We start from the raw sequence: 123,007 nt of genomic DNA on the forward strand, positions 1-123,007 counted from the left end.
CCACTTTATATTACTGCCCTGGCCAAGGTCTTAGAACTCAGTCTAACAAATCACATAGGATCACTCCTCTTCTATCAAGGTTGATAGATTCCTTATAGGTGCATACCCTACTCCTACAGTGAACTTACTGCAGCCAATCTATACTGCATGGACCCATATGGCTAGAGACCATGTATGTGTGCAGTCAAACTACAATAACCTCACTGTGAGTAGCCGAAGCACCGCAGGTCAAAGGACCAGTCACACTACTACAACATCAAGCAAGTCACTGACGAGTGGATAGACATCCAAGTGACTTCTTGTCTTGGTCACGCTCAGTACCCTTGTTCTCTAACAAGCACCTGCACTATCACTTCAGTGTCCCTACACTGTGGACTCAAGTCTCGTCCATCCATAAGGAAAGTGATCTGTGCACTGATCGGATAGATCACCGTCCTCGTGATGATCCATTGATCAGGAGCATTTAGAAATTAATCACCAATGATACATGGCTCAAATTCTCAACTCTTGAGAATATGCATCATCATCTTATTAATTTCTTGGACGATTCATAGACACATAAACAATATGAATGAAAAGATGCCTCAATAATAAATAGTCAAGTACAAAATTATGTCCCTAGAATTAATAATGTGTCAGCCAGATTGGCTTCTAGGGCATACTTCTAACATTCTTAACTTATCCAAAATATCTTGAACCAAGTCTATAAACACTTAGACAAGATTTTCACTGAAACACTCAATTGAATTCATTAGTAATCAAAAGATATACTCAATTGTTTGAGCTCATCAAAATCAGATAGGGTTTTAATCAATCACTCCACAATCTTCCCCTTTTTGATGATGACAAAACATTGAGTATATGTAAAGTGAATTGCTCAATAAACAAGGAAATGAAATCTATAAATGAATTCAAGTGTCTGGTTTTTTAATTTATCTAAACTTGAAAGGTGTGAAACAATAAATTTTGGAGTTAAAGCTCCCCCTTTCATTTGGAATTATATAAGCCTTCATGTCATGCACTCAATTGTTTGGCTTATATATATTTAATGATTTGACTTTCTTAAAAATTCAGATTCTCCCCCTCAACATATGCATTCTACTTTGTTTTGATTCTCTGAATTTTCTTTTAATGCATTGAAGTTTTTGAACTGAAATTTTTGGTTTTTAGAGGAAAAATCTGTCAATTTGTTCTTGAGTAGGATTCAACTAATCTCCGAATATTTCTTGAATAGATTCTGGAGATTACTCCATTAGGAGCCCCAACAGAGAGATAATGAGCCTCGAGGTACCAAATCCACTAAGAACAAATTATGTTTTAATTTTTGATTTCTTTTATGTTGATTCCATTTACATATCTATTAAATATTTCTCCCCCTTTTTGTCATCGTATCAAAAAGGAAGTGAGTATAACACGCAATCATTTAGAGAGCAAATTGCACAAAATTGAAGAGAATATGTCTACTCATTGTATTGATGTGTATGTAAATACATTTGTGAATACAATAAGTAAAGCAAAAAGAATACATGTCAAAATACAAAAAGATATCTAAGGCTTCCTCGAGGAGGATGCGGCTCCCCGGGGCATGCGCTCTGCAAGTAGTGTGACAGCATTGGTGACGTGCTCGAGCTGTCGGATAATGGCCGAGGTGGCCCTGCTATGTGTCGTATCGAGCTCGGTCACCGACTGCTGAAGTGTGTCAAGCTTGGCGATGAGCACATTCGCCAAGCGCTCGGCCCCCTGGGTAGTGGTGCCCATGTCGTGTCGCATGTCATCGCGCATCTTCCGAGTGGTGCTCGTGACTTCGCTCATGCTGTGGAACTGGGCTTGGATCAGGAACCTTACATTGTAGATCTCTTCCCGCACATGGGCCGTCATCTCAGCCACGGCTGACAGGGAAGGGACCAATGCTGAAGAAGGTGCAGGAGAAGGAGCAGGCACTGAACCCTGGAGCTCCCTAAGTAGGTCGTCCCGGAGATCTCTAACTATCTCCTGCCGCAACTCCCGGAGCTGCTCAGGAGCGATCCGGACCTCCATGGGCTGAGTAGGTGGAGCTGAGGAGGAGGGTCCGGCAGAGGTGGTGGGAGCAGAGGTGGAGGGAAAGGTAGGATAGTCTGAGTCTGGGTCAGGACTGGGGGAATGTCTGGTGGTATGTGTGGAGGTGGATGATTTCCTAACCCAGGTTCCCTCGACCTTCCGAAACCCCATCCTGTGTAGGGTTCCCGGACGCATGCGATCTGTCCATCGCAATGCGCGAGAGGGTTCCCCCTCAGGAATGGGAATCTCGGCCTCCCTAAATAGAAGAGTGAACATCATGCTATAGGGGAGGGTGAGCCTAGGTCTATCTAGTGGCTCACATAGGTATCTATACATCATCTTAAAAAAGTTGATTGGGGTGTCCTGGAGGATGTAGAACATAGGAGCTAGGTCTCTCTCAGATACAAAATCGAAGCGGCCAGTCTTCGGGAAGAGGGACCTAGAGATGATACTCAAGAGGAGCCGCATCTCAACTGAAAGTGAGCTAGCGGACACCTCAACTAAGGGGGACTGAGGTGGATGTCCTAGAATGGCCGTAAGGGCCTCAGTCCTATCCTCGGGATGTGTGGGAGCCACCCCTACTTGTGGAAGATGGAGGACCTGAGCAATGATATCCTCCGAAATGAACAATGGGACACCGGCTACCATGCCCTCGATACCCCCATCGCCCCTATGTACAGTACCGTAGAACTCCCTAACTAGGCCAGGGTATGTGGGAAGATCTAGGGAACAAAAATACTCTAAGCCCTGGGCCCGCAGTCTCTCTCCTATAGTAAAGCCCTCCCGGGAGAGATAGTCGAAATCGACGTATCTCCCGGTGGAGACCGCCTTCTCGGCGCACGACCTCGAGGGAACCTCCCTCGGCGGGGAACGAGCCGGAGGTTGTGGCCTCGCGGGATCGTTCCGAGCCTTGGAATGCCGCTCGGCACCGGTTGCGGGTTGGGGTCTCTTCCGGACAACGGCTTTACGAGGCATTTTGACCTAGGGAAGAGGAAGGAACCTAAAGAAGCGAGGAAGATGGACGGGATAAACCATAAGGTCGGCCGGAGACGCTCTAGGAGTCGGCTTTAGGGCTTGTGAACAGTGGCGGCGGTGAATAGAAGTGTTGAGTAAACGGTGAAGTTAGGGTTAAAAAATCGGATCCCGACTGCGAGTCGACTCCTCTGAGTCGCGAGTCGACTCGACCTCGAGTCGACTCCAAAGTATGCGCGAGTCGACTCTCCTTATGCGCCTATTGACCTCGAGTCGACTCCCGACTGAATGCGAGTCGACTCCCCCTCTGCTGCCATCGATCTCGAGTCGACTCCCGTAAATGTGCGAGTCGACTCCCCGTTACGAGCCGACTCTGAAACTTGCTCGAGTCGTCTCGAACTCTGGCACGCACCTAAAGATCATGCTATGTTCGTGCCGAATGAGGGAAAATCACTAAGTTATGATCTGATTTGATGATCATTGTAAAGAAACTCTAAATTAGCCACAATCTAATCATCAAAATCAATGAACTAGTGGAAAATACCACTAGGATGGATCAATCACTTCCAATCCCCTCCTAAGCACACTAAATCTCTCTTCACTTAAAGGTTTTGTAAAAATGTCAGCTAATTGATCATCAGTGCAAACAAATTGAAGTGTCACATCACCATTCAGTACATGATCTCTTATGAAGTGATGTCTTATCTCAATATGTTTAGTTCTTGAATGCTGAATTGGATTTTTAGTTAGATTAATGGCACTTGTATTATCACAATTAATGGAAATTTTATCTTGTTTAATGCCATAATCTTTCAATTGTTGTTTGATCCACAAGATTTGAGCACAACAACTCCCGGCTGCAACATATTCAGCTTCAGCAGTAGATAATGCAACCGAGTTTTGTTTCTTGCTAAACCATGAGATTAAGTTTTCTCCTAGGAATTGACATGACCCGCTGGTGCTTTTTCTATCAAATTTACATCCAGCAAAGTCTGAATCTGTGTATCCTATTAAGTTTAGGCTAGATTCTTTAGAATACCATAACCCTATATTCTTTGTTCCTATTAGGTATTTAAAGATTCTCTTGACTCCAATTAGATGAGATTCCTTAGGATTAGACTGATATCTAGCACACATGCAAACACTAAACATGATATCAGGTCTACTTGCAGTAAGATACAATAAAGATCCTATCATACCTCTATATAGTTTCTGATCTACAGATTTACCTGATTCATCTTGGTCTAATTTGCATGATGAGCTCATGGGGGTGCTGATTGACTTGTTCCCCTCCATATCAAACTTCTTAAGCATCTCCTTGATGTATTTAGCTTGATTGATGAAGATGCCTTCTTCAGATTGTTTGATTTGAAGCCCGAAGAAATAATTCAGCTCTCCCATCATGCTCATTTCAAATTCACTCTGCATCAAGTCAGCAAATTCTTCGCAGAGGCGATTGTTAGTAGCACCGAAAATAATATCATCAACATAAATCTGCACTAACAACATATCTTTGTTTTTCTTCTTTAGAAACAATGTTGTATCTACATTACCCCTAGAAAACTCATGTTCTAATAGGAATTTGCTAAGCCTCTCATACCATGCTCTAGGTGCTTGTTTCAAACCATAAAGTGCCTTGTTCAATTTATATACATGATTAGGGTATTGATGATTTTCAAAACCAGGAGGTTGTTCTACATATACCTCCTCATTAATATACCCATTTAAGAATGCACTTTTTACATCCATTTGAAATAATTTGAAGTCCTTAGAGCATGCAAATGCTAGTAAAAGTCTAATTGCCTCAAGTCTAGCTACAAGAGCAAAGGTTTCATCAAAATCTATACCTTCTTCTTGATTATAACCCTTTGCTACTAGTCTAGCCTTATTCCTTATTACAATTCCATTTTCATCAAGTTTATTTTTATAAATCCATTTGGTACCTATAATTGAATATTCAGTAGGTCTTTCAACTAGATTCCATACTTTGTTTCTAGTAAATTGGTTTAATTCTTCTTGCATTGCATTTATCCAATTTACATCTTTTTCAGCTTCTTCTATGTGTTTGGGCTCAAAATGTGAAACGAAAGCTAGATGATTGTTTAAGTTCCTAAGAGATGCTCTAGTCCTAATAGGTTGAGATGGATCATCTAGAATTAATTCCTTAGGATGCCCGTGAGCAAACCTCCAAGCCTTAGTCAGCCCATGATCCATAATAGCCTCTTGGCTTGATGATGCATTTCCAATTAATTTTTGATTATCATCTTGTAATGTCATCTCATCTATCTTCTCTTCAAGAATTTCACCATCATCATCAAAATTAACTCTCTTGCTAGAAGAGATATCACTAAAATCATCAAAAACAACATGTATGGATTCTTCTATAACTAGGGTTCTTTTATTAAAGATTCTATAGGCTTTACTAGTTGTGGAGTACCCCAAGAATATACCCTCATCAGATTTAGAGTCAAATTTTCCTAGATTATCTTTCCCATTATTATGAACAAAACACCTACATCCAAAAATATGAAAATAGTTCACTTTTGATTTTCTGTTTTTTCAAAGTTCATAAGGTGTTTTCTTTATGATGGGTCTTAATAAAACTCTATTTAATATATGACAAGAAGTATTGACGGCTTCTCCCCAAAAGTACTTAGGGAGGTTACTTTCACACAACATAGTTCTAGCCATTTCCTCTAGAGTTCTATTTTTCCTCTCCACAACTCCATTTTGTTGTGGTATCCTAGGTGCAGAAAAATTGTGTGTTATTTCCTTTTTACTACAAAACTCATCAAATAAATAATTTTCAAATTCGGTACCATGGTCACTTCTAATAGCTATTACTGAAGTATCTCTAACATTTGTTACTTCTTTATGAAATTTCTTGAAAATTGAAAATGCTTGATCCTTATGGCCTAAGAACATGACCCAAGTATATCTAGAATAATCATCTACGATAACTAGACCATATTTATTTCCACCTAGACTTGTGGTTCTAGTTGGTCCGAATAGGTCCATGTGTAGTAGTTCTAGAGGTCTAGAGGTAGAGACACAATTTATAGATTTAAAGGAGTTCCTTGATTATTTGCCAAATTGACATGCTTCACATATTTTATTCTTTTCAAACTTTAATTTTGGCAAACCTATCACAGAATCTCTTTTAACTAGTTTAGATATGGTGTCCATGCTTGCATGACCTAACTTACGGTGCCATAACCAACTAGCATCATTATCCTTAGTTTCATTAACAACTAAACATGGGTTGTGTTTGGCAAGATCCTCAAGGTCTACAACATACACATTTCCACGTCTTATTCCTTTAAAAACTAAACTATTGTCATTTGGATTTTTTATGATGCATAGTGATGGTTTAAACATAACATTATAACCTCTATCACATAATTGACTAATGCTTAATAAATTATGCTTAAGACCATCAACATATCGAACATTATCAATAAAAGTTGAAGGGATAATTTGTACTTTACCTATACCAATGATGTGACCTTGGTTATTGTCTCCAAAAGTCACAACACCTCCCTTCTTAGCTTCAAGGGTGAAGAATTGATCCTTGTCACCCGTCATGTGTCTTGAGCAGCCACTATCCAAGTACCAACAATTTTTGTCGACCTTGGCTGCAAGACACTCCTACACAAGCAAATCATATAATCTTAGGTACCCAAGTTTTCTTGGGTCCTTCATGGTTAGTAATGTTGGTTCCTTTTGGAACCCAAAACCCTCTTAATTTTTCTTTTAGTTTTCCCTTTCCTATAATTACACACATTTGCTTTATGTCCTAAAGTTCCACAACAAAAGCAGGTTATTTTCTTAGTTTTACTTTCCCCTGCTTTAACAAAGAAGTTACTAAGAAGTTTTTGCTTATGTTTAGGTTTATACCCTAAACCCGCTCTATTGAATACCGCTCGTTGACTATTAAGTATCATATTCAATTTTTCAGAACTATATGTAAATTTTTCAACCAAGGGTTTGTATTTTTCAAGTTCTTTAGTTAGTGTTTGTTTTTTCTGCTTTTAGATCATTTAGTTCTTTTGTGAGACTCTCATTTATATGTTTATTGTTTTTGGGTTCTAATGTTTCTTTGTTCAGCCTTTCATTTTCTTTAGTTAAGGTATTATTCTTTTGTATCAAGATTTGGTTACTTGTTTTAAGTTCTGCATTTTCTTTGATAAGAACATCTTTATCCTTAACTAATGAATCATACTTACGGAGATGAGTTTGGTTAGTTACTTTTAGTTCTTTGTTTTTAACGTTTATTGTTTTGTATTCATCCATTAATTCATTGAAAGCATCATATAATTCATCGAAAGTAAAATCTAAATGTGATGCGGATGTTACCTCATTTTCATTGGCCATAAAGCAGAAATTGGCCTTTTCTCCTTGTTCCTCATCCGATGATGATGATGATGTGTCGGAGTCCGATAGGGTGGTGACAAGGGCTTTCTTCTTCTTGTACTTGTTCCCCTTCTTCAGTAAAGGACACTCAGCTCTGATGTGTCCCGGCTTCTTGCACTCATAACATCCAATCCCCTCATTTTCCCTTTCCTTACCTTTATCCTTTTGATAGAAATTTGAGGGGCCTCTCCTTTGATGAAAGGACTTCTTTTGGTTGATGAATCTTCTGAACTTACGTACGAGAAGAGCCTCATCATCCTCTCCCTCGTGATCTTCTTCTTCACTGCTGCTACTGCAAGACAAGTCTTTGTTAGATGATGTAGATTTGAGAGCTATTACCTTTTTCTTATGAGAGGACTCTTCTTCGCTGTGTTGCTTCATTGTTAGCTCGTGCGTCATCAGGGATCCAAGAAGCTCCTCAAGTGGTAGCTTGTTCAAGTCCTTGGCTTCTTGGATTGCCATCACCTTGGCTTTCCATGACCTTGGTAGACAGCGAAGAATCTTCCTGACAAGATCACTGTTAGTATAGTTTTTGCCAAAGCTTTTTAGGCCATTGACAATGTCAGTAAATCTAGTGAACATGCAAGTGATTGTTTTATTAGAATCCATCTTAAATAGTTCATACTTATGAACCAATATGTTTATTTTGGATTCTTTGACTTGATTCGTGTCCTCATGGGTCACTTCAAGTCTATCCCAAATCTCTTTTGCAGAATTGCAAGTAGAGACTCTATTGAATTCATTCCTATCTAATGCACAGTAAAGCACATTTATTGCTTTAGAATTGAGTTGTGCCTTTCTCATGTCATGATCATCCCAATCCTTTTCGAGTTTGGGTACAGTGACACCCTCTACATAGATGGATGGGATGTATGGTCCATTTACTACAATGGTCCACATCTCATAGTCTTGGGCTTGGATAAATATTCTCATCCTAGCCTTCCAATATGAGTAGTCGGATCCATTAAAGAATGGGGGTCTTTGGGTGGACTGACCCTCAATGTGGGAAGATCCAAATGGGGTTGTCATTTTGATCTTTTACTCTTAGGGTAGAAGAGTTTAGGCTCTGATACCACTTGTTGCCCAGATAGACAACCCAAGAGGGGGGGTGAATTGGGTTTTAAAATAATTTTGCAATTAAAACGTTTGAGGATGACTAATTAATACTTTTGCAAGATGATTAATTAGTTGCTATGTGCTGTGAGTGAAATGAGAGTGAGAGAGAGAGACACAAGCAATCACAAATACAATGTTTATAGTGGTTCGGAGCTAACCCTTGCTCCTACGTCCACTCCCCAAGTCTCACTTGGGAATTCACTATAACCCCTTGGATTACAGCCGGTTGTTTTACAAGCTCACAACCCAACTTGTTGTTTTACGAGCTCACAACGAACTCGGTCGGTTTTTCCAGGCTCACCGACTAGAACCACCCCGATTGTTTTTTCGGGATCACAATCGAACCCTTACACGTTGGTTTTACCCTCGGCTCACCAACCAACCTCTACACTCTTGATTCAATCCCCTGATTGAATCAAGCAAAGACAAGATGGAAAGAACAAGGACAAACAGAAAAACAGAGCTTCTAAAAAGCAGATATACAGCAATATAAACTAGAGAAAAGTTAAGAGCCCTCAAATACTTTTGAGTTGGAGTAGAGAAGGGCTTCTTGAACTGTGAGTCTCCTCTTGAATGTTTGGTCGACTTGAAGGCAGGAGGAGACTTCTTTTAAATGCTAGGAAGAGGTAGCTGGATGGAGTTAATGGCGCTCTTCCTTCTTTTCTGTTGAAAACCAGTTGGCAGAGATAGGATGCTTGATTTCTTTGAGTGGAATGGTTCTTCTCTGCCTTGCTACAGTCCTCTGTGGCTATTTAAGCCATCCCCGACGGAAACTAGCCGTTAGACACCTTTTTCTGCCCGTTCTGCACACTCTGCACATCCTGACAATATGTCCGTTGGGGTCGGAGTCGACTCGCGCGATCTGGAGTCGACTCGGCTGTAGCGGGAGTCGACTCATGCTTTTCTGGAGTCGGCTCGGCAACTGTTCCGAATTTGAATTAAAGTGACCTCCGCGACTAGGAGTCGACTCGACTTAACCCGGAGTCGACTCGCCAACTTCTGGAGCTGACTTGCCATTTTCGGAGTCGGCTCATCCCATGAAGTCCATGGAGCTAATTTTTCAACTTGGCCCACTCGAGTCGACTCGACAATCCTGGGAGTCGACTCGGCGCTCAGAGCCCGAACTCCCGATCTTCTGTCTTTTGGCTCGGTCAGTCTTGGAGTCGACTCGAACTGTTCCGGAGTCGACTCGGCTCTCAGTTTCCGAAACACAGCCTTCTGCATTTTTGATGTAGCGCTGCATTGGAGTCGACTCGAGCTGTCTGGGAGTCAACTCGGCTCTCAGAGATAATAATTCGGTCTTCTGTCTTTTTGGGGTCGCGCTGTCTCGGAGTCGACTCGCGCATTGCGGGAGTCGACTCGGATCTCAGAGTCCGAAAACTGCTCTCTGACTTTTGCCTTGTGTACCACTGAGAGTCGACTCTCGTTTCTTTGGAGTCGACCTGCCAACCATCGGAGTCGACTCGCGTTCCACAGAAGTCGACTCGAATCTCAGGATCGAAAATCGCTCTCTGACTTTTCTGTCTGTAACTCCTTGGAGTCGACTCATACTACTCCGGAGTCGACTCGGTAATCATCGGAGTCGACTCGCACACTTCAGGAGTCGACTCGCTGACAGATTTTGAGTTGAGTCTTTCTGTTCGTCTGTCAGTTCTCAGTCGGAGTCGACTCGTAATGATCCGGAGTCGACTCGAGCCCGTGCCAGTGATTCTGATACGCTTGGAGTCGACTCGTAATATCCCGGAGTCGACTCGAGTCTCAGACTTTGGTTCAAACTGACTTCTTAACTTATCCAAAATATCTTGAACCAAGTCTAGAAACACTTAGACAAGATTTTCACTAAAACACTCAATTGAATTCATTAGTAATCAAAAGATATACTCAATTGTTTGAGCTCATCAAAATCAAATAGGGTTTTAATCAATCACTCCACAATAGCTGAGACCTGGATCAAGGAAATGGAGAAGATGTATGAGTTACTCCAATTTTTCGAGGAAGTAAAAGTCAAATTAGCTATCTCTATGCTAAGGGGGAGTGCTGAGTTTTGGTGGACTGCTATGGAGACAGCATATGAGGTCAGCCTGGGAAGATTTTAAGAGGGTATTTTATGCTAAGTACTTTTCGGACTCAGTCAGGCAAAGAAAGTAAAATGAGTTTTTATTGCTGACTCAGTCCGAGCATATGACTGTCTTGGATTATGCCAATAGGTTCGATGAGCTGGGTCGATTCTGCCCCCAGTTCATGGAGGACGATACGAGTAGAGCCAACCGGTTCGAACAAGGGCTTAGATATGAGATCAGGTCCCGGATATCTTCATAGTTAATTACCAGCTATATGGATATTTTGGACAGAGCCATAAAAGTAGAGGCTGAATTGAAAAGATTTGATAGAGAAAGGGCTGACCTGAGGAGATCTAGATCAGCTAGAAGTCAGAGTGGCAGGCCATGGGATTTCAGGGGCAGTCCAATTCAAAAGAAGCCCAGGGCCTGCACTTACTCTAGCAGATCCTATAGTGGGAACATCAATATCACCATAGCAGATCCCAGGGCCCGCACTTACTCTAGCAGATCCCATAGTGGGATCATCAATATCACCATAGCAGATCCCAGGGCCCGCACTTACTCTAGCAGATCCCATAGTGGGCCCTATATGAGGAGAGCAGGGGCATGTTATAGTTGTGGGCGGACTGGACACCTAGCACGTGATTGCCCATACAAGAGAAGGAATGAGCTCAGACCTCCTATACCTGGTGACCAGAGGCCAAGAAGCAATGCTCGAGTTTTGCACTGACCCACCAAGATGCCAGTGCCAATGACCGGGTGGTGACAGGTATATTACCAGTCAGCTTGATTGATGCCTCTATTTTGTTCGATTCTGGCTCTATGCATTCCTTTATTTCAGTTAGTTTTTCTAGATAATTACACTGCGTACTTGAGAAACTAGAAGAACCATTGTATGTTCTTACACCCCTATAGAAAACAGTAATTGTTGACATTAGTGCAAGAATTGCATAATTCAAATAGGGGTAGGAGAGTTAGTGACAAATCTTATATAACTTGACATGCAAGACTTTGACATCATTTTGGGAATAGGCTGGATGTCTCAGTACCACACTCATATTGACTGCTAGAGTAAAAGAGTGATATTCTAGATACCTGAAGAACCAGGGTTCTTCTTTCAAAGCGATGCACCCGTGTAATGTAATTCATCATTACATTAATTTCTGCCCTGAAAGCTAGGAAGGCATTAGGAAAGGAGTATAAGACTTATTTAGCCTGTGTAATGGATACCTGAAAGGAGACCAAATTGGAGGATATTCCAGTAATGAATGAATACCCTAATGTTTTTCCAGAAGATCTTCCTGGTTTGCCACCAGAGAGAGAGATTGGATTTGTAATTGATTTGATTCCCAATACCACACCAATCTTCGAAAACCTTCTATAGAATTGCTCCAACTGAAATAAAAGAATTAAAGGAACAGTTGCAAGATCTGCTTGATAAAGGCTTCATTCGACTTAGTGTGTCATCTTGGGGAGCTCTAGTATTGTTTGTAAAGATGAAAGTTTGAGGTTATGTATTGGTTATCGAGGATTGGACAAGGTAACTGTAATAACCCCAAATTTTTTTTTTTAATATAAAAAGGGATAGAATAGTCCTTTAAAATTGATATAAGGGGTAAAATTGGAAGGAATCAAAAGATAATGGCATAGTTGTAGATATGTTGAAGTGTTAGGGGCAAAATGGGAATTTAATAATATTAAACAAAGGTGAATAGTGCTTTGATGTGATTTAAATGGGGTGGTTGGTGGCTCACGGGAATGAAACCGAGAGAGAGTCACAGAGAGGGGGTTCTCAGGCGTGGAGGAAAAGAAGGAAAGAAAAGGAGAAGAAGAAGAAGAAGAAAGAAGAAGAGGAAGGAGATTCGAGGAGGAGGGGGATCCCGGTTGCACTTCCAGCTGAAGGGAAAAACGTAGATCTCCTTCCCCTCTACGCAAGGACCTCGATTTCCAAAAAGAAAAAGGTAAATATCCGTCCCTATCTAGTCTTTTGATGACATTAGGCTATACAAAGGGTGGATATAGTCTAGAGGGGTCGGATAAGGGTTGTAGAGGTGGTTAAAAGAGGAAGAATCGGATTTTAACAAATTTTTCCGGCACTACGGAAAAACTGTGTCGAAGTCCCAACTTCGGCGAATTATTTAGGGGGTCAAACGGCCTCCGATGATGATGCATGTTACCTCTTTGGAATTCCCTATGAGCGTAGAATGTTAGGTAAAAATTTCATCAAATTTGGAGTCCTGAAAGTGGATCAAACCCGGGATGAAGTAACCGGCTGTCGGTCCGGGTTACTGTTCATCCGGGTGGAAAATAGGGGATTTCATGCTATAATAGGGTATTAAGTCTAGATCAAGCTAAAAGGGACCTTGTACTCGTGCAAGGGAGTCCCTAATACACATAAATGATGAGTTAATTAATAGTAAAAGAAAAAGAGAAAGAAAAGAAAAGATTTAGAGAACGGGGGAGTTGAATCAATTAAAGTTCCCTATATTATAATTGGCACGTAGATTATAGCCCTTGATACAAAACTAAATGTATTGTAAATGCATGTCACAGCTGGGCAAGAAGCTAGGGAACAAGAGGAAGAAGTCCCCTGCTGCCTACTGTAAAATTCTAGAGGCGTATCAAGGCTGTGCCGGATTGGCAGGTGAGTGGGAGTCATGTACTTTGCACCATGAGCATTCCTTATTCATTTTCATGAATGTCGCCAAGTGTGAATTGATTCCACTTGAGCATATTGATTGATATTGTAGTAGATTCCTCTATAATCTTGATTCTCCATGCTTGATTATTCTGTACATGCATTGGAAGGAACATTGAGAGGAATTACGAGGGGTTGATGAGTAATCAAATTGATTCCGAATTATGAAATGATTTCTTTTGTAAATTGATTTCATTTCCTCTATTTCAAAGACTTGTGAGTGGTAGCCTTGATTATACTCCTTTATGAGTAATTAAATTGGATCTGAATTGTGAAATGACTTCTTTTGTAAATTGATTTCATTTCCTCTATTTCAAAGACTTGTAGAGCCCTTCTCATGGTATATTGAGTTGCATTGTACTCCCGTGATTCCTCACTCCCAACCCTGATGTTAGTTTATGATTGGGTCATGATCGAGTGAGTGGTAATCTTGATTATACTCCTTTTTAGTAGAGTATTGGGAGGGTGCATTATGGCATTTATGCATGGCTTGGCAGTATCTGCAGGACACCTACAGTCGATGGGGTTGAACATCGGCCTTTGTGCACATAGTAGCCTTCTGGGTGGGCGGAGCCCAGTCCCTTCCTAGGGGGGGACACGGCCCTAGGCGTAGGATCGGCCGGTCCTACGACTTATATTCTGCTTGCCGCCGGGCATAGTAAGACCCCGCGAGGTGCAGTATGGCTTTCCGCGGATGTAGAATTCCCGCGAGGTGCCGTTTAGTATGTAGATGTGAGATGGATTTCTGTTCTGGATACTGGCCAGCATTTATATGATCAGTGTGGTGTCTTATCCTGCATATGCATGTGACAGTAGGGAGTTGTTGCTGGTTCGCCTGGGGCGTAAAACCCACCTCCCGATAGCTGTCTAGCATTTATGTTATCGGTATGGTGTCTTATCCTGCATATGCATGTGACAGTAGGGAGTTGTTGCTGGTTCGCCTGGGGCGTAAAACCCACCTCCCGATAGCTGTCTAGCATTTATGTTATCGGTATGGTGTCTTATCCTGCATATGCATGTGACAGTAGGGAGTTGTTGCTGGTTCGCCTGGGGCGTAAAACCCACCTTCCGACAGCTGTCTAGTGATGATTTACATATTGGTGTGGTGTCATATTCGATGTATGCATATGGCAGTAGGGAGTTGTTGCTGGTTCGCCTGGGGCGTAAAACCCACCTCCCGATAGCTGTCTTGTTGATGATTCAGCCTATTGACACCTGATTTATATGATTCAGTACTATGACCTGTTGAACATATTCATGAGTAGCATATATGTTGACTTGATTATTCCATATATGCTTCAGATGAGTTGATATTGATTGTGGTGATATTGATGATTTACTCCATATTCTTTATGTTGAGTTCATGTTCATCTTGTTATTGATCTTGAGATTTTACCTCGAGCCATGATTATATCTTGTCTCATGTGCATAGTACTCTCTACTCCACTCACTGAGTATTTATATACTCACTCCCCAGTTTGATGTTTTTGATTGCAGGAAAGGTATTGTATAGAGAGGAGCAGGATTAGTGGTTGCCTGCTAGCTGTGCCGCTCCATAGTATAGTATAGTATAATATAGATAGAGGTTTATACCCTTTTGGTGTATTATAAACCTTCTATTGTATATAGTGTATAGTTACAGTCATAGATCCTGTTGTGGATATGGGTTTGACCATGGATGGAATGGGAACCAGATTTTTATACATATGAGTTATATGCCTGAGATAATGTATTGATATATATTGTCCAGGTTCATTATGTGACGGATTATGTGATTGCTGCTCTAACAGGTAGTGTGTTGTATGTATTGAGATAATCCTGACAGGTCACTATAGGAAAAGTGATCATTTTGTGCATGCATCATGCCAAATTTTTCAAGATTTATTGATGATTGATAGGTAGTAGGGTTCTACGCGGTGGCTGGTGGCCTTATGCCTACCCGCACCCTAGGACCGTCGCGGCGGCCCGCCGGGAACGGGGCGGGGGTCGTGACAGTAACAATAAAGAACAAATATCTTCGGCCCCGGATTGATGAATCTTGTAAAGTGTATACTGATCATAAGAGTTTAAAATACCTTTTTATCCAGGAGGAACTCAATATGAGACAGAGAAGACGGTTGGAATTGATAAAAAAATTATGCCTTATCTATACACTACACCCCGAAAAAAAAAAAAGCTAATGTTGAGGTAGATACACCGAGCAGAAAAGCTTCTGGTAGTATTGCTACTTTACTCACCTCCAAGAAAAGCTAATATTGTGGTAGATACACCGAGCAGAATATGAAGAGCAGATACCCTCACCCCTTTGAGTAATCAAGTAATTTACTCTTTTAAATTCGAGGATGAATTTTATATAAGGGGGGAGGATGTAATAACCCCAAAAAAAAATTTATATATATAAAGAAGGATAGAATAGTCCTTAAAAATTGATATAAGGGGTAAAATTGGAAGAAATCAAAAGTTAATGGCATAACAATAGATACGTTGAAGTGTTAGGGGCAAAATGGGAAGAAATCAAAAGTTAATGGCATAACAGTAGATGTGTTGAAGTGTTAGGGGCAAAATGAAAATTTAATAATGTTAAATAAAGGATGAACAGTGCTTGATGTGATTTAATTAGGGGGTTTGGTGGTCTCAGGCGTTGGATTTGAAACAGAGAGGGAGAGACACAAAGAGAGTGGTCTCAGGCAGTGACAAATAAAAAAAACAAGAAGAAGAAGAAGAAGAAGAAAGAGGAAGGGGATTTGAGATGGAGGGGAGCCCCGGTTGCGCTGCCAGCTGAAGGAAAAAGCGTAGGTCTCCTTTTCCTCTACGCAAGGATCCAAGTTTCAGAAGAAGAAAAGGTAAATACCCATCCCTACCTAGTCTGTTAGAGGATTTGAGACTATAAAGAGGGTAGATAGGAGTTTTAGAGGTGGTAGAAAGGGGAAGAATCGGATTTGACAAGATTTTTCCGGCATTGCGGAAAAACTGTGTCGCAGTTCCAACTTCGGTAAATTATTTCGGAGGTCAAACGGCCTCCGATGATGATGTATCTTACCATTTTGGAAACTCCTATAAGTGTAGAATATTAGATATAAATTTAATAAAATTTGGAGTTTGGAAAGTGGATCAAAATCGGGATGAAGTAATCCGCTTTCAGTCCGGGTTACTGTTCATTTGAGATGAAAAAAAGTGAGAAAATGGTGGGAGTCGCCTCAAAACGCGCCGGAGTCGACTCGAGGTCAACTGGAGTCGACTCGGGGCAGATTGGGGTCGACTCATGCCTCAGAGGGGTCGACTCTCTCTGGGAGTTCAGAAAATGAAGTTTTGCGGCTCTGTGGTTGGGGTCGACTCACGCTTCAGTGAAATTTTTAGTAAAGGAGGATTTTGACTCTTTCTCACACCTTGACCCTATAGCAGTAGCCTAAGGTGTGTGCATGATGCTTTTGCATCATAATACATATAAGGGGAAGATTAATTAATAAGAATAAAGGGAAAAAAAGAAAGGATGTTAATTAAGGGAGGAAGTTGTGTCAACTGAAACTTTTATGTTTATGATTGATACATAGATAATAAGCCCTTGATGCAAGACCAAGAGCATGATTAATGTATGTTTCAGTAGGCAAGAAGCTAGGAAACAAGAGGAAGAAGTCCCTTACTGCCTACTGTAGATTTTTGGAGGCGTATCAGGGCTGTGCCAGATTGGCAGGTGAGTGGAAGTCATGTACTTTGCACCATGAGCATTCTTAATTCATTTTCATGAATATTGCCAAGTGTGAATTGATTTTACTTGTGCATATTGATTGATATTGTAGTAGATTCCTCTATAATCTTGTTTCTCCATACTTGATTATCTTGTGCATGCATTTGAGGGAACATTAAGAGAAATTACAAGGGGTAGAAGAGTAGTTAAATTGGATCCGAATTGTGAAATGACTTCTTTTGTAAATTGATTTCATTTCCTCTATTTCAAAGACTTGTGAGTGGTAGTCTTGATTATACTCCTTTATGAGTAGTTAAATTGGATCCAAATTGTGAAATAACTTCTTTTGTAAATTGATTTCATTTTCTCTATTTCAAAGACTTGTAAGTGGTAGTCTTGATTATACTCCTTTATGAGTAGTTAAATTGGTTCCGAGTTGTGAAATGACTTCTTTTGTAAATTGATTTTTATTTTCTCTATTTCAAAGACTTGTAAAGCCCTTTTTTTGTGGCATATTGAGTTGCATTGCACTCCCTTGACCCCTCACTCATAACCCTGATGTTAGTTTATGATTGGGTCGGAGTCGAGTGAGTGGTAGTCTTGATTATATTCCTTTTTAGTAGAGTATTGGGAGGGTGCATTATAGCATTATGCATGGCTTGGCAGTATCTATAGAACATCTATAGTCGATGGGGTTAGACATCGGCCTGTGTGCACATAGTAGCCTTCTAGGTGGGCGGAACCCAGTCCCTTCCTAGGAAGGACACGTCCCTAGGCGTAGGATCGGCCAGTCCTGCGACTTATATATCTGCTTGCCGCCGGGCATAGTAAGACCCCGCGAGGTGCAGTATGGCTTTCCGCGGATGTAGAATTTCCGTGAGGTGCCGTTTAGTATACAGATGTGAAATGTTTATATGGATTTCTGTTCGGGATACTGGCCAGCATTTGTATTATTGTGTGGTGTCATATTCCTACATATGCATGTGACAGTAGGGAGTTGTTGTGATTCGCCTGGGGCGTAAGACCCACCTTCCGATAGCTGTCTTGTTGATGATTCAGCCTATTGACACCTGATTTATATGTTTTAGTATTATGACCTGTTAAGCATATTCATGTTATCATACATGCTTATTTGATTATTCTGTATATGCTCCAGATAAGTTGACTATGACTATAATGATGTTGTGATGATTTACTACATATTTCATATGTTGAGTTATGTGTATCCTGTTATTGATGACTACTCATATGCTTTTCAGATTTCTCCTCGAGCCATGATTATATCTTGTCTTATGTGCATAGTACTCTCTACTCCACTCACTGAGTATTCATATACTCACTCCCCAGTTGATATTTTTGTTGCAGGGCAGGTGTTGTATAGAAAGGAGCAGGGTTAGAGATTGCCTGCTAGCTGTGCCGCTCCATAGTATAATGTAAATAGAGGTTTATACTTTTTGGTGTATTATAAACCTTCTGTTGTATATAGTGTATAGTTATAGTCATAGATCCTGTGGTGGATATGGGTTGACCATGGAAGGATTGGAAAGCATATATACATATATGTGCAGATCAGTTGTGTGTCTGTGATAATGTATTGCTATATATTGTCCAGGTTTATTATGTGACAGATTATGTGATTGCTGCTCTAACAGGTAGTATTTTTTTGTATGTATTGAGATAATCCTGACAGGTCAATATAGGAAAGGTGCTCATTTTGTGTATGCATCATGCCAAAATTTTCAGGATTTATTGATGATTGATAAGTAGTAGGGTTCTACGTGGTGGCTGGTGGCCTTATGCCTACCCGCACCCTAGGACCGTCGCGGCGGCCCGCCGGAATGGGGCGGGGGTCGTGACAGCCCCATAAATGCGGCAAGGTTTGCTTTGTGTGGGCAGCTTCATAAAAAGTCTAGTGGGTTAAAGGATAAAAGTCTCGTTTCACAAAACCTCAGGCTCGGGCTCAAACTCGGGCACGGTACAGAACTCTGTATTGAGATCGAGCTCGGACTTGTTTGGCACAGTAAAGGCTCAAGCTTGATCTTGTAAAACTCGTTTGTCCGAGCCCGAGCCCGAGCCCGAGCCCGAGCCCGAGCTCGAGCTCGGGGATGGGGATAGGGATGGAGCGGGCGGGGGAGAGAAGAAAGAAGGAAAGAAAGAAAGAAAGAAAGAAAGAAAAGAAGGAAAAAAAAAGAAGGAAAGAAAGAAAAAAAGAAAAGAAGTAGAAAGAAGGAAAGAAAAAGAAGGAAAGAAAGAAGAAAAAGAAAAGAAGAAGAAAGAAGGAAAGAAAAAAAAAGAAGGAAAGAAAAAAGAGAAGAAAGCACTCACCGGTTCGTCGTTGCATGCGGTGCTCGCGGCCGAAGCACTCACCGGTTCGTCGTTGCATGCGGTGATCGCCGGCTTCGGCCGCGAGCACCGCCGGCACGGGCGTCGGCCGCAGGCACGGTCAAGGGCGCCACGGGCTCGGCCGCAGGTGCTGCCGGCTGTGGCCCGACTCTTCCGTGCGAAGAACTCCTCCCTGATTCGCTGGTGGAGGAGGGTTTCTCCTCCCCTCCTCTATCGTGTTAGAACGGGAAGGAGGAGTCGGAAAAGATGGGGAAAGAAAGGGGGAGAAAGGGAGAAGAAAAGGAATCGGGAACGGGAAGGTTCTGAAGAAATCGAGAAAGGAGAAGAAAAGAAAAGAAAAGAGAGGAGAAAATGGGTTAACGGGTTGGGTTCGGGTTAACGGGTTGAATCCTAACCCGAACCAATCCAATCTGATTTAAAGAAATTAAATGGATTTGGATTAGCTCGAGTTGGGTCTGAGCTAAATCCAACTGGGTTCAATCATATTGGAATTTAAATTGATTAAGCCAATTAAAATTTAATTGGGTTGAGTTCAAGTTTAATTGAGTTTGAATCCAATTAAATTGTTAATTGGACTGAGTCCTCGGACTCGTGAGCTGCTCGGGCTCGAGCTCGGGCTCGGATTTTAACGGGCCTCATTTTGGGCTCAGGCTTGTTTGACTAACGAGCCGAGCTCGAGTCGAGCTTTTACCGAACCGAGCCCGAGCCGAGACCGAGTAGCTCGGCCCGTTAATAGGCTTAATTGGGACACATCGCTGATAGCGATCTTCTTTTTTTTTTTGCTTATAATAGTGTGATATCTACATAAATGCAGAATGGTGCAGTCCATGCGGCCAGCCACATTTGTATATTTTTATACATGTGTGTCCCTGTGTATATATATTGATCGCATAAACCTACATGTGTCTGTCCGGTCAACTACATAAAAAAATATGCCAATTGCATAGAGGTATTTTATGATTTAAAAAATAAAACTAATTTTTTGCATTTTTGAACAGCGAGCAGCCAACCTTTTCTCCTGTTCTAGAACTTCTTTTAAGAACAAATTTTTCCCCCACATGTTTATTTTTTACTGGTTTAATTTACTTGCTTATTTTTTCGAATTAAAAGGAAAAAGAAATTATTCTACTCTTAGATTATAAATTCCAATTTTTTCATGAATTATCTTGAAAGAAGATAGCTCACTTTTATCTTTTGATATAGGTAGAATTTCGGAGGCAGAACTGCACATTCGGTAGTCCGCTTTAATTTTGGAGTTATACCTTTCAATGATGCCTGCAGCCAAAAAAACACATACAAGGTAATGTATCTTTAATCGTTCCGTTATCATGACTCTATTTTTTTTGCCGCGTAAGAGAACATATTCAAGGTAATCTTTTTTCAGCAATTGCCACACCATTACCTTGATCTTTTCCCTTGTTTCCGTTCATATTCCATCAATAAGCCCTAGCAATAGTGGAAGAATCAAATATAATCTACTCTTCTCTCTTCCCAGTTCAAGCAGAATGGTCGCAGAAGATAAAGAATAGGATTGATGTAAGTTCCTTAATCGAACACACACACACAAAAAAAAAAGCTTTTGTCAAATGGTCTGATATTTTTTGCTTCGGTGTAGTCAAAATCTGCTACGAAGCGCAGGTTACCTTACGAAACAGGATGCTAGTGTTTCCTGAAATGGCTTACGAAAAAGGAGCTATCACAGATTAAAACTCTGTAAGACACCAACACAGAACAGGATGCCAGACGGTTTTGCAGTAAAATATATATGATAGGCCATTTACTCCTTCATTCAAACGCACCAGAACGTTTCTTCAACAAGAAAGTAACTTAACCAACTCATGACTTAATTATGCTTTCACATCAATTTCCGGACCATCTTGTAAAAGAGAGATAAATTCCATACAAGGCTCTCCAACATATTGGAGCTTGAATCTGCATTTGTCATGGATGCAGTGTGTAGATCTCCATCCAAATGATCACGAGATTGTACAAATCCATTCTGTATGATGCAATTGTAATACATATTGAATGCACCATTTGAGAATATTGCTTTGCACAGATTCATACAAATTCAGGAACCTGTCTCTGTTTCCATCCCTTCCTCACAAACTTTTTCTTTACAAGCAATTGGCTTTCTCTTCTTCCAACAACAAGCTATGAGGCGGGCAAAATTCGTCTAATTCGAAGAGTCTGAGAGGCCAGCAAGTGCACTATGTTTGTATTTACCAAGAAAAAAACAATGAAAAGAAGGGTTATCAGTAGGAACTAATAAATTCCTAAAATGACTTTTGATATTCATATGTATGTATGTATGTCCTCGTAATGTAGCCTTCCTTTTACCAAGCAATGCCCCTGACAAGGCCCCATTTGTAACCAACATGCACAGATTGCCTGAAGCCTCCATTAAAACCCTCTTGTGCAGAAGCTTCCTTGCCTGCTGTTATACCATCTCGATATCCCATCCAAATTTTGTCAAGAAATCCAAACTGTTGTGGTTCTAAAAGTTTCAAAAAGATATTGTTTGCATATCCATATAGATAAAGGTCAGTGAAGCATTAGAAAATTTTGCACATGTATGTGATGATTAGTACATGAATTGTCACAATCTCCAAGGATACTGTATGGTTTTTATTGTGTCTGCACTTCCCTTCTGTGTCTAATGCAGATGCATGAGTCGGTCCATCATCTGAAATGTCAAGCCAAAGATCATCTTCACACCAAAAATCATCAGTTCCATCATCTGAAACAAAGTCATGTGCTAAGTCAACACTGATCTTGTTATTTTGTTTTGAACCAACACTAAATACATGCGTTTATAAAATGCAAACTTCATGGCAACTCTTTTAAAACCAATGGATAGGAAGAGAATAGAGAGGATAAACCATTGCAGTGTAGAGAACAGTTGAGATTACCAACTGGATGATCATGGGAAACAATTAAAGGACAGCAATCAAATAACCCTCATAATAACAGTCTCATTCTTTAAAAAATATAGAATAAGTTTCTATATTCTTTTGAACCACGCATTCCAATATACCATCTCTAGTCCTTCTATGACACATCAAGAAACAAAGTATGAAGTTATGCAAAAAATATAGGCAGACATTAAGGATATATGCCATTAATTTAACGAATGCCCAGTAGTAATAGTGTTTTTTCAGCAATTTAAATAGAGCTCAAGTACCTACAGACTCACCCATTACCTGTACAATGGACAGGCAAGCCTAAAATTTCATCTTTTTACTAACAAATTTATAAGAACATTTTCTTTTTAAGAATTGATATAATTCAAATAATAGAACTAAATTTAAAATTCAAATTTAAGTATTTATCTTACAGTGGTGGCAAAAATAACTCCAGTAACCGCAATACGTTTGCCTAAACCCCATCTCTTAAAAGGGGAAATCCTAAGGCACAATGTTAACTCTCAAAGCCAATCAGATATGCTTTAAAACTGCTCTCACCAATCGTGCATCTTTGAGTTCAGAGGCCCTTGGTCTTCTGTTGCCAAAGTCACCAAGTGCTAATAAGAGTAAGATCATGGTATGATCAAATGAAGTAGTAAGTTGAAGCGCATTTTGCTATATCCAAGTAAAAAGGAACATTTAAAAAATATTTTAAGTGTCGCATAATTTTGGAGCACCACTGCACTCCATTTGTTGATCAAATATATTAAAAAGATTTTCCTTTTGCATGACATCATAAACTAGCTGTATATGACCTCAAACACACACACACACAGAGCTATGACTTGAATACATCCTCTGCAACTTTCAGAAAAAATCACTGAATTTAAGCAAGCTATCATTTGCTTGATTATGCATGGATGAACTTTTGTCATCTTGCATGCTTAGCGCAAGTATCTCAATTACAAATTTCAAATTTGATAAGCTTTTGTGTTCTTCATTTGATGATAAGATAGAGCTAGTTATAGGAACTAACTCAACAAGTTTTTTGTGGGGCTTGGCCTAAGGTATACTACCTTGAATTTTATGCTAATTTAAAGGATGTGGATCTAGAATCATGCAATATGCGATCACTTGGTAATCTACTGAAAGAATGCACAAGCAGAACATCAGACTCGTGGCGACAACCTTAGCAGGCTAAGTACTGCAACTGAAACAATCCTTGACGATAATTATCCGTTGACATAAATAACTTTTATACTTTAAGGAAATTTTGTTTCTTCTTGAATTTAAAAGATACCATGTATTGACTTCATGTAGCCAGTAAATCTATGATTCACAATAAGAGATGGATAGCAGGCTTCTCATGGTTTTTGAGTGACTACATAAAAGATCAATACTTTGATACATATATACACGAAGAGTAGGAGTTCTTGTGTAACTGGAGAAATACTCTATTTCTAGGCTAGAGGCTAAGAAAATTACAACAATAAAGTGCCAATTGATGTTGGGTATACACATCATATAAAGTGCAAATGATCACTTGATATGTGTTAAATCTTTATCTAGACTCACAAAGAACCAACTCTTGATGATGATTATCACCTATACATGACAAGAAGAAAGCACAGAAGGATGACGTTTTCAGGTCTACAAAGTCCAACACTTCAAATTTTCAAAACCATTCTGAGCTATTATCACATCTTTTCAATATAACAAACCAAATACAAGATCTAAAACCTACTCAACAAGAGAGAAGCCAGGCAGGATCATGGAATTCATACCTTGATCATTTTGGTCTTGCCTAGCGGATGGCAGTGAAACATTTTCCATATTTACTTGCCCTCTTGGCATATTCAGATTCCCAGGCTCCTCAGCTTCATTACGTGAACCTTCTGCCATTCCAAACCCTGCAAAATGAAGCGCAAGCACAGAGATAAGACAGCTTGCGCAATACCACAATTGTTGTACCAAAGTGCACATCTTCAAAGAAAACTAGCATCTTACAGCAACACTTTAGAACTTATTATCAGGGAAGTATATGATAGATATTGGTTTACAAATCACAGATTGCACTTTGCACATCTATTACGCACATATGCAATCTATATAGCTCAATACTAATAAACTCATAGGAGACCTCATAAAAAATAGGAAAAAAAACACTATTCCCTTGCATCTTAACTTGTACATGAGCAAAGCTTTGGATCAAAAGGGATACTATACAAAAAGTCAGCACTCATTCAGTTTACATTAAAGAAAAATCGCATCTTCCCAATCAGTTGCTTTATTGCTGTCCTAAGTCGTTATTATGGGCTATGCTAATCCCAAAAGATGAACCATGGAACATATGATTAAGAAAAAATATCTTAAATTAAAAATTTGTAACATGCACTACTTTTGACAATATTGAACATGATTTCTTTTGGGAATCTAATTCCCTATGAACAGTATTTCCAGCAGAATTATCTACCACTTCGAGGGGATCAAAACCTCCAAAGTTCTGTAGGCAATCTTACCAAAGTGATTGCTTGAACCCTAGCCAGTGAGGCTTGTAAACATGGTATACATATTCATAGCCTTTGATTGACAAACAAGAAAAAAAAAAAATCTCTAATGCTAGGCAAACTAGGATAAGTAAAATAAATAGAAAAAAAAATAATAGAGTCAACATGATGGTGGATTTCCTTCGCAAGATAGAAGTGCATATCTATTTCAATAGCATTACAATCAACGTGGAACAGCAAATTCACAAATTAATCATGAGTTTTTTACATATATACAAATAATACAATACCAAAATCCCATTCAGGCTGCAAACACTTGGGTAAGATATTATGTTGTGTATATAGGCCTGGATCCACATTACAAATTCCTACTACATTGCTCAAGCAATTTGTAACTAGGCCTTACGAACAACGTCAGGGGCGTAGAGACTCTCTTTTCAGCAGTACACAAGGATCTTGCTGCTTATCCCATTGGAATGTCCAATTTTGAAGGGAAGGTTTCCCCAATAAATACGGCGGCCAACACCATAATGTAAAACACTCTTGTTCTATCATTTTTGAAGATTAAGAGATAATCCACTGAGGGTTTTCAATAGGTAAAGTTTGTTTCAATCAAGAGATTTGTTTTCAAGCACATGAGTTGGAGAACAAACCTCATGGATTGCAAGTTTGGCTATGATAACAACTCCTTGCACTGCTCAGACCAATGTCAAAAGTGAAATTCCCAGATTCTTATTCTCGCTATTTTATGTGAGATGAGTTCTTACATGCCCATCCTCCTAAAGTGCATAGTAGTTTCTCCTACACAGTTATTCATACTCCAACCACATGTTCACCTACTACCATAACCTTACTGTAATATCCGGGCCCACAACCTACTAGGCCCAATAAGAAATGGGCCCAGTTAAGGGTTTGGGCCCAAATTTCACTGTGGGCAGTATTATTTTAATAGTTATTATAATGGTACGGAAAAAAAAATGAAGGGATAAGACCGACAGGGAAGGGTTACCTCACCCCCTGCTGGCAGCCGATGCCGGCGCGCCGGAGACAGGGGGCGGCGGCCAGTCCCGGAGTATGGAGGAAAGGAGAGGATGGGACCTCTCAGAGGGGGGTTTCATCCTCTAAATAATTATTTAAGCCTCTGCCGGCAACCCCAAGTCACAGACTCCCTAAACTTTGAACGAGAGAGAGAGCCGAAGCCCTGGAGCCTAAGGCCAAGGAGCCCTGAAGCTCTGGAAAGGAAGGACTACTAGGGAGGAAGCACTGCCGACTACAACTGGCCAAGGTAAGGAGTTTTTTTTTTAGGTTAGGGTTTAACAGAAGTAAGGAAACCCCTCTGTGGGGTGCTCTTCCCCTCTGTGTCAACAGTGAAATAGAGGGGAGGAGGCCGGCACAGGAGAGGGAGAAAAACCCACAAGCCCGGGTCGGGTCGGACTCACAGGCCGCGACCATCCGGACCGAACCCAACCGGGCTCGGCCTGTTGACGAACCGGACACCGCGGCCTCGGCCGCGGGTACCTTGGGGTTCGGGGGGCAACCCGGGCCGCCAGATCTGGCCGGGACGACAATAGAGGCGGCCACAGGGCCGCCAGCCCCGGCCGGACCACCACCTCTTCTCCGGCAAGGGGTGGTGGTGCCGGAAGGAAGAACCAAGGAGAAAAAAAAAAAAAAAAAGAGAGAGAGAGAGGGAGGAAAAATTAGAATGAACTCACCGAACCGAAGAGGCTTCATTCTTGGACCCGGCCTTACCTCACCGTGGTCGGAGCAGGGGGAGATCTCCCGGAGGAGATCCAGCCGCGACCCAACTTCCCGGCACTCCTCTTCTCCGGCATCGCTTCGGAGAAGAGGAAGGGGGGCCGGCCTTTCTTCCGCCAGTGCTCCGGGGGGAAGCTCCGCCTCGGTCGGTGGATCGGTGGGGAGCCTCGTCTCCCCGGTCGCCTGCGAGAGAAGAAAGGGAGGAGACGGAGGGTTCGGTGGGGACGAAAGGCCGAAAGGGCTAGGGCTTTCGGTCGGAAACGAGGAGAAAGAGAGAAAAGGAGAGGAAAAGAGTGGAAGAGAGAAAAGAAGAGGGAGTGACCGAGAGAGAGAGGAGGCCGTAGATCCGGCCGGAGGAGAAGAAGGGGAGCCAGAGGGCCGGCCGGAGGCATGGGTTCGGTGGAGACGAAGGAGAAAAGAGAGGAGAGAGAGGAGAGCGGGAGATGAAGAGGCGCAAGCCTCTGGAAGGGGGGAGAAAAACCCTGATAACGGGTTCGCGGGTCGGATCCGAATCCGAACCCGCAACCCGTTAAGCCCAAAGAAAAAAAAAAGAAAAAGAAAAAGAAAAAGAAAAAGGGAAAGGGTTTAGCCAAATTTGACTAAACCCGAGCCCAATCAAATTGGGCTAAGTCTGGACAAGCCAGACTATAAATTTAACCAAAATTAAGCCCAAATGGAATGAGGCCCAAACCCAATTCGGCTGGAATTGGTCCTAACAGACCAAACTAATGGAAATCGGCCCAATTAAAGCCCAATTCAAGCCAATGTAATTAATTTGGGGGGCCAAATTGATTCCGGATTGACCCTGACTCAGGCCCAAACGGGTCACAGTGACCCTAAACCCGAAATTAAACCCAATTAAGCTGGGAATTAAGCTTAGTGGCCAATCGGAAGGCCAATTAAGACTTATGAGCCCAGCCAAGACCCCAATACAGAGGAATTAGGCTTGGGCTAAATTTCAGGTAGAAAAGAAAATAACATATTGTTATTATGACATGATTGTAGGTGACTTAGGACTCGTCACCAGGACGCAGGAGACCTAGGAGAAAGGCAAATTACTGTAAGTAACTTGTTTTAATCTTGTTGTGAATCATGTATGTAAGTAGCCTGCCATAATCTTTATGGATCATACATGAAATTTAACATGTTATGCATGTATTGTAGGCTAAGAACGATATGTGTATCTGACATGCTCTAGTTACACAAGATATGATGATATATGCTTTATATTCCGTTATGCCTACAAAATACTGGGATTACATTACATGCTAAGATATGAGTTATGAAATATGAACATGGGTGGTACATGTCAGTCACATAATTCATAGTTGTGCACATATTATGTTTTCATAGCTCTTGTGATACATGCAAAATGAATTGAATTCCATATTATGATTTTTATTAGCATGAGTGTAAAGAATGATAATGATTTGCTCTAGCGGCATATTGCTTGTAAAGGAGTACCTAAGAACTCCTATTGCTACGGGCCGAATGCAACTGAGCCGGCCTTGCCAGTGGCCGATAATGACTGAGCCAGCCCCGCCAGTGGCCGACTAATAACTGAGCAGGCCCCGCCAGTGACCAATAATGAATTCGCCGTAGCATCTGTGAGGTATTACCTATACGAAGCATTATTTATGAACTCTTAAGAGCTACTGACCCAATGTAACTGAGCCGGCCTTGCCAGTGGCCGAGAATGACTGAGCCAGCCCCGCCAGTGGCCGCCTAATAACTGAGCCGGTCTCGCCAGTGGCCAAGAATGACTTCGCAGTAGCATTTAAGAGCACGACCACGGCATGCCGGTGGCACGATTTTTCCTACATGTGCATATTACATGATTTCTTGACATTGTAGGATACTGTTTTATTTACTCAGCATGGATATTTTATTATGACGATTGATTTAGTAGCATACATGTCAGCTTCTCAAACTCTGATAAGCATGGTTAGCATTTTTAGTTGATTCGACAAGATTATGCAGGATTACTTACTGAGCCGTGTAGCTCATGCCTGTTCATTTACGTTTTTTTTTTAGATCACCACCAGTGACAGCTGCCAGAAGCATTTTTCTTTTGCAACAGGGCTTCTTTATTTTTGGGGATGATATAAATAAACTTTTGTGTATATAAACTATGTAGAAGCTCTGTACTTTATATGAACCAGTGGGTTGTAATACCTTCTTTTGATATATACAAGTTACACTGCTTTTGACTACCTGTTGACCATGTACGAGGCTGCGTGCTATTGTGGGCAGTAGTCGGCAATAGCACGGCCGTGTCACGGAGCCGGATCCGGGGCGTGACACTTACCAATCGAGCTTCCTTTGCTTTTGAACATTTTTTTACCAATGACTTGGCTTAAGGCAGGTATAGATGACAAATATGTAGAACGGTGAGTCCTTACTTAACTGTCTCATTCATATATTTATTAGTTTCCATTCCTTCCAAATATATTTTCTTTCAAAAAAAAAAAAGCAATAACCACATTGGTTAATCAAGTCATGATCATCGTATTAAATTGTTGATATACGTCATAGCTTATTATCACTACAAAAGAAAGGACATCTCCCGACGCTTTCTTGGGTCTTTACCGACGCTTATAAGCGTCGGTAGATCTCCTGGCCACGCTCCCCAAAGCGTGGGTAAAACGTCGGGCAGGTGGGCGTGGGCTCGGTTTAGGCCGACGCGTCAAGAAAGCGTCGTCGACCTATGCCGACGCTTTTAAGCGTCGTTCATCACGGAGGTAACCGACGCTTAAAAGCGTCGGCGAACTTGTTGGTTACTGTAGGACTAGGCCGACGCGATAAAGCATCGTTAAAGGCGTGCCAGTTTACGTGTCAGTTGCTTTTTCCGACGCTTAAAAGCGTCGGCAATAAAAAAAAATTTAATAAAAGTAATTTTTAATACTCTGTGTACATTAAATTCTAACAAAACAAATACACTGAATCACATATATAACAAAATACACGTCACAAACAAAAACTTTGATTACATTCATATTATCATATTTGATTACATTGTACTTCAAAAACATTCTAAAAACATACATCTCAAATTCCTAAGTACACAATCTACAATATGTATCAAGGGTCGACGGCATCATCATCTCTACGAGTAGATGAAGTATCATCAACCTGCAAGAAAAAAAAATATTTTAGAAACTAAAAATACGAAAGTCATCACGCTAATACAAGAATACATTATAATTACATAAAATATTCAAATAGATTTAGTTATGTACCGGAGGAGCAAATCTCTGCAAAAAGGATGAAATATGGTCAAGCTGATCCTGCAAAGATTGTATCTTCAACTCTTGGCTTTGTTTCAACTCCACCATATCAGTCATATGACTCTGCCTCATCTCCTCTATACTTGTCTCATATGACTGCTTTATCTGTGCCATCTCTGTCTTCAAACTACAAACCTCTGCAGTGCTAGTACCTTGTTTGGCATCTTGGGTATATCGGCTCACTTAAGATAGCTGAGTGGGGGTAACTCCGACACCGTAACCCCTCACGCGACCATAACATTCTGGGCCCATCAATTCAGCATAGACCTGAGCCTCAATGCGACTGGCCGCGTCGGATGATGATGACTCCCCGACACGCTCTGAAATAAGATTTGTAGCTCTTTCCTATATCTCTCTCATAAAAAAAAACAGTCACATTAATATTTTAAAAGAAGTAAAATTAATAAAAAAAATTGTAATTAAATAAAAAATGAATACATACAACTATATCTCTCGACTCGTCCCGGACAAAGTTGCCATCTCGGTGGGTGTGGGTCATCTTATAAAACTCTACCTCACCAGGCTCCCTTCCATGCTCTACTATCTACACATACGGAAAGTATATTGGCAAACTATATATTATGATACGTGTTATATGTTAGTAAAGTTTCAAATAGTTTCAAAAGAACTTACGAATTCATTTCTACGTCTCGCATAACTCTTCGAGCCTAAAGTATGAGGAACTGCTTGAGATGCTCGTGCAGCTCTACCAATATTAGAATATGTCTAACAAAATAAAAGCACACAGTATAATATGATTCAATGTATATATTTGCAATCTATATTAATAATAAAGATAATATAAGATATTAAAATAATATACGTGACCTGTCCTCTTTCAGAAAACTAGTAGTGAACAAGCTCCCTCCACTGCTGAGGGTATACATCAGGAGGAGTCACACGAGCAACCTCCTCCTCTGTCATACCCTCGCGCTTGAAGTCCGTCTTCAATTTTGCTTTATATTCTTTCCATTTGCAGTTGAGGGACTTTAGCACCCAATCATGGCTCTCTGGAGGGAGTACAAACTTACCCTACAACAAGATACAGAATGTTATAATAATATTAAACCTCAAAAGTAAAATTATGGTAGTAAGCAAATTAACACACAGGAGGTGTCAAATTAAAAAGAACAAATTCAATTCATTACCTGTATAAGTCTAAGAAGCTCAACCTTATACGAAGGAAGTATGCCATTCCACTTTGTATAGTTGAGCGGACTATTAAAGGAACCTTAAAGGTTCTTGGAAAAGCTGGGGGGTTGGATTTGTTAACTGATCCTAGGCCTATTAATCTCCAAGGAGGAAAAAAGTCCCACATGATTCAGGCCGGAGAGTGTTGGGTTGATAAAAATGGTACTCAAATGGGCTTACAAGCCTATAAATTCAGTAGAAAATTCAGTCCAAATCTTGATAGATTATCTAAATAGGCTCTTAGGAGAACTGATTTGATACTTAATTTTTTAACTTAGCCAAATAGCAACAAAATAATAAAAAATAATAATTGTTCAATGTGCATCAACGATCATACTTATCAGGGTTGCCGCTCGATCGAGGTTTGAGGTCTGCTCGGACGGCGCCGGAGAGGAAGGAGGAGGAGGAGATCCTCGGGCGGAGGCAAAGCTAGAGTATCAGTAAAAAAAGAAAAAAATACCCATGAACACATGAACAAGAAGAGGCGGAGAAGGAGGAGAACAAGTGAGACGAGAAGGAGGGAGAGAGGAGGGAGGAGGAAAAAAATACCTCAGGTGGAGGTCGGGGTTGGTCGGTCGGCGCCGGAGAGGAAGGAGGAGGAGAGGAGGTTGGAGTCGGACGCTCAGCACCGGAGAGGAGGAAGACGGGTGGCAAAGACAGCGCCGGAGAGGAGGAAGATGGAAGCTAGGGCAGTGCCGGAGAGAAGGAAGACGGAAGACAGAAGCCGAAGAGGAGAAATAGGGCAGAATGAGGGAGGGATCGATCGGGGTCGGGCGCTGGGTTTTAAGGGTTTCTAGCCTTAGACGACGCTTATAAGCGTCGTCTTTGATCGACGCTTATACGCGTCGTGTTTACTCGACGCTTATAAGCATCGTCTTAGGCCGGGGACAACAATGACGCTCAAAAGCGTCGTCCTAGGTCCAGTTCCCACGCTTCCCAGCAACGCTTTCGCTGGCCGACTTTGACGACGCTTTTAAGCATCGTTGATTCTTCAAAATGCCGACGCTCTTAAAAAGAGTCGGCAAAATTTGGCACGGCAGAAAATTTCGCCGACGCTTTTTCCTAGCATCGGCAAAAAAGGGTCGGCTTTTTCTAATTTTACTGTAGTGTATATTTTGGACTTGTTATAGCTTGGAAACACAATTAGACAACCCTTGCTATTAAAAGATGAAAAATTCATGTACTGCCATACAAGTAAACTTGGTCAAAACATGACAAAATATCAGCTTAATAATCATATGCCAAAGTATTCAACACCAATGTATTTCTCCTCCACTGTCGTTATTTGAACGTAACAAAGCGAACATTTAATATAAGAATACATAAAAACATATTCTGACATTATCCATAGGGTAAGAAATGCAATCCCACCCATCATTTGACAAGCAAAACAGATTGAAAAGTACAGAGAAGGCACATCATTTAACAAACAAATATAATAGATGTAAAGATTAGTATTTGATGTTCAGATTTTGCATTAAGATAATAACTTGGGCACAGCTAGAATAGAAAGGAAATATATTGGAAAAAAAATGCTACTAATAATTTTGATATCAAAAGTAATGATTGTTGCATACTACTTTTCTTAGATCCAAGTGCTTGTCTCCTCAGACATTCTAAAAGAAAGAAGCAAATCAGAATAATTTACAACATTATTTGTTGACTTAAACTGTATATGAATCTTGCAAAAAACAATAATAAGAATTAGAAGTAGTATACTAATAAGTCAAACTGCAGCATAAATCCACACCTTCTGAAATAACCTGCAACTGTGCTAAGGAAAGAGTCAATTATTTATATAATATGACAACACATTACATAAAACTGCACAGCTATTAAGATTCAACAAGCAATTTAATTATCAAAATCACCTAAACCAACCAACAATAACCCCACACAATGCTAATCCACAATCATAACCAAATACTTATCTTAGTGTTGCACCATTGTTGTCAAATAGCTCAGGTTAGTCTAGGTGATGGACCTTGCTATAATCTAGGGGATAGCCCAGGTGATTAGGCAATTGCCTAGGCGATGGAATTTTTTACATCATTATCAAACAATTTGTATCTTCTTACATATCAAATGCTTTGATGCTAGAACATACATGATTGACTTAGTGGGTGTGGGTTGAACCAACATTAGATGCAAAACTGGGGTGCATGGATCATGGGACTGTGCGGCGTACATGGGTCCTAACTCCACGGTCGCGGGTCCCAGCCGCATGGGTCACGGATCCCGGTAGCATGGGTCGCAAGTCATAGCGGCACGGGTCTCAGGACACAACTAATTTTTGAAGATTAGTTATTTTTCTGCCTTAGTTAGAAAAGTTAAAGTTAGCTAATTCTAGAAACTTTTGATTTTTTGTGAATTTTCTTTTTGAGAACTTTTGATATTATTAGAAAAGTTAGCAGTTAAGGTTCTTTGAGTTAGAATAGGATCTGGAATCCTACATTGAAAAGTTGAAGAAAAGAGTCCCCTTATACTACTTATAAATAACCCCCACTAGGGCTCCTCTTGTCGTCATACTTAGGAGACTTGAGTTATTTATTAGTGAAGATTCTATTATGGGAACTACTCTTTTCTTGCCTTCTCTCTATTCTCTCTCTCCTTCCTTTTAGTGGATTCTTAGAATTTGCGAGTGAATGTGTGAGAGTTGTATCCTTGGAATAGCCGGCCAAAATGGTGTTTTTGGCCTTAGAAGACATAGTGGGGGTTCTACCTTACCACAATTAGTTATGCCAACATATCATTCCTCCTTCAAATTTTCAGCCCATGTTCCGCACCATCCGACGTCGGTATTGTAGCATGGTTTCAAGATGTCGCCCCACCACTATAGCATTGAAGGGCATGTTCAATGTAAGCAAGATCTACAAGAAATCAAATTAGACGAAATACACCTACGTCTTCAACAACTCTGACAAGAAAATCAGCAATAAGAGCAACAGGAACATAATCATCATCAGGGTTCCAATCATGGCTCCAACAGAAAGCCCTTTGGTGATGAAAGCAAGCGTTCCAATAAACAAGTGAAAAATTTCAATATGTTTTTCAATAGAAAAGCATCTTCATTAGGCGAAGAAAATATCCGGCACAAATGCGAACGAAGACAACATCGCAACCATCGTGGCTTTGATATCAAAAAAATTGACATCCCCAATTTTGAAACTTGCCTGCAATCTGACGAGTTCGTCGATTGGCTCCACACTATTGAACAAGTTTTGGAGCTTAACGAAGTTCCTGACAATTAATATGTGAAGCTAATCGTCATTATGCTTAAGAAGTATGCATCAATTTTGTGAGAAAATTTGGAGCGATGATGTGATCATGAAAAGTATAACAAGACATGAATATGGGATAAGATGCATCGCAAATTCAAACGTAAGTTTTCCTCTAAAAATTCACCAAAATAAATTTCTTAAGCTCCATAATTTTCAACGGTGCAACATGACCATAGAAAGTACACAATAGACTTCGAGCAGCTCCTTCTAATATGTGATATCAAGAAGCTTGAAGAGCAAACAATAGTGCAATACAAGAAGAAGGATAAGTGCATCCTCAGCAATCCTAACCATTCCAACACCAGTGCCTCCAAGCCTCGCACGTATTTCAAGTACCAGAGGTTTAGGCATATTGCAGCCAATTGACCAAATAAAAAGCTCATCAACTTGGTGATGGAAAATCATGCATAGGAGAGGAGGAAAAAGATCGACCAATCAAGTAGGACGAGAAAAGCCCAAACGAGGAAGAGCTAGTGCATGCCGATCAAGGTGAAGCCATGGTGGTCTACCGCGGTCTTAATGTGACCGTGGTAGCTAATGAAAAAGATTAGTTACACAACAATATATTCCACACTGAATGCACTAAACACGGAAAGGTTGTTCTAGATTTGGATTTCTGTGATAGAGTTGCAAAAGAATTTTTAGTGATGGAAGGTAATATTGCTTGCAATTATTCGACCTATCCGGACGTCGGGTACCATTGCTAGATGGTCACTTCGATTAGTATAGGAAGTCGTTCTTGTGCTAGCGGCTTAGGTTCGAACCTATGGGGTCACATGCATAGAAGTTTTTAGGTTGATCCAATGACTGATCGACGATTAAGAATCGTCCAGGGATACATCAGTCAATTCGATTGACAAATTACCCTAAGCAAAAGTTGCAGTAAAATAATTATTGAATTATTGAAGGATTAATTAGCAATTAGATTGCTAATGAACTCAATTGATTGAATGATTGAGCTTAGGTTAAGCCAAATTGAATAAAATTCAATTTGGGCTACATTAGGGTTTGACCTAATTGGATTGGGTTCGATCCGAGTTGATTAGGCTCGACCCAATTAATTGGACTTGACGATTGGGCTTGACTCGAGCCTATTAAAAGTCCTTATTTGATAAAGATTATAAGTTCAAAAATTTAGAAATTGATAAGAAGAAGAATCCCTAAATTTTAGGACCCTAGCTTTCTTTCTTAGAAAAGAAAGATACCTCATCTTTATCCCTAAAAGCAGTGGTGCCTATCCTCTTTATTTTTGGACAATTTTTGGCATGAGAAAAGAGGAGGCGTGGGGCTATTTTTCAGCAAAATATGGCGCCTCAAATCTTCCTAAAAAAATAGAAATCAAATCCCTAATTTGTAAGGACTGCATGGCACATCAAGTAGGGTGGCGTGCGGCTTAAGTTTGGGGCGCAATAACCCCCTGATTTTTAGGGATTCATGGCACAAGATTATAAAAAGAATTTGTTCATCTCTTAGCTTCCAATTCATCAGAATTTTTTGGAAATTTTATCAACCAAATTCGTTGGCCAAAAGAGGTGTGAGGCTTGGGGGGTCTTTTGTCTATAAAAAGACCCCCATGCCTAAGGTTTGTATGAGATAGTCTTTAGAAAGGGTTCTAAATTCTGAAAAAATTCTGAGAGGTAGCCGTCCTCTCTCCTCCTTCTTCTCCTTCATATCCATCCTTCATCCTTTTGAAGAAGAATCAAAAGTTGAGTGTTTCGAGGAAGAAAAGTTCAGCCACTGCAGCACCTCTGCACGAGCTAACACTCTTGCAGTTGTGGATCTTCCTAGAGTTTCGCGTGGACTATCCGTAGAAGCCGGATGCGTGTGCAGCTACACAAGGTGATCAAGGCATCATCAAAGTTCTCAAAGCAAAAAGGTATAAGATCTGATCTCAATAAAAATTAGGATTAAAAATCAACTAGGTTGCTGAAATTCTGCATGACTACATGTTAAACATAAAATCATGCATACTTGTTTAGGATAAATGTTTAAAGTTCTGGATCTATTTTTGTTGTAGAGATATGATCTCTAGCATGCATAGAAGTTAAATAGTTTAATTCATACTTCTACTGTAGAATCTTTAAAAATATATGCATGCGACCACTAGGATTCCCAACAATAACACTAACTAATCTTCTTACAGTAAGTTGCATATCATGTTGCAGTAAAGTTCTTTAGGACTGTTGGTCTGCTGGCAGTATGTCACTAATCATCTAGGGAACAACCTTCAGAACAAATCACGTGCCAACGAATTAGCCTCCATTGGCGAGGTCCACAATATAGAGAGGTCGAAATTCAAATAATTCTAGATTTCATATTTCAGTTCTAAGATCATGAGGTGTCAAATCAATCAATCAAATCTATAATAAAATCATATATCGTTGTAATATACTAAAATAATATATTACATAATAATATATTATCCATCAAATTCATGCATCATGAATAATATACTAAAATTTACAAATATAAAATAATTTAATGATTCCTGATAAATTTAAAAAAAATAAAATATTACTTTCCATGCAAATATAATCCAATTAACAGATCCAATTAATTCTGAAAATCTTTCTTAAAGCCTAATTATTATTAAAATTTTTTATTAAAATTTTATCATAATTATTAAAAAAACTTAAATTCTAACATCCTTGCAGGGCTGACCAAGCGAAAATGCCCGACACCTTGGTTGGTCCGAACAAAGTAAAATTCATCGAATAATCCTCGGATTAGAGCATAGATGGTTCAACAAGGATCAAGGTGATCAAATCTAACAGTGTTTGGCAGGGGCCAGGGTGGGGGCTGATACGCCGCCCAACGACTCTAGGTGAGAGCCATTCACCAGGGTCAATTTAAAATCACTGTGAAGAGTTTCTACTAGATTCAACTGCCTTAGAGAGAGTAGAGAGATAAAGTTCAGGTAGAGATAGAAACTTTGTAGAGAGAGAAAAATAAGAGAGAAAAAGAGAGATGAGAGAGAAAATAAGAGAGAGACACAAAAGAGGGATGGCTCTCTCTTTCCTCCTCTTCTTCTTCTCTTCTTTCTTTCTTCTTCTTTCTTAGCAAAATAGAGGATGAAGGAGGCTTTAACTGGTGGCTGACAATGACGGTCCAACAATGTGGCAGCAAGCGGTGGAGAAATGAGGCGGAGGGCGGCCGGTGATGGCGGTCGGCCGGTCAAAATCGAACAAAAAAAAGGGCCGAACTGAGATGACTTCTTATCTTGGTGTACTCGAATCCCAGCCTGCTCATCGACGACTACAGGTCAAGCTCTAACTGTGGACCAACATGGGAAAGCGGTCGATGGCTTCGGCGATGAACGTTAACGAAGGGCATTGCTAGAAAAAGAAAAAAAAGAAGCAAACCATGGAATCCTTATCTGGTCGACTTTTGGCTGATTTCATAGTCGGTGGCCATTGCTCCGGGTCATGAGAAGAAGAACAAGGAATGGAGAAGAGGATCAGAGTATTATCTTAGCTCAATCGGCATCGTCGGCCCTAATTTCGGCAAGCACAATAACTAGGAATCGGCGACACATAAGAAGAAGAAATGGCAAAAGAGGCGATGATGGTTGGTGCTTGTCGGTGGTGCTTGAAGAAAAGTTAGAAGAATCTTATATAGTAGCGGAGGCTAGGGTTATCCCAACCTCCGACGGAGTTTGTGGTGGACTTTTCCTCCTCCTTCTCCACGATCTACTAGGGCACTGCCCTCTTTCTGATTGAAACAGGTTTTTTTTTTTGGTTAAAACGGCATTTCATATAGCTCTAACGTGAGTACAGCCTGACAGGTTAAACGAAAGTAAAAGATACAGAGAAGGAGATAAAACTACCAATGACGTCCACATGAACTTTCTGGAGTGGCGAGCTACAAATGAGGCGATCCAGTCTGCTGCTCTGTTCGTCTTCCGAAACACATAAGTTGCTTGAAAAAAGATAAACTTTCTGGTCAATCGACGTATCTTCCTAATTGAAACAGGCTTTCAGGCTACTGGCTTTGCACCAGGCCGGTGCAGTAAATCTGGTCCTCACATCAGTCCTACTAACTATACTTGTTTTTGCAGTACATCAACGTTGTCCACTGCCATATTCCTATCCATTTACGTCGTGCCCTTTGCCTCTTGCTTTCCGGAACCAAAGGCATGCTGGCAGAACTAACTGGGCGTCCGAATGTCTAAAAGGCGAAGGCCTAAACGACAGCCCTACGGTTCCTTGCGCGCGCCACCACTTTCCATGACGTTTCTCCTGTCGTCGGACTCTGCAACCTCTACTTGCCGTCCGGAACAAAGAATCTACTACCCCCACCGAGGCGGAGAGAGCCGCGCAACGGAACAAAGCCCGGCACGGTGTGGCCGCGCCGTTCGAGGCGCCCTTCCCGGTGACTAGGCGTCAGAGGGTCCTCGTCGGACGGAAGCCCTCACGAAGCATCGCTTCGTGTCCATATCCCCCATAATATCTAGATCTCTAGCCAGCATCTACTCCCCCGGTCCCGAACGGATAAATGCTCCGCACGGTGTCACGGATAAAGTAAAAAATATACGCAAGAGAAAGAGATAAATAAAGAGGTTCAAAGGACAAGGGACCAATCATTGTACGGGGTTTTAAGCCATGTGACCATTTCTCGCCTTCCCCCCCCCCCCCCCCCCCCCCCCCCCCTCCTCACGCAAGCAATGAACAAATCCCCGCTTTAACCAGCCTCCAAGGTCTTTTTGTATCACTTTCGGGGCCACGTGGTTCTGTGCCCCAGCCTCCAGCTCAGGCCTTTATACAACCCTAGGTTACAACAAACCAAGGAACCCCATTCCCCCATTATTCATTCAACTTCTACTCCCATCATTCCTCCCATGCAGGCCCAAGGAGTAAAACCCCCGACCACATCATTTCCACCCTCCAATTGTCCGATACTCGAGAACCTTGATCACATGGAAGAGCTTATCTCGCCATCCTCCTCCTGCTCTCCTCCTCCTCCCCCTCCCCCTCCCTTCCTCCCTGTCCCTATCCTCCAGCCCACCGCGGCGGCGCCAAACCTCCAGCACCGCCTCCAGCACCTCCTCCATGCCCACCCCGAGTGGTGGGTCTACGCCATCTTCTGGCGTGCCACCCCGGACCACCACCTCCTCTCCTTCGGCGAGGGTCACTTCCGCGGCACCCGCGACGTCGACCGGAAGCATCGGGGGCCACAAGGCAGCGTCGGCGGCATCCAGGCCCTCCTCAGCGACGTCAGCGGTCCCGCAGCTGGCGACATCGCCTCCGACGGCGACGACGCCGAGTGGTTCTACGTAATGTCGCTGACCCGGTCGTTCGCGGTCGGAGAGCCGGCTGTCCCCGCCCGTGCCTACGGGTCCCTGGTGCCCGTCTGGGTGGCGGGCGCCGACGCGCTGCAGACCTGCGGCTGCGACCGCGCCCGCGAAGCCCAACTCCACGGCATCGAGACGCTGGTCTGCATCCCCCTTTCCGGGGGCGTCCTCGAGCTCGGCTCCAACGACCTCATCTGGGAGAACTGGGTCCTCGTGCAGCAGGCCAAGGGTATTATCTCTGCGCCCGACGACGCCATCGTCGGGCCGGTGGTCCCCGCGCTGCCCCTGGTGATGAATAAGGATGCAGGTGCCGGCGTCACCGGTCTGTCATCATCGGTGGACTCGGAGCATTCCGACTTGGAGGGGGCGCTGATGGTGGAGCGGCGCCGGCCGAAAAAGAGGGGGAGGAAGCCGGGGACAGGGCGGGAGACGCCGGTCAACCACGTGGAGGCGGAGCGACAGCGGCGGGAGAAGCTGAACCACCGCTTCTACGCGCTGCGTTCGGTGGTTCCGAACGTGTCGAGGATGGACAAGGCATCGCTGCTGGCGGACGCAGTGTCCTACATCAAGGAGCTGAGGGCCAAGGTGGAGGAGCTGGAGGCCGAGGGCAAGAGGGTCAAGAAGGAGACAGTAGTGGACCATGGCGTCAGCGGGGCTGCTGCTACTAGTACTACCACCACTGAGTTGTCAGGGCGGGTGACGATGGAATTGGAGGTGAAAAAACTTGGGCCGGACGCGCTGATCAGAGTGCATTCAGAGAATCTGAACCACCCTGCGGCAAAGTTGATGGGAGTTCTGCGGGACCTGGAGGTGCACGTGAACCATGCGAGCGTGTCCACCCTGAAGGAGGTGATGCTGCAGGACGTGGTGGTGAGGGTGCCCTACGCGCTACAGACCGATGACATCCTCCGGGCAGCGCTGCTCAGCCGGCTGGAGAGAACTGATTAGTTTCACCTCTTCTTGCTTGTTTGTCTTTGGTCTACCGTGCACGTAGAATGAAGTCTTTGTGATGAAGGTTCTAGATGGTTAGACTGTGTAGATTGGACGAGGTTTAGTAGGGTAGGGGTAGGGTTGCCCTAAATTTAGGAGAGCTTGTTCTCGAACAAATAAAAGGTTAGTCGCTGATGCTGAAATTGCGGGACCAGTATAAAATGATGTAGTAGTTGCACATATATCGAGGGTGAGAAGGCTACCAACCCTCTTCGGTATGCCAAATTCCGAAGTGATAAGCACTTAAAACTACCGATGAGCGTAATTTTTGGACAACGAAGCTACGAGAGAGAAGCCTTAATTTGCCTTGGTGATGAACCTTCGAGGGCCTATAACTATTTGGTATGATAGGTAACATAAACTAATTTTATAGGTTATTTAGGCCTAAAATTGTTTTTTTCAGTTGTTATTGGAGTTTCAAACATCTGCCTGTGGAATCATGGATTAGAGTCGGAATTCAAAGAGAACGGACATGATGCCAGTGATGAAGTCGGGCAATTTTGATCAAATATCTTGACAGATTTCACTACACCAAAAAAAAAAATTTCCGACTCTTATTTGCCGACGCTTGGAATTCAAAGAGAACGGACATGATGCCAGTGATGAAGTCGGGCAATTTTGATCAAGTATCTTGACAGACTTCACTACACCAAAAAAGAAAATTTTCGACTCTTATTTGCCGACGCTTATTCCAAGCGTCGGCAAAAAATTTTTTCCGTCAACATTTGCCGACGCTTTTTAAAAGCGTCGGCTAATGACGACGCTTAAAAGCGTCGTCAAAGTTGATACGTAATTCACGACGCTTTTAACAACGCTTTTTAGCGTTGTTAAATAACGACACTTTTAAGCGTCGTCAAAAGCGTCGTCGGAAGCCAAAAAACCACCTCATTTTAGTTCCACATCGGCGGATCTGAAAAGAAAGAACTGTTTATATAGCCAAATCCAACCACTCTGCATAAATGGAATGAAGATACCGATCGGGGAGGTTATTTATATTTCTCTTTGTGTTCCATCAGCACTAAGGAATGGAGGAAAAGATGCAGGCCGCCAATGGTAATTTTTTTGGCAAATGGTAACTAACGACGCTTTAAAGCGTCGTTAAAGAGCGACGCTTTAAAGCGTCGCTAAATTGTAATTAGCGACGCTTTTGAAAGCGTCGGAAAATGTTTTTTCCACTGTAGCATAGGCGACGCTTTACCGACGCTTTGTAAAGCGTCGGAATGGTTTCTACCGACGCTTAAAAGCGTCGCTAATAGCCAAAAAAAGCGTCGCTAATGTCCAAGTTTCTTGTAGTGCTTGGCATTAAAAAAATAAAAAAAAGCCATGTAATGCCAAATATCAGTATTAAAAAATTCAAAAACTCTCGGTTCACTTGGATTTCCATATATGTATATATAATAAATAAATATTAACTTATATATACATGTGTACGTATATGTTTATGTATGTAGATGTTGAAGGAAATAAAAAATAAAAGTTTCAAGGAATGAAAATATTAATTATCATATTGTAGAATTATATTGAGTCTTACACGCCATTACTCCAAATTGCTTTTTGCTGTGCAATTGAATTTCCTTAGCAACGCCTTCCTTCCACGTCTCTGTCCATCTAATGGTATGGACTACCCTATAAGGAATTGAAGAGAGAATTAGGGAGCAATACTATATATAAAGATGAAGTGAACAATAAGTCTTACCCATCATGGACTTTATCTCCTTATCTCTCTTATCATATATTATCTTCTCTTATCAAAACTTGATAAGATTAAACTGATTGAAATTATAGAACTTAATCCATATCTGTAATCACAAGATAACATGTGACTATAGTACATTTGTTACAACAATAAATGATCAAGGAGAAGTGGTGCGATTAGGTTCATCCGGCTCATAATCCTTGTGGCGATGTGAGTGCACTAAGAAACTCTTCAAAAGTCTTTGGTCGGAACCTCCAAGCCTACCTCAAAGCCAAGACGAGCAAAACAGAAGTAACCAACATTTCCCTTAGCTTAGCTCGGCGACCTTGGCTGAGTAGAACCTCCACCCCAACTGTGTGTAAGGTTCCAGCAATTCCATTATGTGCCAGGCAATTATGGCATGACCTCAAGTTGTTGTGCCATGTTAGAAGTTGTTATGGCACCACCAAGAGTTTGTTAGGATACAATTTGTTGAAGATGTAAGATCCTAGATATAAAAAGTCCTAAAATGCCATCTATGAAGATAAGAGAGAAGAAGAACACACTACTCTCTAGTATTGACATTATTATCTTTTTCTCCTTCTTCTTTACGTCCCACAAATAAAAACTCTCTCTGACTTAAGCATCAAAGGGCTCGGTCGGAGCCAATCCAACGAGCTTTTTAATTCATACTTGTCCTGCAGATCTACGGAGGCGGTTTATGTTAGTGTCTTAGGATTGGTAGCAATGTATTGGCGTCGTCGTGGGAAGGGAGGAAGAAAAATCATGAGACTCAAGAGAGCAACCATCGAGTATCCGTTCAGCCTACTCATGGTGGCTCCCTGTGCAGCCTTTCAAAATCTTAGTCTCCCCAGTTAGCTGCAGGAATTGTCAATGTAAATCGATTTGACCTGCTTGCCCAACAAGCGTAGGTCCTAACAGCAGCGGTGCAGAGCTTGCAGTAAGGAGCCAGTAACCTCCCTACCAACCGACTGAACCACCAAGATGCCCCAAGCAAGATAGCAATTGTCAACATCTCGAACACTCTAAGTAGGGCCGAAGGCATTATTACTCTTCCTCTAAGACAAGTTCCAACCTTGGCAACTCCTCACACTGTCCGAAGAAAATCTGCAAGCAAGGGGCTGACCTCTACCGGTAGATCAAAGAGATTTGCCAATAAATTAAGGTACTACGAGAACAGAGGGTTGGAGCTAAAGATGATTTGGAAGCGATCAGTGATCCTGTCTTCACCAAGGACATTGGAAGAGCCTCTACTAAAGAGATTTATGTTGCCGCAACTCGAGCAGTATGATAGCACCATAGATCCAGTAGACTATTTAGGGAGCTTTAGAGCTCTCATGTTGCTCCAAGGAGCCAACAACATCATGATGTACTAGACCTTCCTAGCCACTCTTAGAAAGACTGCTCGACTCTGATTTTCGAGCCTTCGATTATGATTGATTGGCTCGTTTGATCAACTCAACCATTGGTTCGTCAGTCACTTTCTTAGCAGCAAAAGACAAATAGAGTCTCCACTAACCTGTTCTCCATCAAGAAAAGGAAGGATGACACCCTCCGAAGCTATATTAGTCAGTTCAACACTGTGATTGTATAGTGATGAATGGGCCAAAGACATCACTCTTTTGCTTTTCGCTAGATAAGAGATCTCTGAACGATTTTGCCAAACTCCTCTCCTGGGAAGATAAATACATCCAAGCTGAGGAGGTTGTGGCAACTCAGCGGAGGTAGCAGGAGGAAGGAATGGCAAAAGATGCCCAAGTTACAAAGAGAAGGATGAGCTGAGAAGAAAGCATGGCCAAGAAGGAGGGGTTGCTATGCATCTTTGGAGCATGACTTGGAAGTTCGAGAAATACTTCCCCTTCAATGCTTGGAGGGCCCAAATCATGATGGAGGTCTAGAACCAGGGATATCCCTACCATCCCTAGAAGATGAAGGCCCCTGCTAATACGAGAGCAAAAATAAATTCTGCAGTCCCACAAAGACCACATGCACGACACTGAAGAATGCCTCTAGTTGAGGGATGAGATCGAAGCTCTCATTTGATGGTGACATCTCTATTGCTATGTTGGCAATCGATGGGAGAGTGATGTGCGCAATGGGCAAACTCTGGATAGGCAAGACAACAATAAGCCAGTTGCTAAGGTGATTGCCTCTATCCATGGAGGCATTGCAATAAGATAAAGCTCATGACCCGGTGACCTGAGTGACGAGACCAGATTCCAAAAAAAGTAAACTCTCATCCTAGGATATGATAGATAGTTTAAGTCTACTCCTAAGATAAAATTCTAAGGTAAAGATAAAAATAAAAATAAATTGATTGTCCCTTCCTTCTATAGAGTATAATTTCAATATTTATACTAATACATAATAATCATCCACCGTAACAGTTGTTATCCATATTTTCCACTTCTAGCGATTCTGGTAATTAATGTTGGCTATCTCCTAATATTGTACGATCATTATAATAGCAACTCCTCACTAACTGCCAGACTGATACTAATACTTTATCAGCCTTGACTTATTATCAATCTTCCTTCAGCCTATTCAAATATGGCTTGTGTTCACCATCTCTAATCATCTTGTAGCATGATCATTGCATCTTGGAACACCTTTAAGATCAATTTATCCGTCATGCATTATGGTCGATCATGACTAACTTGATCTTTTTGTCTTCTTGTAAACATCATAGCCGAATCCTCCTCCTTCAGGCTATCTCCCCATACTTAGTGGAATTTATCATGGTTGAACTCCATCAAGCCTCAAAAAGATCACATGACTTTTGTCTATTTGATTTCATCCAATTTGGTCTATATGGCTCTTGCTCCTTGTTGCTTTCTGGATCATTGAGATATGGTGGAAACAATCCCATATGCTTATCCCTTGAGAGTCTTTTAAGAAAATGACAAACGAATAAGTATGTTGGTTGAACGAGTAGTGGAGACCACTCAAAAACTACTTTTGCCATCAGATTACAAAATATAAGTCGATTTGAGTTACTTTATTTTTGACTTATCCTTATCTTGTACTTTAAATATACTTTGCATAAGGATTTTAAATTAGATCAATACAAGATTTGTGCAATGCACAAGATAAAGCAAAAAATTGTGAATATTTTCTAGAATTATGTTGATTGTAATCATGTTTTGTATGAAAAATAAAAATTAAATTGTACAAAAATGAGGTTTAGATATGTTTTATCATTTATTGTTACGTTCGGTGTTAAAAAGGGTAGTCTACCACAATATCGAGTCTCCATTGCTGTACCCATTGAGAATCACGATTGTAGATAGTTAGACTTAAAGCCCCATTACTACTTATTCCTTGGTTAACGCTTCTTTAGGGGGAACATCCTCCAACTGATTTATATTCAAGGACATATTTGGCCTATTTTCTAATGGTCCATTATCTCGAAAACCTTGTTGTAGTCCAACAGGACATTCAAGTTTGTTGTCTTTAAAATCAAAATTGTTAAACCTTTCTTCTAGGCCCAGGTCGAGTAGGTCTCCTAACCTCATTCTATTGATTTCAGGATCAAGCTGTTGAAAAGTATGAGTAATTTGATCAAGGCTTCTTTCTATAACTTGAATCACTTGATTCTCCTTAGCCCTTTGATCTTGTCTTGAGGCTTCTTGAGAACCTAGAATGACTAGAAGAAGGGATTGTATTGATTGAGCAACCACACCGCCAATTTTTTCATTGAGGCTTCATCAAATAACCCTTTCTCAAAATTTCTTGCCTTCTAGCCTTTATTATCAGGCTCACTAAACAGTGTCTTTGCCTTTAGCCATGATTTGGCTAGGCTAAGACAATTCGACCATTTCATGGCTTTGCAATTTAGGAACTTCTTGCAAAGTGAGTTAGAAGTCCTTTCATTACCATGCTGGTCAATAACCATTAGATACATCTTGGTTGAGAGGATTGTCATGTTCAATAATTGAAGGATGGACAGGTTTTTTATGGACATTCCTTTGAAAAATTTCACTGTAGCTTATTATCTTATAGATTTTCTTCAGCATTCTATTATACTATCTCCCACCAAGTGTGCCAAAAATTTTTCTTGAAAACTAAAATGATGGTTGATTGAGTCACTAGCAGGCCAGATGGAGCAATAGTTTTGATCTTGCCTCAGCAAGAGGATTTCACAATTTCTAGGACATGAATAACACAAAGAAATAAGACAAAAGGAAAGTAATAACTCATAGGTAAGTAAAACAAATTATTGATTTAATTAAGTGCATGATAGAAAATTCTTGAGACACGTCATATATATAGCCTACATGTATTTGACATGGTTTATGTCTAAGGCTAACTAAAGGAATAAAATGGTTCGACGCTAGGCCCTCGTCTAAGTTAGTTTTGGAAAGTCAATGCATATTAAGAAAATAATATTGGAGATATGATCAAATAAGGATGATATCATCAAATCTAGGCAAATTTTGAAAGACTCGATATCAGGATCAATAAGAGATCTTATCCAATCATGAGGAGATGCTTTCAATAACTACTTTCTAATTTTGTACTAAATCAAAACCCAGATTATAAGGAGATTCTTTTCTATGATTATTTTCCTCATTTGTAAAATCTAATATTTTTCCAGCAAGAAACGATTGTGAACACATTCATGGATAGGCTCAAAAGGCCCTACAACTACAAAGAGAAGAGCCTAGCAATTGTAAAAAGGTTATCTTGAATAAAAATAAATTTTTTATTATCTTTTCCATTGTCTGTGAGTTTGAGAGTTCATTATCGTTGCTTTTTCATCCTATCTTGTTACTCTTGAGAGTTCATTATTGTTGTTTTTTCGTCCTATCTTTCTACTCCACTATTGGGTAGATCTTCTTCCTTAAAGAGAAAAATCATTAGGTCTTCTCTTTGAGGGATCAAGATACAAAAGGTTCATGGAAAGGTTCATCCCACTGTAGAAGTTTTGGGTAGTTGTTGGAGTGTCTTGGAGATGTCTTATTTGTGGCTTCAGCTTCCTTTCAAATTTAATAACTACAAGAAACTAATCACAGATAATTGTCTTAATAAATCGTTGACGCCCACGTTGCAGGGTAAATGGCAATGTTGCGGGAATCGCTTCGTTGCTCACATGCTAGTTTTAATTGCTCGTTAACTTGTAGTACCCATCAACCAACGAGGCCCAGTGTAGTCAAGTCAGCTTGTGTTAATCCAAATTTTCAGTTTCCGACTCTTATAATAGAAGGTCAACCATTATTTGCCACATAGTTGAAAAAATCCTAAGGGTTAATTTGGTTAGGGTATATCAAATTACGAGGTAATCTGATGGTTTTGGGGAATCATTTATGAGAAAATGATTGCAGGAAAAAATAAATTTTACTATATTTTATTGGTGGAAAAATTACTCCAAAAAATAGCACCAGAAAAAGTTACTATTTTTTTATTGAAAGTAATTTCACTACAAGAAAAAAAAGTTGCCTATGTTAAAGTGGAGAACTAAATTTTCCATGCTTTTGAAAAGCGCTGGCAAAAACCGGAGCTTTGCCAACGCTTTAAAGCGTCGTTAGAATTATTTTTTTAAAAAAATAAGAAAACCTAATTATTTTTTTGGGAAAAAAGTTTGTAGAAAAAAATTAACAAGAAATCCAATCTCTAGGTTCCTTTTGATTCTGCTTCTTCTAATAGCACAAGATATAATAGAAAAAAGAATAAAATTAGAAAAAAAATAACACAGAAACAACAGCAAATGCTCAATTTATTGATTTTTTTTTTTACAAATTACAATAGAAATAACACAGGAAGCATAATTACAAATTATAAATTAAAAATTACAGTAGCAATGGAAGCATCCCTTGGCCTTCATCTTCATCTTCATCTTCATCTTGGTCTTCATCTTCTTTCTTTTCGAATCCATCAAATGCTAGCTCCCTAAGAATCTATCAAAAGTAATTTAAAATCCAAAAAGAGGATAACCTGAGAGCGAGAAGATATATAGAGTTGCAAAAAGGCGAGAAGAAAAACTCAGCTCGTTTTCAAAAGCTGAGAGCGAAGAATGATTTAAGGATTTGGTCGTTTCCAAAAACTCAGCTCATTTCAAAAAATATTGGAAAAAATTTTTCACACTGCTTATAGGCACAAAATAAGACTTAATAAATGGCTCTTAAACCATCGTCAAAGCAATGGTTCTTCAAGATTGAAGGCCCTTGTTGCGGAACAGAGAAAGTCGAAATAGGGAGAAAGAGAAGAGTACCTTCGATAGAAGCCCCACATGTGGTCATTGAGAACGTCGGAGAACCTAATTCCTAGAACTCTCCTCCCAAGAGGGAGGTTCTCATCGAAGACGAGCACCAGAATCTCATCCTTCTCCTCGAGGACGACCTCCTTGGGTCGTAGCTCGTGAAAGAGAAGGTGGCAGGTGATGAGAACCCACCCAAATCCAACAGTCGATACATAAAAGTTGGAGCTTACCCTAGGCGAATACCCCTAGGAGGAGGAGAAGGCTCTCCGGCGCGGGGAGGTCAGCCAGAAGGAGGAGAAAGAGGAGGAAGAGGGGGAGGAGGAGAACAAGGCCGGGAGGTGGTGGATGTCCTGGGTCTTGGTGGGGAAGGAGAAGGCGCCACGATTGAGGGCAAAGGTGGGGCACGATGCGGCAGAATGCCGAAGAGCTCAGCCTGGGGCCAGATCTTGTCCTTGAACTCCAAGGGGCATGAGGGAGGGCGGTGGTGGAGGGGGAGGGAGATCGAGGCATCGTAGTTGTGCCCTAGAATGCCCTTCTCAACTGTACGAGGTCGTCCTCGAGGCTCGGTGGGGGGTTTGGGGGGAGAGGGGTGGCCAAGTTGGATCTGGGAGGAAGGAGAGGGGAGGGGGGTAGTAGGGTGGGATGATGGCGATTAGGTGAAGGGGTTAGGGTTTGTTCTCCACGCACGCGAGAGCAAGAGAGAGAAAGGGTTGGGATCGAGGAGGGAAGAGGGGCGGGGGGTGTTTTACTACTGTTCTCCGATGACGCTTTAGAAAGCGTCGTCTTAGTTCCCATTAGGCCTCCGACGACGGTTGTTAAAGCACATTTTTGGAAAAAAATTAACCTGAAGATGACTAGATCTCCGACGGCACTTTGTAAAGCGTCGTCTTGGGGAGAGATTGGCCCAGAGATGATTAGGCCTCCAACGACGCTTTCAAAAGCATCGCGTTAGCTCACTAAGGCTTCCGTAAGAAAGTGCATGAAGGGATTGTTACGTTGCTTTTAAGCATCGTAGGATTCCGACGATGTTTTTAAGCGTCGTCTAATCTAAATTTCTTCCGATGCTACTAAAAAGCGTCGACAAATTTTGGCGTGGTGCCTAAATTGTCGCCGCTTCTTTCTTGCATTAGCAGGTAAGAGTCGGAGAAACCTATTTTTGTTGTAGTATCTTATATGCAAATATTGCTAAATTTCTAATAATATCCTTGAATAAACAATTCAAGTAATTATATTTTTTTGTTTAGTATATTTTTGGTCATTTATAACCCACTTATATGAAGGCTAATAGAATGGGCTATTTCAAATATTAAGATATATTTACCTGAGTTAATAAATATTTTAAAATTATTATACACAAATTAGAAATTATATTTTTTTATTACAAGTAAATTTTAGTATATTTTTGGTATATTAGTAAATATATTAATTAGAAATTTTATTACTGTATTTATTAATAAACCCTACATCAGATTTTTTAATAATTAATAAATTTTATTTATTATCTATTAATACTAGTAATTATTAATATATATTAATTATATTATTTATAAAATAATAATAATAATATTATTATATATTAATAATAATATAAATAAATAATGTATGCATATTAATTTTTATTGACTCAAAAGATTTAATTTTGATGATAAAAAATTTTTGAGTATAAGTTTACTAATTGTGTATTTTTGGAGTACTTAAGGATGCATGGAGGAAGCAAAAATAATCCCAACAAGATCTAAATAAATAGAGAAGAAATTAAATTAAAATGCTCAAGTTAGAAAGAATTTTTAAAGTATTTTTGATATTCTAAAGTAGAGGAATCGACCCCAAGACACAAGAAGTCAACCCCTGAATGCCCACAAGCCTAGATAGAAGATCTTGATTTTAAAGTGTTTCAAGAGTCGACAACGATTCTACACGAGTCGACCCCAACATATTGGAGAAGTCTGGCATGCTTTCACGAGTCGACCCTAGGTTCAACCAAGTGGGACCCAAAATAGTTTTAGAAGAAAAATAAAACGTAGTAAAAAAACATCCCTTTGCGAGTCGACCTAAGCAGCTCAAGAGTCAACCCTTGCTGGGCATAAGTCGACCCTAGGATTAATAAAATCGATCTTAGAATGGTCTCAGGTAAAAGACAAAAAGTAGTGAAAATTAGTATGTTTTCAAGTTAATTCGATGAAAGAAGAGTCGATTTCTAAAGATCACGAGTTGACCCTGAAGAATACGAGTCAACACCTACACATCTCACACTTCAAATAATAACTAATTTTCTACGAGCCCAAAATGGATTTCTTACTACCAACAGCTATTTTTGCCTAGAAATGGTATTCCAACCATTTTTGGAGATATAATGCATTAAAAACAAATTGGGATAGAAGAAAAAAATAAGAAAAAAGAAGGAAAAACAAAGAAGAGTGCCATTAAGTGAGATTCAAGAAAGCATTCAAGATCACATCTACATACCCTTGAGATCATTGAGGTGAAGCTTTCAAGCATCCAAGAAGAGCCTTCACTGTTTTCCACATGTAGCTAAATGATATTCACTTTTCTTATTGAGGACCTTTGTTTTTATTCTTACATTGATTGTATCTTTACATTTTTGTATTGTAACAAGTTTCAAAGGATTTAAAACTTGGGAGAAAGATCCATCCAAATCTTGAATTGGATTGTAAGGTAATCAAGTATAGGAAATTGCTTTAATTAGGATGATTTTGATTGAATTTCAAAGAAAATTAATTGGGTTTGATTGTGAGCCTAGGTAAAATAATCATGCTACAAGCATGAAACAGATTATAGTAAAATTTTCAAGAAGAGTGTCTTGAGAGTGGACATAGGTGTTGAGTTTGACATTGAGCCACTATAAAAATTTTGCATTTGTTGTGTTGTGCATTTCTCTTATCTTGCATTCATCTCTTTAAGTTTATATTTGCACATACATATTGTAATTCACTCCACAAACACTTTGAAAGTTGGTTTTTCTATTGCACATAATTGTAAAATTTTGAAAATTTAATTCACCCCCCTAGGTTGCATCGTTGGGCAACAATTGGTATCAAAGTTTTTGGTACTCTAGCTCCCTATTAACCTAACCATCAAGAGGAAAAAATTGATGGAAACCCAAATTGGATCCTTCCTTTTTGAGGGACAATTAACTAACCGACCAGGCTTTTCAATGGCACCAATTATATTTATTAGAAAGCACGTATGCACATTTTTATTCAAGCACTTGACTATGACATATAAGATGTCATAACCAATGGACCTCACACACCTCTAAAAATAATTGATGGTGTGTCCTCTCCCATTCTTGAGGGCGAATGGGATGAGTTTGATAAAAAAATGGCTCTGCTTAATGCTAAACGATGAATATTTTATATTGTTTATTAAATGTTAATGAATTCAATAGAATTTCTACCTATATTTCTAAAAAAAATATGGGATAGTTTAGAAATTACACATGAAAGTATAAATCAAGTATAAGAATCTAAAATAAATATACTTATACATAAATATAAACTATTTAAAATGGAGCCTAGTGAATCAATAATTGAAATGCTTACTAGATTCACTGATATTATTGTTGGAATTTGTATCCTAAATGTCAATCGTCAGCATATTGATGTTTGAATTTTGTAAATAAATTGACAAATTAATAAAGTGTTATTTGGCATTATTCATCATTTCATCTTCAAATGAACTCTTATATGATGAAGTCCTTAGGACTTATATTATGATAAAGGAGGATTTATCTTTGAGTCCTTAAACTTGTTCGCGACTAAATGATATGTTGTTACTAGGACGACAGCATTATTGAGATTAGGTCGTTGTGTGACATATACGTTGGTTGTCCTCTTAATCAAGAAGTGTGGAGACACTGGTATGCCACACAGGTGAAGTGTAGGAGTACATTTCACTGAACGTGACCAATTCCGGAATGCTCTACTGTCGAGAGATGTTCCGAGTGGATATGGGTATAAGTTTGGCCCTCTGACCTGAGACCGCAACTTGTGACTAGCAAGCAACTCACTGTACTTTGGTACCGGACTACCTGAATTTCTAATTCAGTGACGGAAGGTCACTGGGTGCAGTCAAGTACTTGCGTAGTTAGTTGTGAGTCAAGATGGAATTGATCCCTCCTGAAAATAGGAGATAATGTCTTGTGATTAATTTAGCAAAACCTTGGCCAGGATAATCCCAGTGAGGAGTCACGGGATATCTAAAGTTAATCACATAATGGATGTACTAATTATAGGGTTGACAGTGAGCTCTAAGTCATCCTGGCATTAGGAGTCAAAGGGATTGAATTATATAGTAACCATAGTTCAGGGTTCCAGAATATTTGCTTCGCATATATTCGGCCTATCCGAACGTCGGGTACCATTGCTAGATGGTCACATCGATTAGTATAGAAAATTGTTCCTATACTACCGGCTTAGGTTCGAACCTATGAGGTCACACGCATAGAAGATTCCTGATTGATCAAGAAATCTGATGAATGATTAAGAATCATTCGGGGTAATTTGGTCAATTTGATTGGCAAATTATCTTATAAAATAATTAAAGTAATTATTGAAGGATTAATTAGTAATTAAATTACTAATAAACTTAATTTGATTGAGTAATTGTGTTAAGGATGAGCCAAATTGAATTGGATTCAAGTTTGGGCTCAATCAGAGTTTTGACCTGATTGGATTAGGTCAGAACCAAAAAGAATTTAAGCTGATCAAATTAATTTTAAATTAATTTGTTCTTAATTAGGGATTGACCTAATTGGATTAGATCCAACACAAAGTAATTAATTCAATTTAATTGAGTTTGGATGAGCCAAAAAATTGAATTGGATTCAATTTGAGCTCAATCAGGGTCTGACCTGATTAGATTGGGTTCAACCAAATTGCTTTGTTTTAATCCGGGTTTGACCAAATTTGATTAGGTGCAACCCAAGAGGATTAGGCTCAGATGATGTGGCAATTAGTGGTGACATGGAATTGGATTTCATGAATTTTAAATAAACCAAAATTATTGCATGGCGCATGGACCCATTGCTTGACACATGGCGACATTGTTTGTTGCTTGAATTTGAATTCAAACATTAAGCAATATATTAAATGATTTCATACATCAAATAACTTTCCTAGCTAGCGTGTGAACCTCTGAATCATTTAAATTCAAAATTCAAATGAAATATATGCGACAAGAGGTAGGAAAATTCTGCTGCATGGATTTCAAATTTCTCCCCTCTTACATATGTGTTTAAAATTTGAATTTAAATCAGATTTGGTTGAGATCTGATTTGGGTTGTTCTTATTTCTTTGCATGTGCCAACTAAAGGAGGTTTTCTGAAAATAAATTTTGAATTTTGAATGAAAATTCGGAGGCCATTAAAAGGGGTCAAACATGGGCACCGAAAACAAATCCATTGCAGCCTTCTTTCTCACCCGCCTCCTCCTCCTCTTCTTCTTCACTTTAGATAGGGTTTTCAGGATGAATATCTAGAAGATTCAAGATCAGATCTGAGTCCTTTACTTCCCTTATAAACCTCATCTCTATCTGCTTCAAGACGATTGATCAAGAGTTGATTGAATCCCGGCGGACAGATTTCAGCTTTCAAGTGTTCTGCAGCTGCTAGCACTGTTGCGGAAGAAGATCCTTCAGGACTTTGCGTGTACTTCTCGTAGAGGCCATTCATGTGCGTGGCTGCGAAGTCAAGAATCAGATTCACAATTTTTATCCATCATAAAAGGTATTAATATAGCATTAATCATTTATTATGGTGTCAAGGTCTAGGTTCGATTCTCCGAGGTTTTACCCTCTTTTGGGGCTCCTCACGGAGATATCTCCAGAATCCATTCGATGGATATTCGAAGATTAATTGGAATAGAATTCTTAAGTTTCAGATCTAATAGTTAATCATGCATAAAAGTTTTAGCATAATTGTTTAAATGATTTCGGCATAATCCTATGTGTTCTTAATGTGCTGATTTCTAGATTTGATCTTGTAAGCATGCATGAATTAAATTGTTTGATTCATTTTTCCGCTGTATTTTTGAAACTTTAAAAGAACTACATGTGGCTTGATTCCCCTTGTGAAGGGGTACGTAGGCAACCCGATCAGGTTCAGCCATGGTTTTCAAAAAAAAAAAAAAAATTCAGCATGCTAAACACCGAAGAACCTAGGAATAACTTTCAATTATTAATGGGTTAAAGAGTTTTGAAAAATCTTAGTCTAACAATGATCTTGTAAGAAAAATTTTCAGATCTCTACTGAGAACGTGAGAAGCAAAAATGACCGTGATTCAAGAAGCCAAGAATCTCAACAAACTTCTCTTGGAGGAGCTATTGGGGTCCTTAATGACTCATGAGCTTACGATGAGACAAAACACTGATGAAGAGTCAAGGTAGAAGAAGACAATAGCCCTTAAGTTAGTGGCTATGAATAAGGATGAAAGCAAAGAGTTGGAAGATGCTGACGTAGATTTAAAATTGGCTGTAATTACAATGAAGTTTAGCAAGCAAGCAAATGAGAAGGAGAAGGAGTAGTTAGTATGCTATGAATGCAAGAAGCTTGGGCATTTTAAGACCAACCGCCCACTCCTCAAGAAAGTTCCCAAGAAGTTCAAGAAGAAGGCCATTTTGACGACTTGAAGCAATAGCGATGAGACAAGCTTAGATGGCGGAACACAGGAAGTGGCAAATTCGTACCTTATGGCTCATAAGGATGAGGTAATTTCTAAATCCTTAACAGATTTTACTTTTGAAGAACTTCAACATGCATTTCATAATCTTCTTAATGAATTAAGAAGCTTGGCCAGAAAAATAGGAAACTTAAAAGGATTAATCAAGTCTTAGCTAAAGAAAAAAATAATTAACTATAGAAGTTAATAAGCTAAAACCTATTGTAGATAAGTTTACCTTAAGTTCAGAAAAATTATAAATAATTTTAGATAACCAAAAAGTGGTGTATAACGAGGCGGGTCTTGGTTATAACCCACTGAAAAGATAAAAACTTTTGAAAAATATGTTTCTTAAAGCTTCAAATGATAAATCTACAAATATAACATGTTTTAGCTATGGTCAAGTAGGTCATAAATTTTATGTTTGTAATTCTAAAAGAATAGGCAACACTGTAATCTGGTTGCTTCATGACCACAAGTGGCCAATGACTTTAAAGTCCTCCAAAACGAACATGACAATGCCATTATAAAAATCCTGGATAGAAAGGTATGGGTTTCAAAAGAAACCATGGCAATTAACCTGAAAAGATCCAAGAAATCTTGAGTCCCTAAATTAAGGACTTAAATTTCCATCGTGAAGGTGTGTCTTATAGCTCGTGGCATAAAATTGAGATGGTATTTGAATAGAGGCTGCTTAAGGCATATGACAGAGGATGGATCGCAATTTATCATCCTAGAAAAGGATGGATGCTTAGGGTGATGAGGGCAAAGAAAAGATTATTAGTATTGATAGTATTGGTATCACTTCTTTCATCCTTGTAGAACATATATTACGTGTAGATAATCTAAAATATAATTTACCTAGCATAAGTCAATTTTGCGATAAAAATTTTAAAATTTTTTTGGAAGCATTTATGTGATTTGTCTCTAGTCCCAGTGATAATGACATAAAATTCATTGGACATAGACATAAAAACATTTACATGGTTGATGTAGATGATCTCTCCATACAAAATGTGCAATGCTTTATTGCAATGAATGCCAAAGTCCATGAAACTAGTTGATTATAGCATCATAGGTTAGCATATGCTAATATTGATTAAATTTCAAAATTTGTTAAAAAAGATCTAGTAGTAAGTTTGCCTAAACTAAAGTTTGATAAAGATAGAATGTATGGTGTATGCCAACTGGGTAAGCAAACTAGAGTTTTATTCAAACCAAAGAATGTAGCTTCAACTTTTAGACCATTAGAAATGTTTTATATGGATTTATTTAGACCAACTAGGATCAGAAGCCTAGGTCGTAAATATTTTATTTTGCAATTATCGATGATTACTCTCAGTTTACTTTACCTTTTTTTTAGCCATAAAGATAAAGCATTTACTGCTTTTTCAAAACCTTATCAAAAAATTTCAAGTGAAAAGGGCTTAGCAACTTTGCATATTCCAAGTGACCAAGGAACTGAATTTGAAAATCATAATTTTGAGAAGTTTTGCAATGAAAATGGTATTAAACATATTTTTTATTCACCAAGGACATCCCAACAAAATAGGGTAATAAAAAAAAATGGAACTTCAGAAGAAATAACATGTACCATGCTATGTAAAAGCAATCTTTCAAAATATTTTTAGATAGAAGTAGTTAATACAACGTATTATATTTTAAACGATGCCTTGATAAGACCTATTTTAAAGAAAACCCTATATGAAATAAAGAAAAGAAGAAAAATCTAATATTAGTTATTGTTATATTTTTGGTTGTCATTGTTTTGCTTTGAATAATTGAAAAAATAGGCTAGAAAAATTTGATGCAAAATCTGATGAAACCATCTTTCTTGGATACTCTTTCACTTGCAAAGCTTATAGAATTTTTAACAAAAGAACACTAGTGGTAGAGGAATCCATTATCTAATAATCTTCTATTAAAGAAGAAAGATGTTTATGATGATGCAGATTCCATTAAAAAAAAGATGAAGGAGCATACTTTGAAAGACATCCTAATGCAAAATGAAGAAGAAAAGGAAGATGAACATGAAAATGAAAAGAAAGGCAAGCAAGATCCACCAAATGAACCTCAAGGTAGACATGAATTACCTAAGGAGTGGAGGTATGCTCATAAGCACCCAAAAGAGTTAGGCCCTATTTGGGGGAGCTTTTGGAGGGCCAAAAAGTACTTTCTGGCCCTCCAAAAGTACTTTTAGATAAAAAATAGTGTTTGGTAAAATTTTCGGAAAGCTGTTTCAGCTTTTGCGGAAAGTTGAAAACAGTTTTTGGGGAGAAGCTCCAATTTGGAGCTTTCCGAAAATGCTGTTTTTAGCTTTATCGGAAAGCTGTTTTTTGGACCAAAATACCCCCATTTAAACCACACTTTTTTTTCCTAAAATTCTCATCCCGCCTCTTCCTCTCTCACCCATCCTCTCCCTCTCCCTCTCTATCTTCTTCTTCCTCTCAACGCCTCCGCCTCTGCTCCTTCTTCCTCTTCTTTTTCTTTTCTTTTCTTTGTTTTTTGTTTTGGGAGCTCGTGGCTGCCCACGGTGGCAGCCACCATGCCGGCTACCATCTATGGCCAGCGACCCCTCTATATTTCAATGAAATAAAATAATAAATAAATAAATAAATAAAATAAAAAAAATAATGAGTGAGTGACAAATAATCTGATCTAAATAAATAAATAAAAATAAATATTAGTAATTATTTAACCAATTTTATCATCTAGCTAGAAAATTTGTTAGAGAGATAAATGGTCATTAGAAAGATAAAAAATTAATTTACACTAATAATTATAAAATTTTATATATTTATTATTGTATTATACTATAATTATAATATTATATTACATTATATCATAATACATTGATATGTTATATTAAATAATTTAATATTATATTAAATTATTATTCTATAATACATAATGTTATAATACTATATTATAATAATATTATATTACATTACATTAATATTATACTATATCATATATTTATGTATTAATAAATATTATATTTTATTATGCTCTGTTATATAATACTGGTAATGTCCTTTATGATCATTTTGTCACACAAACGTACTTTCTCAGTTTGTTTACTAAATATATGTTAAAGTGCCACAGCACTTTAGAAATATAGTTACCAAACAACAAACAACTTTTTATAAATGCTTTGCTTCAGACAGCTCTACTTCCAACAGCTCTACTTCCAAAAGCTCTACTACTAACAGCTCCCCCAAACATGGCCTTAATTATAGGTGATCCATCTCATGGAGTTAAAAAGAAGTCATCACTTAGGGATATTTGTTATCGGTTAGCTTTTGTCTCACAAATAAAACATAAAACTACAAATGAAGCTGAAAAAGATCATAATTGGATAAATGCAGTATAAGAATTTAACCAATTTGAAAACAATAAAGTATGAAACTTGGTTAAAATTATTATGTAATTGCAACCAAATGGGTGTATACAAATAAGTTGGATGAAAATGACAATGTAATAAGAAATAAAGCTAGATTCGTTGCATAAGTTTATAATCAAGAAGATGGTATGGATTTTGATAAAACTTTTGCATCTATAGGTAGATTAGACTCAGTTAGACTGTTACTTGCTTTTGCATATTTCATGACCTTTTTAAATTGATGTAAAAAGTGTATTTTTAAATGGTTACATTACCGAGTAGGTTTATATTGGACAACCTTTTGATTTTGAAAATTATGAGTTTCCAAATCATGTTTTCAAATTAAACAATGTTTTGTATGGTCTAAAATAAGCATTCTATGCTTGGTATGAAAGATTGAGCAAATTTGTACTTGAAAAGTCCCTCTAAGTAAGATTCTTCTTTTCTTCTGGATTGTCACCACTAGTTGAAATATTGATTTCGAGTTTTGGAGTGGGGGTTTCTCAATTGGGAGAAAGTTGAAGAATCTTAGGTGGGAATTTGTTTTCTCCTTGAATGTACCTATCCAAACTTAGTGAGAGAGTTCTACAAGAATATGAAGTTTGGAGTAGGAAGTTTGAAATCTGTGGTGAAGAGAGTCCATATTGTGCTCAATATATAGAGTTTGGGTAGGCTTTTGCAGAAGCCGACTGATGACACCTCTACGGACCATCTAAATGAGAGGAGGATTAGCCTCCAATGTACTTTGGGATTGAAGAATGTATCAAGTTGGTGGAGGTGAGTGCCAACCATCTATTAGTCGAGATGAGACTTCACCATATGATCAGCAGAAGTTTCTTCCCAAAGATAGGAGAATTTGAATTTGTATTTGAAAAGGACATCTTAGTGATGTTCCATATGCTTAAAGAGTATCTCCTAAACATGCCCACACTGATATTCTAGTAGATACATGAGGCAGACAATAGGTTGAAGGTTTCACTATGTTACAACGTGATCCTGACCTTAATGTTCAGGAAGCATGGTGCCGAGTAGGAGGAGAAGATATCATGAGCACTAATGCATACTGACATCTATAATAAGTGCTCACTACATCGGATGGAATATAACAAGACCAATGGTCATTGGGTGAGGAGAGGTGCCAGTGGATGAGATGAGCATAGAGGGGATGATGACCTAGCATAACCAGAGGTCAGACTGAGTAAGCTAGTAGTTCCTTTTGATTAAGTTACCGAGCCACCTACCCCCATGGAGATTCTAGAGGAGACATCAGAGCCAGAGCATCCATTTGAGTATGCAGGAGGAGACTTTGCTAAGTTCCAACCTTAGTCCTAGTGCCTAAAGAGCATCACTAGTTAGACTATTGGATTGGACGAGGGCCAGCTAAGGGTTGTGGTCGAGCAGGTTATGGTTGGATTGATAACATCTGAGGCACTTTGATAGGGGAAGAGCAACGAAGACCCCCTGACTCACCATGTGACACATCTCCCATAGATCATAGATTGGAGCCTTATGTATTTTTATTAACTCAGTTGGTAGCAAAGTTGAGGCGAGACATCTCTAATATTTGATATTTGGTGATCAATCAGCTTCGAAGGATCAGAGAGATCGAGAGGGAGACAAGGACACGGTAGATCTCAGTGCAGAATGGTATCAAAAACTTTATCACTAGGTTGCGGAAGATGGGAGCTCAAATTCAAGATTTCCTCAAAGAGGTTCGGGATGAGTTGAGGAAACTGACCAAGTTTCTCACTTCATTAGCTTTCATCCTTGTTGACATGGTTGGATACTTTATCCAGGAGCTTGGGACTACTCAACCTTCCTATCATCCATCTACTTAGTGTGGATGCTCTAGACCTTCTAGTACAACCCTAGATCTTCTACTCTTCATTGTCCTTATTGATCATAGCTCATCCTCTTCTATTTAGTCATCTACGAATTTTTCTCATATTGTCTAGATACTTCACCTTAGATGCCTTAGATGCTTGTTTTCGATGTTATGATGTACTGATCATTTCTATATATGGTATTTTGGATGATGTACCTCTCTTTTATACATGCCACTGTTGTGATTTTAAGGAAGTTACTTGCCTTTCTTATGTTACTTTGTTTTTACATTCAAATGCATGCTTCTTTTTGATAATGACAAAAAGGGAGAGAAATGGTAAGAATTGAGAAGAGAAATGGTAATATTTGAGAAGAGAAATGGTAATAATTGAGAAGGAAAATGGTACGATTTGAGAAGAGAAATAAGAACTTGAGCAATAAGAATATGAGAAATATGAACATAATCATAGAAAGATATGTTCCTAATCACGAACAATCAAAGAAGAAAATGGAATTTAATAGAATTAAATGAACGTTCAATTCAAATTGATTGAGCATTGAAAATAAATTGGTAGGATTGAAAAAAAATTGGTGGTATCAAGAAAATAGACTTAATTAGATATCAAATCAATTAATTATCTTTTGAACATTGAACATATTAGTTATTTTCATCCTAGCACACACTGTTGATATTTGGTAGTACGAAGTTCTATCATCATCAAAAAAGAGGATATTGTTGACTTAAAAGGTTTGATTTTGATGATACAAAATATTTGAGTATAAGTTTAATAATTGTGTAAATCCAAAATGACCCAAATATATGGAGAAAAAACAACTTAAAATGCTTAAGTTGGAAAGAATGTTTCAAATATTTTTAATGTTCTGAAGTAGAGACTCGACCCCAATATACGAGGAGCCAACCTTTGAATGCCCACAAGCTTAGATAGAAGATCTTGATTTTGAAGGGTTTCATGAGTTAACTCTAGCTCTATACGAGTACACCCTAGCACATTGGAAACGTCTAGCATGCTTTCATGAGTCAACCCCAGGTTCAGCAGAGTCAATTCTAGAATGGTCTCAAATGAATGATAAAACATAATAAAAAATAGCCTTTTTGTGAGTCGACCTAAGCAGTTTAAAAGTTGACCCCTGCTGAGCACGAGTCGACCCTAGGACTAACAGAGTCGACCCAAGAATGGTCTCAAACAAAAAATAAGAATAGCAAAAATCAACTCGCTCTTGAGTCGAACGGATGAAAAGAAGAGTCAACTTCTGAAGAGCACGAGTTGACCCCTCTACATCTGATACTTTAAACAACTAGTTTTTTTACGAGCCCAGAATGAATTTTTTCAATTCCAAAGGCTATCTTTTGCCTCTCTAATAGCTAGAAATGATGTTCAACCATTTTTGGAGATATAAATGCATTGAAAACAAATTAAGATAGGAGAAGAAACAAGGAAACAAGAAGAAAAACTAAAAAGATTAGCATTAAATGAGATTCAAGAGAGTATTCAAGATCATATCCACCTACTCATTAGAGCATTGATTAGAGTATTGAAGTAAAGCTTCCAAGCATCCAATAAGGGCCTCCACCACTTCCCACATCAAGGGTATTCATTTTGCTGGTTAAAGAGCTTTATTTTTTTTATTAAATTGATTGTATCTTTATATTTTTGTGTTGTAACAAGTTTCACAGAATTTGAAACATGGGGAAAAGATTCATCCAAACCTTGAATTGGATTATAAAGTATAATCAAAATTATGGAAGGTTTTAATTGGGGTGGATTTGGTTGATTTCTAGAGAAAAATAACTAAATTTGATTGTGAGCATGGGTAAAACAATCATGCTGTAATTTTGGAAAAGATCATAGTAAAATTTTCAAGAGAGATATCATGTAAAGTGGATATAGGTGCTAGAAGATCTCCTCGATGGTTTGAATACAAGAAGAGGCAGTTGTCCCGTCAGACCACAGCCGAAGCCCCTGCCGCTTTCCCTGAGACTGGTGCCTACTCCCATGAGAAGGAGGATAAACTACTATAAAGACTTTGTATTTGTTGTATTGTGTATTTCTCTCATTTTGTATTCATCTTTTTAAGTTTATATTTGTACATACATATAATAATTTACTTCATAAATACTTTAAAAGTTTGTTTTTCTATTACACAAAATTGTAACATTTTAAAAATCCAAATAATCCCAGTCTCTCGAGTTGCATCATTGGGCAACAATTACAATAATTGGTAAAGATAATTAATATAAATATATAATTACAATAAATATATATTATATTAATATGAATAATATATTTAAGGATATATATTAATATTTATCACAATTAATATATAGATAACATATTACTATTAATATTTATTTATTATATATCTACCTTATATATTAATATAATATTAATAAAATTAATATATTAATTATATAATTTAATTAATATAATACTAATATAATATAAGTGGGGATATTTCCATCAAGTAATGATGATTTCAGATTATCCCCACTTGGTAACCTGGTGTGAGAAATTAATACCATCTTCTTTGTGGTATTTATTTTATCTTCTTTATCAATAAAATAGGCATGAGATCTGTTATTTATTTTAATATCTCTCTCATTTTATTTATGCCTGGTATTTTGATGTGAGATTTATTTTTTCATACTATATTATTCTTAATTAAATGAATCCTAAATTTATTTTTAAAATTTAATTAAAATTATTTTTAAAACATTACCTAAATTTCTAAAAAAATATTATTTTATTATAACAATATAAAAAACAATAAAAAATATTTTTTAATTAAATGTCCCATGATCTTCCACCTTCACGATCTACGATTAGCCCCAGACCTATTGGAAGTCTTCCATTAAGGGGACCTATTGGAATTCGAAGTCCCAAGCCAATCGCAGTCCACAACGCAGCCCCTCCCTCCGGTTCCCAACTCTTCAACTAGCTGTGGACTCCTGCGGCTACCAAAATCGACGGCGCGGTGATCGGACCCGCTTCACTTGGACCCCGATTCCTCTCCCTTCCCCCTTCCGACCCCCTTTCTTCCCCTATAAATGGCGGGAGCTTTCACTTCTCTCTTTTTCTCCCTCCTCCATTAACGCCCCATCTCCCCTCCTCTCATCATCCCAATCTCTCCCAAATTCTCTTTCAAGATTTCCCGATTCTTCGCCACCTCCCCTCGATCCATGAAATCCTAGAACCCAACGCGTCCTCGTAGGTCTTGCCCCAGATTAGGGTTTCTCGAGATCCCTCTCTCTCTCGAACCCTATTCCTAAACCCTACCCCTTATTTGTCTCCGGCTTGTTCTTGGAGGCTCCGCCTTGCTCTGCAGGGGCGGAGAGCGATCGCTTCTCTTGGTGACAGCTCTTTTCTTTGCCCTCGGAACTCAACTCGATCTGGAGAGTTGAAGGGGGCCCGAGAGAGATCTCGATCTCAATGGAGGCTGCCGCGGGCCGCGGCGGATCCCTTGCCGTGTCCTCCTCTCAGCCGGCCAGAAAGGAGTGGCGCGCCGTCTCCGAGCATCCCTTTCGCAACAATGGGGTAGAGGTAAAAGACGCTTCCATTTCTCTTGTTCGATGATGTCGTTTTGGTTGTCGGGTTTGTTTCTGAAACCCTTGATGGTCTGCAGGAACAGGAGCACGTTAAACTAGGGCTATCCGATGAGAGAACGATATATGAGGTATATAAGGCAAATCTTAGATTTTTTTTTTCTTGCAGTAAGAAGGTTTCTTTGAACCGTTTATTGATGGTTTAGGAGTGACGGTGCTTTGTTGTAAGGTGCAGGAGGGAACGGGGCCACTGGATGTGGACTTCTGTTCGATCACGATCGTTGGCGGGGGTTTGAATGATGATATATTGCAGCAGAGGCTGCAAAGTATCACCAGGCAGAGAGAGGAGCTTCAGCAGAGGGAGATTGAGCTGCGAGCTCAGGTTATTGCCAGGATGGAGATTTCGGAGGTGCAGAACAGCTATGAAGAGCAAATCAAGGAGCATGCAAATGCTGCTGTCGAACTAAAGGTTCCCTATTCAATGCACCTTTTTTCTTGATTCTTGCTTAATGTGCATTTATGGTGCATTCATTTCCTCATTGGGGTATTTCAGAATCTATGACTACTGAATATTTTGTCTTACTCAAAATGTCTGTCTTTTCTTATTCTGGTTCTTTGTAGTCTCTGTGCTTAATTTGCCACTTCATTTATTGTTGTAAGGAAGGCACCATGTTGTCTACCCCTACAACTATGTTCTATTTATTGGGATGTTGGACATAATTGCTTAATGAAGTTGGGTTTGTGATACACTCATCGTTTAATTGGACATTCTGCTTACATATTCATCAATCAGTTTTAGTTAGACACAGATGAATACTTGGCAAATATGATTCGATAGTTAATGTCATTGGCCAATCTTGGATACATAAGACAAGGCATCCCATAGATGCTTGTTTCCTTATTTAATCTATCTATGATATGTAGCTTTGATTGAACCCATCCTGTTGTGTTGCTGAATGAGTCTTTGATCATAGTTGCATCCAACTTGCTGAAATTGCCTCCAGCCTCTGTAGCACATGACATTTAGCAATGACATTCCTTGGTTGCTTGCACAAACATTGAGTTGTTGCTGTTCTTCATTGCAAAAATGCTAGCTTTTCTAGCTCACTTATGCACTTAGCCAATTTGATCTGAAAATGTGGTTGTGTTGTTTTATGTTTGGACAAATAGCTGAACAAAAAAGAGCTTTATATCCATTGTTCTCATGCCCCTATGTTCTGCTAGTTGATAAATGGCATACATTTAGCTGCTCTTCCCGAAAATCAATAGATTTCATGAAGCCTGTCACTGTTCACTCATCTATTTCCTCTCTCTCTCTCTCTCACACACACACACACACACACACACAAAATTTGATCACACAGGAACAACTACAAGAAAGAGAACAACAGTTACATGAGTTGGAGATGAAATTGGAAGAGAAGGATAGAGAGCTACGTGCTATGAAAATTGACAATGAAGCGGTTTGTTTTGATTTTTCAGATTTAGTATTGCTTTCTCAACAAGAGGCTCGGGTATTGTTTATAGAGATATAAATGATGCCTTTCCTTTCTTTTGCTTAGGCTTGGGCTAAGGAGGATCTTCTTAGGGAACAAAACAAAGAGTTAGCCACCTTCAGGTATGTGGTCGGTATCATGATTTGCTGTAAACTACATAATGTATCCTTTTGTTGTTGGTCTTGTTCCAATGTCAAATTCTCTCTAGCGTATAATATATGGAAATCATTTATGGGCTAGTTTGGTGAAAATCGGCTTACCATCTCAATTTTGGCTTTCCAGTTTATATTTGAGATTGCCTCTTTAGTAGGATCTTCCTTGGCATATATTGCTTATGCGAATACTGTCTTAGTGAATTTTCCGAAACTTTCTCTTGTATTTTGCTCTTGTAACCTTCTGCAGTTCTGCTACTATGCCCCATTTTTCATCAGCTCGACTTTTTCCAAAAGTTCACGTTAATATTCTCATCTTTGTAACACTCATTCTATTCTAATAGGTATCCTTCATTGATGCACACTTTAATATGTGCAATATCTCTTACACATGTTTCTCTTCTGTATGCTGTCATATTCCCTGATAGATTAGGAATCAATCTGTACTGTTACCATCTGCCATGCTTTAATTTTAATGCATGCATCCTCTTTTAGTTTCATCTTTTTGTCTAATGATAGAAGCGATACTAGTCAATATCTATCCTTATCCAAGAAAGCATCGATTCAGTTAACCTTCATTGCACTTGTCCTACCAGAAAAAAAAGAAAAAACTTAATGCACTTTGTAGTGTCATCAAATAACACTATAAGGTTTTGTGGATATTAACACCAATGACTTCCTATTGGATATCATATAATTAACATGTGCATCTATTACGACTATACAGATGGTAGTTCCCTAGTGATTCTTATTCTGTAATGAAAAAAATTGTACTGAAGTCATTTTGGCCTACCTAATTCAGAAACTAAATAATTGTGAATGGTCTACTTTTAGTGGTTTTTCCGTACTTCTAATTGGCCTATATATGGGTTTAATAAGCAACTTTTGTTAATGTGGATTTTCTTCTTTAAAAATTTTGGCTGCAGAAGAGAGCGAGATAACTTAGAAGCAGAAAGAGCACAGCACCTTAAGAAAATCCGTGATTTGCAAGAACATATACAAGAAAAAGAAAACCAGTTTCTTGCTTTGGAGGAGCAGGTTGTTCCTCTCAGATTTTCTTTTTTGATTTATGCTCTTGAATCATCTATTTCTCATAGATCTGCAGTCTGTGAAGTTCAGCACATATTTTCAAGTCAATTTAAGTTATGGCTTCCTTGAGATAGTTCAGGTTATTTTTAAAGTTATTGTGTTTGAGTTACCAAGGAATTTACAAAACTAGGATGCAAATGCTCAAAAAAATGTAACGATTTCTTAAGATATGTAGCATAATTAACTAATTTTTTCACATCATCCATGCAAATAACATAATAAAGCATTATAGTGTGGTAGGAGATAAGATTTATGCAAACCAAAGCATCACTTCATTGCATATGAGTTCACAACATCAAATATTAGTGTACCAAACAATAAACAATAACCAAATTCATCAAAGTCATAAATCTAAAAGAAAACAGTACAAATCTAATGTGTCGAAAACAAACTTGAAATTCAGGAGAAAAATATGTTAGAGCAAGGGATAAAAGGTGACATAGGAAAAAATAAGAAGAATAAACGAAACAGGGGTAGAAATGGAGAAAAGAGAAATGAGGTTCAAATAGGGGTAGGAATATGGAAAGGAGAGAAAAAAGTAGGTAGAAGATGTAGAAAAGGACTAGAGGAGAAGATAAAGGAGAAAGAAAGGGAAATATAAGAAGGGGAAGCAAATGGGGAGAAATGGATCACTTGAAACAGAAACAAGTAGAAAATGGAATGAAGAAAGGAAGTAAACGGAAGAAGAGGAAGGAAAGCAGAGCATATTGGTGGAAAAAAGAAATGGGGAGTTAAAACCTTGCCATTGGGTATTCAGATGGCAGCCAGCAGGCTGTTTTCAATGGTCGGAGGCTTGTAGGAGGGCTGCCAGAGGCTGGAAAGTTGCTGGCTAGAAGTCCTGGAGCTAATGGAGTAAATGGGAGCCAATGGAGTTGCGAGGAGATGAATGTCTATTAGGGTTTGTGGCTTATTAGGAAGGTAGTTATTTTCACTCCCATAGGGCTTTCTTCAGTCACAAAAACAGCCAAATCTGATGAAAAGATGGGAGTAGAATATAAAAAAAGAGGTGCTTATATAACATTTTCAGAAAAAACTGCCTAATAGACAATTATCTGGGTATCTCAGCCTCTCTAGGTTCCGAGGCGGACTGCCTAGGCACCTACGTGCTGCTTTTGACGGCCTGTTACCCACCTAGATTAGAGTTCCATTGTTGATGTGGATCAGGATGTAAACATGATTGAATCAGTCCCAACTCAATATTATCTATTAATTTAGCTGGTTGCCCGTGATTAGAATGTTGATTTTGGACATATTCAAGAAAAGAGAGTTTAGGCTTCTTGGGTATGGGACAGGAGATGAAAAATCACTTTAAGGTATAGCCTCAGTTTAATGTTCACCAAATCAAACAAAATTTGGCATGTCTGGCTATAAATAAGTTGTCTAGCTGGTTTCAGCTAACTAATCAGCCATTGAAATAGAACAGTTACATGCTCTTGTTCACAATTAATTCATGAGAAGTTCTTATATTCATGAATTAAAGTGTAGTTTGTGGCTGATTGGAATAGAGTTGCATCTTTCATGTAAGTGCCCTACTGTGTGCTAGTACATGTGTGCCTATGTAGGCTGTTGTATACCAAGTGTATGCCAAGCACTCGCAAGGCACATGCCAAGCCAGTGCCGGGCTGGAATGACATGCCTGTGGCAGGTAAATCTAGCTTATATCTAGCAATGCTTTAACTTAAGTTTATGAAGCCAAAGGCATAAAGCAATCAAAGTGTGAGGTGCAACTCCTATTAATATTACTTTATAGTTTAGAAATGTAAAAGAAATTGTGAAATATAAATCATGTAAAGGATGTGGGTACTAGACATTCACATGCCAACTGCACACTCAATTATATTGGTTAGTTAGAGCTGACATATCTTGTGTACATTAGTTTAGAATTTAAATTCACTCACCATGTCATGTAATGACATACATGATATATGTTTCTTCTGATCTATTTGGTTGCAGAAATAATGAAATTCTAACATGCAGTCTTCCTACATAACCTAAAGTTATATGGTTTACATCTTACAATAGCCATTTGATATTATGCTTTTGTTATGAATCCTTAGCGATAAGCCTCATGGTGTTATTCGAGGCCTTGCCTTGAGCATAGAGCAATGAAAACCTCATGTTGGACATCTTAAAAAAATAGATTTCTTTGGGTGAAGTTAGGGTTTTCAAGACTAGCTGGTGATGATTAGTTCTGATGCTTAAAAGAGAGGATGGATGAGTGGAATTTACATTGGCAGATCTTTAAAGATTGTACGAAAATAAAGACCCCACAAAAGAAAGTCTGTAGAAGTTCTTGGATTAGGCTTGGATCAGAAATCATGGCAAGTTTTCATGTAAAGTGGGTATGGACGCTAAGTAACCCAATTCAAATGCGAACTTATCAGAACCTATACAAAAGTATAACATTGCATTTTACACAACTCTTCTTGAATTTAAGAAAATAATTTTCTCTTAATTGTTGGTTTACAGTATATCATCAAAATTTGTTTTTAGCTGTAGTTCATATGTGTTTGTCAATCAAATCTTATGCTGAGTGGTTGTTGATAATATCCAGATGTTGTTCAATTATACACGTTATTAATGGTTTGTATTTGGATTATTTTTTGACCTGATTAGATCTGAAAAATTCAATGGATCAGTAAAATAAATCTTTAACCTGATTTGGTGCTACCTGAATGGAAATAGATTTGCTTGGATTCAACTTTTTGACCTGATTCAAATATAAATTAGTATTGGGGTGTGCCAAAAATCTATCCAATAAGACCTGCTTGCAGTCTTACTATAACAGACTGTTATGTAGTACGCAAAATGTGCACATAATATATGAAGATTAGGTGTTCTCACATTTGTTTTATAACTAGAGCAACCAGTTTGTGATAGATAAAAATCGGGTACAGAAAATATTCAATCATACAGAAAAGAGAAATTCCTAACAGAAATTGCGTCACTTTTTTTTAAGCTGGATTGAACTGAGATGATTATTTCAGTTTTTGTTGACAAACAGTGAAGGTGGTAAAACAATATGCCTTCATTTTTTTTGAAAGACTGTATTAATTTGGATAAGTTTCAATTCTTGTTAAATTATTTTAATAGAATATTATGTCATGTTCAAGCAATTATGAATAACACTGTTTTTGACATCAGATCCTAACAGTTATTTGCCTTTCAGCATAGGGTTGCACAGGAAACTATTCTTTACAAGGATGAACAATTAAGAGAGGCACAAACTTGGATTGCTCGAATTCGAGAAATGGATGCTTTGCAATCCACAACCAACCAGTCGTTACAAGCTGAGCTACGAGAACGTACTGAGCATTTTAACCAATGTTGGCTTGGTCTTCAACAACAGGTTGCTTTATCATGTGCCTATTGTTACATTTTTTCCTTTTTTATGTGCTACCATAATGCATCAATAAATAGATGAGCTGCAATAAGTTTGCCAGTCTGTATTTTTACGATTTCATTTATGATATAATTGGAACTCTGCAGATTCACTGTTAAGTCTCGATTCTGATAGTCCTGTTTGATAAATTGATGCTAGTTTGTGGAAATGGAGCGGCATCATCTGCAAGCCATACAGCAGCTCCAATTAGAGTTAGCTGATGCAAGGGAACGAAGTGGAATATATAAAGATAATTCACAAGTGTCTCATGAGAACTCAAAGGGTTTATCTTCATACGCACAAAGCAAGGGAAACCAGATTAATGCGAATGATGGTGGCACAATAAATGGAAACATGGGGTTATTACCTAATGGAAATTTGGATGGCGGTTCATCTTTTGTTTCAGCTTCCAATGCATCTATAAAGGTAGTATACAGGTTAAATATTTTAAAAGTTATACTTTTACATCAGTCAAATATTCAAATGTTTTCTCTCCGATTTACAGCTGCTGGTAATACTTGTTTTACTTTGTTTAGTGTAAAGCTGAGATACAACTATCATTGCTTGTTTTCTAGTTTGTTAATGTCTAATCCAACTATTTGCTTGATCATGCCCAAAATAATTTGTTTGCATATATGTGAAATTCTTATCATGTTGCTTGAGAATGCAAATCTGCATATGTAGAGGCATTATCCTGCCCAATAAGATCTTATGACTAAAATTTATGGGAAAAAACTCTTGCTATTTATGGTGCATTTAGGTCATAAGGAACCATTCATTTTCTATTCTGAGAGCCTTTTATTGTTGATATCAACTATCCATATTCCTCTATGTAGGTTTATGTAAAATGTAAGAATTAATGTATCCTAACTTGCATATAGTTTATTTGAAAGTTGTTTTAGAAAACATTTATTAGTGCTTGTTAAAGGGCCCATGTATCGTTAAACAATTCTTTCATGTCCTTCATACAACTTACCCAAACTTTGTTAATAAAATTAAACTTTGTTAATTCTTTCATATTAATTTTAATAGCAAAACCTTCTATATTAGTTAGTGTTGCCGCCGATCCTCGGATTGAAGATGTGGGCTACTTCCATGGACTTGCAAGGCAACAAATGAGGTCAGAGAGCTCACTGAATTGGCTCCGATTGGGCCTTCTGATGCTCAAGTCAAAAAGTGTTTTTTGTGGGAGATGAGGAAGAAGGTAGAGAGAATAAGGAGCTTATAGTAGATGTGGTAATGTTGGTATTAGAGGATTCTGGTATTAGAAGACTTGTTTCGTTACCTTTCTTGCAAGGGCTCATGGTTTATTTATAGCTAGGATCTTCTGGGAATCGTATCTTAATAGTTTGGAGTTGTGTTGTAACCTCTGGGGTTGTGCTATAACCATTTGAAGAGTTGGCATAATTTTTGGAGGCTATCATGGTGATCTTTATCTTTGGCTTGATGGAGGGAATGTCTTGCTGCATAGGGTAGGAAAATTGTTTGCCGAGGTTAGAGAGTTCAAGTCGGCTTGGGGCAGATGTCGAGTTGGAAGAGTGTTCGCTTCACCTCGGGTGATCATGACCTTGGAGGTCTTCTTGTCTGCTTGTTCGGTTCCTCAATTTGGTTAGGTAGACTTGGTTCGGTCACGTGGAATGCCATATTAGTTCTGTGACTTGACTAATCAGGTAATGCCACGTCATTAGGCTCAGTTTCCGCCACATCACTTGCCCTCCCACTTCTAAGTCCGACCCGTCTTCTTTGGTCTGGGCAAAGGAAGTAACTAGATCATCGGACTCTATGCTGCTTTAAGGGGGACATTAAATTTTCAGTGGGAATGTTCCAAAGGGCGAGTTGCCTTGTTCTAATTCTTGAAAGCATTATTGATCATCCGGAGGAGGATGGATGTGACACGTGTTTGCTGATCCGGGCAGAGAGACGATCGGTCGAGCTAATCTAGACCCTTTGTGGCCCTATATAAGGGGAGCAAGCTTCAACAGTTTCACCATACTTGGAGAGATTTTGTAGATCTTCTTGAACCCACTCGGTCATACGGAGAGTTTTCGTTAGGCTCTTCCTAGTAGATAATCACTTAGGTTGCCGTACAGTGGTGGTTCCATAACTTCTTTCTTCCTTGTCTTTCAAAGGCTAGACTTTCTCGTTAACTCTGTTTTTAGCTTGCAGGCTTTATGGCTTCACCATACGAAAGGCGTCTTAGGCGCTAGGCGGAGGAGCTTGAGTGGGCCTTGCGTGAGGCCAGGAAGAAGATGGTTGTTGTAGAGGCCAAATTGAGATTTGCTAAGAGCAAGTTAGGGGTTGTAGAAGACTGGGAGCTTCGAGCTGCTGCGACTGAGAAGGAGCTAAAGATTGCCAAGTTCTAGGCCGCCAAGGCCGAGAAGAAGGCCCTCTGAGCCGTGGAAGAGTACAAGGTTTCGGGGGACTATCATGCCAAGCTCGCCCACACTACTATTGAGACCTTTGTGGAGGGCTTCAACAAGTGCAAGGGTTAGGTGGCGAAGTTTTTCCTTGAGGCTAATCTCAACTATCTCAACCCTTCCATGGCTAGCAGCGGTGATGCTGAGTCTTCAGGCCCCAAGGAGTAGGCCTATGTGTAGGCCTTCTTCTTGCGCTTCTTGGTGCCGCCGCTGAGTTGGGTGACCTTGCTGAAGCCGTCAATCTTGTAGAACTAGAGCCGTCAACCTTGTAGAGCTAGAGCCTGACGAATTTTGACCTTTTGTAATGGATCTTTGTCTAGTTTTTGACATGTTTTGCAATCACATATTGTAAATGTTAATGGCATAGAATTACTTTTATGTGTACCTCCTTTTTTGTTCGTAGTTTGAATGACTTAACTTCTCGTTCCGAAAATTTGAGGGCGTCTCATGGATGCTGAGTTCGGCCGAATTAGGTTAGAGTACTTTAAAAGTGAGCTTACGTATATGAGGTCGGCCAAGTAAAGACGAGTGAGGAGAAGAAAGACAAGATAAAATCATAAGCACTTTAAAGATAGTTCCAAGTGCTTGAGTTTGGCCGAATTAATTTAGAAAACCTTACATGTTGATTGAGATAAGATCACAACGCCCTTGGAGATAGGCCAAGACAAGTCCATAATGCCATAATAAGATAAAATGAGCTACGATAAATCTAGAATATCTGTTAAGACAAGATAAAGCCATAAGCACTTTAGAGATATGTTGAAATATGGCGATAACGTCTTCCAGAGATGGACCGAGATACAATTAGAATGCCATAAAGACGTCTAAAATAATACTTTCTAGAGATAAGCTGAGATCTTTCTGCAAAGGTCAAATAAAGATATAACCATAACTCCATAAAAATAAAGCTAGAATTTCATAGAAATATAACCAGAATTCTGTAGAAGTAGGGGTCGAGATAGTGAAAGCCGGTCCTCGGTAGTCATTCAGTTTTGCGCCATAGCACTTGTTCGAGTCATCGATCCTCGGGAGCCATCTGACCTTTGATCAGTTGGGTTGTTTTGGATAGCTAGTAAGCTAGTACACGAGCAGTTGAGTATGTTTTCTCTTATCCGAGCTTAGTTTGTCCTAGGACTTTTCATCTCAGTGGTCTTAATGATTGGTCCCTAGAGTGTCTCCTCAGCTCAGTCCAACTGAGACTTTTCATCTCAGAAGTCTTGGGGATTTGTCCATAGGTGTCTTCTCGACCTAGTCTAACTAGAACTTTTCATCTCGGAGGTCCTAGCGATTGGTTCCTGGGGTGTCTCGGCCCAGTCTAGCTGGAACTTTTTATTCTCGGGGTCTTAGGGATTGGTCCACGAGGTGTCTCCTGGGCTTAGTTGTTGGGATTTTTCATCTCGGAGGCTCCAGGCATTGGTCCTGGGGTGTCTTCTTGGCCCAGTTTAGCTGGGACTTTTCATCCTGTAGGTCCCAAGGATTGGTCCCTAGGGTGTCTCCTCAGCCTAGTCTAGCTGACTTTTCATTTGGAGGTTCCGGGGATTAGTTTGTGGTGCGCCTCAGCCCAGTCTAATTGGAAATTTTCAGAATGCTGTTTCGGGGAAAAGCTGAAACACGATTTCATTGATCGTTGTAACAAAAGGTACAAAATTTACTATCATAGTTCTTACTATGGTCTGCCTTGAGATTGTTAGAGCTGGCTGCTTAGTGCTCTTCTCGTTTGGTGACCTTGGCTCCTTGGGTACGGTCCTTTTGCTTAGGTTGCTAGATTATCGACTTTTCTGAGTTGAAAAGTAGGATCCTCCAGCCTCAGCTCCTTCGCAGATTGAGGTGACCACCTTGGCGAGCAGCCTACTGTTGTCTTGCTTGTCTGGAGTTCATTTGCCTTGCTTAGCGCTCTCTCGCTAATCGTTGACGTAGCAACGGAGATGCCCTTGTCGAATTAGGGCTTTGATTTCTCATTTAGTTGGAGGCATTCCTCGGTGTTGTAACTATGGTCCTTGTGGAATCGGCAATATCTGTTCGGATCTCTCTTATTAGTAGGGGTTCTCATCCTTTGAGGTCAGTTGAGATATCCTTGGTCTCGGATCTCCATCAGGATTTGAGCTTTTAGGGCATTTAGAGGAATATACCTCCTAAACTTCCAAGGCAGGCCCCAAGGTCGCATGATGCTTCTATCTTCTCAGCTTTACTTTCTCCTTGGCTCGTCGTTCTCCTTATGGCTTTGGCGTTTTTTGCGTCCTTCCTTCTCAGCTATTACCTCCTCGGCACGGATGTACTTATCCGTTCGAGATAAGAGCTCGGCCAAGTCCTTGGGACGCTTTTTCTCCAGCAAGAAGCTAAAGCGTGATCTCTTCAGTCCATTCATCGCTGCGATCGTTATGATGGAATGATCTAGCTCGTGCACCTCCAGCATCTTGGCATTAGACCGGCTGATGTAGCTTTGGAGGGGCTCATTTTTCCTCTGCTTGACAGCGAATATGCTGGTTGAGGTTTTCCTCTTCCTCTTCTTATATATGAAGTGGCTGATGAACTAGCGTTGAGCTAGTTGAAGGATCCAATTGAACCTGGTTGAAGGCTCGAGTAGCAGAACCAAGGGCCTTCCTGAAAGTGGCTAGGAAAGCCCAACACATCACGACATCATTGGCTCCTTGGAGTATCATGAGAGTTTTGAAGCTCTTGAGATGGTCCATCATCGATCTGTGGTACCATCATAATGCTTGAACTGAGGCATCTTGAACCTCTTTGGCAAGGGCTCCTGCATGATCTCTTTGGTGAAACGAGGTGCGCTCATCATCTCCAGATGGCCTCAATCTTGTTACGCATCTTGGTCTTCTGGTATGCTTGTCTGGTTCCTCGACTTGGCTTAGGCGGTCATGCAGAACGCCACATCAGTTCTGACTTGGACCAATCAGGTCATGCCATATCATCAGGCTCATTTTCCACCACATCGGTAAGTATGCCCTTGCATTTTTCTGTGTTGCATATTCTAATGACAGCAATTCATTTATTCTTTATGCTTTATACTTTTCCTGATATTTTGAGTTCTTATCTTATGTATTATTTAAAATAGAGCCATTAATTTAATGACATATGCTAGATGCAACCAATATTAGGTGTTATTTATATAAAGTTTTATCTTATTTTGTTGTTTTACACACTTCTATTTTAGCTAGCTTTTTATAAATTGCTGAGAGAAACTTCCTTCTCCTCTCATCAAATGAACTCTTTCACCTGCTACCTTCTCAGTCTGCTAAGAGCTTATTCTTAGTTGGAAAGCATCATTTGTCTATTGGTGCTTCGCTTTGGTGTTTAGATGAAAGGTAACTAATCAATTGGATGCATTGTTATTTTTAGTTAATTTACACCTTTAAAATTAACTCTCTTGATCTTCTTGTGTTATTCTGATTTCGTAGATATGATGAAAGTCTAGTAATAAGATCTCAAGAAATAAAGTTTAGCAAGAGTGTTGCATTGCTGACATAATTACCTTGGAAATGAAACCATTTCCAGTCACTGAATTCTAAATGTCATATCATTTTTATGTTTGGATCGTTTAATTGATATCTGCTGATTTAATTTGTTTTTGGTTTCTTTTTGATTAACTATGGGATGTTGTGACTATGATTGTTCTGCAGCTTGTTTTTAAGCTACATTTCTAGGCCTATCATACTGTGGCAATGCTTTTATTTAGTGTCTTGGGGTCCTTAGCCCATTGATTGGCTATACTTTTTGTTAGTAACATTGATTGGTTATTTTATAGTCCCAAGTAACTGATAACTTCTGGTAAAATGAGATGGAAGATGATTGGATGTACAAAAACTCTGTCTACATTGTGATTGTAGAGTAGTTAATTCTTGGGGTGAAAAGTGAAGATGCTGATAGTTTGATGCTGTAGCTTCCTCATTCAACTAAATCATGTCATGGCCTGTTATCATATGTGGGTTAAATTTGAAGTGGGGTCATTATATTATCCGAGCTGTAGTGTTTCCATTAAATTTTTGAAATATTCTATTTCTATATTTTCGTTGCTGAAGCTGGTGGTAGATGAGATAATGGATGGGACTGCATTAGTCATGCTCTTAGTATAACTACATAATGCAGAAAGGGACATTACTAATTATCTTATACTTCTTCCTTTAGAAAGCCAACTCCAGAACCAAGGTAGATTGGGTACTCTTTGTTAAATTATCATTTTCTCCCATGGTGTAACCATCTTATATACAAGGATTATTTGAAGATTTGAAATATAGATTAAATTCTAGTTATCCATATTGGTAAATAAAATAGGTAAAATATAGGTATAGGAATGGTCAGTCAGTAGTAGTTTAGCTATTTCTGTCTTCAGTGAAGCTATCTCTATGCGGTTTCGCAATCTCAAAATATTGCCTATATGGTCATATATGGTTGTATCACTGATTTATGATGCTCATGACTATACTAGTTTGATAAGTTAACCAAATTACATACTCATTTTTCATGTATCATGGTCATGTTAGAAAGTTCTTATTAGTTATATAATGTTTTGAGATTTTTGTTGCCTGATCTCAGTTTAGTTCTTATCAACGTGTAATATAATTGATAATATATGTATATATTTCTGAGAATCTTTGTTTCTTTTCTTTTTCAGAGTGAACATGGTGCTGGTGTTCCAGTTGTTCCATCTTCCATAATTGGGATGGGTGCCTTTCTTCCTCCTGGCCAGATGACTGCATTGCATCCTTACGTGATGCATCCGCAAGGTGTTCCACAATCTGTATCATCAACCAACTCACCCATTCCTCAATCTCAAATGGGCCATTTTCAGCCATTATCTACAATTCCAGCTCACCAGCAGCGGCAAAATCAACAGGTATCAATAGCATTAAGTTGAGAAGATCATAGCTTACTCGTAACAAAATGGCTATTTTCTTTTTAAAATAAATTCTTTTTTCTTGGTTCTCCTATAGGAAGTACCTGATATCTCACAACTACCTAATCAGAACAAATATCAACCATCTCAATCAGAGCAGAATCTTTTAAGACCAGATGCCAATTATAGGTTTGAGCTCGCTGCTGAAAGGCAGGTGGTCCATCCAGACCATCTTCACAACCACATCAGCCAACAGCAGAGATCTAGTCCTGTAATCAGCGGATCAAGTGAAGAAGTTCAGGTGACGAGCAAGAACATTTTTCTTTACACGTGTATTACTTAAGTCATACCAGAGTTAAATGTCATATTTGTGCTAAATCTCTAATATCAGGTGCTCAAGTTGAATGGAAAACCATATCCAGTGTCCCAAGAACCACAGGACACCTTGAATGCAAACTCTCAGTTTAGTCCTACATTAGGATTTGAACCACCAGAACAGGTAAGTGAGCTTAAGGTTTGTTCAGTTATTTTAAATGCTATAAGATGAAAGCATGAAATCTGTCTACTCATTTCTCATGTTTTGATTTTAGAAGGCAGCCTTAATGATGCTCCATCTTTTAACTTCTCAGGTACAGGATAAGAAGACAGTTGCTGCAGTCAACCAATCACAGGAGACAGTTTTGACATCAGGACAACAACAGTCTTCTAGTGTGGTTGAGTCTGTTCCTCCAAACAACTCTGTAAGCTCCAATATTGCAGCAGAATACAATGAGAATGAAATGAGTTTTCCTGAAGTTTCTGTCTCAGCTGTACGAACACCAAGTTCAATGATACCTGGGAAATTTGTGGAGCCCACTCTTCTAGATGAAAGGTCTCTTTTGGCATGTATCGTGCGTGCTATTCCAGCTGGATCTGATGGTCGAGTCAGGATCAGCACAACTGTGAGTACCTCTGTTTAAAAATTTAGCAGTAGCTCACTCAGTGGTCAATGATGAATGTTCTTTTACCGTCTTTTATACGTGAACTGATTGGCACTACATGTTACATTCAGTTACCAAATAGGCTGGCAAAAATGCTTGCACCTCTTCACTGGCACGATTACAAGAAACACTATGGCAAGCTTGATGACTTTGTGGCTCATCATCAAGAAGTATGTTTTCTTCCTTTGTCATTTGAGCTGTTTCATAATTTTGTGTTGTCTTATGGCTGGCATGCTCGCTATGCAATTTCAGTTATTTGTAATTGAAGGGGACCATATTCACCTTCGTGAAGGAGCTCAAGAAATTATATCAGCTACTACAGCTGTTGCGAAAGTTGCGGCTGCTGCTGCATCTTCTGCACCTTACTCATCATTGCTGCCTTCAGTAGCTGTTACTCCTGTTGCACAGAGCAACCGCCAAAAAAAGTTACTGTCAGTTGATTCCAGAACGGCAAACAATGTGTCATTTATGGAAGGTGCTGCCCTGACAAACCTTGGAGATTCATATGACAAGCATTCGGAGATTTCACAAGTGCATGATCAACAATCAAATGGTGTCAGCTTTAACATCATCCAAGGGCTCTTAGATGTTAAAATTTCAAGCAAGTCAAAAAATCTCGAGGACCTCAATGGTTTGTCATCTGAAATGAGATCTGGTCATTCATCCATACACATCACAGTTGGAAATGGAACAAATCTTGATAGAACAAATTTGCGATCTACCCAAAATAAAGGACTAAGTAATGGTAGACATGGTGTTGGAGGGAAACAGCAGGGAAGGTAGTGATCTTTTTTCCTGGCACCATAATGCGATGTGGCTCTGTTTAAATTTATTGCAAGTCTTTGTCCTATTTCAGTCTAGGAGGCTAACTACACATCTCTTTTCTAGGTCTTCTGGTGCTGGCTTGATTTCCAGAAGATAGTAAGTGCCAATTACTTGAGTTGTCCAACACGTGTTTTTCTTTAAGAAAACATATGCCCCTTAATCCTTATAGCACATATTACTCTTAATTCTCTTTTTCATTTTCTGAATACTTATTGTTAATCTTTATTAAGTTCCATGTTGGATGTTAGGAAGACCTTAAAAAAGATTAGGATAGTATGAGACAACTGGTTATACATCTACCAAATATTTCTAAATGTGAAGCATGCTTTGGCTTGGGATTAGTCATGTTTGGTGATTTTTGGCTGAAAATAACAAAATAGAAAATTTGTCTTTAAATATAAGATAAAAGTACTTAACATGCAGGTATTAATGAAATAGTTAAACTATACACTAAAATGCAGCCATATGTTAATAGATATTATAGCATCCTGGCAAATGAGAATTGTCATGATCTGTACTCGAGGATGTTGAGGAACAAATTTATCCAATTTTTATCAACACAGCTCCAAAATGTTTGTAACAATGCCAATGTTTTGATTCAAATGATAAGTTAAGCCATGAAACTTATTGTTTGGACTGGTCAAATTCCGCTTGACCTATTTTCATATTGGTTTCTAATCTAGTTGTCATCATATACATATTTTAGTTCGAATTGTTTGGTTTAAGTGAGCTATTTTACATAGTAGATGCTCATGGATGAATCTCCACAAAAGAAACAGACCATGTTATCTGTGTTTATGCCATAGATTGGTATGTTTTAGTCCACCAAGTAGTCCCAAAAAAGGTGTTGTCCGAGGCTTAACTCACATTATGTAGTTATAGTGACATATTGGTTTATAAGCAAGGGTTATAACCATGGTACGTCGTATCGGTCGGAATCGGACGGTATGAGGCGTATCGTACCATACCAGTTCGGTACCAGTACCAACACTTGGTACGCCAAAAAAACACTGTGCTAGTGTGGCACCGGTATAGGATTCGGTATCGAGACGACGAATCTTGGTTATAACCAATATTGGCAGAACCGTACCGGCAGGCATGCTAGCCGACAATTGGTGTAGTACATTATTGGTATGTGCCATACCGAACCGCAGTGTATCGAAACCACAGGAAGGTGGAGGGAGAGGCCCTAAGAAGAAGAAGAGGGAGAGAGGGGAGAGGAAGAGAGCTTTTGGAGGGCTTTGAATAGTGTCGGGAGGGGGAGAGAGAGAGAGAGAGAGAGAGAGGGAGCTTCGAATGGTGTCGAGAGAGCTGGATAGAGAGAGGGGGATATTAGGGGTCTCACTTGGCCGGGAGGGAATAGTGTCAGGAGAGTCAGAGGAGCTTCGCCTTTGAGCCTTCATTTTAGAGTCGAGGGTTTTGGAGTTGTAGAGTGATGAAATGTCTCGACATTATAAACCATGCCGGTAATCGATCGGTCTGGTCGATATGCAGCGAACTAGCTGGCTCAACATGGTTTAACCAACACTAGTTATAACAATATGAGTCAACTAAAATGGCTTTCATGAGGCTTATATTTTGTCTCAAATTAAGCCTTCTATGCAAGGCATATACTTTGGGCTTTGATTATTTTTACAACTAATAAAGGAGGATTCATCTCTTTCTTTATATATTACTATGTGATGTGTCCATGGTTGGTCGTACCGTTCGGTTTGGGACGTACCAAACCGAACTGATAGGAAACTGGGGCAGTTCGTCCTGTCGACTTGGTAAATAGGTCGAACCCAATTAAAAATGCCCCATCGGTTAGCCTATTTCATTAAATAGGCTGAACCCAATCCCCTTGGTTAGCATGTTGATTAAATAGGCCACACTTCACCCCTGGTTTGCGATCGCCATCCCTCCCCCTCCTTGGGTGCGTCTTTTAAAACCCTCCTCATCCATCGTCGCTGCCTCATTGCAGATCCCCCAACCCCTTAGCTTCCTCCGGCCTCTCTCACTCTCTCCCCCCCTCTCTCCCTCTCCCCTCATGTGGCCCTCTGAAACTCTCGCCTCTCTCCTGCCTCCACTCGCCGCCGCCGCCCTCCTCCTCCTCCTTCCAACCTTTCTCTCACTTCCCATCCTTCCTTGTATATGGCCGTCGGATATAGGAGACTGATTGAAGCTGGTAGGTCAGTGGACCTACACCACCAGGCATCTCTCCATTCGCTTTGCAGATCGATCCATGCCTCCGGATGAGTCCCTCCCTCCCCCCCCCTTCTCTCTCCCTCTCCCTCCCTCTCCTTCCTCTCCCCTCTCCCCCTTTCCCTTCCTCTTCTTCTTTGTCTTCAGCACTGCCCTTCTCCCTCCCTGTGGTTCTGGCATGCCGTGGTTCCGTACAGTACGGACTAGTACTATACTGTGTCAGTTATCAGTTGGCATGCCAATCGGTATTGGTTCTGCCATCTTTCAGTGAATCGATTCAAATTATAAATCTGAATATGGCAGTCCGTGTTTTATGTGTTGACCATTATGGCCAAATCTTCATCAATTCCCTTAATATCCAATCACAAACTATGCGCATTTTTTTAAAAATTTCTAACTTTTTTTTAAAGATTCATGAAGCTTCTGCTTTGCCTCATTAACAGTCAGGATAGTCATAGAGATACATATGCACGTGCTCATACACATACTTGACTGGAATACCACCATTAGAGAGAGAGAGAGAGAGAGAGAGAGTTGTTTTTAAAAATGCCACCGGTAAAATTTGAACCCAAGTCCATTGGTGCAGTTCACTTGAGGTATTGTTCAAAGTTGATAATTGAGAGAAACAAAGATGACAAGATTGCCACTGAAGATTTTAATCCAAGTAGTAATTAGTACAGTTTCAGTTTACATGACAGCATGAGGCACCGGTCAGGGTTCATAAATTTCTATTTATTATGATCCAAATCAACTAAAATGTATGAAAATGAATGAGTGCTTTAGAGGTTTGTTTTTATCTTTTTAGTGGCTCATTTTTTTTCTAGATTTTTTTTAATCTTATCCTTATCCAGTTCTTTTTACTTCTTTCTTTTCTTTTCTCTTCCATCTGTTTTCTTCTTCAACGATTCTTTGCTGCTCATTTTCTTTCCTAAACAAGTGCTATAATTCCCCTTTTCTCTAAGTTTGCTCTTTAGTAAATTTGTTATATTTAGCCACCAACGTGATTTGTGCAGTAATAATAAAAAGAAACAAATGAAAGTGCAAAAAAGAAAAGGAAAAAAGGTATAGAGTCCTTTTTAACTCATTCTTGTTTAAGACTCAATCCAGTTCGTCTATGGGTCCAGAATGATTACTTTTTTATGTATTTCAATAGCAGTTCCAATAAAAATGTAAGCTTAGACATGAATTTTGATTTGGATTTTCTGCCTCCACTGCATTGAGGTTTCTTTCTGACCTTTCAAGCTATCTTTAATACTAATCAAGCATTCAATTCTCATCTTTTCATGGGTGAGAGGATGACTAAGATATCTCATTATAAACTGTACCCTTGTGCATTTAGTGTTCTAAACCCATTGTCTTGGATCGAACTGATTTGGTAGCTGGTCATGAGTTTGCGGTCAGACCGCTGTTCAAGCATGAGTTTACCAAGATTAGAGGTAAATAGTATGCATTTTAAAGAATCTGTCTTCATGTCCTACCTTCTTGTCTCTGTTTTAGAGCCGTTGGGTTTGTTTTAGCACCCTAATATGGAGGCCATCTCCTTCACCATATCCTCCAATGCTTGATCACCATCTTCTTCATCATAGGACCACCCGCTTCTCCCAAGCCTACATATTGCAATGTTGTCATCGAGCTGTGCCTTTCAACATCTCAAAAAAATGTTCCTAGATTACCTTAAACTTAAGGCCTATCACATCACTCTCTTTATTGCCTTTGACGAGAACCCCATCAACATTATTTTCCTTCTCTATAGCCTTCAAATCGAGAGCTCTCCAGCACTGTCCCTCTGTATCTTCACTTTTGTCGAGCCTTCTTCTATCGTTCCTCTCATTTGCTGCCTTGATAACAATCTCTCCCTTGATTGTGCATTGGCCAATGCGCCAGCCACAGGAAAACCACTATTTTGAAAAGTGGTTGGATTGAGTAAATTGAAAGTGAGCTTGGGACCAGGGCATCTGAAGGATTATTGAGGTATTTTTTTTTTAAATTTTTCTTCTTTAAGCAGCATAAACAGACATGACCCCAATGACAATAAATATCTAGGTAAAATTTGAAAAAAATCTATAGTTAGTTTTACTAGTTTCATCGAGAGATTGAAATTGTTGATACTGAGCGAAACTCAAAACTAACCTCAACCTCAGTTTGATCCAGGGGTTCAGGACAAGGTCTGACTCAGTCCTTTTCGGCTATCGTGGATTAGATCAATGAGAAACTAGGTCTTGGGATGGCTATGGGACTCTAGTCTATATGGACCAGCTGTCCTGATCTGCTATAGTTGGTATAGGTCTGGATGGACTGAGACAATGATCAGGATGGATGATTCTGATGTCCTGACATTTTGTGAGGGTACAGTATTGTAGTAATTCACCGTGATGCCTTTTTTTTCAATTTTTATTTTTTAAATTTATTTCTCTTGTTTGTTATTTTTAATAGTTGTTCAGATGCTTTTTAGGATTTATTTGTATCATTGTCTAGGATAGGAGATGTTATTGAGGGATTAGGTTTTGTGATTTCGCACAGGTTGAAGGCTCAATGAAGGATCCTGTGCTAGTACATCCTTTAATACAAGACAACTTAATAAGCGGAGGGAGAAAGAGAGAAGAATGGGAGAGAACCCAGATCACGAGCACCATAAATCCAGTATCGGTGCTTACCAGTAGTGGTACCATAAACCGAATTGTGGGCTCAAAAACCTTTCCTAATCCTAAATTATAACAAACCCCACAAACCTTCTTAATAATCATTAAAAACAACAAACAACAAAGAAAACCAGAAACAAAAAAATTGGCATCCTAGTAAATCACTGGGATTATAATCTGCACCAAATGTCAGAACGATATTGTCCCGACCATTCTCTTACTGATACTGGCTCCAGAACCAGAGCTTAAATCCTTGGTTTGGTCTTTTGCCAAGGCCAATTTATATTGGCTGAATCTTCTAACCTTGTACAAGATAATTCTGCTAACTTGATGATCGCAAGAATTCTTGATGGCATGGGGCATGTGGGCCTGTGGCTGGCATAGCCAAGACAATAGCTTTTTTATGTTGAAATGAAAAAAAAAGGGATCAAAAACTCATTCTAATTAAAATATTAGAAAGTATTTAATGGTTGTGCACTAACTTGTATTGGATGCTAGTACTGGCTTGACAATGTGTGTGCTGGCCTGCATTAACCAGCACAGTGTGGCATTTGCAAGCTTGCAGAATTTGACCAAGGGTCTGTTGGCTTGTTTGAAATTCATTGGAAAGAAACAATGTAAAAAGTTCTTCACGGAGAAGGAAAAATTGAGTCAATTTTGGCAAAAAATTCTTCCCTATATTGTTTTTGCTTTCCCACCATCGAGTCAGCTGGAAGACTTGGTTTTCCAAGAACTTAAGTTTTCCAAAGCAAAGAAGCCAAACATACCGTAAATGTCAGATCTTGCACATTCTTGTACAGCAATAAAGAAATTGAGAAAAATCATTGGTAGATGCATGTTGATTTGGACTGACATTATTGCAATAAATTTTTGCAGTTGATATTTTTTCATGAAAGTGGTCAATTAGAACTTGGAATAATTTGTAACATGAACTTTGTCTGCTTGTGAATCTGAGAGGTCTGCTTGAGGACTGATAATGGTAAAAAATGTTGGTTTTGACTCACAGATTTTCGAAGCTGTAGTGTGATGGACACTTTCATTGGCTCCAATATTCATCTCCATGGTCCATGTTAATTGCAACTAATTATCCATTTTGCAACATGCATGCTCTTATCTTGTGAATACCTAGTAAATAGCTTCTACTAATGGATCTTGCCCTGTTCTCTACATTTCAAAAATCTTTGTTTGCTATAGCTAATAATAATGCGGATGGGGCTTCAAATCAGTGAATTGTGTTTGATTTTAGCTTGAGAACTGTGCACATGTTAATATTTCTGTTTGCACCATAACTCTTACTGTTCATTTGGTTCTACTGATGTCTAGTATTGGTATGATTAGGATAATTTAGGAATTTGGTCTTTGAGGGGAACATAATTGAGACGGTGATCATGTGCTCAAATACCATTTTAAGTTTTTTGAGAATATCTGATCAATATAAAAGGGTCAGAGCAGATTTCAGTTTGGAAGTGCTTGTTCTCATCGAGGATGTTGTCTTCATAGGAATTGGCAGTGGAAAACAACCCATAAACACAAAATCTTATGCGTGCAATTACCCGTAACAGTTGTATCACCTCTTTGTATTGGAGGTTATTTCTATGTTGAAGTTATAATTACAGAACACTGCTTGCTATAAGTTTTGAGTGCTTTATTCTTCATTTTTTGAGCCTGACATCAGCTATTTGTTTTGGCAGAATTTGATGGGCGTGAAGTACTACTGGACCTGAAGAAAAGCTCTGAAACATTGCATTTTTCTTGATGCCCGCAGGTTGAATTCTAGCTGACCACCTTTTTTGAATTTTCTTATTGAATCTCGTACCTTTTATTCTGTGGAATTTTTTGCTTAGTTTGTCAATCTGTACTCGAAACTGTGTTAACAATGGAAGGCAGGAAAAATGGAAGAGATTTTGCAACTGTGCAATATTTGCTGCATTCTCTTTAATCTACTGGATGAGGTTAAAAAGGACCAGAACTGTTAATTAAACGCCTGAAGTTGTAAGTTGGCCTGTTTTGTCCTGAAATTTGCTAGAGAAGAACTTTAATGTGATAAAGTTTTTTTTTTTTTGGTGCAATGTGATAAAAAACTTTGATGTATGCTTTCATATCGCATTGATATGAGTGTTGCCATTCGCGGAGTGATATATCCATTTTTCATTCAGAAACACACTAAATGATTGGTATTCCCTTCCATCATTCATGTATTGTTTTAACTTAATAGATCTGCGTGTTGCGGGTGTCATTAAACAATAATTGTGGCCAATAGACTTGATATTACCGGCCTGAGTTGGATGCACAGATTCAGTGATGCTTTGCAGAATGTCCTTGCTTGATTACCAGCTAACTAAAACGCTAGGTAGCTTCCATGTCAACAAGGTTATTATCAGCCAGTTAAGATGCTTGGTTGCTTTTGAGCCAGCGCTGTCACAAAGAAAGGAGCTTTGAGAGATGTACTTGGTTGAATACGATTGTTAATTTAGAATAACAAAGGATGATGTCGAGGTTCTATGAATTGGGATGCGACGATGCCCAATCAATAGTAAAGCTGCTATTCCTCACGACTGATTGAGGGTTAAATGTAGCGAATTAAACATCACGTCGTGTGGTTGTACTTGCTCGGATCTGACTATAGCTGGAGCCATTTGGCCCGTGCTTATATTTCTGTCTTCTTTTTTATGCCGTAGGTGGATGCCCATTTGGCGTCGTTGTACGTACTCAAAACGCCACCAAACTTTTGCCCTTTTGTGTTTTATTGCGATGGAGACAAGGCAACAACCACCCAAATTATCCGCAGCCCTGCAGCAGTGTCGCGCGGAGCACCAGCATGCAATGTCCAAGGCCTTCAATCGTGAGAACTCAAATTTGTAACCCTGTAACCGGGGGTGGCAATGAGCTTGGTCCGGCCTGGGGCCCATCATGCAGGGCTTTGGGCTAGGTTCGAAAAATTTAGACTGAATTTGACCTTAATGTAGAGTCCATTTATTTTTCGAGCTAAGTTTATTGGCTCGACCTGAGCCAGAATAAGGTTTGCAATGGAGCTCAAATTCAGGTTTGAATTAATTTGTTTTTATATGTTGCTATTTAGAAAGAATAATTAGAAAGTAATAGACATTAAAAATAGTTTAGTTGAGAAGAATGTGTCATATATTATTTACTTGTTATAGGAGAGAGTTTAATTTTTAACTAACTCATGTGAAGCAATATTATGAAATATTAAATTTCAATTGGATTCGGGTGGATCTATTTTTGGCCTAAATGGGTAAATTCTGACCGGGCTCGAGCCTAGACTTGGGACAAGATTATCTAAAAATTTTTGAGCCTAAGTCCAGTCTGAAGTCTGAAAAAAATTTAGGCTCGAATTTAGATAGGAGTATGGCCTGACCTACTTCCAGTCCTACTCAAAGACAGCTCTTGAAAGAGTTATAGGAGTCGGTGCTTGTTTCCCTGAAATGGTGGAACAACTTAGTAGTGTGTTTATAGGATATCAATTAATATGAATTATAAATTTTAATGTTATTATTTCTAATTAAAAAAAATGATATCATGTATTATATTAATATATTCTTCTACATTAATGTGTTACCGTTTTTTTTTCAGTTAAATTTAGGTAAAAGAATATGTCGTTGTTACTGCAAAGCTGCTCGCAGGCAATCAAACAAGCGTTACATGAAATCCTGTTATAGTTGTGACTCAACAACTTGTTTACTGTAACCAACAATAAACAACTTGTTTACGTGGTGATGATCCGGTCAAACCATGGAACCCTACTGTTGCTTCTATCAGTGTCGGCGGGACGCGGCTGACGCACCATCCCTTTGCTAGATTTCTGCCCTGCTCTTCTTTTTCCCTTTCGCCGACGGAGCTTTTTTTTTCCCCCCTAACAATCGTACATTTTGATGACTTGGACACGTTTGGAATATTGTCCAATCACCTTTCCCCATCTTCGCCATTTCTCGTTCCGCTTCTCCGTTACCGCGCCCTGATCAGCTGAACTAATCCATTCAATCGAATGGGTCGAGGTCGGAAGATATTGTGGCCGCCACGTTGGCGCTCGGACGTTCGGTTGAATGAACTCACTTGACACGTATATTGCGATTACAATATCTTTAGAAACACACACAGGAGAGAGAGCGAGAAGGAAGACGAGGAGGAAGAAAACTATCCAGACAAAAGAGCAGGCTGGCAGAAGGCTATGAAGTTCGGCATGGCATATATCATTCTTTGAAAGGTCATGGTCGCCCATATTCCAAATTTTTACTTCTTGGACTAATTTTGAAATCTTCTAAGCCTCTGGACCATTTGATATTCCTTGTAGTGGAACCTAGCTCTTTTCTAAGGAGCCTTACTAAATTGCACTCCTTAAAGGCTATACCTTTATTTATTTTATTTTGAGGTAAAAGCTATACGCTTAAATAACCACCAGGCCATAGCTAAATGCATCCTTCCTTTTATTATTATTATTTTTTTTGAGAAGGTTTAGGGCTGGATTGAATATCAGCAATATCCATATCTTTATTGGTTTTTATTTGATAAATTTGAATGTATATTTCAATATTAGCTAAATAAAATATTTTATATTCATATTTATTCTAAACAAGAATGGATACAAATTGGATATTGAAAGTAAGAATATAAATACTGATATAAATTAGCTAGTTAAATTTTATATTCACCAAATCAAAAAATATAACTAAATGGAGGACAAGTTAAGTCAATAGAGTGTTAATATAGTTATTTATTTATTTATTAAAATTTATAAATATTATATAAGATTAAATAAGATTGTAAGCAAAAACGGATATTGGAATACAGATATAGATATTCAAATCTGTATCCAGATCCCAAAAGATTCCGATATGACAAGGATGGATATTATCCTATCCACTTTATCCTCTAAGAAGGTTCCATATTTGACCCTCTCTGTCGATGCTTCCGTTAATTTTCTAACTAAATTGATTGAGATCCGTGAAGCTTAATCATTGTTTATAAATCCAGCCCTGATATTTACTTGACATTCTACAAAATCACATTACAGTTTCTAAAATACATAATAACCCAGAAAGTACGCCTAACCACAAATTATATTTGCTAAACCCAGTCCCGACATTTACTTGAATGGGCCCAACTGCTGCAACCCATGCAGAACTTGCAAAGTAGAAGTTGTCATTATTGCACTAATCTTGATCTAGAAAACTCATTTAATTAGGGAATCCTGCAAGAAGATGACTTAGTGTAGAGACTAGAAGGCACATGATCTATTATTTATCTACTTCTTCCCAGTCCAATCGTCTAAATTTTCCCATCTAAACTCTGTTAGCTTAGATGCACAAATATAATTGATAAATCAATAATTCAATATTTCTAATATTTAAAAACAGTAAATAAGAAAAATAAACTAGCAAATAATTGACTTGACAATAGAATAATAAAATGAAGAAATGAAAGAAGATGGCCTGTGGATCGAAGCATGCTAACGCGTTGTCCCAGAAAAATTTATGCCCCCCATGCACGGGTCTGCTGGTACAGATCTCCTAGAGATACAATGACCCAGTATAGAACCACGTCTTTTCTGTCAGTGCGCCTCCAGGGAAGAAAGAAGAGCACGTTTACGCTTGTAGATAGCTCAAAAGAAACCTAGAAAAATAATTGAAATTATAAGGAGAAGAAAAAAAAATTTTATTTTTTTCTATTTGATAATCTCTAGAGCCCTTTTTATATAGGCTCTTGGAATAGGGAGAAGAGAAACTTTTTATTGTGTTTAAAATGATCCCTAGAGCCTTTTATATAGGCTCAGATGCGTCAAAAGAAGCAAACTCTCCTTCCGTGGATTGATGACGTGTCTTCTTGTACTTCTTTAATCTTGCGGCTTGTTGCATCTTGGCTGCCCATGCTTCCTTCCTTCTTCGAGAGGCCTTCCATGCTTGCTCTTGCGTGTGGATGCATAATACTTATCATGGCCTGCTTCCTTTGGGGATCTTTCTATGTTTGCTCCGTTGCTTGTGCGCAGATGCTTGCCACTTGGCCGTTGACTAAGTCAAATATTTGGTTGGTCGCGGTTTGCTCTATTTGGCATGCGATTTTCAAATTTTAAAATATTTAATTTAATTCAACAATCCCCTACATAAATTAAATATTTAAAAAAATTAAAATCAAAATAAATTTTAAAAAAATTTAAAATAAAGTGTTGAGTATCTTATATTATGTAATAGGTGTAGGTATTTTTTGGTTTGAACCTTTACTTAATGATAATTAATTATCTCTATGGAGCCAAGGTGGACTATGCCTTGAACATTGGTCCATTGCTTAGATTTTATCAACAGTATACATAATATAGCGTGAATAATGCTCGAAGTGGGTTTGCACTTTACGGCCATGCGCATGTATTTCTTCATGTGTGTTATTGGGGAATAACCCACTTCTCACAGTCGCGGCCTCACGACTACACACATATAGTTGAATCCTCAAAAGGGTACGAGCAAGTAGGTACCCTGCCTTATGGGTTTCAGATTCATTAAGAGTAAAAACTCAACCTAAGTCTTGCTTTTTATGAGTACTATTGCCTTAGGGATGGAAAAAATAAATAGTGCTCCTCATTAGTCATCTATCTTGTTTGTTTCAACCCATTGAACCTTTTCAGGTTAGGTTACCACCGTGATGACTTTACTTATGAGCTTAGCCCCATCCCCCTTGACAACTCTAGAACCCCCGTTCTAGACAATCCTTTGGTAAACTGATCAGCTAGATTCCTTTCGGATGTTACAAAATTTAGTGCAATCAAGTTATTCTTTAATTTGTATCTCAATGATTTATGGCACACTTTCAAGTGCCTATTTATTTTCACATTTGCATTTTTTTGATTCCATTTATCTATAGCAGATCTGCAGTTACAATGAACAGATATAGAATGTAATGGTGAAGTCACAAGAGGTAAATCTACCAGCAAATCTTTAAGCCACTCGGCCTCAATACTAGTGGTATCTAGTGCAATCATTTCAGATTTCATGGTGTTCCTAACCATTACAGTTTGTTTGATAGACTTACATGATACAGCTGCACCTCCTAAAAGGAAGACAAGACCAATGGGGGATTTGGTGTCAACTGTATCACTGATCCAGTTGGCATCACTATAGCCTTCTAGAACAGCAGAATAACCACAATAGTATAATCCCAAAGATATGGTACCTTTAAAGTACCGAAAAATTATTTCTAGAGCAGTCCAATGATCATTATTAGGATTGTGAGTATATCTACTCAGTCGGTTCACAGAGTATGCAATATCAGGTCTGGTATAATTTGCAAGAAACCCTAGGGAACCAATGATCTGGGAATACAAGCTTTGATTGACTGGATCACCTAAGTTCTTCCTTAGATGAAGAGATGGATTATAGAGAGTAGATACAAGATGACAATCAGAGTAGTGAAACTTTTTAAGAATCCTCTCTACATAGTGGCTTTGGGACAAGTTATTCCATTTTCATTTCTTATGATTTTAGTATTTAGGATTAGGTCTGCTTTTCCTAAATCTTTCATGTCAAATTTTAGAGATAAAAATTGTTTTACTTCATTAATAATTTCTAAGTCTGTTCCAAAAATTAGGATATCATCTACATATAGACATAAGATTATAATTTTGTTATTCTTCTTTTTATAATATACATATTCATCTGTGTTATTAATTTTAAATCCAGGATTATTTTATCAAATTAAGATGTCATTGTTTGGGAGCTTGTTTTAGACCATAAAGAGATCTAATCAACCTACATACTTTTTTTCTCTTGACCTAAAACAATGAAACCTTTGGGTTGGTCCATGTAGATCTCTTCATCTAGGTCCCCATTCAAAAAAGCGGTTTTAACATTCATTTGATGTATAACCAGCTTATGAATGGAAGCCAAGGCAACAAGGATCCTAATGGTAGTGATTCTAGCTACAGGGGCATAAACATCAAAGAAGTCAATCCCAGATTTTTGAGTAAAACCTTTAGCTACTAACCTAGCCTTGTATTTGTCTACAATTCTATCTGGCCTAAGTTTCTTCTTAAAGATCTATTTACACCCTATGGGTTAACTTCCTGGGGGTAGGTCTGCCAATTTCCAAGTGTGGTTTTGAACTATGGATTGCATTTTATTGTCTATTGTTTCTTTCTAGAAGGGGGCATCTAAAGATTTTAAGGCATCCTCTAAAGAAGCAGGAGAGTCTTCTATTAGGAATGTGTAGTAGTCTTCTCCAAAAAAAATTTCAACTCTAGTTCTTTTACTTCTCCTAGGTTCAGTTTCTTCTTTTTCTTCTTCTTCTCTAAATCTGGTTCTGTTTGAACTAGTCCCTAGGTTATTATTGGTATTTATTTGATCATTTATCCTTGTTTTAAAAGAAAATATACTTTCAAAGTAGATTGCATCTCTTGCTTCCATTATGGTATTGTTATTAATTTTATTTATTTGAGAGTTAAACACTAAAAATTTATTAGCATTACTTTCAATTCCATATCCTATAAATATTGCATCTAGTATTTTGGTTCCAATTTTTTTTCTTTTATTTTTTGAAATTTTTATTTTAGCTAAGCACCCCCACACTTTTAAGTATTTTAAGTTAGGTTTTCTATGTTTCTAGATTTCATATGGGTTTTATCATTATGTTTGAATAGAATTCTGTTCAAGATATAAGATGCAGTTACTAGTGTCTCTTCCTAAAGATTTTCTGGTGCACTTAAACTAATTAGCATAGATTTAACCATATCCATTAAGGTTCTATTCTTTCTTTCAGCTACTCTATTAGATTGGGATGAATAGGGAGCTGTCACTTCATGAATTATCCAATGTTCTTCACAGAACTAGGTCAGCGGTATATTCACCTCCTCTATAAGACCTTAAGATTTTAATCTTTTTATCTGGTCGGTTTTCAGCCTCTGCTTTATAGACTTTGAATTTATTTAAGACCTCATTTTTAGCTTTGATAAGATAAAGGTGATAGTATTTAAAAAGGTTATCTATGAAAGTTACAAAATATTTGTTTCCATCCCTTGAGGTTCTTCCTGAGTCACATACATCACTATGTATGAGTTCAAGGAGATTAGAATCTCTACTTACAAAGTAGAAGGGTCTTTTAGGTAATTTGGCCTCTACACATATCTCACATTTGTCATTATTCTTGAGTTTTGATTTTGGGATTAAGTTCAAGTACATTAAAGAGCAAATACAATAATCAAAGATATATATCCTCACAAAAGGCCTAGGACTCTCTTATATAGACCTAAGATTCATGTGCCATACATGGCTTGTTGGCGGGATAATTGAAATTACTTCCTAATCAGTCGAATGGGGAAAAAAAATTAAATTCAAATTCAAACTTCTTCCATACAGAGCACATGCCGAAAAGTAAATGGGGAAGGCGAGTATGAAATAAGTTCCTAATCAGCCGCATGGGGAGATTCAAAATCAAACTTCTCCCATGCCAGAATCGCATTTGATTCTGCCACCTCCTAAAGTTTTGACCATTAAACTTTTCAGGTCCAGCACTAAGATTTTCAGATATGTGGGAAGCCAATGATTTGTAGTTTAATTAACATAGTTTTGACATCTGTGAAAATGAAAAGATTTATGTCAAATTATTACACTGATATCTAATTTGAACTTTAGATGTCTAGTTGAAAAATCCAAACAATAACAGCTAAATCAGCTCCAGATCGGTGGTGGAGCACTTGGCTTACTTAAGTACTAGCCTTTCTTAGGTGCGTAGGCTTTTTTGACAAGCATTTCTTAAATACCGTTATTCAATGGATAATTTCACTAGATATCGTTTAATTTCATCCTAAGTGCAATATTAAGCTAGCTCCTATAAATTAACTAATTTTCGAATTTTCGTTTGAATAGAATCTGGAAATTACTTCATGAGGAGTTCAAATGGAGGTATTAATAAACCTCTTGGAGGTTAGGCAATCTAATATTTTGCTTAAAAATTAAACACTAAAGTGAAGCTAGCAAAAATGTATAACAACTAAAATATACTAAATCCTATGATTTGATACAAATACTAATTTTGAATATGATAATCAGATTTAATAATTTTTGGATATTGATCTGTGGTATCATACTATGATTGTGCATGCAATATATGACAGTTGTGATATCATACCAAGATTGTGCATGCAATATATGACAATTGTGATATCATATCAAGATTGTGCATGTAATATGTGGCAGTTGTGATATCATACCAAGATTGTGTATGGAATATGTGGCAGTTGTGATATCATACCAAGATTGTGCATGCAATATGTGGCAGTTGTGATATCGTACCAAAATTGTGCATGCAATATATGGCAGTTGTGATATCATACCAAGATTGTACATGCAATATGTGGCAGTTATGATATCATACCAAGATTGTACAAGTAATATATGACAGTTGTGATATCATACCAAGATTGTGCATGCAATATGTGGCAGTTGTGATATCATACCAAGATTGTGCATGCAATATGTGGCAGAATATATAATAAATATTGCAATTTAAAATCTAGTGCTAACAATATATAAACTTTTCTGGATTGTTAGCCTAGATGCGCAAATATAATCAATAATTAAATGTTTCTAATATCCAAAAATAGTAAATAAGAAGAATAAATTAGCAAATAATTAACTTGACAATAGAATAATAAAATAAGAAAAAGAAAGAAGATTGCCTGTGGATCGAAGCATAGTGACGCGTTGTCCCAGAAAAATTTATGCCTCCCACGCATGGGTCCGCTGGCACAGATCTCCTAGAGATACGATGACCCAGTACAAAACCACTTCTTCCCCATCAGTGCGTCTCTAGGGAAGAAAGAAGAGCACGTTCATGCTTGCAGATAGCTTAAAAAAAACTTAAAAAATAATTTAAATTATGAAGAGAAGAAAAATTTTCTTTATTCTTTTCTTCCCAATGATCCCTAGAGTTCTTGTGCGTGGATGCATGACACTTGTCATGACCTGCTTTCTTTGGGGATCTTCCATGTTTGCTTCCTTGCTTGTGCGCGGATGCTTGCCACTTAGCCGTTGACCAAGTCAAATATTTAGTAGGTCGCTTGCTCTGTTTGGTATGCGATTTTCAAGTTTTAAAATATTTAATTTAATTCAACAAGCTCTAACCCGTTCTCCACTAAATTCCTTAACCCAACCCATCAGCTACTCCAGAATAATCCGAGGGAAGAAAATATCCACCCAACCTCCTCTCCCTTTCAAACTCTTCTATCCGCTCCACTTCAATTCTCAACCATAACCTCAAAACAAGCAGGAGAAAGACATGAAGCCCCACCCGCCATCATCTGCTCCCGCCTTCCTCCGCCTCTTGCCGAGAGCCGTCTCGTTCCTCCTCCTCTTCTCCCTCGGCTACACCCTCGGCTTCCTCTCCACCACCACCACCTCCTCCTCCTCCTCCTCCTCCTCCTCGTCCTCCTCCCACTCTCCTCCCCAATTCCACGTCCAAACCCAATTCCAATCCCAACCCGATAGCGCAATCCTAGTCTCCACATCGCCCCCGCATCCACCTTCGCCACCGCCGCCGCCGCCGCCGCACGACCTGCTACGCTTCCGCACTAAGTGCGCGGACCCCATCCCCCAGCCGGAGAACCTGCGCACGGTGCTCGACCGCGTGTACAACGGCAGCTCCCCTTACGCCGGCTTCCCTCCTCCGGCCATCGCCCCGCTTCTTTACCCGCCGGCCCGCCGCCCCCGCGGCTGGGGCTCCACCAAGCCAGTCTTCCGCGAGCTCATCGAATCCGTCCGCCCCCTCACCATCATCGAGCTCGGCACCTTCCTCGGCGCCTCCGCCCTCCACATGGCCGCCATCTCCCGCAACCTCTCCCTCCCCTCCCTCATCCTCTGCATCGACGACTTCCGCGGCTGGCCGGGCTTCCGTCACCGCTTCCCCCGCGACGTCCCCCGGCCCCTCCACGCCGACGCCCTCCTCCTCTCCCAGTTCATGCTCGCCGTCGCCGCCGCCGGCGAGGCCGACCGCGTCATCCCCGTCCCCTTCTCCACCGGCTCCGCCCTCGCCGCCCTCTGCGACTGGGGCGTCTACGCGGACCTCATCGAGGTCGACGCCGGTCACGACTTCCACTCCGCCTGGGCCGACATCAACATGGCCTACGCCGTGCTCCGCCCCGGCGGCGTCCTCTTCGGCCACGACTACCACACCGCCGCCGACGACCGCGGCGTCCGCCGGGCCGTCACGCTCTTCGCCAAGGTCAAGGGCCTCCACGTCCGGCCCCACGGCCAGCACTGGATCCTCTCCCCCAAGCCGCTCGATCATTGATCCATCCTTCCATCCCAGAATCGTAATAATAAACCTATTTGACTGTTCTTTACTTTTGTTCCTACCTTTGAGAACAAACTTGTACCATCTTTTAGTTTCACTGTTAATGTTTCTTTCATTTGACCCCCATGAAATAATATTCACATGGTGGGCGAGACGTAAGAAGTTAAGCAACTACAGAGAGAAAATAAAGAATGGTGTTTCACTGATTATTTTTCAAGAGAATAAAACGTGATGATAGTGTTGATGGGGTGGATTGCTTGCATAACTTATGTTTGTAGTTGGCCCCATCAAATTATAATTATACGGTGGGCAAAACAAAAGGAGTTAAACAACTATAGAGGGAAGAAATAATGGGACTTCATAGATGATTATTGTCAAATAAAATGAAGGGTGATGTAACGTTGATGGGGTGGCTGCGTGGGTTGCTTGCATAGCACGGCTTGGGAGAGTCGAGAAGGGATCCGGAGGAAAGGCATCACCTTTATTATTGGGAAATCGAGCATGGATCTGTCCGTTTCTTGTATTAGTCTAATCTAAGGGATAAGAGTGATGTATTGCATATAATAGATTACATGTATACATCGAGAAATTTGCGTATCTTTTTATGTTTTCCAATGTAATATCTTAATGAGAAAGAAGGATTCCGGATTGGATAAGATATGACCCTTCTGTATTTAATTGCATAGTTTCATATAATTTTTATTTTCTATGGTTTGGTCTTGATTAAATTGGGAGTCTACAAAATTTTGCGTGATCAATTCTGTAACAGTGTTCTATATTAGACGGTGGTTGATCTTCCGAAAGAAAGGTAATAGGTCACTCGCTAAATGAACTTGGCTAAATTCACTGAAGGGAGCGGAAGTCAAGGAATGATTGAGTACTGTTATAGGACCCTACCGGCATCACTGATTCTGTCGTGTTTTGTATCGATTTTCAATTGCCACGGCCTGGGTAGACAAAATGGAGATCATTAACCGGTTATCGGTGGTAGAACCCTCTCCCAAAACGTATGACGTCACATGAGAGGTTGAATGTCGTTAACTTGCTATCTTTGCTTGATCGATCTGACATGGCCAGATTTCAACTTGTGTTACTTGATAGGTTTATGTTGCGGGAAATGTGTTGGTAATAAATATAAATAATTATAAATAAAAAAGTAATCCACAATAAATAAATAAGAATATATTGTGTAAGTAAATTTAGCAAACGTCCTTTATGATGAGCCTCAATAGCAAAGCACTTTATATAGGAGAAGTTCGAGATGAACATGCACTTGCTCGGCAATACTATTAACCACACTCAAAGAAAAGAAGCCGAAGGAGATGTTGCCTATTGAAGGCTTCGACACCCAAGATGACTAGAAGCAACAGTGAGGGGAGCTGGCCGGGGAGCTTCTTTCGGTTTCCTTGAACAAAGCGAAGCAGAGCTAAACAGTGCAGGTCAGAGCCCACCTTGACAACATTGCTAAGGCCTACCTTGTGGAGTTCCTTCGGGCTAACACTGACGTCTTCGCCTGGTCGGCTTCAGACATACCGGGTATAAGCCCAGAAGTCATCGTCTATAGGTTGAGTGTGGACCAGATTCATCGACCTATTTGGCAAAAGAAAAAAATATTTTTCTCCAGAGAGACAGAAGGCCACCGATGAAGAGGTAGACAAGCTTCTCTATGCGAGTTTCATCCATGAAGTTGATTACCTCAACTGGTTGGCCAATGTTATCCTGGTTAAGAAGGCTAATGGGAAGTGGTGGGTATAGATCGAGTTCACTGATCTCAACAAGGCCTACCCGAATGATAGTTTTCTACTACCGAGGATCGACTAGTTGGTCGACGCCACCTTGGGACACTAGAAGCTAAGCTTCATTGATGCCTTTTTGGGCTATAATCAAATTAGGATGGTTCCTAAAGATGAGGAGAAGACATTTGGACAAAGGGCTTTACTATTACGAGGTCATGCCATTTGGACTGAAGAATACGGGAGCCACTTACAAATATTTGGTCAACAAAATATTCAAGGAATAAATCAACCATAACATGGAGGTCTATGTTGATGACATGCTGGTGAAAATTCGACAAGTCGTACACCATGTTGCTGAGTTAGATGAGATTTTTCAGATCTTGAGAAAATATCACATAAAGCTCAACCTGGATAAGTGTGCATTTGGGGTTTCCTCAGGAAAGTTTCTTGCGTTCATGGTGACTCAGCATGGGATCGAAGTGAACCTCGAAAAGATTTGAGCTGCGCTAGAAATGGCTCCCTTGAAGATCAAGGAGTTTCAACGCTTTGTAAGTCACATCGTAGCATTGAGTAGGTTTGTAGCGAGATTAAAAGAGAGGAGCTTACCCTTCTTCAAGGTTTTGAGGCAGGCAAAGAAATTCTGCTAGAAAAAAGAGTGTCAACCCATGTTTGAACAATTGTGGAGCTACCTCAGTACTTGGCTGCTCCTTTCCAAGTCGAGCCTGGTGAGATGCTATACCTTTACCTAGTTATCTCCTCGTTGGCCATGAGTTTGGTCTTTGTTCGGGAGGAGAGCGGAACCCACATGCCCATATATTACATGAGTCAGATCTTCCAAGATGTAGAAACGAGGTACTCAAATTGGAAAAGATGGCTTATGCTCTCGTTATCTTGGTTAGAAGACTCTAATTGTACTTCCAAGCTCATTCGATCACTATTAAAATAAGTCTTGCAGAAGTTGGATTCATTGGGGAGGTTGGTCAAGTGGGTAGCTGAGCTCGAAGAATTTGGCATCCACTACTAGTTCAGACCCAACATTAAAGTGCAAGCATTAGCAGGCTTCATCGTGGAATGCTCGATCCTCGAGAACATGGAAGTCAGCATGCTTCCAGAGGAGTGCGAGCCAAAGGATTTCTGGATGCTTCACGTTGATGGGTCCTCCAATCGAACTGACCCAGTCTGGAATGAATGGTTGCAGAGTATGCACTATACTTCGGCTTCAAGGCCTCTAGCAATGAGGTAAAATATGAAACCCTTCTTATTGGGTTGATACTTGCTCAAGAGTTTAGGATTTGACACCTAAAGACTCTTACCAATTCCCAGTCGGTCGTTGGACAAGTCTGGGAGGGACTTTGAGGCAAGGTCCTCAATTACGGTGCATTACTTGTAGAAGGTAAAGAATTCCCCTCGACCTTCAAGGAGTTCGAAATCCTATAGATCCCAAGGTCAGAAAATGCCAGAGCCAACTTGTTATCAGCTTGTCACCTCAAATTATCTTGACCTTTGTAAGATGACCTATTTGGAAGTGCTTGACCGGCCGAGCATAGAGGAAGCACCAACCCCTATATTACCGACCAATCTTGAACTAAGCTAGATGGACTCGCTTGTGGTATATCTTCATGATGGAAAACTCTTGGAGGACCAGAAAGAGCTTGAAGGCTGAAAAGCCAAGTTGCATGTTATGTCCTCCTGGAGGGAAAGCCCTATAGGAGGTCATTTACTTTTTCCCTCCTCAAGTATCTCCAACCGTCTGAAGCCAAGTATGTGCTCTGAGTATTTCATGACAAAATCTGCATAAACCATCTAGGAGGCAAAGCACGGGCCTACAAGGTTTTACAGTAAGGCTACTACTGGCTAAGTAATGGGGCATCAGAGCCCTTCATCCAGATGATCCTGAGCCCCCGGATTGAGTCAGACTTGGATTGGGTCTATTTGGGTCCGAGTCATTTTCTTTTATTGCATTATTTGCTTTTGTTTTAGTCAAGTCAATTGGGTCAGTTGTTTTGTTATTAGACTAGTCAATTGGGTTTATGTAATTGGGTCAATGTGTAAGGTCTATATAAAGACCACCCCTCTCATGTATGAGGCAATTGATGATTGAATAAAAAAACCCTTGCCTCCTTCTTGTTCTTCTTCTTCTTCCTCCTCCCCTTCTCTTCTTCCTGCGTCTCTATAACCTCCTCTTCCTTCTCCCTCCCTTGTTCTTCCTCCTTCTTTTCTTTCCCTGCACTTGTGCTACATCACCTTGGTATCAGAGCTACGACTTTGCCCCTGCCGCCAAAGCCCCGATCCAGATCATCAGGGCCTTAGTTTTCCCATGGGCTGCCTTCACGTGAAGACAGCGTTGGGCACTTTCTTCTCTCGGCTTCTTCTTCCAAAACGAGATCTAACAGAAAAAAAAAAGGAAAAACCCTCTGTTGCCTCTTCCCCCTCTCTCAGCCCTCAAGCAAAAAAAAAAAAAAAAAACCTTCGGTGGTCTCCCCACCACCCGTCACCACACCCACGCCCACCCTCGCCGGCTGCCTCCTCTCTGCCACACCCTGCCGCCAACACCGCCGCCGCAACTTTAGTTCATCGCTGGAGATCGTCGCAATCCCACGAAAGCGCCGCCGCGCCCGAGCTCCTCGCGTTGGTCACCAGCTAGCCGTGTCTGATCCTTGGAGGAGATCACTGCCCCGCGGGTATCCGTAACCGGCCGCCGCCCGTCGCTGCGAACCCCAGAGTCGCCACCGCGATCTCCGCCCCGCCTCGCAACCACCGCCACAAAATCCGGCGCATCCCCAACGAATCCATCGGAGATTGAAGACGGCCGGCTTAACGGGTAAGATCCAAACCCGTTAGCCCGCCCCACTAGCCCGAATCCGTTCTGGAGGAAAACAAAAAAAAAGGTAAAAAAGAAAAAGAAGAAGAAAGAAAGAAGACGCACGTGACCGCACGTGCCGCCTAAAAAAAAAAAAAGAAAAAAAGAAAAAAAAACCTTATCTCTGTCATCTTCTTCCCACTTTCTGTGGCTGCGCCGCCCGAGTCCGCTCGCCGTGCCGCCAGAGGCCCAGAGCCCGAGCCGCCTTCCGCCTCCCGTCGCCGCCGAGACCTCCGCCGCGTCCGCTGGTGCCGCCCCGCCCCGAGCTCCTAGCCGAGCCGCACCGTCTGCGCCTCCGCAATCGCTTTCACGGATGTCCCAGTCGACGCCGCCGCCCGCCACGCTCCGCCTCGTCTTCTTCAGCACCGCCCGCTGCTCCTCCTTCCGCCGAGCCACACCACCCCGCCTCCACCCCTCAACCGCCACAGTAATCCCTCCGAGGGCCCTCTCCGAGCCCTCCCACGAGCCATTTCCCCTTCCGCCTTCCCTCCCTTCCCTCAGCTCGGCTGTAACTCATCCCGAGCCCTCGCATCTCCCCCTCATCTCCCTCCTCTCTGTTCCCCTCCTAAGGTGTAGCTCCCTAGGGTTTCGGTCGAAACCTGTTCACAGTCCTCCTCCACTCCACAGAACCGACCCCAGGCTCACAGTCCCTCAAGGATCAATCAACAGGCCCGCCCCATTCTTCAGAGCCCAACCATCACTCCATAGGCCCAAGCCCACATGATTGATCTTTCTTGCTGTGGCCCAAACCCCAGTAGGCCCGCTCTCCTCCACTTTTACCGACTCATCAGGATCGCCAGATCTCTTTGGAGCTGCTGTGCTTAGGTTCTATCTTCGGCAATTGGAGAGCCCATCAGCTGCAGCCGCGCCCCTGACCATCACCCTAGCCCACGAGCAGACGATTCTGGTCGCCTGCTTCACGACAGGTGATAGGTTTCCACTTTTCTTGGACTTCTTCATTCAATTATGTTCTAGTTCTCTTGCATGTAGCCATATTTTTGAAACTTACTTTTGCTGTCAAAATTTAGAATATAAAACCTCTACTTTCAAACCCATCCTATTCGTCTTTAAAATCTAGATATTAAATTAGCACACCCTAGTAACAGGATGTTTCTCAACATTATTCGATCAGATTAATTTAGGATCAGAACAACTGTATTACTTGATTGCAATCTAATTTCTTAAATTGAATAATCTTAATCCTTAATTCTGAATAACCGAAGTACAAATCAGCAACATTTAAACTTTAAGTTATTCTTGTGAAAACTTGCTGATCTCTGAAATCATAATAGATTGCATTAGTAGGTTGTCCTGCATCAAATTTGGTCTTACATCATATTTATTAGGTTTCATTAGTGACATTGCATTTCACATCATCACCTAGTATCATCATTGCATGCCAACCTGTAGTGATAGGGAGTACTATTTCAATCAACCTAAAATTTCTGTAGCTACCATGAATTCCGACATTTTGAGGTCTCTCATAGAACAGATTGATGCCATGCGGGCTGGATACAAGAAATTCAAACAAGAGATCCGTGAGCTCATGCAAAATTCTAGGACCCCTAAACTGCCAACCCCTGTTACAGCCCAACCTAAAATCAGTTTGGTCGCACCACCTGTAGTCCTTCCCCACTCTCCTAGGCACCAAACCCAATACTCTAGGTGTCAACAATTCGGCCACATAGCGCCCCAATGTTTCACTAAGACCTACCCAATTACTGAACCAGAAGTTAGGGACCAAGAGGCCGAATATGTCGAAGAAGTCTATGAACCAAATATAGAAGACTATGTAGAAGACTTTGAGGACGAACCCACAGAATTAGACTTTGTCCAAAATGATTTTCGAAGAGAGACTATTGACCTAAGTACAACCAAGCCACTTCACAACACTACTGTGGAAGAGGTAGTGAAAGATATTGAGAGCCAGTCACCTGAGTTGGCACTTGTGGCTAAAGATACCAATGCGGAGTCCAACCTTGAACATTCCTCTGTAGCAGTTCCCCTTTTAGAGGAGTTTCATTCTATAGTCCCTGATAATCTTCTAGATGTACTTCCTCTGATGCGTGATATCCAACATGTAATTGATCTAGTTCCCGGAGCTTCTCTGTCCAACCTTCCACAACATAGGCTCAATCCGAATGCATATGCTAGGACCTGAAATTTAATATTACCGATATTTGAGTTTGCATATAATAGTTCGATTAATAAGTCCATAGGCATGAATTCATTTGAAGTGGTGCATGATTACAAACCTAGGCAACCCATAGACCTATTTTTCATATCTCATCAGTATATAGTCTTTGAGCTGCACCATCATTTGCATCACATCCACATTCATTGCATCAAGAAATCAGCAATTGTATTCACTTTAATAACTTAAAATATAAATCCCTTGCTGATTTACACAGACGTTATAAAGAGTTAAGTGATAGAGATTACGTCATGATAAGAATTAGGCTGGAACGATTTTCTTCGAAAATATTTAAGAAATTGCAAACTTGTAGTGCGGAATCGTTCGAAGTCTTAAAGAAAATCAGCTCGAATACATATGTTATGGATCTTCCTGATGACTATGGGATTAGTTCAACATTTAATATTGAAGATTTAGTCCCATACAAAAGGACAACATTCATGCCTTCTGATCCTTTTATTGATATACCTGCCCATGTTGAACACCCTGACCTATTACCTATTGTTGAGCCACCACCTCCCAAATTTCATGCACGCAGAGAACAAATAGAACATATATTGGATGAGCATGTTATATCAACCAGGAACGGTGGTTACCAATGTTATCTTGTTCGGTGGAAAGGTTGACCAAAGTCTGATGTGACGTGGATTTCCAGAGCACAGTTGCAGTGCCTTGACCCCGATCTCTTGGAACAGTATGACAGCCGGCCAGACCTGTACTCGACGGGATCGAGTTTTTCTCACCCGGAAGAAGTTGATGGGGACATCAGAGCCCTTCATCCAGATGATCTTGAGCCTCCGGATTGAGTCAGACCTAGATTGGGTCCATTTGGGTCCGAGTCATTTTCTTTTATTGCATTATTTGCTTTTGTTTAAGTCAAGTCAATTGGGTCAGTTGTTTTGTTATTAGACTAGTCAATTAGGTTTATGTAATTGGGTCAATATGTAAGGTCTATATAAAGACCACCGCTCTCATGTATGAGGCAATTGATGATTGAATGAAAAAATTCTTGCCTCCTTCTTGTTCTTCTTCTTCCTTGATAAGTGCTAAATAATGTATAAATAAATCTATTTTACATAGCACTTATTAGTATTTTTATATATGTACTTTAAATTTAAACATGAGAAAATATGTTCACCTTCATCAATGCATTTTAATTCGATTTTGATTATTGATTGAGCCTAATGTATGCAGGTCGAGTCAAGCTCAATAAGATAAAGCCTAAACCTACACTGCGTCATTTCATAATTCCACATCCTCTAGAGGCGACTCCAAGAATTCTCCTCCAAAATCCAGTGCTTTCCATTAATTCCCGTCTCTTCACAAGTTCACCTAATTCTCTTCCCACACTTTTCAATCATTTATTTCTCAGATCTCAAAGTATATCATCTATTCATCTATAGTTGCATAGATCTCAGAGAATTCTAGTCATTGGCCTCTTTCCAGCCGAATAGGATTAATTCCCCTGCTTCAAACAGTTCAATTCCCATCTTCCCAACCAAGCCAAATCAAATCCACGAATTATCTCCCTTGCTCTACATTCGCATGGGATCACCTGTGTCCAACGAACAGAGCCCGTCCAAAGAACTCCCTTCATCCTGTTGTGATCCATCCTCACCCGCGACGGATTCCTCCCCCGCATCACGCTCTCCGGATTGACCCCAGCTTTAGAACAAAGCAGAGATCCTTATCTTCCCGATTCTCCCGGTATTTCCTCCCAGCCGTCCGTGAGTTCTTCCCAGCTTCTTCCGCTTGCTCCCGGCTCAACAACCAACCTCCCGTGCGCGCTTCATTCGAATCCAAAGAACAGGGCCTTCCACGTATTCCACGTATCAAGTTTCCTTGTCCCCCTGGCTCATCATATCTTCCCAACCGAATCCCCAAGTTCCCTTCTCAGCGCGTGGAACAAAGACCAGATCATCTTCCTCTGTTTCGGAACCAAGTATCAAGGTCCCAGCTTTTTCAGTGATCCAGCTTCATGCCCTCCGCATCCGAGGATCCCGTGGCCAGCATATGGATCAGCTCCCAGCTCCTTATCCCGTTCGTAATCTTCTCTTCATCTCCACGGATTGCATCCCAGCTCCTCTGTTCCCAGCGGAACAAATCTTATCCCGTTTACAAATCCAACCAAACTCCCAGCCGAATCCAATCTTCTCTTCTCCCAGATTCCTCCCAGCATATTCGGGTATTCCTTATCCGAATTCCATTCATCCCGTTCGCATTCAGATATGCTTGATTCAACCATCCACATGAGAAATCTCACAAATTCTCTCCCCTGTATCACGTTCATCCGTATCCCAAAGCAAATCCCAGCTACATCCCAAACCGGGTACTCTCTGCGTTCTCTGCGTGTCTTCCCTCTTCCAAGCCAGCAACAAAATAGAGTTTATCCTCTCCATCATCCCGATCGTGTATTTAGTGTTCCCTCCGCATATCTTCCCAGCCGAATCAAGCCAACCTCCTTCGGATTCCATCCACTGTCCACACTTCTCCCCAGCTTCATGGATCATTATCCCAGCCACGAACGGAATTCCAGCTCCCAGCAACCTCATGCGTCCTCTCTGCGATTCATTCTTATCCCCTCTCAGCCGTGAGCAACATTCCAGCACCCACACCATCCTCTGCATCCAAAGCCGAAGCCAACTTCTTCAACGCGATCGGCTCCAGATCCCATTTGGATCAAATCAGATCAGATCAAGCTTCCACGACCTTATCCTCCCATTTGGATCAGCCACAGAGGAGAAGAGAGAGGGAGCTGGCAGCCTATAAAAATCCAGGTGTGAAACAGAGGAATCAACTTCCCTTGGGGATCCACTTTTTCTTCGGCAACTCTTTGGAATATGCTACTTGAAGAGGGAGAGAGAGACGATGGGAGGAAGGAGGGAGAGCCAATCGTTATGAAGTACCCTGCAGTGCAGCTGTTCGCGTCTGTATGGAAGGCTAAGCTCTTCACTAGGGCTGGATGCAGCCCTAACAAAGAGACACGGATTTTATGTATTTAATTTTAAATTCTTGGAGTTGTATGAACTTATTATTTTTAATAGATATTCTTTTTTATCTCATGTTTAATTTCTGTGATTTTAAATATGAAGTTTATACAACTGTTCTTCATGATCACTAAGTTAATATAAGACCATCCATGCTTAGGGAAGATGTAGTGTCCTGCCACATTAGCTTAGGATAGACATTTCATGCTAACTGAAGATGGATTCTCCTAAATTACTTTGGTGAAATTTTATTTGAATACTTATTAGGCTTGTAGCCAATTTGCATGTTAATCCAAGAATAAATTAAAATACAATTAATCTTTGTTCCTATGTTAGTGGTGAATTTCTTGCCCTAGGTTCTCTCAATTGATATCATTTTAATTGTATTTTCTATTAAATTATTTAGTTCAATAGTCTTTACAAACTCTTCTTTTTAAATATTTTTAAGAAAACAACTGTACCCCAATCCCTGTGGATCGATATCCGAAATTACTATCCTACCAGATACATGCTATTGCGTGGTCTTTAAAACTGACTATCATTCCTCCTCCCCTTCTCTTCTTCCTGCATCTCTATAACCTCTTCTTCCTTCTCCCTTCCTCGTTCTTCCTCCTTCTTCTCTTTCCCTGCACTTGTGCTACATCACTAAGCATATAGAAGGATGCTGCCAACATTGTGAGAAAGTGCAACCAATGCCAAGACACGCAAGCATTAGTGATAGTCGGCCATATCACTTATGCCGGTTAGCACGCCATAGTTGTTCACCCAATGAGAGATGGTATCCTCAGGCCATTTCCTCAAGCAACTAGGGAAAGGATGTTCTTAATAGTAGTTATCGATTACTTCACTAAGTGGATCGAAGCTGAGCCCTTACCCTGAATCACTAAGAAGAAGGCCCAAGATTTTATGTGGAGATATATCCTATGATGCTTAGGGCTTCTCCGATCCATTGTCATGACAATGGGAGGAATTTGACCACACCAACTTTGGAGAATTCTACACCGATTTACAGATAGAGCACCGTCTCACCTTAGTCAAGCACCCCTAGTCAAACAGATAAGCCGAAATGACCAACAAAACTATTCTATAGGTTATGAAGATGCGGTTGGATGGAGCAAGAGGACTCCAAATAGATGAGCTCCACAACATCCTTTGGGCGTAACAAACCACACATCTAACTCCAATGGAAGAACAAATGAATCCAGAATATCTATCAAGCAGACTTGACCTTCTTGAAGAAACTAAGGAATGGCCTCGGATTTGCATGGCCACCTACCAGTAGCAAGTTGCCCAATATTATAATTCTCGGATAAAAACTAAATTCTTCCAGCCTGGAGATTAGGTACTTAGGAGGGTTGAAGTCTCGCAACCAGCTGAACATGGCAAGCTCTCACCAAATTGGGATGGCCCTGTTGAATGATTGTTGTTCTCTTATTTGATTTTGATGAGCCCAAAACAGTTGAGTATATTTCATATTATACTAACGAATTCAAGTGAGTGTTTCGGGAATATATTGTTATATACATTAGGATGGCTTAGAAAATGGTTCAGGATTCTTAAGATCAGTTTTTATAATATTTGGAACCTTTTTAGTCTTGCCTTGCACTCGAGTCAACTCCAAGATTTCTCGAGTCGACTCTGGCACAAAAGTTGTTATCCGGCACGACCTCGAGTCGACACCCAGGTTGGCGAGTCGACACCTGAAAGATTGGTAGAGAGCATAATTACCGAGTACAGAGCCCGAGTCAACTCCGCCTAATATCGAGTCGACCTCGGAGAAAAGACAGAAGACTCATTTCAAACCTAGCTGATACCGAGTCGACTCCGCCTGATACAGAGTCGACTCCAACAAAAAGATAGAAGATCTATTTCTCAACTCAACTGATATCGAGTCGACTTCAAAAAGTAAAATAGAAGATTGTTTTTCTATGGGACTGAGATCAAGTCACCACCTAAAGATCGCGAGCTGCCTCCAACTTTTGGTAAGCCGACTCCAGTGTTGGGAACCCGCCCATGCCGCAGAAAATTAAAAATTTTTCAGATGCAGCGGAAGAGGCATGCACGGGGTCATACGTTCATCTCATGAACGTTATTTCAAAAATCATTCGTAGATGGATTAGGATTAAAACTTTTTAAACAATTAGGAAGACCAGATCTTCACCTTGTGCGGGTAGATGATCACCGCAAACTGAAGTTCGTGGTTTTGGAAGAAGGTTCGCTTGAAGCCGCACACGCGTCCGGCATCTACGGGTATCCACACGAAGCAGAGGACCAATCCAAACACTCTAATCTCCCCGGGGTGCTAGCTCCCTTGCAGAGATTTGTTTTGATGGCTGATCACCTCCTTCTCAATCAACTCTTGAATGTCAGAGGGAGGATGAAGAAGAGGAAGACTCCAGGGAGAAGAATCAAAAGGCTAGTTGCAGCCTTTTGATTTTCCTGCGTTGGAACCAAGGGTGAAGGCCAAGAGGAGGCGCACGGCTCCTCTTCTTTTTCCTTTGCTGATGGCGGCTCAAAACCCAAGAGAAAAGGGTGGCTCATGGCTGAAAGGAGGGGGAAAAGAAATCACCTAGGGTTTGTTCCTTTACCTCCTTATAAAGACACATGAAGCTCCTACATTTTAGGAGCTTTATGTTTTTCCTTTTGGAGCTAAGAAGAGGGGCGCACGCCCCTCTTCACTTCTCTTTGATTTCGGCCAAGGAGGAGGTTCTCCTCATCACGCGTGCCCTACTTGATCCAATCAAGTGGGGCGTGGGGTCTAATGCAAGGTGGTCTAGTCCTCTTCCAAAGAGGATTAGGTGCACCTATTTGTTTTCCCTTCAAATCCTAATCCAATTAGGATTTGATTGAATCATGACTCAATTGAACCTTTCAATCCTAATCAAATTAGGAGTCATCATAATTCATTAGATTAATAATTAATTAGGACTTAAGAAATCCTAATCCAATTAGGACTTATTTAATTTTAGTCATAATCCAATTAGGACTCTACTTTGAATCCGAAGTCCTAATCCAATTAGGACTTCTTAGGAATCCTATTCTAAGTAGGAATCCAAATTGAATTCAAAATTCTAATCTAATTAGGATTGTAGGAATCTTACTCCAAGTAGGACTCCCAGTCCTAGTCCAAGTAGGATTTCCAGTCCTAATCCAATTAGGACTCTAGGAATCCTACTCCAAGTAGGATTTGTATTTTAAGTCCAATTAATTAATTCCCAGTGTTCCTTCTTTAACTGATTATCAATCGAATTGATTACTCGTGATTCATAATCACTATTCAACCATTGGATGTGTGACCTCATAGGTTCTATTCTGACTGGTAGTGAGATATATTGTGATCTCTATCACAATATCATTGAAAACTCCTTTCAATGGGTTGGAACGATTCCAACTCAACTCATTAGGGTTTATCGATCATCGAGAGAATCCCTATGAGTCCCACCATCCACCAGTGACACCTAGCAGCATGTAGTGGCCACCCAGCAGAATGAAATGATGAACCTCTAGGTGCAGTTATCGTGTGATACAGTCCTTCTATCGTGGATCCCTACAGACCGGAGGTCATGGATAACTCGTCAAACCTCGTTGTCTGTCATATGTCTAGATTTATTCGACTTGAGTTCGAGAGTAGAAAACTCTTTTCCACTATATATTCTGCCCTGGCCAAGGTCTTAAAACTCTGTCTAATAAATTACATAGGATCACTCCTCATCTATCAAGGTCGATAGATTCCATGTAAGTGCATACCCTACTCCTACAGTGAACCTACTGCAGCCAATCTACACAACAAGGACCCATATGACTAGAGACCATGTGTATGTGCAGTCAAACTACAATAACCTCACTGTGAGTAGCCGAAGCACTGCAGGTCAAAGGATCAGTCACACTACTGCAACATCAAGCAAGTCACTGACGAGTGGATAGACATCTAAGTGACTTCTTGTCTTGGTCATGCTCAAGTACCCTTGTTCTCTAACAAGCACCTGCACTATCACTTCAGTGTCCCTACACTGTGGACTCGAGTCTCGTCCATCCATAAGGAAAGCGATGTGTGCAGTGATCAGATCGATCACTGTCCTCGTGATGATCCATTGATCAGGAGCATTTAGAAAATAATCACCAATGATACATGGCTCAAATTCTCAACTCTTGAGAATATGTATCATCATCTTATTAATTCCTTGGACGATTCATAGACACATAAACAATATGAATGAAAAGAATGCCCATTTATTAATCAATAATAATAAAGTTAAGTACAAAATTATGTCCCAGAATTAATAATGTGTTAGCCAGATTGGCTTCTAGGGCATACTTCTAATATCCAGATGACGCAAGTCGACTCCGATAAGAAAAGGCAGAAAGATTAGTTTCTGGCACACTAAGATCGAGCCGATACTTGAAGGACGTGAGCCGTCTTCCGCTTTTGGTGAGTCGATTCCAGAATGTCGCGAGCCGATTCTTGGAAAATAGCCTGGTAAGTACTTTTAAAAGATACAGTGAGCGAGTCGTCACCTGAAGAATACGAGTCGACTCCAGCCATAGTCGAGCCGTCTCCAAGTCGCGCGAGTTGACTCCAATCTCAACGGTCATATTGTCAGGTTGCATAGTTGAGTCAAAACGGCTCTTTTATCTTTTGTAACGGCTAGTTTTCAAAAAGGAAGGCTCTAAAAAGTGTTTAAAAGAAGAAAGAAGACAAGAATAAAGCATCCATTGAAGAGCATTCAAGTTTACATCCACCAAAAAGGATTAGAGCCTTTCTCAAAGCAAAAGAGGAGTAATTGTCCCAACATCAAATTCAGAAGTACTCCTCACATTCAAGGCTCGATTAACTGATCCTCAACCACCAGCATATTCAAGAGAGGATCCAGAAGAGAAGAAACCACATCCTACTTCAACATAAAATCTGTTTGAGAGCTTCTTCTCTTTAATATTGTTTATATTGTGCTGTAACTCTTATATTCTATTTTTTTTGGGTGCTGTAAATCTTATATTCCTTCTTTTTTGCCCTATCTCCCCCACTCCAAAATTTCTCTTCATCATTGAAAAGCATAAATCTTGGACCTTGTCCCACATGACTTGAGGGTTACCCTGGTGAAGCACTGAATTGGAGGTCCTCACTGACCAATTTGACTGGAAGACCCCCAGCTTAGCGTTCTATGGGGCAAGCCGAGATGAAGATGCATGAGCGGCCTCGGTGATCGGGGTAAAGCTAGTTTGGATGTCACCACCGGAGATGCGGCAGCATTTGAGGTAGGTCTAGAAGTGTGGGGCCCTCTAAGGTGGGCCATTGAAGATGGGGCTACATTCGACATAACCAAAAGAGTAGGAACAACTTTTGGAACTATCACAAAAGTTGGAATGGCCGCAAGAGCGACCATTGAAAAAGGCCCAAAGGCATCGTCTGTGATTGCTTCCTAGATGACCTCCAGAGCAGGTGGACAGACAGAAATAGGAGGAACAACAATCACCTCCACCTTAGGTGATTCTTCTCCAGTGGGCCTCTCCTCAGCCCTAGCAGCGGGCCTTGACAACGGTTGAGCTTGCTGCCACCTTATTCCTCCTTCTTGAGGAGAGGCTAGCTTCTATAGACCTTCTCTTTCTTGAAGAGCTAAATAGTTTGTTCATTTTGAACTTCATCACTGTAAACATGAAGAATGACTAAGTCAATCAGTGGAGCAACATAAATAAGAAGCAAAATGGGGCAAGAAAGTATACCAACAGTGGAAGTAGGGCTCAAGCCAGCATTTACCAAAGCCAACTATCGGAGCAACTCGATCAAAGTTGGGATCCTCATCTGTCGAAGGATGTCCACCGATTTTTGCTCTTTATTTGACAAAATGGAGAAAAGACTCAACACTCGCTTCTCGGGTGTCCTCTACCGCATTGGGAAGCCCAAAGAAAAGGCTCAATCTTGGCCCTTGCAGTTGTGGATGGATGAAGGACTAGAGAAAGAACATTGTAACCCTTCTTATAGAAAAGATACTACTACCCTTTATTCTGAGGGTGAGCCTTCTTCTGAAAAAAGGCTCAAAATATCCCCACGATAGCGATGATCCCTTGAAGCCATACAAAACAAAAGAAACTGACTATCATCCTCCAAGCATTGGGACAAGCTGAGCCAGGATGAGTTATTATTGAGCCAACAACTCGGCGATGACTAGAAGAATTGGGAGTCTTAGCCTTGCCTTCAAAGATTCCTTATACAAGGCCACCTAATTTCTCCTTGGTGAAGTCACTCGATCCAAAGGACCAAGCAACTCTAAGGTGAAGTTTTGAGAAATAGAAAATATGGCCTGAATCTAGTTAAGGTCAGACTTCTCTTGAGTACTTTCTTCAGTATTTGGAGCCAAAAGTACCTCAAGGTGAGTTCCCCTCAAGGCCACATATGCCCAATCAAGGAAACACTGACCTACCCCTTCGGCATCAGTAGACCAGCCTCCTGGGTGAATTCATAAGCAACAAACAAAAGAAAAATAAAAGAGGATGGGAGAAAGGAAGGAGCGTGTCGAAAGTACATGAACTACCCACCGAGAACTTGAAGAAATCCCTAGCAAATGATGGAGAAATTTCGTAGCAGGAAGGAATGAGGCAGAAGGGTTTTGTGGCAATTGTTCGCTCTATATAAAGAAGCTTAGTGGTTTATGCCGATATGGAATGTCACCTACTTTGACCATGTGTTGATTGAGTATTTGCCCTCAGATAATCCCTTGGATCATCGTTGGACTCTAAGCATTTAATCAGTGTGCTGGCATCCTCGCCTTAATCATGATGCTTCGAAAGCGGCAAGGACAGCTGCACCTCTCGTAAATGCAATATCTAAAGAATCTTCGCACTAGTACTGAAAAGACGACTATAGGAAAGTAGCAACGACATTCACTCGGTTTCATAGAAAACCTTGGCTATGGAATAGTGTGACTTGGCTGCTTCCTTCGATAACTTGCTTATTCCTTTTTTTAGACTATGTTGCCCAAGGAGATAACCCAAGAGGGAGGGCGAGTGAATTAGATTTTAATTAATTATTGCTCAATTAAAAATAAGGTGAGTGATTAACTAAATATATTGCAAGTGAATTAGTTAGATCACTAGATGCAATGAGTGAAGAGAGTGAAAGAGACAAGGTGCAATACAAACATAGAAAGATTTATAGTGGTTCGGAGCCAACTCTTGCTCCTACGTCCACTCCCCAAACCGCACTTGGGAGTTCACTATAATTCCTAGGATTACAGCTGGTTGTTTTACAAGCTCACAACCCAACTTGTTATTTTCACGAGGTCACAACGAACTCGGTCGGTTTTGACAAGCTCACCGACTAGAACCACCCGATTGTTTTTCTGGGTTCACAATTAAACCCAGCTGGTTTTTTCCGGTTCACCAACTACAACCTTACACCGTTGGTTTTATCTTTGGCTCACCAACAAACCTTACAACCCTTGATTCAATCCCCTGATTGAATCAAGTAGGAAAAACAAGAGTTTAAAAGTTCTCAAAAAAAGCTTCTAAAAAGCAAGTGTGAGACAATATAAACAAAGTTGAGTTAGAAACCCTCAAACAGATTTTAGATGAGGAAGTAGGGGCTTCTTGATTTCTGAGTCTCCTCTTGAATGTGCCGAAGGATGGAGGACAGTAGTAGAGCCTTGAATGCGAAGGAAGCACTTTTTGGTTTGAGTTGAATGCACTTCTTCCTTCTTTTTCTTGGATGCACTCTACGGAAGCTCTTGGTAGTTGAAATGCTTTAATGCTCAGATGGAATAGCTCTCTTGTTGTCTACTACTGTTCACTCTGGCTATTTAAGTGGTTCCTTTCGAAAACTAGCCGTTAGAGAGAGATTTGGAGCCGTTCTGTCCCGTCTGCACATTCTAATAATGTATCCGTTGGGATCGGAGTCGACTCGTGCGATCTGGAGTCGACTCGGCTGTTACTGAAGTCGACTCGCGCTTTACTGGAGACGACTCGCCCGCTGTTCCAGATTTGAATTAAAGTGCATGCCTCGTCCTGGGGTCGACTTGGACCAAACTGGAGTCGACTCGCCAACAGCTGGAGACAACTCGGGCACTTAGGGGTCGGCTCGTTCTCAGAGTTCCAGAAACTCAACTTTCTGTTTTTCTTCCTCGAGTCGACTCGGGTTTACTTGGAGTTGACTCGGCTGACTTAAGAGGCGACTCGATATTTTCGGGAGACGACTCGTTCTCAGAGACCGAAAAATCAATTCTCTGTCTTTTGAACATTTCTGCCTTGGAGTCGACTCGGACCTTACTGGAGTCGACTCGACTATCTTGGGGGTCGACTTTGCAACACTTGGAGTCGACTCGTTCACAGGGTCTCCGAAAGCTAATTCTCTGCCTTTTCAGACTGCTTTCCTCTGGGAGTCGACTCGAACATACTGGGAGTCGACTCGCAACTTTTTGGAGTCGACTCGGTAACAGGATCTAAAATCTATCGTTCTATCTTTCTGTCTATTACCCTTTGGAGTCGACTCGGAACCATCTGAAGTTGACTCGTCAGGCATCGGAGTCGACTCGAAACCTTCAGAAGTCGACTCGTGGATAGGGTCTGAAAACTATCGTTTTGTCTTTCTATCTGTTCTCAATCGAAGTCGACTCGGATGGTCCCGGAGTCGACTCGGATAGTCTCGGAGTCGACTCGAGCTTGTGCCAAAAACTTTAAGTGTCCCGGAATCGACTCGCAAAATGTCGGAGTCGACTCGTGATGCAAATTTTGGTTCAAATTGAGTCAAATACTTTGCCAAAATATTTTGAACCAAAGCTCGAGGCACTTAAACAGAAATTCACACATATTTGCCTGAAATACTAGATTGAATTCATTAGAACAACATAAGATATACTCAAGATGCTTTGTGCTCATCAAAATCAATTATGGAATACTCAATTACTCCACAATCTCCTCCTTTTTGATGATGACAAAACATTGAGGATTTGTAAAGTCAATTACCTATTCAAGGAATGATTCATAGGTAAAGTTTTGAAATGAATTCAAATATCTAGTCATTTAGTGTATCCAAAATTGAAAGGCATGAGTCAGTATACTTTGAAATTAAAGCTCCCCCTTTCATTTGGAATTATATAAGCCTTCAAATCATACAGTCAATTGTTTGGCTTATATTCTTTTAATTAATCTGTTTTCTTAGAATTTCAGATTCTCCCCCTCAACATGTACATTCAATTTTGTTTGAACTTTGTTCAAGTTTTCTGAATTTTCTTTTAATGTTTTAAACTTGAGCTTTAGTTCTTAATTATAGAAGGAAAAATCTGACGATTTGTTCTTGAATATGATTGCAACTAATCTCCGAATATCTCTTGAATAGATTCTGGAGATTACTCCCTGAGGAGCCCCAATCGGAGGAATAATGAGCCTCGAGGTATCGAATCCACTAAGAACAAATCACATTTTGCTTAAAAAATTTTCTTGTTTAGTGATTCCTTTTCTTGTTTAGTGATTTTCTTTACATACAATGTATCATATTTTCTTCCTCTTTTTGTCATCATAGCAAAAAGGTGAAGTATCAAAGAATCAATGTAGACAATGCTCATAACACAATACTCATAACATAGAAAGCACAATGTATACAAGTTTTTAGAAAAAGACTTCAATTCATTGTGAGTATTACAAAATTTGAGTACAATGATTGAAAGTCCAAAAAGGCTTTAAATGATAATAAAACAAAATATAAGTCTAAGGACGTCTAGAAGAAGAAGATGAAGCTCCAATATTTCTGCGCTGACACTGCAAAAGCAAACTAACTCCTTCAGAGACATTCTCCAGTTGCGCAATTATTTCTGAAGTAGTTCTAGCTTGAGTTTGGGTCAGTTGGGTTACGCTTTCGTTGATTGTATCAAGCTTATCTATCACTGCATTTTCAACCCTTTCTGCTCCTTGATTCAGGCTTAGTAGCTCGGACCTCACCGAGTCTTGCATTTGTTTGGTAGCTTTCTGAATTTCGGAGAATCTCATATACTGACCCTGAATTAGACTTCTCTGACTGGACAACTCCTATTTGACTTCAGCAACCATGACTGACACTGCTAGAGTGGAGGGGGTCAAGTCAGTGGAGGGTGTACTGGTGGTACCTCTGAGTTCCCTCACAATGTCATCCCTCAAGGCTCTAAGCTGCTCAGGACTAATTCTGACCTCTAGATGCTGCTGAGGTGGTGGCACTGTGGATGAAGGTCCAGCATAGGACGAAGGGCCGGCAGTGGATGAAGGGCCAGCAGTGGATGGAAAGGTGGGAGGATCTGCGGAGATGTCCTGGTCATGGTCAGAGGTGGGAGAGTGAGGAGCAGTGAGGTCAGATGGTATGGTAGAGGAACCTTTTCTAACCCAAACACCCTCAATCTTGTGGAAACCCATTCGGTAAAGAGTCCCCTCGCCCATATGGTCAGTGAAACGGAGTGAACGAGAGGGTTCCCCCTCAGGGATAGGAACCTCTAACTCCCTAAAGATCAATGTGAAGAGCATACCATAGGGGAGACTCAATCTAGGTTTATCTACGGGTTCACTAATATAACTGTAAATGAGTTTTGGAAAGTTAAGAGGGACTTCATGTAGAATATTGAACATTAAGGCTAAGTCTTTTTCGAAAATGAAATCAAATCTACCGATTTTGGGAAAGAGGGTGCGAGAGATGATACTAAGTAGGAGGCGCATTTCAGCGGAGAGCTGATTTGCAAAAATCTCCTCAATGGGCGATTAGGGTACTCTCCCTAGGATGGCCGTAAGGGCCTCAGACCTATCGGTGGGGTGAGTGGGAGCTATCCCCTCTTGAGAGAGGTGGAAGACTCATGCAATGAGGTCCTCCAAAATGCAGATAGGGATGTTGGTTATCCTCCCTTGAATACCACCACCACCCCGTATGACGGTGCCATAGAATTCCCGGACTAACCCGGGATAGGTAGGAAGTGTTAGGAATTGTATCCTAAATATCAATCGTCAGTATATTGATGATTGAATTTTGTAAATGAATTGATAAATTAATAAAGTATTATTTGGCATTATTCATCATTTCATCTTCAAATGAACTCTTATATGATGAAGTCCTTAGGACTTATGTTATGATAAAGGAGGATTTATCTTTGAGTCCTTAAACTTGTTCGTGACCAAATAATATGTTGTTACTAGGACGACAACATTATCGAGATTAGGTCATTGTATGACATATACGTTAGTTGTCCTCTTAACCAAGGAGTGTGGAGACACTGGTATGCCACACAGGTGAAGTGTAGGAGTACATTTTACCGAATATGACCAATTCCGGAATGCTCTACTGTCGAGAGATGTTCTGAGTGGATATGGGTATAGTTTGGCCCTCTGACCTGAGACCGCAACCTGTGACTAGCAAGCAACTCACTGTACTTTGGTACCGGACTACCTAAATTTCTAATTCAGTGACGGAAGGTCACTGGGTGCAGTCAAGTACTTGCGTAGTCAGTTGTAAGTCAAGATGGAATTGACCCCACCTGAAAATAGGAGATAATGTCTTGTGATTAATTTAGCAAAACCTTGGCCAGGGTAATCCCAGTGAGGGGTCACGGGATATCTAAAGTTAATCACATAATGGATGTACTAATTATAGGGTTGACAGTGAGCTCTAAGTCATCCTGGCATTAGGAGTCAAAGGGATTGAATTATACAGTAACCATAGTCCAGGGTTCCAGAATATTTGCTTCGCATATATTCGGCCTATCCGGATGTCGGGTACCATTGCTAGATGGTCACATCGATTAGTGCAGGAAGTCGTTCCTATACTACCGGCTTAGGTTCGAATCTATGAGGTCACATGCATAGAAGATTCCTGATTGATCAAGAAAGCTGATGAATGATTAAGAATCATTTGGAGATAATTTGGTCAATTTGATTAGCAAATTATCTTTTAAAATAATTAAAGTAATTATTGGATGATTAATTAGTAATTAAATTACTAATAAACTCAATTTGATTGAGTAATTTTGCTAAGGATGAGCCAAATTGAATTGGATTCAACTTTGGGCTCAATCAGGATTTTGACTTGATTGGATTAGGTCAGAACCAAAAGGACTTAAGCTGATCAAATTAATTTTAAATTAATTTGTTCTTAATTGAGGATTGACCTAATTGGATTAGGTCCAACACAAAGTAATTAATTCAATTTATTGAGTTTGGATGAGCCAAAAATTGAATTGAATTCAATTTGAGCTCAATCAGGGTCTGACATGATTAGATTGGGTTCAACCAAATTACTTTGTTTTAATCCGGGTTTGACCAAATTTGATTAGGTGCAACCCAAGAGGATTAGGCTCAGATGATGTGGCAATTAGTGGTGACATGGAATTGGATTTCATGAATTTTAAATAAACCAAAATTATTGCATGGTGCATGGACCCATTGCTTGACACATGGTGACATTGTTTGTTGTTTGAATTTGAATTTAAACATTAAGCAATATATTAAATAATTTCATACATCAAATAACTTTCGTAGTTGGCGTGTAAACCTCTGAATCATTTAAATTCGAATTTCAAATGAAATATATGCGATAAGAGGAAGGAAAATTCTGCTCCATGGTTTTTTTTTTAAAAAAAAATTCAGCATGCTAAACACCGAAGAACCTAGGATGCACTTTCAAGATCTTTGTTAGAAGAGGTAGACTTAAGGGCAATTACCTTTTTTTTATGGGAGGATTCTTCTTCGCTGTGTTGTTTTATTGTGAGCTCATACGTCATTAGAGATCCAAGGAGCTCCTCGAGTGGCAGCTTGTTCAAGTCTTTTGCTTTTTGGATTGCCGTGACCTTGGCTTCCCATGATCTTGATAAAGAACGAAGAATTTTTCTGACAAGATCACTGTTAGTATAACTTTTGCCAAGGCTTTTTAAGTCGTTGACAATATCAGTAAATTTGGTGAACATGCAAGAGATGGTTTCATTAGATTCCATTTTAAATAGTTCATATTTATGAACTAGCATGTTGATTTTAGATTCCTTGACTTGATTTGTGTCCTCGTGGGTCATTTCAAATCTATCCCATATCTCTTTTGCAGAGTTACAGGTAGAAATTCTATTGAATTCATTAGGGTTCAAGGCACAATAAAGAACATTCATTGCTTTGGCATTTAGTTATGTCTTCCTTCTATCATTATCATCCCAATCTTTTTTAAGCTTGGATATAACAATGTTATTAACATAGATAGAAGAAATATACGGCCCATTAACTATGATGCTCCAAACATCATAATCCTCATTCTAGCCTTCCAATAGGTGTAGTTAGCTTTATTGAACAAGGGAGGCCTATTGGTGGATTGCTCCTCACTAAGGGAAGATCCAAAAGGAATTGTCATCTTAATCTTTTACTCTTTTTAAGGATTGGAACACCAATCGATATGAAAGCACCTGCTCTGATACCATTTGTTGCCCAAGAAGACAATCCAAGAGGGGGGTGAATTGGATTTTAATTAATTATTGCTCAATTAAAAAAAGGTGAGTGATTAACTAAATATATTGCAAGTGAATTAGTTAGATTACTAGATACAATGAGTGAAGAGAGTGAAAGAGACAAGGTGCAATACAAACACAGAAACATTTATAGTGGTTCGGAGCCAACTCTTGCTTCTACATCTACTCCCCAAGCCGCACTTGGAAGTTCACTATAATTTCTAGGATTATAGCCGGTTGTTTTATAAGCTCACAATCCAACTTGTTGTTTTCACGAGGTCACAACGAACTCGGTCGGTTTTGACAGGCTTACCGACTAGAACCACCTGATTGTTTTTCTGGGTTCACAATCAAACCCAGTTGGTTTTCTCCGGTTCACAAACTACACCTTACACCGTTGGTTTTATCTTTGGCTTATCAACAAACCTTACAACCCTTGATTCAATCCCCTGATTGAATCAAGTAGGAAAAACAAGAGTTTAAAAGTTCTCAAAGAAAGCTTCTAAAAAGCAAGTGTGAGACAATATAAATAAAGTTGAGTTAGAAGCTCTCAAACATATTTTAGATGAGGAAGTGAGGGCTTCTCGATTTCTGAGTCTCCTCTTGAATGTGCCGAAGGATGGAGGACAGTAGTAGAGCCTTGAATGCGAAGGAAGCACTTTTTGCTTTGAGATGAATGCACTTTTTCCTTCTTTTTCTTCGATTCACTTTACGGAAGCTCTTGGTAGTTGAAATGCTTTAATGCTCAGATGGAATAGCTCTCTTGTTGTCTACTACTGTTCACTCTGGCTATTTAAGTGGTTTCTTTCGAAAACTAGCCGTTAGAGAGAGATTTGGAGCCGTTCTGTCCCGTCTGCACATCCTGACAATGTATCCGTTGGGATCGGAGTCGATTCGTGCGATCTGAAGTCGACTTGGCTGTTACTGGAGTCGACTCGCGCTTTACTGGAGACGACTCGTTCGCTGTTCCAGATTTGAATCAAAGTGCATGCCTCGTCCTGGGGTCGACTTGGACCAAACTGGAGTCGACTCGCCAACAGCTGGAGACGACTCAGGCACTTAGGGGTCAGCTCGTTCTCAGGGTTTCAGAAACTCAACTTTCTGTTTTTCTTTCTCGAGTCGACTCGGGTTTACTTGGAGTCGACTTGGCTGACTTGAGAGGTGACTCGATATTTTCGGAAGATGACTCGTTCTTAGAGACCGAAAAATCGATTCTCTGTCTTTTGAACATTTCTGCCTTGGAGTCGACTCGGACCTTACTGGAGTCGACTCGACTATCTTGGGGGTCGACTCTGCAACACTTGGAGTCGACTCATTCATAGGATCTCTGAAAGCTGATTCTCTGCCTTTTCAGACTGCTTTTCTCTAGGAGTCAACTCGGACATACTGGGAGTCGACTCGCCAAGAATCGGAGTCGACTCGCAACTTTTTGGAGTCGACTCGGTAACAAGGTCTAAAATCAATCGTTCTGTCTTTCTGTCTGTTACCCTTTGGAGTCGACTCGGGACTATCGGGAGTCGACTCGCCAAGCATCGGAGTCGGCTCGAAACCTTCAGGAGTCGACTCACGGACAGGATCTGAAAACCATCGTTCTGTCTTTCTGTCTGTTCTCAGTCGGAGTCGACTCGGATAGTCCCGAAGTCGACTCGAGCTTGTGCCAGAAACTTTAAGTGTCCCGGAGTCGACTCACAAAATGCCGGAGTCGACTCGTGATGCAGACTTTGGTTCAAATTGAGTCAAATACTTAGTCAAAATATTTTGAACCAAAGCTCGAGGTACTTAAACAGAAATTCACACATATTTGCCTGAAACAATAGATTGAATTCATTAGAACAACATAAGATATACTCAAGATGCTTTGTGCTCATCAAAATCAATTAGGGAATACTCAATTACTCCACAGACTATATATATAGCCTCACACTCAACAGTTCAGTTCGTTGGCTAGTTTTGATCCCTCCGAATTTGATTTCTCATGCGAGACGAAGGTAGACGATATAAAGGTCAATCCGCTATTCGACCTTATTGATGAAAGTACTTCCACCACCTGAGCCAGCACGCTTGGCTCAATTATGAAAGTGGGGGACAAGTGATGTTCCTTGGAGCCGACCATAGCTCATACAAAAGGCTGGGCAACCAAAACTCTCCATGAAGCCTTTGAACCGCCAATCTGAATTTGCCAGGTGGCAAACCTAGAAGCATGTGGGGCAGCTCTTCAAATTTCAAAATCCTCCACAGGTGGCAACATCTCGGCCATGGTCCTGGGTGATTTCCAAAATCACACCAATAAGACTTGTGGGGCATGATATGTGTGTGAAATGCTCGCGTTTAATTCTCAAACATTGTAAGGTTTGCCAAACACAGCCGAACGATATGCCCGAATTTTTGGGCAACATGCATTAGCCTTCGCCTATACAATCTACTCTTAGGGGGACTTTCCAGGTAAGTACTTTGGTGCCTTAACAAACTATTATACTATTACTCCCAAAGAACCTTCTTTGCTTCCCAAGTGTTGCTCTAACTTAGGTATGAGAGGGTCCCTTTTTGGACACTCTTTTGGCAAGAGGATTTTTTTGTTTTTGCTATTTCAGGTTGAATCTCGGCCATGAACCAGGACACCAGATGCAATCATCAATTCCGAAGCAGCTTTGAAAGAACAACGGCTTTATACAGCCTGAGCAGCTCAATGCCAAGCCTTCTTGCATCGTCCCCCGTTTGGTGTCCAGGTCAAGCTGGTTCTCAGCGGCAACACATGCCAAATCCATAGGGTATAGTTTTGCGTGGGATGCGTATCTCCTAGTAAAACCTTGGCCATTTATACTCTATTTGAATCCTAGTCTGAGCTTTTACCTTTGGCTAAATAGTCTTCAAATGCCAAAGTCATTATTGTGATTGCTGCTCTACTTGTACAAGAGAGTGATTAGAAGTTTTTAGGGCAACGAATGCATATGCCTCTACTTATGCCAGTTTTCAAATTTGCATGAACTATTTTCTATTATCTTGCTTTAATTGTCTTGCATATATAATTCTGTTTTTAGAATCTATATTCTATATACAAGGAGTTCTAGAAAGAGTTTTGCTATTTTCTTTATTTCTTTGTTACAATTTTTTCAGGCAAGCCCTAAAACATGAATCCTGACATTCTTTACATTCTCCCTTCTTTATTTTCCATCTATAATCTTAACTGCAACATAATTTATTTATTTATGTTGCAATATTTTCCATCTAGTTAAACAAATGAAGTATTCTGAGCAAAATACTAGCACCCCTGCTAAAATTCCCATGGACAACGTCTAAGCCCTTTGTAGCCACAAAATACACCTCAAATAGGTGAACCGTGAATTAGTTTCCCAGACGCACCTCATCCAATGTGATGGGTTTCCGAGCCCCCCACGGCATTAATGTATCCAATTATATTGACGCTGACCCAACCACATGTCTTTGACGCTGACCCAACCACATGTCTTTGACGCAGACCGAGTGGCATCAAGCACCATCAATAGTGGCACCAGACTAATGGATTTTACTCAAAACCTTTAATAAATTATAAGGCTCCTTAATGACCTTAATTATCGTGTACCTCTCAGGCGTCCTCATTAAGCTAAACATCCTCCACCCTCGACCAACAATTGGACGG

The 123,007-nt window shown here is 39.9% G+C and overlaps 3 protein-coding genes across 6 annotated transcripts; all 3 read left to right on the forward strand.

The window, feature by feature from the left end:
- Nucleotides 1–39,054: 39,054 nt before the first annotated feature.
- Nucleotides 39,055–40,643, forward strand: LOC103699800 (transcription factor MYC2-like). The gene has a single exon (XM_008781807.4). The coding sequence runs from the start codon at nucleotides 39,089–39,091 to the stop codon at nucleotides 40,487–40,489; it is 1,401 nt and encodes a 466-aa protein (XP_008780029.4). The 5' UTR covers nucleotides 39,055–39,088; the 3' UTR covers nucleotides 40,490–40,643.
- Nucleotides 40,644–63,185: 22,542 nt separating this feature from the next.
- On the forward strand, nucleotides 63,186–85,975 carry LOC103721343. Of its 4 annotated transcripts, none has more exons than XM_026810122.2 (16): nucleotides 63,186–63,869; nucleotides 63,952–64,002; nucleotides 64,101–64,340; nucleotides 65,236–65,334; nucleotides 65,434–65,489; nucleotides 66,446–66,557; nucleotides 69,778–69,957; nucleotides 70,150–70,416; nucleotides 77,035–77,256; nucleotides 77,354–77,557; nucleotides 77,648–77,755; nucleotides 77,892–78,197; nucleotides 78,308–78,406; nucleotides 78,489–79,015; nucleotides 79,125–79,157; nucleotides 85,576–85,975. In XM_026810122.2, coding segments are annotated over exons 1-16 (2,616 nt in total). In that variant the 5' UTR covers nucleotides 63,186–63,758; the 3' UTR covers nucleotides 85,577–85,975. The 4 variants fall into 4 exon arrangements, with proteins under 4 accessions (XP_026665923.2, XP_008809737.2, XP_008809735.2 ...); XM_008811515.4 differs by having other exon boundaries at nucleotides 77,387–77,557; nucleotides 77,886–78,197; XM_008811513.4 differs by having other exon boundaries at nucleotides 63,187–63,869; nucleotides 77,886–78,197.
- Nucleotides 85,976–95,014: 9,039 nt separating this feature from the next.
- On the forward strand, nucleotides 95,015–96,416 carry LOC103721342. The gene has a single exon (XM_008811512.4). It carries the CDS (start codon nucleotides 95,159–95,161, stop codon nucleotides 96,167–96,169), a length of 1,011 nt encoding a protein of 336 aa, XP_008809734.1. The 5' UTR covers nucleotides 95,015–95,158; the 3' UTR covers nucleotides 96,170–96,416.
- Nucleotides 96,417–123,007: the final 26,591 nt, after the last annotated feature.

Source organism: Phoenix dactylifera, unplaced genomic scaffold (genome assembly GCF_009389715.1).
Source record: "Phoenix dactylifera cultivar Barhee BC4 unplaced genomic scaffold, palm_55x_up_171113_PBpolish2nd_filt_p 000162F, whole genome shotgun sequence".
NCBI lineage: Eukaryota > Viridiplantae > Streptophyta > Magnoliopsida > Arecales > Arecaceae > Phoenix > Phoenix dactylifera.

Excerpts from the sequence above, each read along its gene's own strand:
- LOC103699800 (XM_008781807.4), top strand. The coding sequence starts at position 39,089 with ATGCAGGCCCAAGGAGTAAAACCCCCGACCACATCATTTCCACCCTCC.
- LOC103721343 (XM_008811513.4), top strand. The coding sequence starts at position 63,759 with ATGGAGGCTGCCGCGGGCCGCGGCGGATCCCTTGCCGTGTCCTCCTCT. Across the intron at positions 77,558-77,647 it reads GATCAAGTGAAGAAGTTCAG|GTGCTCAAGTTGAATGGAAA; the intron begins GTGACGAGCAAG and ends CTCTAATATCAG. Across the intron at positions 78,198-78,307 it reads GAGTCAGGATCAGCACAACT|TTACCAAATAGGCTGGCAAA; the intron begins GTGAGTACCTCT and ends TGTTACATTCAG.
- LOC103721342 (XM_008811512.4), top strand. The coding sequence starts at position 95,159 with ATGAAGCCCCACCCGCCATCATCTGCTCCCGCCTTCCTCCGCCTCTTG.